Source organism: Oncorhynchus masou, chromosome 10 (genome assembly GCF_036934945.1).
Source record: "Oncorhynchus masou masou isolate Uvic2021 chromosome 10, UVic_Omas_1.1, whole genome shotgun sequence".
NCBI classification, from domain to species: Eukaryota; Metazoa; Chordata; class Actinopteri; order Salmoniformes; family Salmonidae; genus Oncorhynchus; species Oncorhynchus masou.
In genome coordinates, this window is record NC_088221.1 from 26,307,138 (window position 1) to 26,451,316 (window position 144,179).

General features: G+C 42.4%; 2 protein-coding genes across 2 annotated transcripts; both read right to left on the minus strand.

Annotated features, from left to right (window-relative positions):
• Window positions 1–370: 370 nt before the first annotated feature.
• LOC135547423 (leucine-rich repeat-containing protein 58-like) lies at window positions 371–20,496 on the minus strand. Its single transcript, XM_064976434.1, has 4 exons — window positions 19,936–20,496; window positions 2,730–2,858; window positions 1,962–2,239; window positions 371–1,807 (listed from the first exon to the last, which is right to left on the minus strand). Exons 1-4 carry the CDS (start codon window positions 20,394–20,396, stop codon window positions 1,614–1,616), a joined length of 1,062 nt encoding a protein of 353 aa, XP_064832506.1. The 5' UTR covers window positions 20,397–20,496; the 3' UTR covers window positions 371–1,613.
• A 1,267-nt stretch (window positions 20,497–21,763) lies between these two features.
• LOC135547424 (follistatin-related protein 1-like) lies at window positions 21,764–84,845 on the minus strand. Its single transcript, XM_064976435.1, has 11 exons — window positions 84,645–84,845; window positions 84,467–84,523; window positions 50,445–50,546; window positions 40,735–40,864; window positions 39,026–39,058; window positions 38,425–38,555; window positions 29,734–29,852; window positions 27,584–27,696; window positions 24,304–24,414; window positions 24,053–24,147; window positions 21,764–23,204 (listed from the first exon to the last, which is right to left on the minus strand). Exons 1-11 carry the CDS (start codon window positions 84,645–84,647, stop codon window positions 23,163–23,165), a joined length of 936 nt encoding a protein of 311 aa, XP_064832507.1. The 5' UTR covers window positions 84,648–84,845; the 3' UTR covers window positions 21,764–23,162.
• Between the last annotated feature and the right edge of the window lie 59,334 nt (window positions 84,846–144,179).

Below are 144,179 nucleotides of genomic sequence, written 5' to 3' on the forward strand. Positions count from 1 at the left end.
CCCTAATTTATTCAAATGTTTATTTTTCCTGCCAAGTTTGATTTAGTTGGAAAGTTAGTTTCTTAAATTCTTTGTTGAAATTGATTCTAAAAGATTCATGTTTCCCCCCTATCATAAAAAAACATGTAGAAAATACACTTTATGATTGTCAAGCAGCACTATGACCATCCTATGTCACTTTACTTGGACTAAGAAAATACACTTCGACACTGTTAAGAAGCATTATGACCATCAGTATCATATATGCCAGATAAGGGCATGTACATGATAGGCCTATGTTAGTCATCAGTCCTGCCCCTGAAATCTGATCCCAGTCATCAGCAACAGAACATTGTGGTAGCTGCAAGTCTGACATCAATGCGTGCACAAATACAATGATAATTTAATAGGGTACATTTCAGAAAATGTTATATAAACATAAAAATACAGTTGATGTAGGTTGTGGTATAATGGATGTTTTGCCTTTTGTGGTAGGTTTTATGTAGGGGTCATAACCAGCAATAAAATAACGCAATATGTCACAAGAGGTCTAAATATGTGTCATGACAGTGTTACGACAGATTATGTCAGCTGTTATGAATGTTTCATAACATGTTATGACACTAGGTGTCAAGTAAAGTTTTAATGGATCATAAATAGAAAATAAAAAGTTAATTGTTACATATTTCAGGGTACAAGAAAAATGTTTGTTTTGTTCTTTCCTCACTTTGTTATCTTTCTAGAATTCCTTCTCTCTTCAATAAGGTATATACACATACATTCAAAGCACTTCTACATGATACTGTAACAATAGACCAGCATTATTGAAAGGCCAGCTACTGTATTATTCTTCCGGTTACCTTAAACATGTACCTTCTGGAGAAGTTGTCAAAATGTTCCCACATACAAAGTGTTATATAAATATATATCTGTCAAATTTAGAGAAAACCATGAGCTGGAAATACAAACATTCATTTCATCTTGTCAGATACGTCAGTCTATTTACACTCTGCCTGGCCTAGATCGACTTCCTGTGTGTGAGAGAAAAACAAAGCTTTTACAAAGAACCGGGGCACACACTTCCTATTTTCAGGCAATTAGAAATTTTAAATTGTTCATAACCTGACTCTAAGGAATGGTGTGATAGTGTTCTAAAATCATTAAAAACCTTTCAATAGCTCACATAGAGAGTTGGCAAAGTTATGGTTTCTACTGCCCTCCTATGTTTACCCATGAAACCATCAGGAATGGAGTGAAATGCTTCATCTGTTAAAGGCACTGCTCAAAGTCTGAAGGCATCAGTGATCTGTAGTGTTACTGAGAAATAGAGGTAAGATCCCTCCCATCATTTGTCCCCCAGTTTTAGATGGCTAAAGTGACTGAGTCAATGGGTTCCAGGGGACATACCCACCTAAAGACATTTGTCCTGGTTTAGGTCCACATTGACAACTGGATATCTCTCACATGAGTGTGTTTGTGTGAGGGTATGTCTTTGTGCATCTAGCGTCTTGCATCAAACACACACGAGACCAGAGGGGTCAGATTTCATCCCTACAGTACCGTCCAGTCACAGAGAGAAAGACGGGTTCTGAGGCTATTGATATGGTTAGGACTGGAGGCCCTTCCACTTCCTGCTATCCCAGCAGCACCCTCTGCAGGCGGTAGGCGGGCACGCTGATCTCATCCTCTGACTCGGCGTCGCTCTGCGGGTTAGAGCTGCAGGGTGAAGTGCACTCTGGGGAGCACAGATAGTGCATGAGGGGCAGCCGGTACTTCCCACAGAAGTCCACAAACTTGATGTGGCGCACGCACGAGTCAAAGTACACGCCTGGTGAGAGAGCGGAGAAACAGACAGAATAAGCACACTTAAATAAATTGACACATACGTATATATAATCAACTGTATACAGACAAGCAAAAAAAGACAGGGACAGAAATACAGACACACAGTCCAATGAGAAATTAATGTGTAGTAGACATACCGGCACACTTAGGATTGGGACACTTGCTGGCCAGGTCTAGGTAGTGCAACAGGTGAGAGGGCATGTCACAGGATGAGTATGGAACGTTCCGGCTCTTGATGGTACGACCCGCCAGCTCCAGCAGTGATGGGGGGTCGTAGGTCATCTCCTTGACAAAGCGCACCACTAGGGGGTTGCCACGGAGACTGAGCTCCTGCAGGCGCACCAGGCTGAGGATCTCCCGGGGCAGGTAGGTCAGCAGGTTGTTATGGAGACTCAGGGAGCGCAGGGAGTGGAGCCTGAGGGGGGAGAGAGAGATTGACATGGTCATGGTTATCGTTTTGAGTATTATGAACAGAAATCTAGACCGTGGTTAGGTTATGGTTGTAGTAGTCCACTATGGATGTATTTTAGTAACCAGTTGAGCTGTGGTGCTGGTGGGTTATGACCGTCTTAGCAGTATTATTATTATTGAGTTGTAGTTGTATTAAGTTTAGTTGTATTAGTATGTAAGGGATATGCAAGGTATACATTGCCTAATGAAATGCTTACTTGCAGTTTCATGTGGTTATATTATGGGTGTGTTGTGCTTACCTGGTGAGCTGTGGCAGTATGCTCTAGATGGGGTTGAGGCTGTGTTATGGTTGTGTTGTGGATACCTCGTGAGCTGTGGCAGTATGCTCTAGATGGGGTTGAGGCTGTGTTATGGTTGTGTTGTGGATACCTCATGAGCTGTGGCAGTATGCTCTAGATGGGGTTGAGGCTGTGTTATTATTGTGTTGTGGTTACCTGGTGAGCTGCGGGGGTACACCTTGTATGCGGTTGTCACACAGGACCAGATAGCTGAGGTAGGGCAGGTTGGCCAGCTCAGGAGGAATAGAGGTGATCAGGTTACCACCCAAATACAGCATCTCAAGACTGACAGAGAGAGAGGTTTAATATGTTTAGCATCAGTGGTAATTAACATTACGGTAACAAGTAAAGCATGCCTGAAGGGGTTTAGGACTTTAAAAACACCATACTATATACTTGACAGTTCCAAGTGGACACATGACTAGCCATGTTGACACATCAGTAGCACAATGGGGTTCCCACATGTTGATATTGATAATGTATGTGACAGCAATGCATTACCAGAGTGAGCGCAAGGCATGAAAGATTGAGCAGCCGGGTCCATAGTAAAATGTATAACAGGTGTGTGTACATGTGACTATGAGGAATGGGCTGGAGCAGTGGAACTGCTAAACAAACTGTTTCAAAGAGGAGACACACCATGCACAAAGAGGTGCTGGAATTTCGATAGCTTTTTAGCCTACCTGCCTGTGTGTGTGTGTTTACTCTGACTTTGTTCAAGGGACACCAGAGGTAGAGAGGCATTGCTAGAGAGTCCCAATTATTTTTTTTCAGACAGAAGTTTAGATCTAGTGAAGACTGCTGTCACACCCTGACCATAGTTTGCTTTGTATGTTTCTATGTTTTGGTTGGTCAGGGTGTGATCTGAGTGGGCATTCTATGTTGGATGTCTTGTTTGTCTATTTCTATGTCTGGCCTGATATGGTTCTCAATCAGAGGCAGGTGTTAGTCATTGTCCCTGATTGGGAACCATATCTGGGTAGCCTGGGTTTCACTGTGTGTTTGTGGGTGATTGTTCCTGTCTCTGTGTTTGCACCAGATAGGACTGTTTAGGTTTTCGCACATTTATTGTTTTGTTAGTTATTTCATGTCTAGTTCCTTTATTAAAGAACATGAATAACCACCACGCTGCATTTTGGTCCGTTTCTCCTTCACCAGAGGAAAACCCTTACAACTGGCGTTCAGGTTTGGAGAAATCAAATGCAGTGTAGGCTAAATACACAGTTCAATGCAGCAGACAGTGTGAGGTAGTCATTGTTGGGGCGTGTGACCACCATTTTCCACATGCAGCACGACACATATCCTTGACCAGGCTGTTGATTGTGGCCCGTGGAATGTTGCCCCACTCCTCTTCAATGGCTGTGCAAAGTTGCTATATATTGTCAGGAACTGGAACTCACTGTTGTACACGTCGATCCAGAGCATTTTTTTTAAATTTTACCTTTATTTTACTAGGCAAGTCAGTTAAGAACAAATTCTTATTTTCAATGACGGCCTAGGAACAGTGGGTTAACTGCCTGTTCAGGGGCAGAACGACAGATTTGTACCTTGTCAGCTTGGGGATTTGAACTTGCAACCTTTCGGTTACTAGTCCAACACTCTAACCACTAGGCTACCCTGCCGCCCCAATGCTCAATGTGTGACATGTCTGGGGAGTGTGGAAGGTCATGGGAGAACTGGGAATTTTTCGGGTTCCAGGAATCATGTACAGATACTTGCAACACCGGGCCGTGCATTATCATGCTGAAGCATGAGGTGATGGCGGCAGATCAATGGTATGAAAATGGGCCTCACGATCGTCATGGTATCTCTGTGCATTCAAATTGCCATCGATAAAATTCAATTGTGTTCATTGTCTGTAGCTTATGCCTGCCCATACCATAACCCCACCATGGGGCACTCTGTACAAAACATTGACATTGGCAAACTGCTCGCCCACACGGCACCCATTTTCCATCTACCCGGGACAGTTAAAACCGGGATTCATCTGTGAAGAGCACACTTCTCCAGCATGCTAGTGGCCATCGAAGGTGAGCATTTTCCCACTGAAGTTGGTTACGACGCCAAACTGCTTGTGCAAACCCTGTTTCATCGGCTGTCCGGGTGGCTGGTCTCGGACGATCTCGCAGGTGAAGAAGCCGGATGTGGAGGTCCTCGGCTGGCGTGGTTACTCGTGATCTTTTATTTCAGATCATGAAACATTGGACCAACACTTTATATGTTGCGTTTATATTTTTGTTCAGTTTACAAAACCGATGACTGAGGCAGAGAGAAAAAGATTACTATTGTCCAATGCCCACAAATCGGCAATGGAAATGTACACATACACAAGCATTCTGCTTTATCCCAATCCCTCTGAACAGATGAAAAAGTGAAAAGACAGGAACACTGGGGAAATAGAGAGAAGAACAGAGTGAGCAGCAGGGACAGAGAGACAGGGAGTGAAAGGGAGATGTAATGGCCTGACACTAAAAGTGAGCAGTCAGCCCATCTGCCCCATGATCTGGTCTGTCTGTGGAACTGATGACACAGCAGAGACTGGGAGAGGCCATTATGTGTCTTTGGGGCCTGAGCCCTGAGCCAGTCCCTCTGTCACCGAGGGTCTAAAGAAGTCATTCAGGGCCATCTCAACAACTCACTCTACAGTTACACCACTAACACACACAGAGGCCTAGTCCCATACAACCTCCATCATTCATGACTGTAGATCTGACACAGTGTATATGTTCAGCTGCTCTGAAGTTGTCGGTGAGAGGCTCTCTTTACATGGAGTTTGTGTTGGTTAGTATGTTTACAAGACACAGTGAGTGACTGACTGTAACCCTATCTTTGAATTTTACTCTGGCTTTGTGTTATTGGGACGGTTGAGCTAACTTGTGCTAATGTGATTAGCATGACGTAAGTAACAGCAAACTTTCCAGGACATAAATATGTCTTATAAGGGCAGAAATGTTAAATTATTGTTAATCTAACTGCACTATTGTTGCTAATCCCATATAAACTAGCTAGCTCATTGTTAACTGTCTAATTTACAGTAGCTATTACAAAGAAAAAATAACATGCTATTGTTTGAGGAGAATACACAACAAAAACATTTAAAAATCACGGCAACTGGTTTGATACATTCACCTCTGAAAGTAAATAATGTACTTACATTCAGTAAACTTGCTCTGATTTGTCATCCTGTGGGTCCCAGAGATAAAATGTAGCATAGTTGTGTTTGATAAAATAAACATTTATATTCAAATGTGGGAACTGGGTTCTACAGTTTGAACCCCTGCGATCTCTGGCTCCACACCCACCTCGCCCGGCCATGTAGATGTGTGAAAGTTAGTGTATAAGCTAATGATCCATCATGCATTACATTCCTGGGAGTGTGTAAACTTAAATTTTGTATTATCATACCACATATATGTTCTCTATTGTTATGTACTTGAAAATGTATCAATTTGGCACATTTGGGCAGATTTGATACAAAATATTGTCCAGTACTGCAATGCTTCACTGGATCATCTAGTGGCCAAAATATAAATTGCACCTAAACTGCAAAATTATTTTACGGTCTTTCACTTGCATTTCAAAGATGATGGAACAATTTTTTTTATAAAAAACACATTTTTATTTTACCAGATCTAAATGTGTTATATAGTGATGCACCGATATGCCATTTTTGGCCGATACCGATATTCAATATTTTCCTTGCCAAAAAACCCGATACCGATATTGAACATTTTTGCGTTCTTAAGCATTCTAGTACAGTTAAATAGTTAAGAATTTGTTCTTAATTGAATTGCCTAGTTAAATAAAACTTACCCACACGCCTATTTCTTTCACTTACTTGCTGTTAAGTTGTTTATTTGTTCAGTTGTTTCATTCTAAACCAGGATTTCTATGGAACGCCGTTTAGGTCTCCGCGTGTCAACAAAGATAAGTCAAATAACACTATTTGACGTGTCAAATAAGCTTGTTGACCAATCAGGACCTGAATATATATATTTTTTTACATAGTGTAATAACTATCACTCGAATTTCATATGCACAACGATTCATCGATACGTATGCTATGATGCCGGTAAAGTTGTCTCGTGCACCAAGAGTTCTGGACATAAAAAAAGCTAACTAGCTCATGGATGCAAACAAATGTTCTTCCCCAAAAACATAGCAAAACAATCATCTGTCTCAGTAGCGGTCGTTAGCTAGCTAGTCCCTTTTTCAAGACCCTGTCTTTCAAAAATAATTCGTAAAAATCCAAATAACTTCACAGATCTTCATTGTAAAGGGTTTAAACACTGTTTACCATGCTTTATGGTTCAATGAACCATAAACAATGAATGAACATGCACCTGTGGAACAGTCCTTAAGACACTAACAGATTACAGACGGTAGGCAACTAAGGTCACAGTTATGAAAACTTAGGACACGAAAGAGGCCTTTCTACTGACTCTGAAAAACACACAACAAAAATATGCCCAGGGTCCCTGCATAAACGTGCCTTAGGCATGCTGCAAGGAGGAATGAGGACTGCAGATGTGGCCAATAAATTGCAATGTCCAGCGCTACAGGGAGACAGGACGGACAGCGGATCATCCTCGCAGTGGCAGACCACGTGTAACACCTGTACAGGATCGGTACATCCAAACATCACACCTGCGGGACAGGTACAAGATGGCAACAACAACTGCCCGAGTCATACCAGGAATGCACAATCCCTCCATCAGTGTTCAAACTGTCCGCAATAGGCTGAGAGAGGGCTTGTAGGCCTGTTGTAAGGCAGGTCCTCACCAGACATCACCGGCAACAACGTTGCCTATGGGCACAAACCCACCGTCGCTGGACCAGACAGGACTTGCAAAAAGTGCTCTTCACTGACGAGCCATGGTTTTGTCTCACCAGGGGTGATGGTCGGATTCGCGTTTATCATCGAAGGAATGAGCGTTACACCGAGGCCTGTACTCTGGAGCGGGATCAATTTGGAGGTGGAGGGTCCGTCATGGTCTGGGGAGGTGTGTCACAATCTTCGGGACTGAGCTTGTTGTCATTGCAGGCAATCTCAACACTGTGCATAGAGGGAAGACATCCTCCTCCCTCATGTGGTACCCTTCCTGCAGGCTCATCCTGACATGGCCCTCCAGCATGACAATATTGCTCATTCTGTGCGCGATTTCCTGCAAGACAGGAATGTCAGTGTTCTGCCATGGCCAGCGAAGAGCCCGGATCGGAATCCCATTGAGCATGTCTGGGACATTTTGGATCGGAGGGCGAGGGCTAGGGCTCTTCCCCCCAGGAATGTCCGGAAACTTGCAGGTGCCTTGGTGGAAAAGTGGGGTAACAGGTTAAATGGTGTTCTGCCCCTGAACAAGGCAGTTAACCCACTGTTCCTAGGCCATCATTGAAATTAAGAATTTGTTCTTAACTGACTCGCCTAGTTAAATAAAGGTTAGAATTATTTTTTTTAAACAGCTCAGAGCAAGAACTGGCAAATCTGATGCAGTCCATGAGGAGGAGATGCACTGCAGTACTTAATGCAGCTGGTGGCCACACCAGTTATTTTAGATTTTGACCTCCCCTTTGTTCAGGGACACATTATTCCATTTCTGTTAGTGGACTTTGCAGTTAGCCTTCAAAATAAAATGATGTCATTGACAGTGATGCAAATGAATACAAGTAATATAATTATGCCATAACTGAATAGATCCTGCTAAACGAGGTTGGAATGTTATATAAAGACAATTTGTTAAAAAATTTGACAAAAAAAATCTGTTGAAATCACACTGGATGTATTTTACCTTAGAATTGCATTGGGGGCATAATTATTTTACTGTACAGCCTTACCTATGGATTGTGGCTCAATGACATGGGGTATCAGTCTACTCAGTGACACTCAGAGAACATTAGCATCGTAGCTCTTATTGTGAGACTCTGAAACAACTGAATTGAGACACATTTATCGTCAGCCTATATGTATTGAACACTATTCCGAGGAAAAACAATACTGTGTGAATGTTTTGGAGTCTGGTAACGGAGGAGAACATTAGGAAAAAATATATTGGGTATTGAGTAGACTATTACCCTATTTCATTGATCCCCAATCCTTTAGGTAAAGCTGTACAGTGCAATATGAATGTCAATAAACACAATAGGCTGACTGGGGAGGTCATTTCACACAGTCACAGTCCGCGATAAGAGCTACAATGCTAATATTTGTGTAAACTCTTCAGTTGTGTTCTGTGGGTGTCCCCGATTAGACTGATAGCCAACTTCATTGCTTCACATTCCACTCATTTAACATTATCTAGTCTAAATATGGCATGATTCCACCAATTGTAACCTTCAGCATCACTTTCAAAGAGGTACTTTGTTACCAATTACCAACGCGATATTGTAAACACATCGTTTGTGGCTGGTGTTTGCTGACTTTTTGTACAGCTTTGACAGTGCTACTGATAGTAGTGGTGGCGCTTGGCTTGCACGTGCAAATTCAGAACACACAACATTCTATAATAGAACTGTGTACTTTGATGGTCAAATAGTGTTATTTGATGTGCATCTTTTATGACACGCAAAGACTCAAACGGCGTTCCACAGTATGTTGTGACGCTAATAGCAGTGACGCTATCACTGTAACTCCGGCAGGGCAACATCTGAACAATAGCGCACTTGGTAATGTTAGTGTGTACCGGGGCTCGACCAGTTGCGAAAGCCAACATCACCCACGACAGAGAACGGTTGATGGTCAAAGGCAATGATTTCCATTATCTTGGCGTTAATGTATTTCACCTTCGAGTTGTCTCGCTGAAATGTTCTTACTCTTTCATATGACTGCTTGATCTACATAGCAGACTGAAGGTAGCCTAGTGGTTAGAGTGTTGGACTAGTAACCGAAAGGTTGCAAGATCGAATCCCCAAGTTGACGAGGTAAAAATGTGTTCTTCTGACCCAGAACAAGGCAGATAAATCACTGTTCCAAGGCCGTCATTGAAAATAAGAATTTGTTCTTAACTGACTTGCCTAGTTAAATAAAAGGTAAAATATACAAATAAAATCAAAAAACATTGTGGGTTAGGAATGTCATGTTGCATGTTTAGTGTCATATAGGAATCCATGTCAGCTTTGACAGTTTTTTTCACATCGGCGTTAAACTAGACAAACATCAGGCCGATACCGATGTTGGGATTTTTAATGTCAGCCGATTCCGATATCTATATCGTGCTTCCTTATAGAGATATATCTAAAAAAAACTATAGATATATACACATACATTCATTTCACATTTCCACACACTTCAAAATGTTTCTTTCAAATGGTATCAAGAATATACATATCCTTGCTTCAAGTCCTGAGCTACAGGCAGTTAGATTTACTTTTCATTTTATAGGCGAAAATTGGGCGAAAAAAGGGTCCGATCCTTAAGAGGTTTTTAACAACATTGTAGTTACTCCACAATACTAACCTAATTGACAGAGGAAAAAGAAGCCCGTACAGAATACAAATATTCCAAATCATGCATCATGTTTGCAACAAGGCACAAAAGTAATACTGCAAAGAATGTAGCAAAACAATTACCTTTTTGTCCTGAATACAAAGTGTTGTGTTGCATTGGATTTGCCCCAAACATTACTGAGTACCACTCTCCATATTTTCAAGAATAGGGGCATCATGTTATGGGTATGCTTGTAATAGTTAAGGACTGGGGAGTTTACGATTAAAAAAAAAAAAAAAATAGAATGGGAGCTAAACACAGGTAAAAACCTAGAGGATCCCTAGTTATAATAATAATAATAATAATCCCTAGTCATTTTGTTGAAGAACAGTGCAGATGCAAATTTTGGTAACAGAATGTCAGAACAAACACAAACCATAATTCTGTTACCATGCTTTTTTATAAAATGTTTGTGGAAATTGTTAAAAGTAGTCATTGTACGTAGTTATATGGTCTGTTCAACTTTGTAATAATTGGTTTTTGTTTGAAATACATTTTAAAGTGAAAAACCTGAGTTGATGTCACTTAACGTGGAATTTCCCAAAAGTAATTTCTGAAGAACATTTATTTCATGTGAGAAAAACAAAAAAATCTCACTTTAATATGGTTCAATTATGATTTAAAAAAAACATTTTTTTTAAAGAAACATTGAACATTAATTGTCAAAAGCAGGTGAGCTGGTTATACTTTTTTTGCTGTTTTGTGGTGGAAAAAGAGCATAATATCAACCCTGTAACCCATAGAAACGTTAACAATTACTAAAAAATAATAATTCAAATGAAGCTTGCATTAAAAATGTCCCCTGCATTTGCACACAACAAGCTTCCCTGTCACAAGGGGTTTATAGCTGATTGAAGATTAAATCATCAACCCTGTTACATTAATTTTGCATATGAGAGAATGTTAAAATTAGGTGAAATCAAACGTCCCCCCGTCCCCGTCCCCCATCAAGTTACTCACCTCAAATGGCACAGAATGGGTGGAACAACAACTACCAAAGCCAATGTGGGTCTGTTCCAGATGAAGTCAAAAGTATTTACACACTTATCTTTGGTAAGCATATAAAATGGGCTACTGTTTAACCACATGACATGACCCACATCTCAGTTGCACTCACTGATCTCTGTGACTTTATGACTTCTCTCTTTTATGATAGTAACTATATAGTCAGATCAGTGGCGGTCGGTGCCGTTTAAGATGATGGAGCATGACATTAAGGTATTTCTATTACAGCATGTTGGCTGACTGTCATTCATATTCCATTTCACCCAGCTCAATGTAACATTGAATAGTTTAGGTTACGACACAACACTCAAATTTTCCCTGTACCCATCATGAGGTTGCTACAATTTAGCCTATGAATGAAAGTTTATAATGTAGGTGCATAGGTCAAGCTATTTTTTTTGTAATCAAGGTGACAGACACTGATACATTCAATACTGCCTTGCACACACTTGCCTGCATCTAGCTGACCCCCCAAAAATATATATAACCCTTATTTAACTAGGCAAGTCAGTTGAACAAATTCTTATTTAAAATGACAGCCTACACCGGCCAAACCCGGATGATGCTGGGCCAAATGTGCGCAGCCCAATGGGACTCCAATCACGGCCTGTTGTGATAAAGCCTGGATTTGAACCAGGGTGTCAGTAGTGATGCCTAAAGCACTGAGACCAGTGCCTTAGACCACTGCGCCCTTCGGGAGCCTGCCTCTAGGGTTTAATCATTAGTGCAGTTGCAAATTAAGAGTTTCTACGTACCAATTCAGGTATGTTAATCCCCGTTTCGTTCCATTAGTTTCCGTTTAAGGAACGTTTTTGAACAGAGGAATGAATACACCCTTGACCGCACGCAAACACAGTTTGCTTTCATAGCAGCCACATAAAAACAGCATGATCACGTTGCTCGCTGTGTATATATAAATAGTTCCTTCTTGCAACTACAGTTGAAGTTGGAAGTTTACATAAACAAGTTTTAATGACTCCAACCTAAGTGTATCAACCACTCCACAAATTTCTTGTTAACAAACTATATTCTGGCAAGTGGGATAGGACATCTACTTTGTGCATGGCACAAGTCATTTTTCCAACAATTGTTTACAGACAGAGTATTTCACTGTATCACAATTCCAGTGGGTCAGAAGTTTACATACACTAAGTTGAATGTGCCTTTAAACAGCTTGGAAAATTCCAGAAAATTATGTCATGGCTTTAGAAGCTTCTGATAGGCCAATTGACATCATTTTAATCAATTGGAGGTATACCTGTGGATGTATTTCAAGGCCTACCTTCAAACTCAGTGCCTCTTTGCTTGACATCATGGGGGAAAATCAAAGGAAATTAGCCAAGACCCCAGAAAAACAATTGTAGACCTCCACAAGTCTGGTTCATCCTTGGGAGCAATTTCCAAACGCCTGAAGGTACCACGTTCATCTGTACAAACAATAGTACGCAAGTAAACACCATGGGACAACGCAGCCGTCATACCGCTCAGGAAGGAGGCGTTCTGTCTCCTAGAGATGAATGTACTTTGGTGCGAAAAGTGCAAATCAATCCCAGAACAGCAAAGGACCTTGTGAAGATGCTGGAGGAAACGGGTACAAAAGTATCTATATCCACAGTAAAACAAGTCCTATATCGACATAACCTGAAACGCCGCACAGCAACGAAGAAGCCACTGCTCTAAAACCACCATAAAAAAGCCAGACTACGGTTTGCAACTGCACATGGGGACAAAGATCGCCCTTTTTGGAGAAATGTCCTCTGGTCTGATGAAGCAAAAATAGAACTGTTTGGCCAGTGACCATTGTTATGTTTGGAGAAAAAAGGGGAGGCTTGCAAGCCAAAGAACACCATCCCAACCGTGAAGAAAGGGGGTGGCAGCATCATGTTGTGGGGGTGCTTTGCTGCAGGAGGGACTGGTGCACTTCACAAAATAGATGGCATCATGAGGATGGAAAATTCCGTGGATATATTGAAGCAACATCAAGACATCAGTAAGTTCAAGCTTGATCACAAATGGGTCTTCCAAATGGACAATGACCCCAAGCATACTTCCAAAGTGGTGAGTCAAAATGGCTTAAGGACAGCAAGGTCAAGGTATTGGAGTGGCCATCACAAAGCCCTGACCTTAATCCTCTAGATTTCTTTTGGACAGAACTGAAAAAGCATGTGCGAGCAAGGAGGCCTACAAACCTGACTCAGTTACACCACCTCTGTCAGGAAGAATGGGCCAAAATTCACCCAACTTTTGACCGAAGTTAAACAATTTAAAGGCAATGTTACCAAATACTAATTGAGTGTATGTAAACTTCTGACCCACTGGGAATGTGATGAAAGAAATAAAAGCTGAAATAAATTCTCTCTACTATTATTCTGACATTTCACATTCCTAAAATGAAGTGGTGATCCTAAACTGACCTAAGACAGGGATATTTTACTATGATTAAATATCAGGAATTGTGAAAAACTGTGTTTAAATGTATTTGGCTAAGGTGTATGTAAGCGTCCGACTTCAACTGAATCTACATGCTCTCAGTCTCACACCTTTTCCCTTCTCTTGTGAACAACACATCAGTGGTCTGTGACCAGGCAAACCTTCATTTCATGAACACTAACCGCTACACATAGCCTACATCGTTGTCACCCCATAGTCAATATAGCTATTAGAACTATTGTGTCAATAAAACCAAAAGCTTGACTTGGAAGAGTTCCAGTGTTGGATAGCCATAGCCAGCTAGCTAAAATGGCATTATTTTCTGTTTGAGTAGGCTAAACTAGCTAAGTGAAAGTAAACCTCCCCCCAAAAGCAAACATTTATGTGTTAAACTATTGTCTTTCTCTCCCTTTGAGTCAACTATTCACCACATGTTATGCAATGCATTGCCAGCTAGCTGTAGCTTATGCTTTCAGTACTAGATTAATTATCTGATCCTTTGATTGGGTGGACAACATGTCAGTTCATGCTGAAAGAACTCTGATAGGTTGGTGGACGTCCTCCGGAAGTTGTCATAAGAGGTCGAACAATTATGATTTTTCAACGCTGATACCGATACCGATTATTGGAGGACCAAAAAAGCCGATACCGATTAAACGGACGGTTTAAAAATTAGTTTTTTTAATGTATTTGTAATAATGACAATTAGAACAATACTGAATGAACACTTACATTGCCCAATTTTTCAGTTTTTGATTTGTTAAAAAAGTTTGAAATATCCAATAAATGTCGTTCCACTTCATGATTGTGTCCCACTTGTTGTTGATTCTTCACAAAAAAGTTTCACAGTTTTATATCTTTATGTTTGAAGCCTGAAATGTGGCAAAAGGTCGCAAAGTTCAAGGGGGCCGAATACTTTCGCAAGGCACTGTATTTTAACTTAATATAATACATCAAAAAAATCAATTTAGCCTCAAGTAAATAATGAAACATGTTCAATTTGGTTTAAATAATGCAAAAACAAAGTGTTGGAGAAGAAAGTAAAAGTGCAATACGTGCTATGTAAGCAAGCTAACGTTTCAGTTCCTTGCTCAGAACATGAGAACATATGAAAGCTGGTGGTTCCTTTTAACATGAGTCTTCAATATTCCCAGGTAAGAAGTTTTAGGTTGTAGTTATTGTAGGAATTATATGACTATTTCCCTCTATATAATTTGTATTTCATTAACATTTGACTATTGACTAGTTCTTATAGGCACTTTAGTATTGCCAGTGTAACAGTATAGCTTCCGTCCCTCTAGTTAGCTAGCCATTTCACTTTGGTTACACCATCCTCATCTCGGAGTTGATAGGCTTGAAGTCATAAACAGCGCAATGCTTGATGCACAACGAAGAGCTGCTGGCAAAACGCAAGAGAGTGCTGTTTGAATGAATGTTTATGCGCCTGCTTCTGCCTACTACCGCTCAGTCAGATACTTAGATACTTGTATGCTTAGTCAGATTATATGCAACGCAGGACACGCTAGATGATATCTAGTAATATCAACCATGTGTAGTTAACTAGTGATTATTATTGATTGTTTTTTATAAGATAAGTTTAATGCTAGCTAGCAACTTACCTTGGCTTACTGCATTTGTGTAACAGGCAGTCTCCTTGTGGAGTGCAACGAGAAGGAGGCAGGTCGTTATTGCGTTGGATTAGTTAACTGTAAGATTGCAAGATTGGATCCCCCGAGCTGACAAGGTGAAAATCTGTCGTTCTGCCCCTGAACGAGGCAGTTAACCCACCGTTTCTAGGCCGTCATTGAAAATAAGAATGTGTTCTTAACTGACTTGCCAAGAAGTTAAATAAAGATTAAATAAAGGCAATATTTATATATATGTATATATATATATATATATATATAAAAATTGGCGCCCAAAAATAGCGATTTCCGATTGTTATGAAAACTTGAAAAATCGGCCCTAATTAATCGGTCGACCTATAGTCATAATTATTGTGTAAGTCTATTCAAGGGGGTGTGAACTATGAGCCTCCTAGAGTGTCTTGAAGTCAATGTACCCAAAGGAGGAATATATTTAGTACAGTTTTATCTAAAAAAGAATAACTTTGTTTCACTATTTTTGAAATTCACTGAGGAACCTCCCCTGAGGAGGATTCTAAACTGTTCTCGCTGATATTAACCTACCACTGACAGTGTAAACATGATATAAGGAGTGTAATAAACAATTATTCCAGATGACCTTGTTTTTTAGTACCATTGGAACACACTGCCCCTGCACTTTATACAAACTTGGCATCCTTCACATATTGACCACGAGGCTTGAATTTCTCTACGTGCTCGTGTGTGTGTGATGACTATGTACAAGTGTGTATGCGTACGTGTGTGTCTTGACCATGTGCAAGTGAGTGTTTGTCATTTATGAATACTAGTTAGTCTTCCCAAAGGTTGTTTACATGTATACTGCGCAGTGTGTACCCCACCATATGAACCACAAATTTCCTGCTCTGAATAACTTTGTAAGTGTGGCAATGGCAGTCTGTCATGCCCCTGCCCAAGAACATATAAGATTCTTGGATATCTCACACACCTGATTAGCTGATGAGCTGGATGTTGTGATGGTATACATTTCCTGAAAAACATACAGGTTACGTTTCGATATAAAGTCCACTTTAGTTTAGGCTCAGGGAGTGAGGATCTGTTGAAATCCATTTAACCATTGTCCTGGCAATCAAATAAGTGCATTATGTTTGTAAAGGCAAACTACCATGGTAGTGGGCTACAAGACAGCATAGTATCAATCAAATGTATTTATAAAGCCCATTTTACAAATCAGCCGATGTCACAAAGTGCTATACAGAAACCCAGCCTAAAATCCCAAACAGCAAGCAATGCAGAAGTAGAAGCACAGTGGCTCGGAAAAACTCCCTAAAAAGGCAGGAACCTAGGAAGAAACCTAGAGAGGAACCAGGCTCTGAGCAGTGGCTGGTCCTCTTCAGGCTGTGCCGGCTGGAGATTAAAACAGAACATGGCCAAGATGTACAAACATTCATAGACGAAATAATTAGTGAAATAATAATAATAATCACAGTGGATATAGTTGTATAGCTTGCTCCCTCATCTCTGCCTCTGACAAGTCACTGATGTAAGGGCATCAGTTCAGCCTTTACAACCCTAACCCCCAGCAGCATTGGCAGTTGCAATATCCTGTACCCGCTGAACTGAGAAGGGTGCAATTGCGGCCTGCAAGTCGGGGCATTCCTGCATCTCTTTATGCTTCTATTGGTCAATTTAAGCTAGGACAGGCGGGATTCCAGTACAGTAGGTGTACTCCAGTACAATAGAAGGCATTAACGAACAATAACGTTGGATGCCAGCCACCGATAAAACCCACAGAAGAAGGGGCAGGTGTGACAATGGTAGCTAGCTAGTCTCACACCGGTAGACAGTGTCCTTCTTCCCTGCCTGTCAGGCACTGTTTTCCTGCAGTTCTGTTAACGATGGCGAGAGCAGGTGTTCGGCAGGCGGGAGCTAAGGACACAGTGTGCTAGCTTAGCCAGCTAGTCCGGTACACGGCAGGTTGGAGACGGGTGAAGAAATGTTTGCTAGCTAGCATCCTAACTCGCAAGCTAGCCAACACATGGGGTTTCCCCAGCATCCCGCCTGCTGTTCTAGCGGGAGGAGGGGGTGACCGGTAGACCCAGCTAGCACAGTGGATCTGGGCTGATTCCGGCTGAGAGTCGGGACACTCGACTGACTGCTACACTGGCTGCTTTATGGAATTAACATTTCATTATTTATTTCTACATATTTTCTCATTGTTTGAAATTCTTTAAAGAGTCCTGTGTAGTATTTTGATACGATTTAAAAGCACTATGGATAGAGCCTCCCAAGTGGCGCAGCGGTCTAAGACACTGCATCGCAGTGCAAACTGCTTTGCTACAGAAGCTGATTCAAGACCCGTGCCGGGATGTCCTTGTCCCATCTAGTTGTAGCCAGGGGCATGCACGCTGACACGGTCAAAAACATTTTGTCGGATGAGTAAAATTTGTATGTATACAATGTATAATAGTAATATTTAAAATTAATAAATTGGGTAATTTTGTATACATTTATTTCGATTTGCATCGGGCCACTTCTGGGGCCGATTCTGGTAAGATGCCGGCAAAGTAGGCTGAATTCCGGTAGACGGAAACGGCCTGATGTTTTATTTTTATTTTTTATTAACAACAAATCAATACATAAAGCACATGAGGGAACACAAGCATACATAGATTACAAACAATGGACAATTGAGCTAGGGGGTACAAAATTACATTACAATTACACAAGGACCTTAAGGGACATGCATTTACTTACAATTCTAACCGCTTTTTTGTTAGTAGTGCATTTAACCGTCTTAAAATACAGTTCAATTTATTTTTGTAGGGTACGAAAATTTGGTTTTCTGTTTGCAAATTTACATTTGTGTATATGACATTTGGCCAAAAGAATAATGAAATGAATTACATAAAAATGTTTCAGCTTATTTCTATTGTATGTAAAGAATCCAAACAGTACATCTCTCCACAATAGTGTAAAATCTTCATAAATGTGTTCAATTATAAAACCTACTGATGTCGTGCCACCGTTTTCTTACATGCATACAATGCCAAAAAAGATGCAACACGGTTTCTGGGTGGTCATTACAAAAGGAGCAATTTGAGTTGATGTTTTCCTTAAACTTCTTCATATAGTGGTTGGCAGGATAATATTTATGAATAATTTTAAAGGAAACTTCCTTAATTTTGTTAACAAGTAGGTATGTGTGTGGCAACATCCAAACTTTTTTCCAACAGATATTATCAATAAATCCATTCCAATAAGGCATGACATAAGGTATAGATGAAACAAGGATCGTATCGCTCTGTTGTTGAATGGACCAAAAGAGAAACAAATCTTTCCTACTGATGAGTCAACAGGGTCAATAGAAGGTAGGCTCTGATGGTCAGGTTTTGACACGTTCCTGAATAACATAGCAACACCTGAGGGAATGGCATCTAAAACCATTGCAAAATCTTTAGGTGTTACAGGGACCTTGTAAAGTGATAAGAATTCCTTATAACTGAGTAAAAGACCCTCTGCATTTACCAGTTGGCTCACCAATAGGATATTATTTCAGAACCAATATTCTAAAATCAAAGAGGTATTTTTATACAATATATCCCAATTATTCCATATATAATATCTGTGTGGAGAAAAATTGTGTTTATAAATTAAGGACCATGACAAGAAAACCTGCCGATGAAAAGCAGAAAGTTTCACTGGAACTTTGTCAATATTATAATTGCAAAACAACATGAAGTTAAGGCCACCAAAAGTAGAGAAGACATGATGAGGAATACAATTCCAGATAGAAGTGGGTCTTCTTAGGAATTGTTTTATCCAATTGATCTTAAAAGTATTATTTAAATTAGTAGTCCAGAAAATTCAGTCCGCCATTCTCATAAGTGTTCATTACAACAGTTTTCCTAATGTAATGGGTACGGTTTCTCCAAAGAAAGTTGAAAAGCATCTGGCCTATCTCCTTGCTTATTTTACTGTCAAGATATAAAGATAGAGCACCATATGTTTGGGGCCTGATGTACTTGGGCCGATTCTGGGCAATCATTCATTTTGATTCCGGGCCGATTCAATCAGTTCCGGACCCCCGGAAAAGGGCACTTCCGGGCCGATTCCTTATTGCTAGTTGGGGAGTGTCCCTAGCCCCTGCCTGTCGGGCACGGTTTTCTCCGGTACAGGGGAGCGACATAGTGTGCAAGCTAACTAGCAAGCAGGGTCACTAACAAGCTACTGTAGATAGTTAGCTAGTACATGGTGTCGTCCCAGCCTCCCGCCTGCTGTGCTAGCGGGAGGCGGGGACGACCGGTAGACAGCGTCCTTCGCCCCACCCGTTGTTTTTCCACAATGACGGTGAAGGCAGGTGTCCGGCAAGCGGGAGTGAGGGACACCGTCTACCGATGTTGCTCCCGCTAGTTAGCAAGAACGACTCCATGAGGCGGGGGCATAAAAAAACTAATAATATTTTGATTTCCCTTCGACCAACATTAAAAAGTGTCACAAGCAGTAAGATGACATGTTCGGGGGATGCGGCGCTCATGCAGGAACCAATGCAATGCAGGGGGGGGGGGGTTATAAAGGAACCAATGGGGTGGGATGGAGGGGACGTTCCAATTGTAATGCCCACATGCTGGAACACCCAGAATTGCAGGCTGCAGTTAAACGCTATTGGCTAAACTCGCTGTTCGCCCAGGAAACTGACTACAGTTCGCCTAAACTGGTCATTGTGACAGGCTGTTTGTTGCAAATTATATGAAAGTTTGATGTAATTACTGGTGACTGCAACAAGCTAGTTACTGTGGTAGCAGCTGGTGAGGCCGCGGGCATCGTTATGTACTCTACATACCTGGTTAAATTCTCAATTTCTGCAGGAATACTTTGGAGTCTGTTTCCCCCCAGGGAGAGTGATTGTAGCCGCTGCAACTTTAGGAACTGCGCTGGCATCTCCTCAAACCTATTGCCACTTAGATTCAACACCTCCAACGGCAAAGACCCAAACTCCTTGGGAAGCGAGAATTCGTCCAGACGGTTGTTCTTGGCTATTAGTGTTCTGAGCCTCGTTAACAAAGTAATGCCTTCACAGATTACCGATAGTCCGTTGTTGCTAATGTCAAGAAATTCGAGGTTGGAGAACATGCAAACCGATCCGGGAAGCGAGGGCAGTCGGTTGAAGCTTAGATACAACTGCTTGGTGCGCATCTTTCGCTCCTCGCTGATCTCGACCAAGCTCAAAGTGTTCAAATTCAGACGCGACAAGTCTAAAACACCCTCATCATGTCCGTGTGCGGCTCCTTCATGCAAATCCATTTCGCAGCGTAGGCTACTCTTCAATATTGTGGACAAACTGGTGATTGCACTCTTTGTGGTTCTCCAAATAAAGAGAGGAGTCCAATGCCAATGGCCCGAGTTGCATGTGGGTGTCATGAACAACATTACCGTGAGCGACAATAGTGGAATTGCCTTCAAAGTAAAAGTCCCCGTTTAAACTGATGCAAACGGAGGAAAAAAGTGGAATCGCCACAATTGCACTAGATCATCTCAAACAAGGTTGTAATGTTATATAAAGACAAGTGTTCATTTTACAAAAATACAAACTGTGGATGTATTAGACCTTATAATTGCATTGGGGATACATATATTGCACTCTACAGCCAAATCTATGATTTGTGCACCCTTGAACTGGCGTATCAGTCTACTCGGAGAGACCCATAGAACACCACTGTAGAGTTCACACAAATATTAGAGCTATCTGTCGCATCAGTTTCAATTGAGACCTTTTATTTTGAAGGGAAAACGTCGAGTCCACTATTGTTGCTCACTCACTCATGCTCATGTTGTTCATGCAACGTTGCAGTTGACGAAATGCTCTGAGACCAGGTTGCAACACGACACACTGTATTTTAAGGAAAATAATATGGGTTGGTCATTTACATTTGGCAAGATTATTGTGTGGAATAGAGAGAGATCACTGTAAATTGCCAGAACCTGGCTGGTACAGACAAAGCAACTATTCAGCAGTGAGTATTTGTAGTACATGTTTCGGGGTTGGCTTGTTCCAGTAGCTCCGCCCTAACTGTTGAAGCCGTTCATTGGCCTACATGCATTTATATCAGTTGGATCTGATCTGATAGAGTATCACAACGTTTATTGTCTCCCGTTTGCTGTTAAAACAGGTTTGTCGTGCTTCAATTTCTAATGGGTCAATAATAAACTAAAACTGGGAGAGAGTTGAAGGTGGTGATGAACCCCTGGATGTAATCCATTCATCCACTAGTAGCCTACATTATGTAAAACATCATGCGAGAGTATAGAATTATATACAACACGTGTATAACCTGATGTAGGTTTAAAAAGCAACATCAATTCACCTATATCCTACTTAAACCACAATTCCTCCTAGCAGAATTTAAAAAATGCACACTGTCTGCAATGTTAAGTGACTTTTAAAAAGGATTATCATATTACAGCCACAATATGGACCAGATGGCATTGGAACACTGCCTCTTTGACCAATACAAATGGAATGTAGGCTAGATTTTCTGTAGAAAACCACACCAGCAACATTTCTCAGATATATAGCTCTGATGCAGAAATGTGATTATTTTCTATTTTTTGTGTCTTAAGATTTGTATTTATTACAGTTTGAACATAAAAGATAAACACAGGTTGAGACATTTGTAGTACTGGGTTGTCTTTTATTGGCATATATATTCCGTATACACTCTGTATTCCTTTTAGAATAAAAAGTTATTAACCAAACTAGTTATGGAACTTTTACACAAACATTTAACAAGGACTAAACCACATAGCTCTAAGGTTACTATAAAAATTCTGCCAATTATAGTCTTGTGGTTTAAAGCTTGCTGGACACAAGACCTCGACAGTGTGTGTCTGCAGGCCTATGTTTGGGTGTTAAAGGCACTGAGTTAACCACAAATAATCCTCAGGATGAGTGGGATTTTGACAAATAAAACATAAAACAAATATGACACTCACCGCCACACACTAGTAGCTCACACTCTCTCAAAAAACACTCCCTCATCACACACACACATTATCTGACAGATGCATTCCCTCTGAGTTAGAGATGCATCTAAGTTATGTTAGCTGACAGAAAGGCTAATCCTTATAACTGATCTTTGATAAGCACAGGTATAGTGTTGTTGCTGGGTCCAGAGTAATGCTTTACCTGGAGGGGTTCGTACATCATTTCATCATCATAGTCATCAGGCTTTGGTTTCAGTTCTCTCCCTGCTGTACTCAGTTCAGCTCTGTGCTTGCATACTATATTCTACTTGGGGTTTCACATCTAGATGACTATTGCTTCGATGTTTCTGAAACAAGCACCAGAGAGCGCTGATTGAATACAGCACAGGAGCCATTGTGACCACATGATCTCCAACTCAAGCATATAACAAATTGTACATAGGAGAAAGTGTCAAAAAGCAGGGCATACTAACTAAACGGGATGATTCACTAAGGCCTGAAACTATGCTGCTCGTCACAGAGGGGGAAGTGCATTGGTCAAGTAGTATCATGGCAGTTCTGTAAGCAAATAAGCTTAAAGTCAAGTGTATGACATCCCACTACCTTCCCCTACAATAGGACACTGTCATCGTCTTGCTCTACACTTCTAACACATCTTGAAGTACTTTCAAGATGATTTTGTTTCCTTGATGAAGAAAGTTGTCCCAACAGCTCACTCCTAACCTCTCTCATCTTTCTCAGTCCAAACAATTACTGCTTGCTATTGTACTAACAAGAGCCATACTGTATCTATATTGTATACATAGGAAGAAGAAGACAAATGTAACAGTACAAAATGGCCCCATTCCTAGTGCAGGGTGCAGTAATACAATCACAAATAAAGACAGTACTTAACACAAGGAACTCCTAAAATAATACTCTAGACTGCCCTTGCATCTAACAAACATCAACAAAAAGACAGTAAAAAAGCTATAATAATTAACATATGAGTAAATTCAGCAACAGCACAGGGCCTCAAGGTACATCAAGTATAGAGGAAGAGTGACTTTCTCGCACTCTCTCTCAAGCCCTTCTTCTTTGGGCCTCTTAGGCATCCTTTGTGCTGACCTTCATCTTCTCCACTGTTTCCTGTGTTTAAAAGAGGGAGGGGGGGGGGCGTAGAGGGAGAGAGAGAGATGGTGTGAGAGGATAATGTTATACATTGTCATGAGAAGAGCAATATACTGTATGCCATGTAGCTCTGATTAGATAGTAACAGATTCAATACCCAAAATTCCTATACCCAGTGTTGTAGCTATTTGGTAGTAGAGTAGTGGCCTGAGGGCACACACTTAATGTGCTGTGAAATCTAGTGTTAAATGTATTGTAATGTTTTTTTAAATTATGTAACTGCCTTAATGTTGCTGGACCCAGGAAAAGTAGTTGCTGCCTTGGCAGCCGATAATGGGTCGCATGATCTGTACAAGGTTAGTCATCAATAAAGAACAACTCTACCACTGTTTCTTTCTCAGGACAACTAAACATGCTGTATTGGCATGACAAAGCATATCTCCCACTCCTGATGGTCTAGGTCAGGGTTCCAACCCTAATCTAGCGCACCTGATTCTAATAATTAACTGGTTGATAAGCTAAATTAGATGAGTTACAACTGGAAATGGAGCAAAAACCTACCGGAGGGTAGCTCTCCAAGAACAGGTTTGGAGAGCCCTGGTCTAGGTACACTATTTGCATAGTCATGACTGTTCAAACCATCCTTAATGTTGTGAGATATGCAGACTAGTTACTCATGGGCTGTAGTACACATCTTTCAAGGGGTGAAACAAACTCATTTGTTCTAAACTTTCAATAATATTGCAGCTAGTTGATAACTCTGTCTAGACAAATTCCAGAGCTACCCATCTGTCTGGGGAGATTGGAGAGCGGCCTGGTCTGTCCGTTGAACTTTGACCAACTGTTTCCTTTGGTGACAGGCTGACCTGGTGCTTGTTAAGCTCGGTCACACGGAGACTCCATTCCTCCTCGGTCATCTCTTGCCCCGCCTCCCCGGTCTCCTTGACAACCGCTGTCTTGTCTGAGAAAGAGATGCAAAGGATGAAAGAATTACAGGAACAATTGGAGAGAGAGAAGAACAGGTGTTGAGTCCTTATCGGTTGTGCTATATGTGGTTCAGATGACTTGTAGATGAGTCAGTGTGTCTATACAGGTGTGCTGGTGTGTCTTTCCTCACCAGTGCAGGTCATGGCAGTGCAGACCCAGTTGCCACAGGCACACACACAGCGGTTACACTCCACCTGTGTCTCGGCCCCATCTTCATAGGTCTCATCCTCCAGGGCACACTCTGCAGGTGGGAACATAGAATTCAGATGTAAAATAGAGTACAGCAGATATAGTGCCTCTCATACACCCCACATCTAACAAAGAGATATAAAATTCTGTGTTTTTAAGTCAAATCAATTTATTCTGTCTAAATAGGACCATGGCAATGCAGTTGAGTAGTGATGAGTTGATACATAGTCCACAGCAGAAAGAGAGCAACAGAGCCCTGATGCCCTCTGTTAAAACACTGTACTGGGCCATTTGAAATAGCATACTGTCACGGTCGTGGTATGGAGGAGACCAAGGCGCAGCGTGGTAAGCATACATCCAGAAAGAACACTGAACAAACTATCAAAACGAACCATGAAGCTAATATGCGTAGTGTAGACAGGCAACTAAACATAGACCAAGAACCCACAAAATACCCAAGGAATATGGCTACCTAAATATGGTCCCCATTCAGAGACAACGATAAACAGCTGCCTCTGATTGAGAACCAATCTAGGCAACCATAGACATAAACACCTAGACTTACAAAAAACCCTAGACATACAAAAAACCCTAGACAATACAAAAACTAACAAACTACCCTCGTCACACCCTGACCTAACCAAAAATAAAGAAAACAAAGATAACTAAGGTCAGGGCATGACACATACAGTGGATTTGGAAAGTATTCAGACCCCTTAACTTTTTCCACATTATGTTACGTTACAGCCTTATTCTAAAATGGATAAAATAGTTTTCCCCCCTCATCAATCTACTCACAATACCCCATAATGACAAAGCAAAAACAGTTTAGAATTTTTTGCAAATGTACTAATCTTGATACTCCCCATCCCGGATCCGGGATCGTGAATAAAGCCTCAGGCTCATTAGCTTAACGCAACGTTAACGATTTCTGAAAATCGCAAATAAAAGGAAAATAATGCGCCTGCTCTCAAGCTTAGCCTTTTCTTAACAACACAACACTGTCATCTCAGATTTTCAAAATATGCTTTTGAACCATAGCAATTCACTAATTTGTGTAAGAGTATGCAAAGCTAGCTTAAAAACGGAAATATCAGATTTACATAAGTATTCAGACACCATTTACTCAGTGTTGAAGCACATTTGGCAGTGATTACAGCCTCGAGTCTTCTTGGGTATAACGCTACAAGCTTGGCACAGCTGTATTTGGGGAGTTTCTTCCATTCTTCTCTGCAGATCCTCTCAAGCGGTCAGGTTGGATGGAGAGTGTCGCTGCACAGCTATTTTCAGGTCTCTCCAGAGAGGTTCGATTGAGTGGCTGGGCCACTCAAGAACATTCAGAGACTTGTCCCGAAGCCACTCCTGCGTTGTCTTGTGTGCTCAGGGTCGTTGTCCTGTTGGAAGGTGAACCGTCGCCCCAGTCTGAGGTCCTGAGCGCTCTGGAGCAGGTTTCATCAAGGATCTCTGTACTTTGCTCCGTTCTTCTTTCCCTCGATCCTGACTAGTCTCCCAGTCCCTGCCACTGAAAAACATCCCCAAGGTATGATGCTGCCACCACCATGCTTCACCGTAGGGATGGTGCCAGGTTTCCTCCAGACATAACACTTGGCATTCAGGCCAAAGAGTTCAATCTTGGTTTCATCAGACCAGAGAATATTGTTTCTCATTGTCTGAGAGTCTTTAGGCACCTTTTTCCAAGCGGACTGTTCCATGCGGACTGTTGTGTGCCTTTTACTGAAGAATGGCATGCGTCTGGTCACTCTACCATAAAGGCCTGATTCCTTCTGGAAGGTTCTCCCATCTCCACAGAGGAACTCTGGAGCTCTGTCAGAGTGACCATCGAGTTCTTGGTCACCTCCCTGACCAAGGCCTTTCTGAATGCTCATTCTCCTGAATGCTCATTTTGGCCAGGCGGCCAGCTCTAGGAAGAGTCTTGGTGGTTCCAAACTTCTTCCATTTAAGAATTATGGAGGCCACTGTGTTGTTGGGGACCTTCAATGCTGCAGAAATGTTTTGGTACCCTTCCCCAGATCTGTGCCTTGACCGACGCCTGTCCCGGAGCTCTACGGACAATTCCTTCAACCTCATGGCTTGGTTTTTGCTCTGACATGCACTGTCAACTGTGGAACCTTACATAGACAGGTGTGTGCCTTTCCAAATCATGTCTAATCAATTTAATTTACCACAGGTGGAGTCCAATCAAGTTCTAGAAACATCTCAAGGATGATCAATGGAAACAGGATGCACCTGAGCTCAATTTCAAGTCTTATAGCAAAGGCTCTGAATACTTACATAAATAAGGTATTGCTGTTATATATTTTTTATCAATTTGCCAAAATGTCATTAAGGGATATTGTGTGTAGATTGATGAGATTTTTTAAAATCTAATTTTTAAGGCTGTTACGTAATAACATGTGGAATAAGTCAAGGGGTCTGAATACTTTCCAAATGCACTGTACATGTTAAATTAAATATACATCTTTCAAACTTTCTTAGGTCCATCCAACACACAAAATAATGTACAATTTATACATAGAAAAAGGAAATATATACAGTAATTGTAAGCCAAAATTAATGTTTCCTTCATTGACATCCAAATTAATTTCAAACCGAGCTATTCTTTCTCGTTCCTCAATAGACCGACAAAGTGTCAGGGAGGCCCAACACCACCAAATATGTTCATGATTGGATGAATAATAAAAACATTTACATTACTTTTGGTGAACAGTGTGCAGGTCGCTATTATGGGTTATGCTAGTTTCCTTATTATGCTAGCTTCCTTTCTAGTAGCTCTAGCTAGCTAGCTAAAATATTTATGAAAATTATAAAAAAACATATTTGATTGTCCCTGAGGGGCAGGGTGTTATAACAGGTTGCACAGCCTCTGCTCAACTCAGTACAGTACAACAGACTGAGGAAAAATGATCTTGTCTGTAAATAAATCATATTTAGCTGTTTTTGCTTCAATGAATTTTAAGTATGTTAGGGTGAGTTACAGTAGATATGCTTGTGGTTGTGGTGAATAAGTTTGCTATTTTGATTAACATAATGTAAATCCCATGCACTTTAAATGCATAATGCAATTTACTGCATGTATTGGAGAGGTTGATATAGAGGTATTTGTGTAATGAACTGAGAAAAAAATGTGTGATGTCAGCAGTAGTGTGCAATGTTGTCATCATAGAGTAATGGGGTCAAAGGTCATGTGTCTATGAGCTCACTCTTCTCGGGTGGGTTGAAGCCGGGCTTCAGGCAGTTGAGGAACTCATCGAAGCTAAGCTTCCAGTCAGCGTTCTCATCTGACAGCTCGATCAGGGCGTCCACACACAGGCTTCTGGGAACAGGACAAAGAAACACACACACACAAGTTCACATCCGCTGCCTGTACTCATAGTTATGTATAGCTGTTGAGATGGTTATTGGGCATAGCTTCTGACTGATAAAAAAGTTAGTGGTTGATTTTGCATAGAGAATCTTCCTACACTGTAAACAAATCTGTTGTTTCAACTTATTATTATTAAGTAACTGGTTCCACAATTTTTTTGTTTGTTTACTCAAATGTTCAGTCCAAGTGTTACCTGAACCATCTCAAAAAGTTTCCTCAAATTTAGCTCCAACTTAAGAAAAAAAAATCTACTAAAGATCTGTCACACCCTGGCCATAGAGAGGCTTTTATTCTCTATTTTGGTTAGGCCAGGGTGTGACTAGGGTGGGCATTCTATGTTCTTTTTTTCTATGTTTTTGTATTTCTTTGTTTTTGGCCGGGTATGGTTCTCAATCAGGGACAGCTGTCTATCGTTGTCTCTGATTGGGAACCATACTTAGGTAGCTCTTGCCCACATGGGTTTTGTGGGTAGTTATTTTCTGTTTTGTGTGTCTGCATTAGACAGAACTGTTTAGTTTGTGCCACTTTGTTCTTTTTTGTTCTAGTCTTCAGTTTTATTAAAAATCATGAACACATACCATGCTGCACCTCGGCCCTCTTCTTCAAACAGCCGTTACAAAATGATGTGTTTGCTCAGAAATGGTCTCATAATTTATGTTCATTCAACTATAAATTATTATTTGGGCATCTTAACTAAAAAAGGCTGTGCAACTGGTCACACACACAATGCTTTTAACATACAATATTTGGCACACATTACCATTGTGCATATTCTCTTATACAGTAATTACGATTCAACATGTCTTCACCTGGGATTTGAATTCACAATCTCTTGGTTTCACGGCCTTCCAGTCTTCCTGGTAGGCCACCATGTCTGTGTCGAAGACTGATTTTACCTGTATTGCTACACTTTGCACTTCAAAGTAAATCTCAGCTTTGTTAAAAGTACACTCGATAAAAACTATTTTATTTATCATAGTGATTCAGGACTAACATTAAAACAGAATAATATGCGCCAACAACAGACAACTACACAGAAAAAACTACAATTGCTGAAAAAGTAAATCAAATCAATGATGAGAGAATAATCAGATTAATTTATAAATGACCCAGACGTGGAGACATAGCAGGAAGATCAGAATGCCATGAACCAAGAGGTTGCGAATTCAAATCCCAGGTGAACACATGTTGAATAATAATGACTGTATCAATGCCCAATGTAATCACAATATCAAATATGTAAGTTAAAAGCATTGTTTGTGTGTGTAACCAGTTGCACAAACTTTTTTAGTTAGAAAAATAATAATTTATAGTTGAATGAACATATGAGACAACTTGAAAAAACACATCATTTTAAATTGACTGGATTTTGCCTACGTTTTCTCAAGTTGGAACTACGTTTGGGCCAACAATTATTTTTTTTCCAGGTAGCATTTGGACCAAAAAAGTTGAGGTAACTAAAAGGATGTGACACCAGTGACACCAGTTACTTAACAATAATTAGTTGAAACAAATACATTCGTTTTTACAGTGTATCCATCCTTCATTTGCAAGGCCAAGAGTTTTCCCTAGTCAAGTCACATGGCCAGGAATTACTCAGGGGCCTACTCATGTGTGGGCAATATAAGCGTCTTATTTAATCAGTTTGTTTTCTCCAAACCTTAAGAAGCATTGCAGCACTGCTCCAGTGAGCAGCGCAGTGGAAACCCAGGCTCTGATAATGCCCAGAACAGATGTCTGTGAGGGTAATAGCCACAGGAGGCCCCCGGTGCAGTTTAGACTGGGTCACACAGGGTTTAAGGCTCAGAGAGAGGGAAAGTAGGGCTTAATATAGCACCAGCTCCTCAGAAGCCCTCTACTGTACAGCTGAGGATAAGATATAGATACTGTAGAGGTATTCATAAACACTACAAGGGAAATAGATAAGCATTTAAAGATGAAATAGCACACAAGCACACACTCACTCACACACACACGCACACTGACCTGAGCAGCCTATTGCTCTCCTGGTCTGCGTATGACTGCATGTCCACGTTGGAGTCATTATGTTGGATGAACTTGAGGAGCTCTGAGGAGTCCAGCGTGGAGTCACCATTGTCGTAGTTCTGTGTACACGCACGCACGCGCGCGCACACAAACACACACACACACACACACACACACACACACACACACACACACACACACACACACACACACACACACACACACACACACACACACACACACACACACACACACACACACACACACGCATAGTTAGTAGGAGGAGAGAAGAGTTTCTCTATCAATCACTCTCTAACAATATCTCCCTTTAACTGATTAAACACCTGCTTCTCGTCTGCTAATCCAGAGAGAGGGGGGACAAATGGAAATGGAACTCTATAACAGCTATAGAGTTCTATTCTATAAAGAGAGAGATTGACAGACAGACATGGTGAATAGGTAGAGAAAGTGAGACCGTCTCCAGAAAGAGAGGGGGGAGGGGTGCGATGGCCCTGCCAGATAAGGGGATTTTTCGGTTTGGAAGCAGGGACCTGTTGCCTTGGAAATAGATATGGTCTTTAATCCCTTTCCCCACGGGGGTCCCCCAGGGTGAACCTCTATATTGGGTGGAGGGAAACTTAAAGTCTCCATTATATCTTTAAATCAAATCAAATTTATTTGTCACATACACATGGTTAGCAGATGTTAATGCGAGTGTAACGAAATGCTTGTGCTTCTAGTTCCGACAATGCAGTAATAACCAACGAGTAATCTAACTAACAATTCCAAAACTACTACCTTATACACAAGAGTAAAGGGATAAAGAATATGTACATAAAGATATATGAATGAGTGATGGTACAGAGCGGCATAGGCAAGATGCAGTAGATGGTATCGAGTACAGTATATACATATGAGATGAGTATGTAAACAAAGTGGCATGTTTAAAGTGGCTAGTGATACATGTATTACATAAAGATGCAGTAGTTGATATAGAGTACAGTATATACGTATACATATGAGATGAATAATGTAGGGTATGTAAACATTATATTAAGTAGTATTGTTTAAAGTGGCTAGTGATATATTTTGCATCAATTCCCATTATTAAAGTTCCTGGAGTTGAGTCAGTGTGTTGGCAGCAGCCACTCAATGTTAGTGGTGGCTGTTTAACAGTCTGATGGCCTTGAGGTAGAAGCTGTTTTTCAGTCTCTCGGTCCCAGCTTTGATGCACCTGTACTGAGCTCGCCTTCTGGATGATAGCGGGGTGAACAGGCATTGGCTCGGGTGGTTGTTGTCCTTGATGATCTTTATGGCCTTCCTGTGACATCGGGTGGTGTAGGTGTCCTGGAGGGCAGGTAGTTTACCCCCGGTGATGCGTTGTGCAGACCTCACTACCCTCTGGAGAGCCTTACGGTTGTGGGCGGAGCAGTTGCCGTACCAGGTGGTGATACAGCCCGACAGGATGCTCTCGATTGTGCATCTGTAGAAGTTTGTGAGTGCTTTTGGTGACAAGCCAAACTTCCTCAGCCTCCTGAGGTTGAAGAGGTGCTGCTGCGCCTTCTTCACAATGCTGTCTGTGTGGGTGGACCAATTCAGTTTGTCTGTGATGTGTACGCCGAGGAACTTAAAACTTACTACCCTCTCCACTACTGTCCCATCGATGTGGATAGGGGGGTGTTCCCTCTGCTGTTTCCTGAAGTCCACAATCATCTCCTTAGTTTTGTTGACGTTGACTGTGAGGTTATTTTCCTGACACCACACTTTAGTACGTAGATGTGGTGGTATGTGGGACTATACTAAAGCTTCCATTTTACGTGTTTCTGTGCGCTTTTGTTGCCAACCTTACTTTGCTACCTGACAACTTTACGGTTTTTACTTTTTAATTGCTGTTTATATTTTTAGTTTTTCCCTCACTCAACTTTTTTTCATTCAACGTTTTCACTCTGGACGCTTTATCTGGACGTGGTTCGTCAGGACCTCCAACAGCCGAAGCTAAGTAGTAACATTAATTAACATGATGCCTTCTAATTGCAGTCGCTCTACTCATAATATACAGGAGAAAGATCGCCTTACGGCAGGGTAGCTGTGCTGCAAGCCCAGCTTCAGATGCAATCGTTAGGCAAAGGTAATTTCAGTGTACGAAAGGATGAAACAGCGTCTGTGCCACCAGTAAGTACAGATAGTAACGTTAGTATAAATCCCCTCGCACGGTCCCCGCAGCCGGACAACTTTCTCATGGCTTCTGGATGGAAATGCTGTAGGAATGCTCAATCGGTGTCGCTCATTCAGCCGACAGAAACTTTCAACCTGTTTTCCCCATTAAGCAGCGAGTCGGAGTCTGAGGCCGAGCCTTCTATTGTCTCTACTCCTTCCGTTACGGGGTCTGAGACTCCGAAGCTTCCCACCATTAGCTCTGACAAATTGAAAACCCTAGTCATTGGCGACTCCATTACCTGCAGTATTAGACTTAAAACGAATCATCCAGCGATAATACACTGTTTACCAGGGGGCAGGGCTACCGACATTAAGGCTAATCTGAAGATAGTGCTGGCTAAAGCTAAAACTGGCGAGTGTAGAGAGTATAGAGATAATTGTTATCCACGTCAGCACCAACGATGTTAGGATGAAACAGTCAGAGGTCACCAAGCGCAACATAGCTTCAGCGTGTAAATCAGCTAGAAAGATGTGTCGGCATCGAGTAATTGTCTCTGGCCCCCTCCCAGTTAGGGGGAGTGATGAGCTCTACAGCAGAGTCTCACAACTCAATCGCTGGTTGAAAACTGTTTTCTGCCCCTCCCAAAAGATAGAATTTTAAGATAATTGGCCCTCTTTCTGAGACCAAGCCTGGCCTGCTGAGGAGTGACGGACTCCATCCTAGCTGGAGGGGTGCTCTCATCTTATCTACCAGGGCTCTAACTCCTCTAGCTCCACAATGAAATAGAGTGCAGGCCAGGCAGCAGGCTGTTAGCCAGCCTGCCAGCTTAGTGGAGTCTGCCACTCGCACAGTCAGTGTAGTCAGCTCAGCTATCACCATTGAGACTGTGTCTGTGCCTCGACCTAGGTTGGGCAAAACTAAACATGGTGGTGTTCGCCTAAGCAATCCCACTAGGATAAAGACCTCCTCCATTCCTGCCATTATTGAAAGAGATCGTGATACCTCACATCTCAAAATAGGACTACTTAAAGTTAGATCCCTCACTTCAAAGGCAGTTATAGTCAATGAACTAATCACTGATCATAATCTTGATGTGATTGGCCTGACTGAAACATGGCTTAAGCCTGATGAATTTACTGTGTTAAATGAGGCCTCACCTCCTGGTTACACTAGTGACCATATCCCCTGTGCATCCCGCAAAGGCGACGGTGTTGCTAACATTTACGATAGCACATTTCAATTTACAAAAGAAATATGACGTTTTCGTCTTTTGAGCTTCTAGTCATGAAATCTATGCAGCCTACTCAAACTATTTTTATAGCTACTGTTTGCAGGCCTCCTGGGCCATTTACAGCGTTCCTCATTGAGTTCCCTGAATTCCTATCGGACCTTGTAGTCATAGCAGATAATATTATAATTTTTGGTGACTTTAATATTCACATGGAAAAGTCCACAGACCCACTCCAAAAGGGTTTCGGAGCCATCATCGACTCAGTGGGTTTTGTCCAACATGTCTCTGGACCTACTCACTATCACAGTCATACTCTGGACCGAGTTTTGTCCCATGGAATAAATGTTGTGGATCTTAATGTTTTTCTCATAATCCTGGACTATCGGACCACCATTTTATTACGTTTGCAATTGCAACAAATAATCTGCTCAGACCCCAACCAAGGAGCATCAAAAGTCGTGCTATAAATTCACAGACAACACAACGATTCCTTGATGCCCTCCCAGACTCCCTCTGCTTACCCAATGACGTCAGTGGACAAAAATCAGTTAACCACCTAACTGAGGAACTCAATTGAACCTTGCGCAATACCCTAGATGCAGTTGCACCCCTAAAAACTAAAAACATTTCTCATAAGAAACTAGCTCCCTGGTATACAGAAAATACTCGAGCTCTGAAGCAAGGTTCCAGAAAATTGGAACGGAAATGGCGCCACTCCAAACTGGAAGTCTTCCGCTTAGCTTGGAAAGACAGTACCGTGCAGTATCGAAGAGTCCTCACTGCTGCTCGATCATCCTATTTTTCCAACTTAATTGAGGAAAATAAGAACAATCCGAAATTTATATTTGATACTGTCGCAAAGCTAACTAAAAAGCAGCATTCCCCAAGTGAGGATGGCTTTCACTTCAGCAGTAATAAATTAATGAACTTCTTTGAGGAAAATATCATGATTATTAGAAAGCAAATTACGGACTCCTCTTTTAATCTGCGTATTCCCTCAAAGCTCAGTTGTCCTGAGTCTGCACAACTCTGCCAGGACCTAGGATCAAGAGAGACACTCAAGTGTTTTAGTACTATATCTCTTGACACAATGATGAAAATAATCATGGCCTCTAAACCTTCAAGCTGCATACTGGACCCTATTCGAACTAAACTACTGAAAGAGCTGCTTCCTGTGCTTGTTCCTCCTATGTTGAACATAATAAACGGCTCTCTATCCACTGGATGTGTACCAAACTCACTAAAACTGGCAGTAATAATACCTCTCTTGAAAAAGCCATACCTTGACCCAGAAAATATTTAAAAAACTGTCGGCCTATATTGAATCTTCCATTCATCTCAAATTTTTTAGAAAAGGCTGTTGGGCAGCAACTCACTGCCTTCCTGAAGACAAACAATATATACGAAATGCTTCAGTCTGATTTTAGACCCCATCATAGCACTGAGACTACAATTGTGAAAGTGGTAATTTACTTTTTAATGGCATCAGACCGAGGCTCTGAATCTGTCCTCGTGCTCCTAGACCTTAGTGCTGCTTTTGATACCATCGATCACCACATTCTTTTGGAGATATTGGAAACCCAAATTGGTCTACATGGACAAGTTCTGGCCTGGTTTAGATCTTATCTGTCGGAAAGATATCAGTTTGTCTCTGTGAATGGTTTGTCCTCTGACAAATCAACTGTAAATTTTGGTGTTCCTCAAGATTAGTTTTAGGACCACTATTGTTTTCCCTATATATTTTACCACTTGGGGATGTCATTCGAAAACATAATGTTAACTTTCACTGCTGTGCGGATGACACACAGCTGTACATTTCAATGAAACAAGGTGAAGCCCCAAAATTGCCCTCGCTAGAAGTCTATGTTTCAGACATAAGGCAGTGGATGGCTGCAAACTTTCTACTTTTAAACTCGGACAAAACCTAGATGCTTGTTCTAGGTCCCAAAAAACAAAGAGATATTCTGTTGAATCTGACAATTAATCTTAATGTTTGTACAGTCGTCTCAAATAAAACTGTGAAGGACCTTGGCGTTACTCTGGACCCTGATCTCTCTTTTGACGAACATATCAAGACTGTTTCAAGGACAGCTTTTTTCAATCTACGTAACATTGCAATAATCAGAAACTTTCTGACCAAACATTATGCAGAAAAATTCATCCTTGCTTTTGTTACTTCTAGGTTAGACTACTGCAATGCTCTACTTTCCGGCTACCTGGATAGAGCACTAAATAAACTTCAGTTAGTGCTAAATACGGCTGCTAGAATCCTGACTAGAACCAAAACAATTGATCATATTACTCCAGTGCTAGCCTCCCTACACTGGCTTCCTGTTAAGTCAAGGGCTGATTTCAAGGTTTTACTGCTAACCTGCAAAGCATTACATGGGCTTGCTCCTACCTATCTCTCTGATTTGGTCCTGCCGTACATACCTACTCATACGCTACGGTCACAAGACACAGGCCTCCTAAATGTCCCTAGAATTTCTAAGCAAACAGCTGGAGGCAGGGCTTTCTCCTATAGAGCTCCATTTTTATGGAATGGTCTGCCTACCCATGTCAGAGACGCAAACTCGGTCTCAACCTTTAAGTCTTTACTGAAGACTCATCTCTTCAGTGGGTCATATGATTGAGTGTAGTCTGGCCCAGGAGCTTGAAGGTGAACGGAAAGGCTCTGGAGCAACGAACTGCCCTTGCTGTCTCTGCATGGCTGGTTCCCCTCTCTCCACTGGGATTCTCTGCCTCTAACCCTATTACAGGGGCTGAGTCACTGGCTTACTGGTCTTCTTCCATGCCTTCCCTGGGAGGGGTGTGTCACTTGAGTGGGTTGAGTCACTGATGTGATCTTCCTGTCTGGGTTGGCACCCCACCTTGGGTTGTGCCGTGGCGGAGATCTTTGTGGGCTATACTCGGCCTCGTCTCAGGATGGTAAGTTGGTGGTTGAAGATATCCCTCTGGTGGTGTGGGGACTATGCTTTGGCAAAGTGGGTGGGGTTAGATCCTGCCTGTTTGGCCATGTCAGGGGGTATCATCGGATGGGGCCACAGTGTCTCCTGACCCCTAATGTCTCAGCCTCCAGAATTTATGCTTCAGTAGTTTGTGTTGGGGGGCTAGGATCAGTTTGTTATATCTGGAGTACTTCTCCTTTCTTTCCGGTGTCCTTTGTGAATTTAAGTATGCTCTCTCTAATTCTTTCTTTCTTTCTTTCTTTCTTTTTCTCTCTCGGAGGACCTGAGCCCTAGGACCATGTCTCAGGACTACCTGGCATGAGGACACCTTGCTGTCCCCAGTCTACCTGACCGTGCTTCTGCTCCAGTTTCAACTGTTCTGCCTGCGGCTATGGAATCCTGACCTGTTCACTGGATGTGCTACCTGTCCCAGACGTGCTGTTTTCAACTCTCTAGAGACAGCAGAAGTGGTAGAGGTACTCTTAATGATCGGCTATGAAAAGCCAACTGACATTTACTCCTGAGGTGCTGACTTGCTGCACCCTCTACAACTACTGTGATTATCATTATTTGACCATGCTGGTCATTTATGAACATTTGAACATCTTGGCCATGTTCTGTTATAATCTCCACCCGGCACAGCCAGAAGAGGACTGGCCACTTGTCCACTTGTCATAGCCTGGTTCCTCTCTAGGTTTCTTTCTAGGGAGTTTTTCCTAGCCACCGTGCTTCTACACCTGCATTGCTTGCTGTTTGGGGTTTTAGGCTGGGTTTCTGTACAGCACTGTGAGTTAATGAAACTCTCAGACACAAGGCACATAGAGGAGATTGGAAGAGACACGAGAATAATGGTCTTTTGATTTCAAATTAATCTCTCTCATGTTTTCATGTGTGTGGAAGAAACTGTAACCTGTGGGGGAATAAATCACAGAGTTATATAGAGATTACAACGTTGAATCTGTCCTATTATGGCGGCTGTGAGAGCACGGACAGCGCCATTGAGGCCATCTCCATATTCTTATTCTACTACTTCTGGTTGGTAAACAAACTGTAAGGGTGCATACTGCCACCTGGAGTGTGTTGTTTGAACAGGTATAAAGCCAAGGTTGGTTTATTTACTGCGACGTAGAGTTATGAAATGTTTACTCATGAGTATAATTAATTGGCTAATTCCTCCTATGTGATCCTTCCTTAACCCATAGGAAGTCCCATCAAGTTGACTACTTTAAAAAAGTCCTCAATGGCGTTGTCCATGCTAAAACAGACTTCTGGGCCCTAAAGTCCTCCAAACAACTCTCAGTCCCCGTCGCTGAAAAACATCCCCACAGCATGATGCTGCCACCACCATGCTTCACCGCAGGGATGGTGCCATTTTTCCTCCTGACGTGAAGCTTGGCATTCAGGTCAAAGGATTCAACCTTGGTTTCATTAGACCAGAGAATCTCGTTTCTCATGGTCTGAGAGTCCTTTAGGTGCCTTTTGGCAAACTCCAAGTGGGCTGTCATGTGCCTTTTACTGAGGAGTGGCTTCCGTCTGGTTACTCTACCATAAAGGCCTGATTGGTGGAGTGCTGCAGAGATGGTTGTCCTTCTGGAGGGTTCTCCCATCTCCACAGAGGAACTCTGGAGCTCTGTCAGAGTGACCATCGAGTTCTTGGTCACCTCCCTGACTAAGGCCCTACTGCCCCAATTGCTCAGTTTGGCCAGGCGGCCAGCTCTAGGAAGAGTCTCGGTTGTTCCAAACTTCTTCCATTTAAGAATGATGGAGGCCACTGTGTTCTTGGGGACATTCAATGCTGCAGAAATGTTTTGGTACCCTTCCCCAGATCTGATCTTAACACAATCCTGTCTCAGCGCTCTATGGACAATTCTTTCGACTTCATGGCTTGGTTTTTGCTCTGACGCACTGTCAAACTGTGGAACCTTATATAGACAGGTGTGCCTTTCCAAATCATGTTCAATCAATTTAATTTACCACAGGTGGACTCCAATCAAGTTGTAGAAACATCTCAAGGATGATCAATGGAAACAGGACTCACCTGAGCTCATATTCGAGTCTCATTGCAAAGGGTCTGAATACTTATGTAAATTAGGTATTTCTGTTTGTTTTTTTTACATTTATATATGGGGTATTGTGTGTAGGTTGATGAGGAAATTGTTTTTTATTTAATCAATTTCTGAATGTAACGTAACAAAATGTGGGAAAAGTCAAGGGGTACTTTGTGAATGCACTGTATGTGAGAGGTAAAAACTGCTTACATTTAAAAAAATTTTTTACATGTGGTCCATAGTTTTGGACTTCATAGAACCAATATCACAACTGGAATACACACACATACAGACAGACACACACACCTTGAAGTATTTGAGAAGGATGTCGGTAAAATTGGAGCCCTTGACAAACCAGCCGTCTGGGACCACCTCAGTCTGCAGCCACTGGATCACACGATGCCTCAACTCATTACGGTCTGCTACGTAACACACCACTGGAGAGAGGAATGACAGAGAGAGAGAGACAGTGGGTGTGATTGAGCAAGACAGAGAGGGAGAGCGAGAGAGAGAATGTGACACAGTCAAAACCCACAATCTAGCAGGTACTCTAGTCTTTCTGACACTCTCTAGGATGGTCAAGAGAATCCACATAATCCCTGTTCTGCCCAGAGCACATCAGTATCTCCCCGCTCATTATGAGGTCAAATGTACTATCCTAACCCCTAATACCTGGCACTCCCTTTCAGTTAAGTCTAGTGATAGGGAGTGGATAAGGTTAGAACACCATTAAAGAAGTGTGCTTGTTACTAGAGCACTGAGAGATCAGTAGAGCACTGAAAGGGCACTACGAGAGGTGTACTCTGTCTGATAAAAGCCCCATTAGGACTAAAGGAGATAAGAGCAGAGAGATACAGAGCTCTGATTGGCCCAAAGCCCACAGATTCACTGTGTCACAATCACTCACCTGGGCTGGCAGCTGCTTGCTCTGCTTTCTTCTCTGCAGATGACAAAGAGAGAGAGAGCAACTTTAATTCATTGTGCTTTACAGTATCTAGCATTTCTCCCTATCTAGTGTTTTTCATCATGTCATTGTCACATTGCCACAATAACCATTAATGCCCAAGGACACTGTGACATGATGGCCTCTTTGTGACACTCATACAACAACAGAGGAGTAACCGATGTATCATCAACCTGATCAATGTCCAGGCCAACAGACAGACACGAAGAGGTCATTGGGTGTACAGGTTCAAAGTTCAACACTAGGAGATAATCAGTCAGGTAAATTAAAGATGAGTATGGGACCATATGTGTCGCCTGTTGGTTCGCACATAGACTGACATAGACTGACACATAGACTAAAAAAAGTTAGGGGAATGGATCAGAAAACTACCATTTGCCTCATGCAACCTGGCATATCTCCTTTGCATAGAGTTGATCAGACTGTTGATTTTGGCCTGTGGAATGTTGTCCCACTCCTCTTCAATGGCTGTGCGAAGTTGCTGGGTATTGGCGGGAACTGGAACATGCCGTTGTACATGTTGATCCAGAGCATCCCAAACATGCTCAATGGGTGACATGTCTGGTGAGTATCCAGGCCATGGAAGAACCGGGACATTTTCAGCCTCCAGGAATTGTGTACAGATCCTTGCGACATGGAGCCGTGCATTATCATGCTGAAACATGAGGTGATGGCGGCGGATGGATGGCACGACAATCGGCCTCAGGATCTCATCACGGTATCTCTGTGCATTCAAATTGTCTGTAGCTTATGCCTTCCCATATCATAACCCCACTGCCATCATGGGGCACTTTGTTCACAAATTTGATATAAGCAAGGTGATCATTTGCCCGCTGAAGTGGGTTACAATGCCGAACTGCAGTCAGGTCTAGATCCTGGTGAGGACGACGAGCACGCAGATGAGCTTCACTAAGACAGTTTCTAGCAGTTTGTGCAGAAATTATTCGGTTGTCAGCTGTCTGGGTGTATGGTATCAGACGAGGTGAAGAAGCCGGATGTGGAGGTCCTGGGCTGGCGTGGTTACATGTGGTCTGCAGTTGTGAGGCTAGTTGGACGTACTGCCAAATTCTCTAAAACGACGTTGAGGCGGCTTATGGCAGAGAAATGAACATTCAATTATCTGGCAACAGCACTGGTGAACATTCCTACAGTCAGTATACCAATTGCACGCTCCCTAAAAACTTGAGACATCTGTGGCCTTGTATGACAAAACTTCACATTTTAGGGTGGCCTTTTATTGTCCTCAGCACAATGTGAACCTGTGTAATGATCATGCTGTTTAATCAACTTCTTCATATGCCACATCTGTCAGGTGGATGGATTATCTTGGCAAAGGTGAAATGCTCACTAACAATGAACAGATTCGTTCACAACATCTGAGAAACAAGCTTTTTTGTGTGTATGGAAAATTCCTGGGATCTTTTATTTCAGCTCATGAAACATGGGGCCAACACTTTACATGTTGCTTTTATATTTTTGTTCAGTGTAGTCGCCAATAGTTTCCTTTACTGTATTCTCTATATTCGACTACCTTGAGTATTTGAAAAGTTGGTATTTTCAAATAAACAACCCAAAGACAACTATTTTATGCCCAGGTCTGCTATACACACACACAAAGTAAACAAGAAAGTGTGTGTGTGTGTTTTCCACACCCTGGCAGTGTCCATCATGAGCCACCTGGATCTTGAGGCCGGTGAGACAGGCATCTCGGTGGAGCTCACAGTGGTTGCGGTACGTCTTACTGTTACTGCCACACACTGAACGCTTGTGGGGCTTACAGCTCTGGAAAAGGAGAGGGAGAGATGTTATAGCTACATAAATATATCATCTTGACTGTCTTAAAGCAGCAATCAGCAATAGAAAGAATAACAAAGTACTTTCCCCGCCCTTATTCCGTAAAAAAGCTGAGTATTGGGTCTGGTGTACTACTCTAAAATTCATAGACAGAGCTATGGATGCTCAGTCCTTGCATCCATAGCTCTGTCTATGAATTTTAGAGTAGTACATGATATAAAAGTACTTATCGTTTTAACCATGTTTGAGGCTATATAGTGTTTGTTTACATTTACTTTGGTTACAAACATTGGAGTAAAACAAATGTATATTTTGGGTTTCGATTAGGTATGGCAATTGAAATAAGCTTATGAGGCATAAGGTGTATTCTTCAAGAATCAATGGGTACATTTCATTCCCTTATAAGTCAAAAAAAGTATAAAGCAACTGCTGATTGCCCCTTTAACGGTCACACTAACCATGTTTCTATCCACAGTTTTTATGCGAGTAAAGTTATACCATATAAGAAAAATCATGACAGCTGTGATGAAAACAGGAAGTTAAGGAACAATTTTATCAATGCAGACAGATAATTTGTTGGTTCGACATGGTGGGATCTTTTTGTGTCTGTAAAATGTATTATGTGAGAAATGGCAATGGAAACGCCTTTATGTGTAAATATTTATATAATAACCATTATATCAAAGTAAACTTGGAATCCCACTACGACTCAGGAAACAATGCAGTTTAGATTAGGCTACAAAATAACGAAGTTATGATGAACTTCGCAGGGTGGTGAAAGTGCAAGGTGATGATCTTGATGCTCCTTTCCAATAAATGTTGAGGGTCTTAATCTGGGGACATGATGATCGATGCTTGACTGCAGTTTTGACAAATAAAACATTCTCACTCTTATCTCATCATGTAGACTAGCCTACCCGCACTGTCTCTGCGAGCAATTGGCTGGAGCGCTGATGCCAAAACAAGAGTAGGCACATTTGCTATTTAACGCAACAGTTTTTGTGACAAAACTATCAGTAGAGTTGAACATTAGATGGCAATAGATTGAACACTAGATTTGTATTCCGTATATGAAAATGTAAGCAAAAAAAGTGGATCTTGTGTGCAGTATCACTCAATGATTTTTATCTGCATCAAGTCCACTGATTGGGAAAATGCTCACATTTTCTTTATGCAGATTTTTGAATATTTGCATGAAAAGCTGTCATTTGAAATACACTGGGCTGATCTAGACTCCAATGTATTTTCAAAATACTGTAATTTGTATTATCTAAATACCTATACCATTGTTTACAGCGGTTCAAATTTTGTGTCTCCACTTTCACCCTGCATTGGTGTCAGAAGTCTGATAGCACTATGGTGTGGTAAGAGGGTCTGCTAAATGAACTAAATATAAATGTTTTTGTAAAAATATTGATAAATACAATACTTTGTTGAGGGAAAATGTACTTAATATGATTATGATATGTTGTCTCACCTACCTATATTAAGATGAATGCAGTAATTATACGTCGCTCTGAATAAGAGCATCTGCTTAATGACTAAAATGTAAATGTAAAAATGAACAATTGCAAAGCATGCAGACTATTATTCTAATAATCTATGCCCTGAAACAGGGCAAATAATAATATCCAGCATGCGTTGCAGTTCATTTTGGTGTGTTCATTTTCACATATACATTTACATTTTGGTGATTTAGCAGACACTCTTATCCAGAGTGACTTGTTCAACATATCACAGTCATAGTATTTTGTAGTTTATTACAATACATAGATTTTTATGGTATTTTGCCCATCCCTGCCTCTGAGGCTAGTTAGAAACCATCAATAAATTACACATTGTATAGTGGCTTGCAAAAGTATTCATCACCCTTGGCATTTTTCCTATTTTGTTGCCTTATAACCTGGAATTAAAATTAGATTTGGGGGGAGGTTGTATAATTTGATTTACACAACATGCCAACCACGTTGAATTATTGTGAAACAAACAAACACTTGAATAAACTTGGCACATCTAGCCACTTTGGATTTTTTCCCATTCTTCAAGGCAAAACGGCCCCAGCTCCTTCAAGTTGGATGGGTTCCGCTGGTGTACAGCAATCTTTAAGTGTACAGTGTACAGCAATCTGCCACAGTCATACTCTGGACCTCACCCTAGACTTCCGGCGCCGACAGAGATGGCCGCCTCGCTTCGCGTTCCTAGGAAACTATGCAGTTTTTTGTTTTTTTATGTGTTATTTCTTACATTAGTACCTCAGGTCATCTTAGGTTTCATTACATACAGCCGAGAAGAACTACTGTATATAAGATCAGCGTCAACTCACCATCAGTACGACCAAGAATATGTTTTTCGCGACGCGGATCCTGTGTTCTGCCTTACAAACAGGACAACGGAATGGATCGCATGCAGCGACCCCAAAAACGACTCCGAAAAAGAGGGAAACGTAGCGGTCTTCTGGTTAGACTACGGAGACGGGCACATCGTGCCCCACTTCCTAGCATTCTTCTTGCCAATGTCCAGTCTCTTGACAACAAGGTTGATGAAATCCGAGCAAGGGTAGCATTCCAGAGGGACATCAGAGACTGTAACGTTCTGTGCTTCACGGAAACATGGCTCACTGGAGAGACGCTATCCGATGCGGTGCAGCCAACGGGTTTCTCCACGCATCGCGCCGACAGAAACAAACACCTTTCTGGTAAGAAGAGGGGTGGGGGTGTATGCCTTATGGCTAACGAGGCATGGTGCGATGAAAGAAACATACAGGAACTCAAATCCTTCTGTTCACCTGATTTAGAATTCCTCACAATCAAATATAGACCACATTACCTACCAAGAGAATTCTCTTCGATTATAATCACAGCCGTATATATCCCCCCCCAAGCAGACACATCGATGGCTCTGAACGAACTTTATTTAACTCTTTGCAAACTGGAAACCATTTATCCGGAGGCTGCATTCATCGTTGTTGGGGATTTTAACAAGGCTAATCTGAAAACAAGACTCCTAAATTTTATCAGCATATCGATTGCGCAACCAGGGGCGGAAAAACCTTGGATCACTGTTACTCTAACTTCCGCGACGCATATAAGGCCCTGCCCCGCCCCCTTTCGGAAAAGCTGACCACAACTCCATTTTGCTGATACCGGCCTACAGACAAAAGCTAAAAAAAGAAGCTCCCACGCTGAGGTCTGTCCAACGCTGGTCCGACCAAGCTGACTCCACACTCCAAGACTGCTTCCATCACGTGGACTGGGACATGTTTCGTATTGCGTCTAATAACAACATTGACGAATACGCTGATTCGGTGTGTGAGTTCATTAGAACGTGCGTTGAAGATGTCGTTCCCATAGCAACGATTAAAACATTCCCTAACCAGAAACCTTGGATTGATGGCAGCATTCGTGTGAAACTGAAAGCACGAACCACTGCTTTCAATCAGGGCAAGGTGTCTGGTAACATGACTGAATACAATCAATGCAGCTATTCACTCCGTAAGGCTATCAAACAAGCTAAGCGTCAGTACAGAGACAAAGTAGAATCCCAATTCAACGGCTCAGACACAAGAGGCATGTGGCAGGGTCTACAGTCAATCACGGACTACAGGAAGAAATCCAGCCCAGTCACGGACCAGGATGTCTTGCTCCCAGGCAGACTAAATAACTTTTTTGCCCGCTTGGAGGACAATACAGTGCCACTGACACTGCCTGCAACGGAAAAATGCGGTCTCTCCTTCACTGCAGCCGAGGTGAGTAAAACATTTAAACGTGTTAACCCTCGCAAGGCTGCAGGCCCAGACGGCATCCCCAGCCGCGCCCTCAGAGCATGCGCAGACCAGCTGGCTGGTGTGTTTACGGACATATTCAATCAATCCCTATACCAGTCTGCTGTTCCCACATGCTTCAAGAGGGCCACCATCGTTCCTGTTCCCAAGAAAGCTAAGGTAACTGAGCTAAACGACTACCGCCCCGTAGCACTCACTTCCGTCATCATGAAGTGCTTTGAGAGACTAGTCAAGGACAATATCACCTCCACCCTACCTGACTCCCTAGACCCATTCCAATTTGCTTACCGCTCAAATAGGTCCACAGACGATGCAATCTCAACCACACTGCACACTGCCCTAACCCATCTGGACAAGAGGAATACCTATGTGAGAATGCTGTTCATCGACTACAGCTCGGCATTCAACACCATAGTACCCTCCAAGCTCGTCATCAAGCTCGAGACCCTGGGTCTCGACCCCACCCTGTGCAACTGGGTACTGGACTTCCTGACGGGCCGCCCCCAGGTGGTGAGGGTAGGTAACAACATCTCCTCCCCGCTGATCCTCAACACTGGGGCCCCACAAGGGTGCGTTCTGAGCCCTCTCCTGTACTCCCTGTTCACCCACGACTGCGTGGCCACGCACGCCTCCAACTCAATCATCAAGTTTGCGGACGACACAACAGTGGTAGGCTTGATTACCAACAACGACGAGACAGCCTACAGGGAGGAGGTGAGGACCCTCGGAGTGTGGTGTCAGGAAAATAACCTCACACTCAACGTCAACAAAACTAAGGAGATGATTGTGGACTTCAGGAAACAGCAGAGGGAACACCCCCCTATCCACATCGATGGAACAGTAGTGGAGAGAGTAGCAAGTTTTAAGTTCCTCGGCATACACATCACAGACAAACTGAATTGGTCCACTCACACAGACAGCATTGTGAAGAAGGCGCAGCAGCAGTTAGTGCTAAATACGGCTGCTAGAATCCTGACTAGAACCCCAAAATTTGATCATATTACTCCAGTGCTAGCCTCCCTACACAGGCTTCCTGTTAAGGCAAGGGCTGATTTCAAGGTTTTACTGCTAACCTACAAAGCATTACAATGTTCTTGCTCCTACCTATCTTTCTGATTTGGTCCTGCCGTACATACCTACACGTACGCTATGGTCATAAGATGCAGGCCTCCTAATTGTCCTTAGAATTTCTAAGCAAACAGCTGGAGGCAGGGCATTCTCATATAGAGCTCCATTTTTATGGAATGGTCTGCCTACCCATGTGCAAGACGCAGACTCGGTCTCAACCTTTAAGTCTTTACTGAAGACTCATCTCTTCAGTGGGTCATATGATTGAGTGTAGTCTGGCCCAGGAGCTTGAAGGTGAACGGAAAGGCTCTGGAGCAACGAATCGCCCTTGCTGTCTCTGCCTGGCTGGTTCCCCTCTCTCCCCTGGGATTCTCTGCCTCTAACCCTATTACAGGGGCTGAGTCATTGGTTTACTGGTGCTCTTCCATGCCGTCCCTAGGCGGGGTGTGTCACTTGAGTGGGTTGAGTCACTGACGTGAACTTCCTGCTCGAATTTCAAGTCATTGCCTATCCACATCCAAACAAGATATGGATCTGTTCGCACTTCCTACGCCTTCCACTAGATGTCAACAGTCAGTTGAATGAAGCCACTAGTGTGATGTATGACCGGATGGGAGGGGAATGAATCAGTGGACTGTCAGAATGCCAGTTCCTGGTTGCGTAAATTACTGTTGATATCGCCTTCGTTCCATGACTCTGTAGACAAAAACGAATGCTCCGGTTGGAACGTTATTAGATATATATGAAAATACCATCCTGAAGATTGATTCTCTACTTAGTTTGACCAGTTTATTCGACCTGGAATATAACTTTTTGAAGTTTTCGTCCAAGTTCACCTGGACCAGCGCCAGCTTTTGGACATGTGAGCTAAACCTGCTAGCAAAAGCAGCTAATTGGACACTAGTAATGGACATTATGGAACAAAACAATGATTTATTGAGGAACTAGGACTCCTTGCACTGCATTCTGATGAAAGATCATCAAAGTTTAGGGAATATTTATGATGTAATTTCGTATTTCTGTTGACTCCAACATGGCGGAGAAATATTGCTACGTCTTAGCGCCGTTTTAGATTATTGCATGGAATGCTTTTTTCGTAACGTTTAAAAAAAATCTGACACAGCGGTTGCATTAAGAACCAGTGTATCTTTAATTATATGTAAAACATGTATCTTTCGTCAAAGTTTGAGATGAGTATTTCTGTTATCTGGCGTAGCTCTCTGTAATTACTCCGGATATTTTGGAGGGATTTCTGAACATGGCGTCAATGTAATACGAGATTTGTGGATATAAATATGCATATTATCGAACCAAACATAAATGTATTGTGTAACATGGTGTCATATGAGTGTCATCGGATGAAGATTATCAAAGGTTAGTGATTCATTTTATCTCAAATTCTGCTTTTGTGACTATCTTAGGCTGGGAAAATTGGCTGTGTGTTCTTTTGGATTCGATGTGTAGATTAACAAGATGTTTATCTTTCATTTGCTGTATTGGACTTGTCAATCAATGTGTGAAAGTTAAATTTTTCAAAAAAATATTTTTGAATATCCCGCGCTGCCTTTTCAGCAGAATGTTGGGGGGGGGGGGTTACGCTAGTGGAATACATGCAGTATAGAGAGAGGGTTTCACAGTAGAACAAATTAACTTCTTTTACATAACAGAACTTGAAAACTATCCATGTTTTGGAGAATGTGCAAACAGTCGGTGGAGTAGCCAGCTACGACCCAGTCCGTTTTGTTTCATTTTGTGACCTCATGAAAGACAATACAGCCATATAACCATAACTCATAAGGTTTGAGTCTAATTATTGTATAAAATGAAGGAGTAAAGATGAAACGATTTGTGAAATTATGTAAGGTGATGTTGAACCATTAATGTGACAGAATTGTATTCCCTTCAAAGTTTAACTTAGTCACTGGCCCGCCCCATGAGAACAGACATGATCTGGCTCATGGGACAGCCCTTTTCTACTGTTCCGAACAAAACCCCCACCTGGAGAAATCCTCTTGAGACCATGTGTACCTCGACCATCGATGGGGCGAAGGTTTGAGTAGAGACCACAAAACCTCAGTATAAGCTAAGGTTGTAATGGTTGTTGAATTCCTAACCAAAACACATGGAGTATTGGCTACACGTCGGGAAATGGTTCAACTCTGAGACTATCCGTACCGACAGAATAAGAGCAAATCTTCGATACTAATTACTAGTCTGCAGCTAGGAATTATGTTGACCTGGAATGCGAAGACCAACAACTGCTGAAACAACTATTCTATAAGAACATTTCTGAATGGGACTCTGACGTATCCATTCTAACCACGAGAGACTTCTTGGAAGCAGATGGAGAGACGAGCCAATGAACTTTCCAACAGAAAGCCATTCTGCCACAACTTTGGAAGTATGCTTGGGGTCATTGTCCATTTGGAAGACATATTTTGTAACTTCCTGACTGATGTCTTGAGATTTTGCTTCATTATATCCACATACTTTTCCAGCCTCATTATGCCATCTATTTTGTGAAGTGCACCAGTCCCCCCTGCAGGAAAGGTGTTCTTCGGCTTGCAAGCCTCCCTCCCTCTTTTTCCTCCAAACATAATGATGGTCATTATGGGCAAACAATTCTATTTTTGTTCAATCAGACCAGAGGACATTTCTCCAAAAAGTACAATATTTTCCCCATGTGCAGTTGCAAACCGTAGTCTGGCTTTTTTATGGCGATTTTGGAGCAGTGACTTCTTCCTTGCTGAGCGGCCTTTCAGGTTATGTCGATATAGGATTCTTTTTACTGTGGATATAGATACTTTTGTACCTCCAGCATCTTCACAATATCCTTTGCTGTTGTTCTGGGCTTGATTTGCACTTTTCGCACCAAAGTACGTTCATCTCTAGGAGACAGAATGTGTCTCCTTCTGGAGTGGTATGACGGCTGCGTGGTCACATGGTGTTTATACTTGTGCACTATTGTTTGTACAGATGAACATGGTACCTTCGGGCATTTGGAAATTGCTCCCAAGGATTAACCAGATTTGTGGAGGTCTACAATTTATTTTCTGAGGTGGCTGATTTCTTTTCATTTTCCCATGATGTCAAGCAAAGAGGCACTGAGTTTGAAGGTAGGCCTTGAAATACATCCACAGGTACACCTCCAATTGACTCAAATGATGTCAATTACCCCAACAGAATCTTCTAAAGCCATGACATAATTTTCTGGAATTTTCCAAGCTGTTTAAAGGCACAGTCAACTTAGTGTATGTAAACTTCTGATGAACTGGAATTGTGATACAGTGAATTGTAAGTGAAATAATCTGTCTGTAGACAATTGTTTGAAAAATTACTTGAGTCATGCACAAAGTAGATGTCCTAACAAACTTGCCAAAACTATAGTTTGTGAACAAGTAATTTATGGAGGGATTGAAAAACAAGTTTTAATGACTCCCACCTAAGTGTATGTAAACTTCCGACTTCAACTATATATAAGGTTCCACAGTTGACAGTGCATGTCAGCGCAAAAACCAAGCCACGAGGTCGAAGAAATTGTCCGTGGAGCTCTGATACAGGATTGTGTCGAGGCACAGATCTGGGGAAGCGTACCAAAACATTTCTGCAGCATTGATGGTCCCCAAAAACGGTTTGGAACCACCAAGACTCAGACAGGACTCTAGAGTTCCTCTGTGGAGACAACAAAGGAGTGGCAGGTAGTTTGCCCCCGGTGATGCGTTGTGCAGACCGCACCACCCTCTGAAGAGCCCTGCGGTTGTGGGGGGTGCAGTTGCCGTACCAGGCAGTGATACATCCTGACAGGATGCTCCCAATTGTGCATCTGTAAAAGTTTCAATAATATATTCGATAATATATCAACTGAGTGTGTAGCTTTTTCAATAACAGCGGGAGAAACAATGGCCGCTTTACTCAGTTGCGCAAAACTCACTCTGAGAGCCTCCACCTCTCCACTTACACAATGTGATCCTTCACGCTCATTTTTCAAAATAAAAGCCTGAAACTATGTCTGAAGACTGTTGACACCTTAGGGAAGCCATAGAAAAAGGAACCTGGTTGATATCCCTTTAAATGAGGAACAGAGAGGTTTCAAAATAAGAGACACTTCCTGCTTTGGATTTTCCTCAGGCTTTCACCTGCAATATCAGTTCTGTTATACTCACAGATAATATTGTTACAGTTTTGGAAACTTTAGAGTGTTTTCTATCCAAATCGGACAATTATATGCATATTCTAGTTTCTGGGGTTGAGAAATAGGCCGTTTCAAATGGGTACGTTTTTTTTGCCAAAAACAAAAATACTGCACCCTACACGCAAAACGGTAACACTTTTTTGGTTACTACATGATTCCATATGTGTTATTTCATAGTTTTGATGTCTTCACTATTATTATGCAATGTAGAAAATAGTAAAATAAAGAAAAACCCTTGAATGAGTAGGTGTGTCCAAACTTTTGACTGCTACTGTTTATATTTAAAATAATATATGGGGGATTGGAAAATATGCAGACAATTACACTGATAGAAGCCACAATCTGTCTGCAACATTAAAGCTGATCTAACCCTTTAAAAAAATGTTGAGCTGAGTGCCACTGTTGATGTGAGTCACATGAAAAAGGTCCTGACTTTTCAAACATTTTCTTGGCTACCTTGTGGGGACATTCTGGTGACTTGTGGTCCTGATAATGAACACCCACACACTCACACACACACTCCTCACCTCTATACACAAGCAGCTGGGCTCTCCCTTCTCAGTGACGACACACTCTCTTCCTGCTCCACAAAACACATTGGCACACACTTTACTCTTACTCTGCACCTCCTGAGGAAAGAGAAAACACACATTGTTAGTGCTGAAAACAAACACACAGCTTTGGCACATGAGCACACTGTAAGCACAAACACACACAGATGGGTAGTTCTTCTGTTACATGTATTTTAAATAGGTATTATAATTACTTCTGAGTATTCTGTATGTTGTATTGCACTGGGCTGAACTTACATTCCAATGTATTTTGTAAGAAGATACCTTGGAAAGCTGTAATTTGTATCCTATTTCTTTATAGCTAACTAAATATAAATATATTTGTAAAAATGTATAATTTCAAAGAATGCTGTGTATTACTCGAATGATCTCCACCCCAAAACAAGGCGAATGACAATACCCAGTGTGCTTTGTAGTTGTTAATTTTCACATATACATTTTGGTAATTTAGCAGATGCTCTTATCCAGAGTGAAAACTCATTCAACTAAGGTATATAAATAACAACATATCACAGTCATAGAAAGTAAGAAGTTTCTGAAACCGTTAATGAGAATGTTGTTGCTGTTCTACAAAATACATGTATAGTAATTAAGTACAATACTTTGCAAAAGTATATTATATTTCATTTTGATACATTGGTCTTTAGGGGCATTTGCAGTTGTATTTTGTTGTATATGCATGCACACACCCCCACAAACACACACACAGGAAAAAATACAGCATTTACATGTCTCAGACACAAGGTGTCACTGTTGCCCAGTCTCAGAAGAGCCAGTGTTCTTCAGAATAGAATGAGTGGTTTCACATGTAGGATGAGGTTCAGTGGGCTCCTATCACACTCCCTATCAGGATACTATCAGCTTCGCTGACGCAGTCACATGAAAGAGACAGCATAACTCAGAAACCCTCAGGAACCACAACAAAACATTCAGCAAACACACACACACGCACACAAACACGCACAAAAACACGCACACAAACACGCACAGAAACACGCACACAAACACGCACAGAAACACGCACACAAACACGCACACACACACACACACACACACACACACACACACACACACACACACACACGCACACACTGTAACAAATTGCTTGTGAATTTACAGCAAAAAATGTACAGCTATCTACTGTAATTATATATTAACGTACAGTACTGTAAAGAGCAACACATTATGGGGGCTCAATGGCATTCCACTACACTGCTATACAATTTTACAGTAAAGCACAGTATTACCTGTTCTGCTGTATATTCACAGCAACATACTGTGAATTATGGCGTATTATGGTAAAATGTTGTTGGAAGGGAAAGAATGGCTGGCTCCTTATCATATTTAGAGCCATGCCTTGTAAGGGGCTATATTTGTTGCACCTGTTAGTGAGAATACTGCACTAATTGAACTGATATGTGCTATTACTGGCCTAATAGGGGCAAACAAATATACAAACATGCATGCTGATAACTGCCTTACTAGAGATGCACAATTTTTGTTACAAACTCCCAGAAGACACGGTGGCTATCTCATTGCCATGACAACGGGTAATTGTCCTTAAATGGGGCCAAAGCAGTTCCCTTCCAACAGAGCACAGACAGGTTCTCTCTATCTCTACCTGAGTGAAGGTCTCTCACATGAATTCCTGTTTGTGGCAGCTGTTAGTTACCATGTCAACTACGTCATGCTCACCTCAAGAAACGACATAGTGTAAACAGGAAGTGGCCTGTAGTAAAAGCCTGAGCCAACACAATGTGACGATAGGGACAATTCTTATATTAGTAATAAGTCAGTTAAGACCAAATTCTTATTTACAATGAAAGCCTACAAGAGCCAAACCTGGACCAATTGTTTGCCACCCTATGGGACTCCCAATCACAGCTGGTTGTGATACAGCCTGGATTTGAACCAGGGTGTCTGTAGTGACGCATCTAGCACTGAGATGCAGTGCCTAAGACTGCACAACTTGGGAACTTGAGTGTAGTGTACTGATTCGTGATGGCATCGCTGTGGGGACCGAAATTCTCCAAAAGTCCCCACAAGGATAGTTAATTGTGGGGTCATTTCCCACATCCCCATGAAGACAAAGGCCATTTTAAGCTGATGGGTTAGGCTTAGGTTTACAATTAGGGTTAGAAATAACATAAGAATAACATAAGGGTAAGGGGTTAGTGGTTATATACGGCTGTGATTATAATCGAAGAGAATTCTCTTGGTAGATAATGCGGTCTACATTTGATTGTGAGGAATTCTAAATCAGGTGAACAGAAGGATTTGAGTTCCTGTATGTTTCTTTCATCGCACCATGTCTAGTTAGCCATAAGGCATACGCCCCCACCCCTCTTCTTACCAGAAAGGTGTTTAGCAGACACATCGATGGCTCTGAACGAACTTTATTTAACTCTTTGCAAACTGGAAACCATTTATCCGGAGGCTGCATTCATTGTTGCTGGGGATTTTAACAAGGCTAATCTGAAAACAAGACTCCCTAAATTTTATCAGCGTATCGATTGCGCAACCAGGGGTGGAAAAACCTTGGATCACTGTTACTCTAACTTCCGCGACGCATATAAGGCCCTGCCCCGCCCCCCTTTCGGAAAAGCTGACCACGACTCCATTTTGCTGATACCTGCCTACAGACAAAAACTAAAACAAGAAGCTCCCACGCTGAGGTCTGTCCAACGCTGGTCCGACCAAGCTGACTCCACACTCCAATACTGCTTCCATCACGTGGACTGGGACATGTTTCGTATTGCGTCAGATAACAACATTGACGAATACGCTGATTCAGTGTGCGAGTTCATTAGAACGTGCGTTGAAGATGTCGTTCCCATAGCAATGATTAAAACATTCCCTAACCAGAAACCGTGGATTGATGGCTGCATTCGCATGAAACTGAAAGCGCGAACCACTGCTTTTAATCAGGGCAAGGTGTCTGGTAACATGACCGAGTACAAACAGTGCAGCTATTCCCTCCGCAAGGCTATCAAACAAGCTAAGCGTCAGTACAGAGACAAAGTAGAATCTCAATTCAACGGCTCAGACACAAGAGGCATGTGGCAGGGTCTACAGTCAATCACGGACTACAGGAAGAAATCCAGCCCAGTCACGGACCAGGATGTCTTGCTCCCAGGCAGACTAAATAACTTTTTTGCCCGCTTTGAGGACAATACAGTGCCACTGACACGGCCTGCAAAGGAAACATGCGGTCTCTCCTTCACTGCAGCCGAGGTGAGTAAAACATTTAAATGTGTTAACCCTCGCAAGGCTGCAGGCCCAGACGGCATCCCCAGCCGCGCCCTCAGAGCATGCGCAGACCAGCTGGCTGGTGTGTTTACGGACATATTCAATCAATCCCTATACCAGTCTGCTGTTCCCACATGCTTCAAGAGGGCCACCATTGTTCCTGTTCCCAAGAAAGCTAAGGTAACTGAGCTAAACGACTACCGCCCGTAGCACTCACTTCCGTCATCATGAAGTTCTTTGAGAGACTAGTCAAGGACCATATCACCTCCACCCTACCTGACACCCTAGACCCACTCCAATTTGCTTACCGCCCAAATAGGTCCACAGACGATGCAATCTCAACCACACTGCACACTGCCCTAACCCATCTGGACAAGAGGAATACCTATGTGAGAATGCTGTTCATCGACTACAGCTCGGCATTCAACACCATAGTACCCTCCAAGCTCGTCATCAAGCTCGAGACCCTGGGTCTCGACCCCGCCCTGTGCAACTGGGTACTGGACTTCCTGACGGGCCGCCCCCAGGTGGTGAGGGTAGGTAACAACATCTCCTCCCCGTTGATCCCCAACACTGGGGCCACACAAGGGTGCGTTCTGAGCCCTCTCCTGTACTCCCTGTTCACCCACGACTGCGTGGCCACGCACGCCTCCAACTCAATCATCAAGTTTGCGGAAGACACAACAGTGGTAGGCTTGATTACCAACAACGACGAGACGGCCTACAGGGAGGAGGTGAGGGCCCTCGGAGTGTGGTGTCAGGAAAATAACCTCACACTCAACGTCAACAAAACTAAGGAGATGATTGTGGACTTCAGGAAACAGCAGAGGGAACACCCCCCTATCCACATCGATGGAACAGTAGTGGAGAGAGTAGCAAGTTTTAAGTTCCTCGTCATACACATCACAGACAAACTGAATTGGTCCACTCACACAGACAGCATCGTGAAGAAGGCGCAGCAGCACCTCTTCAACCTCAGGAGGCTGAAGAAATTCGGCTTGTCACCAAAAGCACTCACAAACTTCTACAGATGCACAATCGAGAGCATCCTGGCGGGCTGTATCACCGCCTGGTACGGCAACTGCTCCGCCCTCAACCGTAAGGCTCTCCAGAGGGTAGTGAGGTCTGCACAACGCATCACCGGGGGCAAACTACCTGCCCTCCAGGACACCTACACCACCCGATGTTACAGGAAGGCCATAAAGATCATCAAGGACATAAACCACCCGAGCCACTGCCTGTTCACCCCGCTATCATCCAGAACGCGAGTTCAGTACAGGTGCATCAAAGCTGGGACCGAGAGACTGAAAAACAGCTTCTATCTCAAGGCCATCAGACTGTTAAACAGCCACCACTAACATTGAGTGGCTGCTGCCAACACACTGACACTGACTCAACTCCAGCCACTTTAATAATGGGAATTGATTGGAAATGATGTAAATATATCACTCGCCACTTTAAACAATGCTACCTTATATAATGTTACTTACCCTACATTATTCATCTCATATGCATACGTATATACTGTACTCTATATCATCGACTGCATCCTTAGGTAATACATGTATCACTAGCCACTTTAACTATGCCACTTTGTTTACATACTCATCTCATATGTATATACTGTACTCGATACCATCTACTGTATCTTGACTATGCTGCTCTGTACCATCACTCATTCATATATCCTTATGTACATATTCTTTATCCCCTTACACTGTTTATAAGACAGTAGTTTAGGAATTGTTAGTTAGATTACTTGTTGGTTATTACTGCATTGTCGGAACTAGAAGCACAAGCATTTCGCTACACTCGCATTAACATCTGCTAACCATGTGTATGTGACAAATACAATTTGATTTGATTTGATTTGGTTAGGTTTGGGTTACAGTTAGGGGCTTGGGGTTAGGGACAATATGATCTTTAATGTAAATACATTCTAGGTCACCACAAGGATAGAAGAGCTGTGTGTGTGTGTGAATAGTAGGAACATACTAACTGTATATGTTTTCTGTGGAGAAGATATGACCTCATACAGAACACACACTAACAGTCTTTGCTTTTGTTCATTCTCTTTATACTTGTAAATGTTTCTATTGCTCTTTCTTTCCGTTGTTTCTCTATTTCTGTGCCTTTGTCTCTCCTGAAACAAGGGCAGTATACTTGCCAAGTCCAGTTCATTATGAGCAACAGGCCAGCCAATCACCAGCTGCCAAGCACAGCTCTGGGAGTAGCCTTACAGCCCTCCCAACTACCCCCTCCCTCCCCATTTTCACTGTGTGTGTGAGTGTGTGTGTGTTTAAAACAGGGTGTATCCACATCTGGAGTCTGAGCTGTGTTTTCCTTTGGGCCCATTCCCATGGTCTATGTAATTCTTACCCCACCCCCTCCTCGGGTCCCCTGTTCTTCGCTCTCCTCCCTCCCCTGTGTGTTGTGTTAGCGCGTGCGTGTGGGTGAGTCATGGAATGTGGGAGAAATCCCTGAAGGCTCCTGTGACCTGCCATCTCTCCAATCAGCCTTTAGGAAGCTAATGACAGGCTAACATGGAGGTCATATGGGGGCAATACAGCCTGTTGTAATGTACCAACTACTGACCCTTACCTGAGAGAGAGAGGAGGAGGCTAAACAGCCTATTGTAATGTACTAACTACTGACCCTTACCTGAGAGAGAGAGGAGGAGGCTGAACAGCCTATTGTAATGTACTAACTACTGACCCTTACCTGAGAGAGAGAGGAGGGGGCTAAACAGCCTATTATAATGTACCAACTACTGACCCTTACCTGAGAGAGAGAGGAGGGGGCTAAACAGCCTATTGTAATATACTAATGTACTAACTACTGACCCTTACCTGAGAGACAACCATTTGGTGGAAAGGCATATACACACACACACACAACCCTGTTTGGTGTAAAAGTTAAAACACACTCACACATCCCCCTTCCACACAAACCACAGCTGAGGTCATACTATAATACTTCTTCAAATGCCTCCCTGAGGGTTGGTGGAGTAGTGGTCCATTCAGACAGTTAGCTACAGATGGCCAGAGACCAGAGAGAGGAGCCTGTTGAAACCTGCAGTCTCTCTCTCTCTGATAACCCTAGCAGAGTAATGGATGTGCTGATGTTGCTTAGTTTAGTCTAGCTCCAGCTACACCTCTCCAAATATCGCCTGCAGGACCACCTTTCATTTTAGCTAAGAGACAGCAGTTTTTGTTCCACCAGCTCTGAATGGGGAGTTTCTATGGTGACAGGGGATGTGAGGCTCAGAGAGACGCATGTCTTACTGTCCTATTGACAGGGAGAAGGTCAAGCATCACCTAGGATTACAGTCATACCAGAAAGATATACATTCATATACACAACTAGCATACACATGCATGTATGCACACACACACTGAGGCTCTTAAAATATTGAGTTAAGTAATGGCCTTTGTTTATTTGAACTGATAACGTAAAACACAATCTGAGCCAATAGCAGCCAATGGCTGTCTGGGTGATTAATGATTGGCCAATAATAAACCCCAACTGAGCCAATCGGAAATCAGAGCTGTCTGAGTGTGATTAATGATTTGCTTATGAATGTTTATTGATCAGCCTTTAAACATTTTGAGGTACTACAATCTCACTAGTCCCTTCCTTCATATCTCTCTCTATCTCCAGGTGAGGGAAGTGTATTCAGACACCACAGCTCTTCTCTACCATTCTCCGTCACTCTATAAGCCATGTAATACATTTTTATTAGAAATGAAAAGCTGAAATGTCTGGAGTCATTTGTTATGGCAAGCCTAAAACAAATCAGGACTAAATATTTGCTTAACAAGTCAAATAATAACTCACACCTATTTATCCTGATTTTTGAATGACTACCTCATCTTTGTACCCAACATGTACATTTATTTACACATAAATATTGACACAGTCTCTCAGTTGAGCAGTGGATTTTTAAATATATCTTTCTCCCCAATTTCGTGATATCCAATTACGATCTTTTCTCATTGCTGCAACTCCCCAACGGTCTCAGGAGAGGCGAAGTTTGAGTCAAGCATTCCTCGAAACACCAAACCCCTCTTTTGAACACCCGCCCGCTTAACCCGGAAGCCAGCCGCACCAACGTGTCGGAGGAAACACTGTTCAACTGACGACCGGTATCAGCCTGCAGGCGTCCGGCCCGCCACAAGGAGTCGCTAGAGTACGATGAGCCAAGTAAAGCCCCCACAGCCAAACCCTAACCCGGACGGTGCTGGGCCAATTGTGTGCCGCCCTATGGGACTCTCGGTCATGACCAATTGTGACAGTGCCCGGGATTGGACAAAGTTTCAACCACGAAGACCATGGAGGTTTTCCAATGCCTCACAAAGAAGGGCACATATTGGTGGATGGGTAAAAATAAAACAATATCAGACATTGAATATTCCTTTGAACATGGTGAAGTTATTAATTACACCTTGCATGGTGTACCAATACACCCAGTCACTACAAAGATACAGGCATCCTTCCTAACTAAGTTGCCGGAGAGGAAGAAAACCTCTCAGGGATTTCACCATGAGGCCAATGGTGACTTAAAAATATAATGCCTATGATAGGCAAAAACTGAGGATGGATCAACAACATTGTAGTTACTTCACAATACTAATCTAATTGACAGAGTGAAAAAAATGACGACTGTACAGAATAAGAATATTACAAAACATGCATCCTGTTTGCAATTAACACCAAAGTAAAACTATAAAAAGTTACTGTTCATATAAGGAAATCAGTCAATTAAAATAAATGAATTAGGCCCTAATCTATGGATTTCACATGATTGGGAATATCATGAAGGGGCAGCAGGGTAGCCTAGTGGTTAGAGCGTTGGACTAGTAACCGAAAGGTTGCAAGTTCAAATCCCCAAGCTGACAAGGTACAATGAAAATACATACAGGCCAATTTTATTCCAATATATTATGCAAATTGACCTATAGATCGATAAGCATGATGGTCAAATGTATTTACATTGACTGGTATTTACATCAATGAATAAAAAGCATTGTTTTGCATTAGGATTTATTTTTCACATGTGCACAGCATACAGAGCCTATTTTGAGCTGGATTTCTCCTGCAGCTCCACAGCTTGTTGCTGCTGGAATAAAACATGTGCTTTTATAAGCCCATTCATTGGCAACAATTCTGAATGCAATTGTGTTAGAAAACTGTTTTGGTGCACGGTTAAAAAAAGCTCGGCCTACTATTGTTATTTCTCAACTGGTAATTGAAGCCTGGCTCGTTCACCATTCAAGTGCAGGCAACAGACTATCAGCACATTACCCACCACTTTACAATGTGAGCTTGAAGCCAAATGCATTTTGAAAACATACTTAATTGTTTGAAAACTGAATGGTTGTTTTTTTCATATTATTTTCAAATAGCTTACTGTGAGGAACTCGAATTATAATATATTATAATTCTCTATGGATGTTAAAAAAACAAACATTTTCCGAGCAGTTGGCCAGGTACTGCTATGCGTGCTCAGGAGCGCGCTCCCTCAACTTTATCAGGACAGAGAAACCAGACACATGCTCAGGAGCATGCTCCCTTAACATTATCAGGACAGAGAAACCAGACACATGCTCAGGAGCGCGCTCCCTCAACTTTATCAGGACAGAGAAATGCTCAGAGCATGCTCCCTCACATTATCAGGACAGAGAAATCAGACACATGCTCAGGAGCATGCTCGCTCCCTCAACTTTATCAGGACAGAGAAACCAGACACATGCTCAGAAACCAGACACATGCTCAGGAGCATGCTCCCTTAACATTATCAGGACAGAGAAATCAGACACATGCTCAGGAGCATGCTCCCTTAACATTATCAGGACAGAGAAACCAGACACATGCTCAGGAGCATGCTTTATCAGGACAGAGAAACCAGACCATTCAACATGCTTATCAGGACAGAGAAACCAGACACATGCTCAGGAGCATGCTCCCTTAACATTATCAGGACAGAGAAATCAGACACATGCTCAGGAGCATGCTCCCTTAACATTATCAGGACAGAGAAACCAGACACATGCTCAGGAGCATGCTCCCTCAACTTTATCAGGACAGAGAGCATGCTCCCTTAAAATCAGGACAGACACATGCTCAGGAGCATGCTCCCTCAACTTTATCAGGACAGAGAAACCAGACACATGCTCAGGAGCATGCTCCCTTAACATTATCAGGACAGAGAAACCAGACACATGCTCAGGAGCATGCTCCCTTAACATTATCAGGACAGAGAAACCAGACACATGCTCAGGAGCATGCTCCCTTAACATTATCAGGACAGAGAAACCAGACACATGCTCAGGAGCATGCTCCCTTAACATTATCAGGACAGAGAAACCAGACACATGCTCAGGAGCATGCTCCCTTAACATATCAGGACAGAGAAACCAGACACATGCTCAGGAGCATGCTCCCTTAACATTATCAGGACAGAGAAACCAGACACACACATGCTCAGGAGCATGCTCCCTTAACATTATCAGGACAGAGAAACCAGACACATGCTCAGAGAAACCAGCATGCTCAGGAGCATGCTTAACATTATCAGGACAGAGAAACCAGACACATGCTCAGAAGCATGTTCCCTTAACATTATCAGGACAGAGAAACCAGACACATGCTCAGGAGCATGCTCCCTTAACATTATCAGGACAGAGAAACCAGACACATGCTCAGGAGCATGCTCCCTTAACATTATCAGGACAGAGAAACCAGACACATGCTCAGGAGCATGCTCCCTCAACTTTATCAGGACAGAGAAACCAGACACATGCTCAGGAGCATGCTCCCTTAACATTATCAGGACAGAGAAATCAGACACATGCTCAGGAGCATGCTCCCTCAACTTTATCAGGACAGAGAAATCAGACACATGCTCAGGAGCGTGCTCCCTCAACATTATCAGAGAAATCAGACACATGCTCAGGAGCATGCTCCCTCAACTTTATCAGAGAAACCAGACAGAGTCTCATTGCTCACACTGAGCACTCCAAATATAAGACAATGAACATTTATTTATTTATTAAATAAACCAAAACTTGTTTCTCACAAGTGTAGTAGGTTGTGAACTCTGCAATAAAAGAAGAAAATCCACAACTGGAATGAGAACAGTAAATGTTAATATTCATTATTAATTCATACATGCATTAACATTACTACAGAGATGACCTCTTCACACATCAACACTTGCTATTCATGGGTTGCGCGTTTCGTCAATTTTTTGGCCGGCAACAGTTTTATTTATCGGCTTAAAAATGTTTTTCTCTAAAAGCCAGCAATTGCCGGCTAACGGAAACCCTGGCAGTCTGCGAGCCTGCAAACACAGATCATTAGAGCAGGAAGTATGATATAACATAGCACCATAATAGCACCGCATATGGAATGGGAGGTGACATAGTTAGAAGAAACCAGTGTACACCCACACTTCACAGTGGGGGTTTAATTTCATAAAATGGGATTACTTCAGCGACTGGTTTACTTTCTCGCTGGACGCGTGCGTCCACGTGTGCACATTTGTGTGTAATGATCCACTGAGTCAGCAGTTGGATTGATGCTTCCTGTTGTGGGGCCACTTTCCCACCTCCATTATTCCCTGCCCAGGATGCACCACTGCACTCATTAGCATACAGAACATTGATAGCCAGTTTAAAGCAAGGATAAAACCCATCCCCCGACTCCTTCTCTGCCCTCTCTCTTTTCACCTGCAACAGAATCTGTAACTACCTTTAATTAAAACAACAGTATTGCTAACGGCAACCACAGTAAACGGCCAGTGAGATTAGTGTTAATCAATGCTGTACTTAAGCAATAAGGCATGACGGGGTGTGGTATATATGGTCAATATACCACGGCTAAAGGCTGTTCTTACGAACAATGCAACGCGGAGTGCCTGGATACAGCAGTTAGTCGTGGTACTGTACATTGGCCATATACCACAAACCCCCAAGGTGCCTTATTGCTATTATAAACTGGTTACCATCGTAACCATTGTCATACAAATCTGTCGTTCTGCCCCTGAACAGGCAGTTAACCCACTGTTCCTAGGCCGTCATTGAAAATAGGCATTTGTTCTTAACTGACTTGCCTAGTTAAATAAAGATAATTAAAAAAATACCCATGGTATACGGTCTGATATACCACAGCTGTCAGCCAATTGGAATTCAGTGCTTGAACCACCCAGTTTATAATTTGAATTAACAAACCAATGCCCATACACCCCTTTACAGAAATGTGTAAGGGGAGTTTAAACATAATGGCTCACAGACTCTCTGCAGCTCACCATGGATGACATCATTCCTATACACCCCTCCCAATGAAACATTCATAGCTCTCAGACACATGTTTCTTATTAAACTCCAACAGGGGGGAGGGGGGTGGAAAGGAGAGCGAGGGAAAAAAGAGCATGAAGGAAAGGTACTGTACATACTGTAGGGAACAAGAGAGGGTAAGAATATGAATAAAAGGGAGCGTGGCAAAATAATCTGAAGAGAGAGGGAGAAAGAGGAAGGGAGGGAGGAAAAGAGTCAGACCAAGAGGGGAAGAGAGAACAAGTAGAGATTGGTTGGGTGCTCAACTGTGCCTCTGTCAATGTCTATTGGGGATTCTCCGGAGCCAAAATCTCATAAATATCTTGGTAAGAGGGACGTTCCCCCAAACTCCCTCCTCCGTCCCCATTTCCTATATCCCTCCCCTCTACACAACTCCCAGCCTCCCCAGGGTTGTCCTAGCCTATGCACACAACTCAGACCCAGTCCAAACCAGGCCAGAGAGAGAGAGAGAGAGAGAGAGAGAGAGAGAGAGAGAGAGAGAGAGAGAGAGAGAGAGAGAGAGAGAGAGAGAGAGAGAGAGAGAGAGAGAGAGAGAGAGAGAGAGAGAGAGAGAGAGAGAGAGAACCTCTCTCCTCGGCTAAGGGACACATTGGAGGATAGCCCAGAGGAAAAAATACTTTACAGCAGTTTTAATTAGAATGTTTTATAATAATTAGGAGGAATGTTGTTTTTTTCAACGACAGCTCCTTAATTTCTAAATGTCTACTTTTAATTATCCTGAAACGGACATGTATCCTACAAAGACTGCATATGGATCTTCACACTTTTGAGCCTAAGTTCCAACTAATCAGGCTTTCATCATACCTTTACTCCACTGAGTTCAATTTAAAGGAGTTATGGAGGGAACCCCTGCTGAGCGACCAGTAGTGAACTGAAATGACTTGCAGTGCATTAGACACCACACTACAGCATGACAGGGATTTCTCATCCTCCTCTGAGATGAAACGCCTGGTTCCTATTCTATGCATTTATATTGGAGTGAGAGAGGAGTGACCAGTACGTAGCTGTGATGAGGAAACAGTAATATAAGGAACAGTTACAGAGAGAAATGACATCCATACACACAGGCTCTCTGGTCGTCTTTGTTCCATACACATTGGCCGTGTCTGAATACTTGTACTTGCGTTCTAAATAGCAGGCATTTTGGGTATCTGAAATAAAACATTTGAAATAAAATGCATATATTTTCAGTATGCGTCACGTCTACTCCCGCTCCTCCCCTCTGGTAGTCGATCTCCATCGGTACTGGCATCCATCATTACGCGCACCTGCACGTCATCATGAGGCACACCTGGACTCCATTACCTCACTTATTAACTTCCCTATATCTGGCACACCCTTAGCTTCTCTCCCCATTCAGTATTGTGTCTGTGTCTAGGTTAAGACGCCACTACGATGTTGTTTTGGTCCATGTTTGTTGGTTTATTAAACGTGCCACCTGCTTCTTGACTCTTAGCGTCTTCTTTACAATACGCTTTAAATACCAGGATGTCATACTCATTTAGGCTTTTCAGCTAGTAGAATTCACTGGACATTATTGAGGAAGGGAATTGTCTTTCCAGACCCACATGTTTTACAACAGCTGATTATCTGTTTATCTTTTAAAAAAACAGAATGCCAGGAATCAACGCAATTGCACAATTGACTACACATCTCAGTATATATGAGACAGTATGTTGACATTTTTTGCTTACTGCATTTGTTTTTACTAAACAATACGTTCTAAATAGTATGCAGTACGATTAGTACATAGTATGTCATTTTAGGAAGTAGTAGGCGAGACAGACTTCGGACATGGCCAAAGACCAGTGTTTGTGTCTGGTTCTCTGGCCAAATGGAGCGAGAGAAAATAACATTGTGTACTGATCTGTATTTGTTTCTTGGAGATGTTGTTTTCTTATACACGTATCTGGAATGGAATCCTGTGTGATGTCATTATAAAGCTGCACATTCCATATCCCATGAGATTCAAGATCATGTCAAAAAGGAACGGAAAACAAAGACAAATGGAGAGAGAGGGTGAGAAGGGGGAAAGAGGGAAAGAAATAGGTTGAGAGAGAGAAACAGAGCAAGGCTGAAAGAGAGAAAGGGTGAGAGAGGTAGGGTGAGAGAGCGAGAGAGAGAAAGAGGAAGGGAGAGAGAGAAAGAGGGAGGGAGAGAGAATGCGAGAGAGATGAAAGCAGGGAGAGGGAGCTGTAGAAAGGGATAGAGAAAAAGAAATAGCAAACAAAATACTAAGAAGAAAGAGTGAAAGAAAAAAAAGAATGAAAGCTGTTAGTCAGGAAGTTGTCATGGCCTGAGCTTATAGACACATCTGCTGGCTGTTACAATGTCACCAAGAAAATAAAGTCCCTAAAACAGAGTGCCACCAATTGGCCCATCGTCGTCCGGGTTAGGGAGGGTTTGGCCGGCAGGGATGTCCTTGTCCAATCTCGCACCAGCGACTCCTGTGGCAGACCAGGCGCAGTGCATGCTGACACAGTTGCCAGCTGTATGGCTTTTCCTCCGACACATTGGTGCGGCTGGCTTCCGCGCCTCTCCCGAGTCCGTACGACTGTAATTACCAATTGGATACCACGGAATTGAGCAGAAAAACAAAATCGGAGTGCCACCACTGCCTAACCTAACCCAGTGGGCACATGGCACAGTCAGGACAATGACACCTCTGTCCTGTTGCCTCCATCTCCATTGCTAAATCCAAGGAGGAGGCTTCTATTTCTTTCTCTGTCCATCTCTCTTGTGCTGATTTTGTGTCGAACTTTCATTATCCATACCCTCACCTTTCCTTCTTTCCTGTCTCCCTCTTTATGTGAAAATCTCTTCTTTTTGTTGTAAATTATCCTTTCTCTCATTCCCAGCTCCCCACCTTGCCTCTCTCTCCCTTATCCTCCCTTCTCTCTCCCCCTCTCTCCACCCCACTTCTCTCCCTGCCTGTTCTTGGCAGCCCTCCAGTCTGTCTGGGTGGGAGGGCTCAGACCCAGGCCCAGACCAGAAGAATTGGTAGTTTCCCTGCCCCAGACACTACTCCCTCCATGGGGCCACAGTAAGGGCTAATGGCTAAAAGTGTGTTTGGCAAAGGAAGTGGGCCTGTTTGCAGACCTCTACAGTATAGGTTGGAATATGTAGAATGGACAGCCATTTTGGGGACTGGAATGTTCAGATGCATGTTGGAGACCATGGTTATCATCAAAGTTCAATACACTGTGTCAATTCAAGTGTTCCGCCGAGTCGAATAGGTCCGTGTTCATTTTCTACATTGAAGTATTGTGTCATAAACCATTTCATATTGAAGCTGCACTGAAATTAGGCTGTGTGTGTCTCCCAGGGCTCTGCTTGGTATTAATTGCCCACCAATTTGGGCCCGATGTTTGGGCATGCTGCCAAGTGCTATCTTTGTGCCTGGTCCAATCCCACGACACACACACACACGAGATGGAGCTAGCTACAGAAAAAGAGGCTAGAGAGAGAGAGAGAGGATGGTGTTATAAAGCAACCATATGAGGCAGTGAGGCATGACGTCTTTGTACCGCGTGTGCGTGTGTTTCTTGTGTTTCTGTGTCTCTGATGAGGATAAGAGAGCAGTACAGCTGGTTAATGAGGATTCCTTTCATGACTAGACAAGAGTGAGGAGATCACAGAACATGGCCATAAAACACTGGCACACACTCTGTCTCTCTCAATTCAATTCAACGGGCTTTATTGGCATGGGAAACATACGTTTACATTGCCAAAGCAAGTGAAATAGATATCAAACGAAAGAGAAATTAACAATAAAAAATTAACAGTAAACATTACACTTACAAAAGTTTCAAAGGAATAGAGACATTTCAAATGTCATATTATGTCTATGTACAGTGTTGTAATGATGTGCTAACGTGACCCGATTCAGGAAACTAGGCATATGTCGCAAGTCGTGACATCACAGGAGAGCTGTTGGAACATAAAACATTTATTTTCATCAAAATGTGTTTCTTGGCAGAAATGCCTTCCCGAACATGTGAAGTTCATGTGACTTAATATCAAACTTGTATTCCATCTGTAAATACAAATACAATTGTTAAATTACGAGCCTAGTTTGTTTAGTTTCAGATATTACACATTTCTAATTTTGACAGAACGTGGCCTAATTTCAAGTGTACTGTTAGCTAGCTAACGTTAGCTGGCTGGGTCGCTAGGTAACGTTGTGCATGATCTTATTCTTCGTATCTCAGACACATTTGCTTGACTAGTTATAGCCATAGAACCTACCTGCAGATTCAGTTAGGGTGTAACATCAAAGGGTAGTAACGTCAAGAGTTGTGATCATGGTCCATTGTTTAGCTAGCTAGCTACATGTCTTAACAAAAGACATGAACGCTCAACACCAGTTGAATATTTATTTTTACTTATTTATTTCACCTTTATTTAACCAGGTAGGCAAGTTGAGAACAAGTTCTCATTTACAATTGCGACCTGGCCAAGATAAAGCAAAGCAGTTTGATACATACAACAACACAGAGTTACACATGGAGTAAAACAAACATACAGTCAATAATACATTAGAAAAATAAGTCTATATATAATGTGAGCAAGTGAGGTGAGATAAGGGAGGTAAAGGCAAAAAAAGGCCATGGTGGCGAAGTAAATACAATATAGCAAGTAAAACACTGGAATGGTAGATTTGCAGTGGAAGAATGTGCAAAGTAGAGATAGAAATAATGGGGTGCAAAGGAGCAAAATAAATAAATAAATGCCGTAGGGAAAGAGGTAGTTGTTTGGGCTAAATTATAGATGGGCTATGTACAGGTGCAGTAATCTGTCAGCTGCACAGACAGCTGGTGCTTAAAGCTAGTGAGGGAGATAAGTGTTTCCAGTTTCAGAGATTTCTGTAGTTCGTTCCAGTCATTGGCAGCAGAGAACTGGACGGAGAGGAGGCAAAAGGAAGAATTGGTTTTGGGGTTGACCAGAGAGATATACCTGCTGGAGCGCGTGCTACAGGTGGGTGCTGCTATGGGGACCAGCGAACTGAGATAAGGGGGGACTTTACCTAGCAGGGTCTTGTAGATGAGCTGGAGCCAGTGGGTTTGGCGACGAGTATGAAGCGAGGGCCAGCCAACGAGATCATACAGGTCGCAGTGGTGGGTAGTATATGGGGCTTTGGTGACAAAACGGATGGCACTGTGATAGACTGCATCCAATTTGCTGAGTAGAGTGTTGGAGGCTATTTTGTAAATGACATCGTCGAAGTCAAGGATCGGTAGGATAGTCAGTTTTACGAGGGTATGTTTGGCAGTATGAGTGAAGGAGGCTTTGTTGCGAAATAGATGCTTAACCTCTTACATCTATGGGTGCGCTATTTCATTTTTGGATGAAAAACGTTCCCGTTTTAAACAAGATATTTTGTCACAAAAAGATGCTCGACAATGCATATAATTGATACCATTCGAAAGAAAACACTCTGACGTGTCCAGAAATACCAAGATATTCTCTGTGCGTGCCCTAGAACGTGAGCTTCAGGCAAAACCAAGATGAGATGGCATCCAGGAAATGACAAGGATTGTTGAGGCTCTGTTTTCCATTGTCTCCTTATATGGCTGTGAATGCGAGAGGAATGAGCCTGCCCTTTCTGTCGTTTCCCCAAGGTGTCTGCAGCATTGCGACGTATTTGTAGGCAGATCATTGGAAGATTGACCATAAGAGACCACATTTACCAGGTGTCCGCCCGGTGTCCTGCGCCGAAATTGGTGCGCAAAACTCAGCTGCCAGTATTTTTCCATGCGATACAGAGAGGAAAGCAAGCTTCCACGAACTGCATATCAATGAAGAGATATGTGAAAAAACACCTTGAGGATTGATTCCAAACAACGTTTGCCATGTTTCGGTCGATATTATGTAGTTAATCCGGAAAAAGTTTTACATTGTAGGTGACTGAATTTTCGGGTCGTTTCGGTAGCCAGACGCAATGTAGAAAACGGAACGATTTCTCCTACACACAGACGCTTTCAGGAAAAACTGCGCATTTGGTATGTAACTGAGTCTCCTCATTGAAAACATCAGAAGCTCTTCAAAGGTAAATGATTTTATTTATTTGGTTATCTGGTTTTTGTGAAAATGTTGCGTGCTAAATGCTACTCAAAATGCTATGCTAGCTTTGCATACTCTTACACAAATTAGTCAATTTCTATGGTTCAAAAGCATATTTTGAAAATCTGAGATGACAGTGTTGTTAAGAAAAGGCTAAGCTTGTGAGCAGACGCATTATTTTCATTTTATTTGCGATTTTCAGAAATCGTTAACGTTGCGTTATGCTAATGAGCCTGAGGCTTTAGTCACAAACCCGGATCCGGGATGGGGAGTTTCAAGAAGTTAATGTGAATCTGGAAGGAGAGTTTACAGTCTAACCAGACACTTAGGTATTTGTAGTTGTCCACATATTCCAAAACAGAACCGTCCAGCGTAGTGATGCTAGTTGGGGGGGCGGGTGCGGGCAGCAATCCATTGAAGAGCATGCATTTAGTTTTACTAGCATTTAAAAGCAGTTGGAGGCCACGGAAGGAGTGTTGTACGGCATTGAAGCTCGTTTGGAGGTTTGTTGTCCAAAGAAGGGCCAGATGTATGCATAATGGTGTTGTCTGCGTAGAAGCGGATCAGAGAATCACCAGCAGCAAGAGCGACATCATTGATATATACAGAGAAAAAAGTCGGACAAGAATTGAACCCTGTGGCACCCCCATAGAGACTGCCAGAGGTCCGGACAACAGACCCTCCGATTTGACATACTGAACTCTATCTCAAGGATCGGTAGGATGGTCAGTTTTACGAGGGTATGCGTGGCAGCATGAGTGAAGGATACTTTGTTGTGAAATTGCAAACCGTTTTCTAGATTTCATTTTGGATTGGAGATGCTTAATGTGAGTCTGGAAGGAGTGTTTACAGTCTAACCAGACACCTAGGTATTTGTAGTTGTCCACATATTCTAAGTCAGAGCCGTCCAGAGTAGTGATGTTGGACAGGCGGGCAGGTGCAGGCAGTGATCAGTTGAAGAGCATGCATTTAGTTTTACTTGTATTCAAAAGCAATTGGAGGCCACAGAAGGAGAGTTGTATGGCATTGAAGCTCGCCTGGAGGGTTGATAACACAGTGTCCAAAGAAGGGCCAGAAGTATACAAAATAGTGTTGTCTGCGTTGAGGTGGATCAGAGACTCAACAGGAGCAAGAGCAACATCATTAATGTATACCGAGAAGAGAGTCGGTCCAAGAATTGAACCCTGTGGCACACCCATAGAGACTGCCAGAGGCCCAGACAACAGACCCTCCGATTTGACACACTGAACTCTATCAGAGAAGTAGTTGGTGAACCAGGCGAGGCAATCATTTGAGAAACCAAGGCTGTCGAGTCTGCCGATGAAGATGTGGTGATTGACAGAGTCGAAAGCCTTGGCCAGGTCAATGAATACGGCTGCACAGTACTGTTTCTTATCGATGGCGGATAAGATATCGTTTAGGACCTTGAGCGTGGCTGAGGTGCACCCATGACCAGCTCTGAAACCAGATTGCATAGCGGAGAAGGTATGGTTGGATTCAAAATGGTCAGTAATCTGTTTGTTGATTTGGCTTTCGAGGAACTTAGAAAGGCAGGGTAGGATAGATATAGGTCTGTAGCAGTTTGGGTCAAGAGTGTCCCCCCCTTGAAGAGGGGGATGACCGCAGCTGCTTTCCAATGTTTGGGAATCTCAGACGACACGAAAGAGAGAACCAAGGGCTATATCTGTTCCTGGTTCTAAATGTATTGAATATGAATATGAATATTTTCGAGTAATATTTTTTTACCGTTGCGCTATGCTAATTAATGTAGTTGATGATAATTCTCCCGGATCCGGGATGGGTAGTTCTAAGAGGTTTTAAGCATGTTCCAGTTTAGGTCACCTAACAGCATGAGCTCTGAAGATAGATGGGGGGCAATCAGTTCACATATGGTGTCCAGAGCACAGCTGGCGGCAGAGGGTGGTCTATAGCAGGCGGCATCGGTGAGAGACTTGTTTTTAGAGAGGTGGATTTTTAAAAGCAGAAGTTCAAATTGTTTGGGTACAGACCTGGATAGTAGGACAGAACTCTGCAGGCTATCTTTGCAGTAGATTGCAACACCACCCCCTTTGGCCGTTCTATCTTGTCTGAAAATGTTGTAGTTAGGGATGAACATTTCAGAGCCAGGATTCAGACGCGGCTAGAACATCTGGGTTGGCAGAGTGTGCTAAAGCAGTGAATAAAACAAACGTAGGGAGGAGGCTTCTAATGTTAACATGCATGAAACCAAGGCTATTACGGTTACAGAAGTCATCAAAAGAGAGCGCCTGGGGAATAGGAATGGAACTAGGCACTGCAGGCCCTGGATTCACCTCTATATCACAAGAGGAACGTACAGACAAAGGTATGGTAAGATGTGAATACAGTGGAGGTAAACCTAGGTATTGAGTGATGATGAGAGAGAGATTGTCTCTAGAAACATCATAATCGAATATTTCCTGTGTCAGTAAACATCCACTACATTCTTCGATCAGAATGTAGTGGAAGGAGTCATACTTACCCAATACATTGTTTTGTTTCAGTTCGGGTGTCCATGTAGTAGCATATGCTACCACTTTCAGCTCAAATGCACCAAAAATGACTTCTTGTCAAGAACAGTTGCGCATCAAAACTTCAAAATTACATATTATATGTAGACTAAACTGGTCAAACTAAGTGCAGAATCAAGCTTTAGGATGTTATAAACGTACAAAACGATTGGCATTACAACCGGACAATACGAATTCATCTCAGGCAAGCTGGAACAGAGGAAGGTCTGTGTCCAATTCGCGCCCTAACGCACATGTATTTTCTCGCGACACCCACTGTTTTTCGTCTCAAAGGGTCAAAGTTCACGGGATTTGCACAATTAAACGCTCTACTGAATGGGGACATCTAGTGGAAGACATAGAATGTGTCTCCAGATCCATAACTTGTTGGGAAGGGAGGGGGCGATGACGTCAAAGTTGCCCCAACTTTCAGGATTCCAAAACTAATTTGGGAGATTGCCTGCCCTGTGAGTTCTGCTATACTTACAGACATAATTCAAACGGTTTTAGAAGCTTTAGAGTGTTTTCTATCCAATAATAATAATTATATGCATATATTAGAAATTTAGGACAGATTTCTTTTCAGTTTACTATGGGCACACAATTCATCCAAAGGGGGCAGTATTATCCCTAACCCTAACTGTTTTTAACCAGCTCTGCTAGGGTGACTAAAATGGTCAGAGTGGGGTGTTCACTCATTATGTGTCTGGATGTAGCTAGCCAATGTTAGCCAGTTAGCTTGGTTCATTGACTGTGGTTGTGAGGTCAGAGCTTTCAGAAACATCCCTACTTATTGGCCAGAGCGTCCAGCGTGGGCTCTGAACGTGAAACGCTCTGAATTTACGAACGGACAATCTGACAGCACAGTTGCAGGTAACTATGCTCTGGATAACATACTGTAACAGCCTAAATTTGTTAATAATGGCCACAGTGGTCTATATCCCCCCTCAAGCCAATACCACAATGGCCCTCAAAGATCTTCACTTTACTTTTTGCAAATTGGAAAACACATATCCTGAGGCTGCATTTACTGTACCTGGGGATTTAAACAAAGCAAATTGGAGGAAAAGGCTCCTGAAATTCTATCAACAAAAATTGAAGACCTCCACAAGTCTGGTTCATCCTTGGGAGCAATTTCGAAATGCCTGAAGGTACCACGATCATCTGTACAAACAGTAGTATGCAAGTATAAACACCATGAGACCACGCAGCTGTCATACCGCTCAGGAAGAAGATGCATTCTGTCTCCTAGAGATGAATGTACTTTGGTAGGAGAAGTGAAAATCAATCCCAGAACAACAGCAAAGGACCGTGTGAAGATGCTGGAGGAAACAGGTACAAAAGTATCCATATCCACAGTAAAACGAGTCCTACATCGACCACTAAGCAAGAAAGAAGCCCCTGCTCCAAAACCACCATATAAAAGCCAGACTACGGTTTGCAACTGCACATGGGGACAAAGATCGTACTTTTTGGAGAAATGTCCTCTGGTCTGATGAAACAAAATTAGAACTGTTTGGCCAAAATGACCATTGTTTTGTTTGGAGGAAAAAGGGGGAGGCTTGCAAGCTGAAGAACACCATGCCAACCGTGAAGCACGGGGGTGGCAGCATCATGTTGTGGGGGTGCTTTGCTGCAGGAGGGACTGGTGCACTTCACAAAATAGATGGTATAATGAGGGAGGAAAATTATGTGGATATATTGAAGAAACATCTCAAGACATCAGTCAGGAAGTTAAAGCTTTGGTCGCAAATGGGTCTTCCAAATGGACAATGACCAAGCATACTTCCAAATGATACCAAATACTAATTGAGTGTATGTAAACTTCTGAACCACTGGGAATGTGATGAAAGAAACAAAAGCTGAAATAAATCATTCTCTACTATTATTCTGACATTTCACATGGTTAAAATAAAGTGGTGATCCTAACTGACCTAAGACAGGGCATTTTAGGATTAAATTTCAGGAATTGTGAAAAACTGAGTTTAAATGAATTTGGCTAAGGTGTATGTAAACTTTCGACTTCAACTGAATATACTGTACTCTATACTATGGCACTGTATCTTAGCCCAATGCCGCTCTGACATATGTATACAGTGGGGCAAAAAAGTATTGAGTCAGCCACCAATTGTGCAAGTTCTTCCTCTTAAAAAGATGAGAGAGGCCTGTAATTCTCATCATAGGTACACTTCAACTATGACAGACAAAATGAGAGAAAAAAATCCAGAAAATCACATTGTAGGATTTTTAATTAATTTATTTGCAACTTATGGTGGAAAATAAGTATTTGGTCAATAACAACAGTTTATCTCAATACTTTGTTATATACCCTTTGTTGGCGATGACAGAGGTCAAACGTTTTCTGTAAGTCTTCACGAGGTTTTCACACACTGTTGCTGGTATTTTGGCCCATTCCTCCATGCAGATCTCCTCTAGAGCAGTGATGTTTTGGGGCTGTTGCTGGGCAACACGGACTTTCAACTCCCTCCAAAGATTTTCTATTGGGTTGAGATCTGGAGACTGGCCAGGCCACTCCAGGACCTTGAAATGCTTCTTACGAAGCCACTCCTTCATTGCCCGGGCGGTGTGTTTGGGATCATTGTCATGCTGAAAGACCCGGCCACGTTTCATCTTCAATGCCCTTGCTGATGGAAGGAGGTTTTCACTCAACATCTCACGATACATGGCCCCATTCATTCTTTCCTTTACACGGATTAGTCGTCCTGGTCCCTTTGCAGAAGAACAGCCCCAAAGCATGATGTTTCCACCCCCATGCTTCACAGTAGGTATGGTGTTCTTTGGATGCAACTCAGCATTCTTTGGCCTCCAAACACAACGAGTTGAGTTTTTACCAAAAAGTTATATTTTGGTTTCATCTGACCATATGACATTCTCCCAATCTTCTTCTGGATCATCCAAATGCTCTCTAGCAAACTTCAGACGGGCCTGGACATGTACTGGCTTAAGCAGGGGGACACGTCTAGCACGGCAGGATTTGAGTCCCTGGCGACGTAGTGTGTTACTGATGGTAGGCTTTGTTACTTTGGTCCCAGCTCTCTGCAGGTCATTCACTAGGTACCCCCGTGTGGTTCTGGGATTTTTGCTCACCGTTCATGTGATCATTTTGACCCCACGGGGTGAGATCTTGCGAGGAGCCCCAGATCGAGGGAGATTATCAGTGGTCTTGTATGTCTTTCATTTCCTAATAATTGCTCCCACAGTTGATTTCTTCAAACCAAGCTGCTTACCTATTGCAAATTCAGTCTTCCCAGCCTGGTGCAGGTCTACAATTTTGTTTCTGGTGTCCTTTGACAGCTCTTTGGTCTTGGCCATAGTGGAGTTTGGAGTGTGACTGTTTGAGGTTGTGGACAGGTGTCTTTTATACTGATAACAAGTTCAAACAGGTGCCATTAATACAGGTAACGAGGGGAGGACAGAGGAGCCTCTTAAAGAAGAAGTTACAGGTCTGTGAGAGCCAGAAATCTTGCTTGTTTGTCGGTGACCAAATACTTATTTTCCACCATAATTTGCAAATAAATTCATTAAAAATCCTACAATGTGATTTTCTGGATTTTTTTTCTCATTTTGTCTGTCATAGTTGAAGTGTACCTATGATGAAAATTACAGGCCTCTCTCATCTTTTTAAGTGGGAGAACTTGCACAATTGGTGGCTGACTAAATACTTTTTTGCCCCACTGTATATTCTTAATCCATTCCTTACTTAGATGTACGTGTATTTTGGGTATATGTTGTGAAACTGTTAGATATTACTTGTTAGATATTACTGCACTGTCAGAGCTTGAAGCACGAGCATTTCGCTACACCCGCTATAACATCTGCTAAACATGTGTATGTGACCAATACATTTGATTTGGCAGGAGGTTAGGAAGTGCAGCTCTCTCTCTCTCTCTCTCCATGTGTGTGTCTTTGCATGCATGCCTTCCTGCGTGTGTGTGTGTGTGTGTGTGTGTGTGTGTGTGTGTGTGTGTGTGTGTGTGTGTGTGTGTGTGTGTGTGTGTGTGTGTGTGTGTGTGTGTGTGTGTGTGTGTGTGTGTGTGTGTGTGAATGTAGAACTAGAACAATTAGAGCATTCCTGAGTAAAAATGACAGAGGACAGGCTGTACTGTACCCCATGTTCCAGCTCTGTTCACTCCTCCTTGGAATGGTATTTATAGCCCAGGCAGCACCTTCCAATGAGAGAACAGTCATCAACAGCTACGCAGCATGGTGACATGGAGGCAGCGACTCTGTCACTGTCAGCTCTAGTAAGGATATTACAGCTTGGGAGGCAGTTCCTCTACTTCGACTATAAAGTAGCCTGCTAAATGTAGTTTTGCACATTGCTAGTCGCTAACATTAGTTAAGTGATTCTATGACCAATAAACACAAAAATATGTATTTGTTTATACAGTAGATCAAGTGAAAAACTAATTGCAAACCATCAGTATTCTAACATTTTGATCCAATGTCCTACATCATGTCCTTCAACTTTGAGAGTACACACTAAGAAAAGGCTATTCCTCAAGGGTTCTTTGGGAATTTGAGCCCTTCAATGGTTCTTTGCAGTTCACAGAAGGGTTCTTTGCTCTTTTAGTGATAATTAAAATATAGGGACGGCTGCTCATTGCTCAAAGCTTTTTGTGCAACCGTGATTGCGAGTGTCAGTCCAGTTGATCTAATCTGTTATGTTATGTGATTGCATGCTATATATGACAATGTATAGTGATGGTGTCTTGGGTAATACTCATGTATGGCCTTGTGTTAATTGAGAATGGTTGACAATATCAATGATTCTCAATTCTCTCCTCGGGGATCACCAGCAGTTCAAGATTTAGCACACCTGATTGAACTTGTACATTGCCATAACAATACCTATGGAATTTTAACAACATAATATGGATAACCAGCCCCCCAAAAATGTGGGATCTTCAAAAGGATCTATAAAGAACCTTTGATATTGAGAATGGTTCTATAAAGAACCTTTGATATTGAGAATGGTTCTATAAAGAACTTTTCTTGCTAAAGAACCCAAAAGGGGTTGTAACCATAGCGGAACCCTTATTGGTGCTATTTAAACTCAGCAAATAAAGAAACGTCCCTTTTTCAGGACCCCTTCTGTCAAAGATAATTCGTAAAAATCAAAATAGCTTCCCAGCTCTTCATTGTAAAGGATTTAAACACTGTTTCCCATGCTTGTTCAATGAACCATAAACAATTAATGAACTTGCACCTGTGGAACGGTCATTAAGACACTAACAGCTTACAAATGGTAGGCAATTAAGGTCACAGTTATGAAAACTTAGGACACTAAAGAGGCCTTTCTACTGACTCTGAAAAACACCAAAATAAAGATGCCCAGGGTCCCTGATCATCTAACAACACATGCACAGGATCGGTACATCCGAACATCACACCTGCGGGACAGGTACAGGATGGCAACAATAACTGCCCGAACTACACCAGAAATGCACAATCCCTCCATCAGTGCTCAGACTGTCCAAAATAGGCTGAGAGAGGCTGGACTGAGGGCTTGTAGGCCTGTTGTAAGGCAGGTCCTTACCAGTCATCACTGGCAAAAACATTGCCTATGGGCACAAACCCAGCGTCGCTGGACCAGACAGGATTGGCAAAAAGTGCTCTGACGAGTCGCGGCTTTGTCTCACCAGGGGTGATGGTCGGATTCGCGTTTATCATCGAAGGAATGAGCGTTACACTGAGGCCTGTACTCTGGAGCGGGATCAATTTGGAGCTGGAGGGCCCATCATGGTCTGGGGAGGTGTGTCACAGTATCATCGGTCTGAGCTTGTTGTCATTGCAGGCAATCTCAACGCTGTGCGTGTAGTACCCTTCCTGCAGGCTCATCCTGACATGACCCTCCAGCATGACAATGCCACCAGCCATAGTGCTCGTTCTGTGTGTGATTTCCTGCAAGACGTGAATGTCAGTGTTCTGCCATGGCCAGCGAAGAGCCCGGATCTCAATCCCATTGAGCACGTCTGGGACCTGCTGAATTGGAGGGTGAGAGCTAGGGCCATTCAGAAATGTCTGGGAACTTGCAGGTGCCTTGGTGGAAGAGTGGGGTAACATCTCACAGAAAGAAATGGAAAATCTGGTGCAGTCCATGAGGAGGAGATGCACTGCAGTACTTAATGCAGCTGGTGGCCACACCAGATACTGACTGTTACTTTTGATTTTGACCCCCCATTTGTTCAGGGACACATTATTCAATTTATGTTAGTCACATGTCTGTGGAACTTGTTCAGTTTATGTCTCAGTTGTTGAATCTTGTTATGTTCATACAAATATTTACACATGCTAAGTTTGCTGAAAATAAACGCAGTTGACAGTGAGAGGACGTTTCATTTTTTAGGACCTTTTTTAATGGTTCTTTATAGCACCATACATGTTCCATTTAGAACCTTATGAGCGTGGTTCTTTATATAACCTTCAAAAACATGTTATATATATTGCACCAAAAAGGGATTCACTGTGGTTACCAGTCAAATAGCCCTTATTTGGCATTATACAGAACCATTTATTTTTCCACTTTGTTGTGTTACAGCCTTATTCTAAAAATAGATAAAAGTGTTTTTCCCGTCATCAATCTACACACAATACCCCATAATGACAAAGCAAAAGCTGTTTTGAAATGTTTGCAAATGTAAAAAAAGAAAAAAAAAAAGAAATATCACATTTACATAAGTATTCAGACCCTTTCCTCAGTTGTTGGAGCACCTTTGGCAGCCTCAAGTATTTTGGGGTATAACGCTACAAGCTTGGCACACCAGTATTTGGGGAGTTTCTTCCATTCTTCTCTGCAGATCCTTTCAAGCTCTGTCAGGTTGGATGGGAAGCATTGTTGTACAACTGTTTTCAGGTCTCTACAGGTTCAAGTCCGGGCTCTGGCTGGGCCACTCAAGGACATCCAGAAACTTGTCCCAAAGCCACTCCTGCGTTGTCTTGTCTGTGTGCTTAGGGTCGTTGTCCTGTTGGAAGGTGAAACTTCGCCCCAGTCTGAGGTCCTGAGCACTCTGGAGCAGGTTTTCATCAAGGATCGCTCTACACTTTGCTCCGTTCATCTTTCCCTCGATCCTGATTGGTCTTCCAGTCCCTGGCACTGAAAAACATCCCCACAGCATGATGTTGCCACCACTATGCTTCACCTTAGGGATGGTGCCAGGTTTATTCCAGACGTGACACTTGGCATTAAGGCCAAAGATTTCAATCTTGGTTTCATCAGACCAGAGAATCTTTTTTCTCATGCTCTGAGAGTCCTTCGGTGCCTTTTGGCAAACTCCAAGCGGGCTGTCATGTGCCTTTTACTGAGGAGTGGCTTCCGTCTGGCCACTCTGCCATAAAGGCCTGATTGGTGGAGTGCTGCAAAGATGGGTGTCCTTCTCCACAGAGGAAATCTGGAGCTCTGTCAGTGTACATCAGGTTCTTGGTCACCTCCCTGACCAATGCCATTCTCCCCCGATTGCTCAGTTTGGCCGGTCGGCCAGCTCTAGGACGAGTCTTGGTGGTTCTAAACTTCTTTCCATTTAAGAATGATGGAGGCCACTATGTTTTTGGGGACATTCAATGCTGCAGAATTTATTATAGTATCCTTCCCCAGATCTGTGCCTCAACACAATCCGGTCTCTGAGCTCTACAGACAATTCCTTTGACCTCATGACTTGGTTTTTGCTCTGACAGCACTGTCAACTGTGAGACCTTATATAGACAGGTGTGTGCCTTTCCAAATCATGTCCAATCAATTGAATTTACCACAGGTGGACTCCGATCAAGTTGTAGAAACATCTCAAGGATGATCAATGGAAACAGGATGCACTTGAGCTCAATTTCGAGTCTTATAGCAAAGGGTCTGAATACGTATGTAAATAAGTTATATCTGTTTGTTATTTTTAGAAATACATTTGCAAACATTTCTAAACACTTGTTTTTGCTTTGTCATTAAGGGTTATTGTGTGTAGATTGATGAGGAACATTTTTATTTCATACATTTTAGATAAAGCCTGTAATGTGGAAAAAGTCAAGGGGTTTGAATACTTTCCGAATGCACTGTATATCGACTGTGTGTGAGTACAGAGGTTGTCTATCCACTGTGTGTGAGTACAGAGGTTGTCTATCCATTGTGTGTGAGTAGAGAGGTTGTATATCCACTGTGTGTGAGTAGAGAGGTTGTATATCCACTGTGTGTGAGTACAGAGGTTGTCTATCCACAATGTGTGAGTAGAGAGGTTGTCTATCCACTGTGTGTGAGTACAGAGGTTGTCTATCCACTGTGTGTGAGTACAGAGGTTGTCTATCCATTGTGTGTGAGTACAGAGGTTGTCTATCCATTGTGTGTGAGTACAGAGGTTGTCTATCCACTGTGTGTGAGTACAGAGGTTGTCTATCCATTGTGTGTGAGTAAGGAGGTTGTCTATCCACTGAGTGTATATAGGGAGGGAGTATATCCACTGTGTGTGAGTAGAGAGGTTGTCTATCCACTGTGTGTGAGTAGAGAGGTTGTATATCCACTGTGTGTGAGTAGAGAGGTTGTATATCCACTGTGTGTGAGTAGAGAGGTTGTATATCCACTGTGTGTGAGTAGAGAGGTTGTATATCCACTGTGTGTGAGTACAGAGGTTGTCTATCCACTGTGTGTGAGTACAGAGGTTGTCTATCCACTGAGTGTATATAGGGAGGGAGTATATCCACTGTATGTGAGTAGAGAGGTTGTCTATCCACTGTGTGTGAGTAGAGAGGTTGTCTATCCACTGTGTGTGAGTACAGAGGTTGTATATCCACTGTGTGTGAGCAGAGAGGTTGTATATCCACTGTGTGTGAGTAGAGAGGTTGTATATCCACTGTGTGTGAGTATATCCACAATGTGTGTGAGAGAGGTTGTATATCCACTGTGTGTGAGTAGAGAGGTTGTATATCCACTGTGTGTGAGCAGAGAGGTTGTATATCCACTGTGTGTGAGTACAGAGGTTGTATATCCACTGTGTGTGAGTAGAGAGGTAGTATATCCACTGTGTGTGAGTAGAGAGGTAGTATATCCACTGTGTGTGAGTAGAGAGGTTGTCTATCCATTGTGTGTGAGTAGAGAGGTTGTCTATCCACGGTGTGTGTATAGGGAGGTGGTATATCCAATGTATGTGTATAGGGAGGTAGTATATCCACTGTGTGGGTATAGGGAGGTAGTATATCCACTGTGTGTGAGTAGAGAGGTTGTATACTGTGCGTGGCGTTGAGGGCCATTGTTCAGTTTCTTTCCTGTATTTTCAAAGCCAGATCCAGCCGTGTTTCTAATAACTGAATGATCTACTGTGTTATTACACCGGCCACCGTGGGTAATGCAATAACACAGGATGCCTGGAGAACAGAAAAGTGTGAGCGTGTGTGTGCCCCCACACACAGCCTTCGCATCTCACTCTCACAGTGTGTGTGTGTGTGGGAAACGTCCACATCATATTCACCAGATGCATCTCTCTCCTCAGTCTTCACACAGCCAGAGAGAATAGCCTTGAGCCCAGCCGTACTATATGCAAACACAGCCATTTCTTGCCTCAGGAAGTACCCAGGCATTCTCTCCTTCATAATAAATCTGGAGCCAGCTTTCACATTTTAATATCTTAGCATTCATATGTCAGCAATATAAAGAGCCATCAAACAGCAACACACACACACTCACACTCGCACACACAAAACACATACACCTGAGGTACAGTATCCGCAGCTAAACTAACTAAACAACAGGGATTGAGACTTGAAATAATCACTGAGGACAGCCATGCAGTGCAACATTTTAGTCTGCCTTAAAGGCACTGCATGGTCAATCTGACATCTGCATTCATACTAATTGCGCTTCACGGAGCAGCGTATAGCTGTTGAGGAGTGCTGTTGTGAAGGAAGTTGTCAAGGAAATGAATGTGCTTATACAAACCGCCCCCACCTACCAACAACCAATCATGTCAATGCGGAGCTATGCGGAGCCCTCTGCATTGTTAAAACATTTGGGAGGCGCAAGGCAATGCGGTACAGAGCTCAATTTGGCCTCTGCATGCCCCCGGAGGCGCTTAAATTGTGTCACACCCTCTATACAGAGCCTCCGATCACATTTTCGGATCAAGCATAAATTGGTTAAACTGTATATTAAACTGTATACCAACACATTGTATAACTAAACAATCCCCAATAACGCCTTAAGACGGTGTACTAGCAGGCCACTTTAACATTCCTACTGGGTCTGTCAATAGGCTGTATATTAGCAGGGTAATTACCCTTAAATTATATATGTCTTTATAATGCCTCTCCCACATATTCCACAGCCACATTCCACAAACTCTGGCCTGTACTCAGTCTTCTCAGTACCAGATGTCACCAATGAGAGAGGTCACAGATCCAATAAAGACCCACACAAAGGGCCTTTTTTCAGCAGGCAATGACAGGGGCAGCACTCGGAGGTCAGCAGAGGGCCTGGAGGTAGTAGCGCTGGTACTGATAGTGGTGACTGTCTGGACATGTAATGCCAATGAGTAGAGGCTGACTTAGTTCACCCTGCAATCTCCCGCAAGTCTAGAGACAGAACTACAACCATGCTAAACCTCAACCCAAAAGCTAACCTCTCCCAAACCTTGACCTATAATCTTAATCCAGAAATGAGGGTAATCCTGAGAAGCAAAGTAATTCCAAAGTAGCCTAATTCCTGAAAATCCTTGGAATTCCACAGTAATTCCTGAACATATTAGGAAATTCCAAAGTGTTTTCCACAATCTAACCCCAAAGCCCACAAGTGTGTGTCAGGGTTGGTGACAATTCTAACTGGTGTCAACTCAGGAAGATTTTTTTGTTATTTTTTACATAAATAAATATATTTTGAATTTATTGAGAAGTCATTGAAAATAGACAACCTGTGTGTATGTGTGTGTGACAGTTCTAACTGTGTGGTTTCAAGAGACCTCACCTTCAACCACTTTAGGTTCAGTGTTTACTCAGGCAATACTTAGCACCACAGTGTGTGAGACCCACCCGGGTGAGTGACACACACACACACACACACACACACACACACACACACACACACACACACACACACACACACACACACACACACACACACACACACACACACACACACACACACACACACACACACACACACACACACACACACACACACACACACACACACACACACTGACCACCCAAACACAACCCCAGCACAGCAAAAAGTCTTCCTGATCCCTGTATAGTTAGCTCAGCTGTCTATTAACCCTCTACACTCATACCCATGTACGGTTGAAAGTTGCAGATTTGGACACTGATAAGTGCCTAAATTGGAATGAGGTGGCTGTATAGTAACATGCTAAGGGTGTCCGCTTCACAGGTCTGTATGAGTTTTGACTGATAGACATTCTGAACTTGAGCCCCTCACACGACAAGAAGTTGCACCATCCCTCCTGATAATTGTGCAACTTTTTTGTTTTCTGAGTTAGGGAATTTGCTGTAAATTACGAGGACTATATATATTTTGAAAGATGAGACATTGAGGATTATAATCAATACCGCTTTGATGTCATACAAGCAAGTCAAACACCTGTGAGTCCAAAAGTGCACCGCACATTTCTATATCATCAAACTCATGTAATATACCGTGTCAACATTGATGATCACTATGCTGGATGTCCAGTTACAAGACGACATGGCGTCATACCCTTGGTTGTCCTGTATTATGAAGAAAATTTGCCACGGACCACACATCTGAATGCACTCATGACTCCATTCTATGCGCACCAAAATTACGATCTGCTTCTCCAAATTGCCTTGTGAATATTCAAATCATGTTACTGAATGCATAGTCAATGTAAATGCACATAACTTTTCTCCAAACTGTTCCCCTTTAAATCAAATCAAATCAAATTTATTTACATAGCCCTTCGTACATCAGCTGATATCTCAAAGTGCTGTACACTGAATAAAAATATAAACACGACGTGTAAATTGTTGGTCCCATGTTTCACGAGCTGAAATAAAAGATCCCAGAAATGTTTCATATGCACAAAAAGCATATTTCTCTCATATTCTATGGAATATAGAATATCCCTGTTAGTAAGCATTTCTCTTTTGAAAAGATAATCCATCCACCTGACAGGTGTGGCACATCAAGAAGCTGATTAAACAGCATGATCATTACACAGGTGCACCTTGAGTGCTGGGCCACTCTAAAATGTGCAGTATTGTCACACAACACAATGCCACAGATGTTTTGAGGAGCGTGCATTTGGCATGCAGACTCCAGGACTGTCCAGCTGTTGCCAGATAATTTAATGTTAATTTCTCTACCATAAGCCACCTCCAATGTTGTTTTAAAGAATTTGGAAGTACGTCCAACCGGCCTCACAATCGCAGACCACATGTAACCACGCCAGCCCAGGACCTCCACATCCAGCTGATCAACACCCCCTACCGTTTTTTAAGGTATCTGTGACAAACTGACGCATATCTGTATTCCCAGTCATGTGAAATCAATAGATTAGGGTCTAATGAATGTATTTCAATTGACTGATTCCCTTATATGAACTGTAACTCAGTAAAATATTTGAAATAGTTATATGCTGCGTTTATATTTTTGTTCAGTGTAATTGCTACCATTGTTATGCATTTCCATATCTCTTCTGCAAAATACATTTAAATGTAGCCCTATCCATTTAGGCCAATTCCCACGAGTGTAAAGAGTTAACTCTGTTTGATACCCATGGAGTCAAAGATAATAAAGAGTATCCTCGTTTGCTTGCAACAATATCACTTCATCAACTTAACAAACACTGAAAGAGGAAATTCACAGGATAGTGTGTGTTTGTGTGTGTGGGTGCGTGTGTGTGTGTTTGAGTGTGTGTGTGTGTGTGTGTGTGTGTGTGTGTGTGTGTGTGTGTGTGTGTGTGTGTGTGTGTGTGTGTGTGTGTGTGTGTGTGTGTGTGTGTGTGTGTGTGTGTGTGTGTGTGTGTGTGTGTGTGTGTGTGTGAGAGAGTGTTTTTCTGTTCCATCTGTGTGGTCCAAAACACTGTCAAAAATACCAATCCTTGCCCTATTTCCATCAGAGATATAGAGGACACATTCACATCTGTGCTGTTTTAGGATAGTCCTACAAACCATGATGGTGAAATAATATGCTGTGTGGCCATCATAATCTACAAACAGATTTGGAAGAAGATCTTCCAATTAAAATGCAATTTTTGAATTGTCTCCATAATGAAGTCTAGTGCGCAATGTCCATTGGATAATGCCATGTTAATCGTTTCTCCCTTGAAAAGAAAACCTTCCGTCCATCATGAAAAATACAAATCTAGAACAAATCCAGACTTTTAATTATTAGGCCCAATGTTTTGTCACAAATATAACTAGACTAGTCTACATTCTAAGCGCTCCAGCTGTGCCACGAAAAGCAGGGCAGCATTAAAAAACCATAGGCCCAGGGGCTTAGATATTTTATAGGGGCTTAGATATTTTTTGATGAGCATAATATTAAAAAAGGAATTTAACTGTGAAAAATGTTTTCTCTGCTTCAAGGGCCCCCTTACTGGTTTCGGCCCTGGGGCTTCGGCCCTGGGGCTTCAGCCCCTGTAAGCCCCTGCAATAATCAGGTCCTGCCTAAAAGCACCAAAAAACCATAAAGCCAGTAAAGGGACCAGAGCCTTTCACGTTTAATATAGAAGTAACCTATGTCAATCATATATGTTGTTTGGCTTTGCATTGTTTACCATTTAACAAAACAATCTGAAGTCCAACTTACCTCGGTTTGACAGAGCGCTATGGCCAGCAATAGGAGGAAGGGGACACTTTGCAACATCTGGGAAGACAGAGGCAAGGAAGAGAAAAATATGAAAATATACGAAAGTTGAAAAACGCATGTTATTGGTTAATGTCAAGTAAAATAGTCAAATAAATAAAGAGCAATATTAGAAAATTACCATTTTGAAAAGCGGCTCTGTTCAGACGTCTGTTGCGAGGAGGAGGTGGGCGCGGAATGTATCGGTAACCGAGGCGAGCGAGAGGTCTGTGATTTCAGGAAATTTGAGGAGCGCTGAGGAATTCCTGGTCTCGAGTCTTGCCCCCGATATGGCGTGACCAATGAAAATCTCCGGAGCGCAGGAACGTTATGGAGCGTTCACGTGCTATTCGGAACTACAAAACTCAGAAACGTCCTACTTCCTAAATGGTAGTACCCAGTGGACATACAACGTGATGAAGACGTATTTTATTGGTTGAAATATGGTCGGGACTTCTTCTAACCAGATCACAAGCAGATTAAGATGTATTTTTCATGATTTTTATTTCCCCTGTGCTACTCAATTAATAGACGTAAATCTATATAATCATTATACAAATTGGAGTAATGTTATTTTTTAGCAGGGTTTGCATGATACAGCTTAGCACACTTGACAAACAACAGCTGGCAGAGCGCACCAAAGCAGGTTATGGTTTCATGGCTTACTGTACCCACACTGAAACAAATTGCTGTACATTTACAGCAAAACACTTACCTTTGCTATTATAATTCTATATTACAGTGCAGTACTGTGAAGAGGAGTGCATTATCAGAGCTAAATGGTATTCCACTACAATTCCTCTACAATGCTGTAAAATTGCAATTTCTGTAATTTTACAATGTAAATTTACAATAAAACATTGTATTACCTGTTTTGCTGTATATTTATGGCAGCATACTATGAATTAGGTTGCATTGTGGGAAATGTTGTGGGCGAAGAACAAATCTGTAGCTCATTAACACATTTTGAGGCATGCAGTGTAAGAGGCACTATATGTGGCATCCGTTAGTGAGAATGCTGCACCCCAAAGAAAATAGTACCATACCGTAAGTTTGGAATCTAAAAACCTTGTCCTGTAAAACTAAAGTAACTTACTGACTACTGTGCAGCCAGTAATTTACTGTAATGCAATAACATACTGTATTTTTGGAATCTAAAAACATTTTCCTACAGTAATTTACTAGATACTGTGCTGCCAGTACTTCACTGTAATTCCATACCAACCCCACAGAATACAGTAACAAACTGTTTTTTTGGAGTGCCAAAAAACTTTTGAACACTAATGGGTCCATGGTAGTGTTGTTTCTGTCTCATTTATATATTTTGAGGCATGCCTTGTAAGAGGTTATATTTGTTGCATCGGTAACTGGAATGTGGAAGTAGTTCCCAAAAAATTGAATGTGTTTAGGGGACTGATCAGAGTGGCAGCTAGCCTCAAACTTTTAATGGTTGAGTGTTCAGCCATGTTTTGAACCTTTTGAACTGTTTTGCCCTCGAGACACTGCCAGTTGAGAAGCCTTTGTTAAGGCCTCTACAACTGCAAGTGATATTGTACCCAAATATTCATTGGTATAATGTAATATATAATTACATACTCACTGTTAGCAATTGCTGTAATTTTATTACCATACCATTTAACAATAAAGTACTGTATTACTGTTTTTCTGTTTATTTACTGCAGTGTTCTATAAATTAGGGTCAAATGTTGTGGGCTGGGAAATAATCGCTGGCTCATTAATATATGTAGAGGTGTGCCTTTATTGTGACTATATTTACTACATTAAATAAACACCAAATACAGTATTTGTAGTACTGCAACATACAAATAACTAGCAGCCAACCTGCTTGCACCAATCACATGTACGTACAGTGAAATGCCAATATTTAAATGAATGACAGTAGCATTTACTTTCTCAGAGTATAGTAGGTACATTTTACAGTATTGTGCTGTATCGTTGCTCTGATATTACAGTCACAGGAAACTGGTAGCAATTTACTGAATATTACAGTAACGTACTTGGCACCAACCAGAGATGGGCAAAGATACAGCAATAGGTATCTCCTAACAAATACAATATACCTTGAAGACCTGTGTATCTTTAACTACAACAGCATGCTCAGGAACAGTTACAGAAACGTTTTACCTGATATGACATGGTTATTTAGCAGAAATCTTATCCAGAGAGACTTACAGTCAGTTCACTAAACTAAGGTATATAAAGAAGGACATATCAAGGCAACGGGTGAATACTTTGAAGAATCTAAACTATAAAATATAGTTTGACTTGTTTAACACTTTTTTGGTTACTACATGATTCCATATGTGTTATTTCATCGTTTTCATGCCTTCACTATTATTCTACAATGTACAAAATGGTAAAAATAAAGAAAAACTCTTGACTGAGTAGGTGTGTCCAAACCTTTGACTGGTACTGTAAATATGATATTTCAGTAAATGTGAAATTCCTCTTTGGAGTCAACGTCTTTATACAGCATATTGATCATTGAGAGAGGGATAGACAGCCCTTACAACACAAGATGGCTCCGCATGTAGTATACTTCAGGAAAAATATGTCTGCCATCGAGCTTTATTGTCTGGAAAAAAAGGATAATACATTAGACTTCCCTGCACAGGCATTTGTTGAAATATATCAGCACAATGTTCATGGGACACATTTCACTTTGATTATTTGTCCCTTTCCTTTATTAGCCATGGATGGAGATAGGGATTTGGACTTGCGGTTTTAAGTCATTCTCCGTACTGGCCAATGATTAGAACAGTGATTTGGATCCAACCATAAATTCATACATTGTGCCCCTGGCCTGAAAGTATGGACGTTCAAGATCAAATCAAATCAAATTTAATTTGTCACATACACATGGCTAGCAGATGTTAATGCGAGTGTGGCGAAATACTTGACCGTGATGTGTACGCCAAGGAACTTAAAACTTACTACCCTCTCCACTACTGTCTTGTCGATGTGGATAGGGGGGTGCTCCCTCTGCTGTTTCCTGAAGTCCACAATCATTTGTTTTGCTGACGTTGAGTGTGAGGTTATTTTCCTGACACCACACTCCGAGGGTCATCACCTCCTCCCTGTAGGCCGTCTCGTCGTTGTTGGTAATCAAGCCTACCACTGTAGTGTTGTCCGCAAACTTGATGATTGAGTTGGAGGCGTGCATGGCCACGCAGTCGTGGGTGAACAGGGAGTACAGGAGAGGGCTCAGAATGCACCCTTGTGGGGCCCCAGTGTTGAGGATCAGCGGGGTGGAGATGTTGTTACCTACCCTCACCACCTGGGGACGGCCAATCAGGAAGTCCAGTACCCAGTTGCACAGGGCGGGGTCGAGACCGAGAGTTTTGAGTTTGATGATGAGTTTGGAGGGTACAATGGTGTTAAATGCTGAGCTGTAGTCGATGAACAGCATTCTCAAATAGGTATTCCTCTTGTCCAGATGGGTTAGGGCAGTGTGCAGTGTGGTTGCGATTGCGTTGTCTGTGGACCTATTGGGGCGGTAAGCAAATTGGAGTGGGTGTCAGGTAGGGTGGAGGTGATATGGTCTTTGACTTGTCTCTCAAAGCACTTCATGATGACGGAAGTGAGTGCTACGGGGCGGTAGTTGTTTATCTCAGTTACCTTAGCTTTCTTGGGAACAGGAACAATGGTGGCCCTCTTGAAGCATGTGGGAACAGCAGACTGGGATAAAGATTGATTGAATATTCTGTAAACGGCCTCCCGGGTGGCACAGAGGTTAAGGGCGCTGTACTGCAGCACTGTCGTAACCGGCCGCGACCGGGAGGTCAGTGGGGCGACACGCAATTGGCCTAGCGTCGTCTGGGTTAGGGAGGGCTTGGCCGGTAGGGATATCCTTGTCTCATCGCGCACCAGCGACTCCCGTGGCAGGCCGGGCGCAGTGCGCGCCAACCAAGGTTGCCAGGTGCACGGTGTTTCCTCCGACACATTGGTGTGGCTGGCTTCCGGGTTGGATATGCGCTGTGTTAAGAAGCAGTGCGGCTTGGTTGGGTTGTGTATCGGAGGACACATGACTTTCAACCTTCTTCTCTCCCGAGCCCGTTTGGGAGTTGCAGCGATTAGACAAGATATTCATGGTCTGCGCATGATACTAACAATTGGATACCACAAAATTGGGGAGAAAAAGGGGTAAAACTTAAATAACATTTTTAAAAGAATATGTCCCTATACACACCAGCCAGCTGGTCTGCGCATGCTCTGAGGACGCGGCTGGGGATGCCGTCTGGGTCTGCAGCCTTGTGAGGGTTAACACGTTTAAATGTTTTACTGACATCGGCTGCAGTGAAGGAGAGTCCGCAGGTTTTGGTTGTGGGCTGTGTCAGTGGCACTGTATTGTCCTCAAAGCGAGCAAAAAAGTTATTTAGTCTGTCTGGGAGCAAGACATCTTGGTCCGCGACGGGGCTGGTTTTCTTTTTGTAATCCGTGATTGACTGTAGACCCTGCCACATACCTCTTGTGTCTGAGCCTTTGAATTGCGACTACTTTGTCTCTATACTGACGCTTAGCTTGTTTGATTGCCTTGCGGAGGGAATAGCTACACTGTTTGTATTCGGTCATGTTTCCGATCACCTTGCCCTGGTTTGGGAATGTTTTAATCATTGCTGTGGGTATAACATCGCTGATGCACTTTCTAATGAACTCACTCACCGAATCAGCGTATTCGTCAATGTTGTTGTTGGACTAGATGTAGGCTAGATGTAGTAGTCTAATGTTAATTTTAGCCATTAGCCTAGGACAACAAAAAATAAAAGCACGTATTGTATCATGACAAAATCATAGACCGTTTAGACAACATGAAAGAGAAAGCTGGCATTGGTGTTTCAGGAGCCTGAAAATATTTTGCATTGGCCCTCAGATCCTCAAAAAGTTCTACAGCTACACCATTGAGAGCATCTTGACTGGCTGCATAACCGCTTGGTATGGCAATTGCTTGGTATGGCAATTGCGTGGCATACGACCGTAAGACGCAACAGAAAGTAGTGTGCATGGTCCAGTACATCACTGGGGCAAAGCTCCCTGCCACCTAGGGCCTCTATACCACATAGGGTCAGAGGAAGGCCCTAAAAATGTTAAAAGACTCCAGCCACCCACGTCATAGACTGTTCTCTCTGCTATCGCACGACAAGGCGCCAACTCTGGAACTAAAAGGCGCTTGAACAGCTTCTACCCACAAACCATAAGACTGCTGAAAGGTTAATCAAATGTCTACCCTGGTTATTTGCATTGACCCCTTTTTTATTTGCTCTGACTCTCTTGCACCGTTTCAATGCACACTCACTGGATACTACCCACACACTCACACATACTACACTGACACTCACACATACTACTCACACACTCACTGGATACTACCCACACACTCACACATACTACACTGACACTCACACATACTACCCACACACTCACTGGATACTACCCACACACTCACACATACTACACTGACACTCACACATACTACCCACACACTCACTGGATACTACCCACACACTCACACATACTACACTGACACTCACACATACTACCCACACACTCACTGGATACTACCCACACACTCACACATACTACACTGACACTCACACATACTACCCACACACTCACTGGATACTACCCACACACTCACACATACTACACTGACACTCACTGACATACTACTACCCACACACTCACTGGATACTACCCACACACTCACACATACTACACTGACACTCACACATACTACCCACACACTCACTGGATACTACCCACACACTCACACATACTACACTGACACTCACACATACTACCCACACACTCACTGGATACTACCCACACACTCACACATACTACACTGACACTCACACATACTACTCACACACTCACTGGATACTACCCATACACTCACACATACTACACTGACACTCACACATACTACCCACACACTCACTGGATACTACCCACACACTCACACATACTACACTGACACTCACACATACTACCCACACACTCACTGGATACTACCCACACACTCACTGGATACTACCCACACACTCACACATACTACACTGACACTCACACATACTACCCACACACTCACTGGATACTACCCACACACTCACACATACTACACTGACACTCACACATACTACCCACTCACTCACTGGATACTACCCACACACTCACACATACTACACTGACATCACACATACTACCCACTCACTCACTGGATACTACCCACACACTCACACATACTACACTGACACTCACACATACTACCCACTCACTCACTGGATACTACCCACACACTCACACATACTATACTGACACTCACACATACTACCCACACACTCACTGGATACTACCCACACACTCACACATACTACACTGACACTCACACATACTACCCACTCACTCACTGGATACTACCCACACACTCACACATACTACACAGACACTCACACATACTACCTACTCACTCACTGGATACTACCCACACACTCACACATACTATACTGACACTCACACATACTACCCACACACTCACTGGATACTACCCACACACTCACACATACTACACTGACACTCACACATACTACCCACTCACTCACTGGATACTACCCACAGACTCACACATACTACACAGACTCTCACACATACTACCTACTCACTCACTGGATACTACCCACACACTCACACATACTACACTGACATTCACACATACTACCCACTCACTCACTGGATACTACCCACACACTCACACATACTACACTGACACTCACACATACTACCCACACACTCACTGGATACTACCCACAGACTCACACATACTACACAGACACTCACACATACTACCTACTCACTCACTGGATACTACCCACACACTCACACATACTACACTGACATTCACACATACTACCCACTCACTCACTGGATACTACCCACACACTCACACATACTACACTGACACTCACACATGCTACCCACACACTCACTGGATACTACCCACACACTCACACATACTACACTGACACTCACACATACTACCTACTCACTCACTGGATACTACCCACACACTCACACATACTACACTGACATTCACACATACTACCCACTCACTCACTGGATACTACCCACACACTCACACATACTACACTGACACTCACACATACTACCCACTCACTCACTGGTACTACCCACACACTAAGCCTCAATGTGTCCTACACCCTTAAACTAATTTACCCTATCAGTCCTGATACCCCAGCAATAATTGGCTATTCATTTATCTGACTTTCATTAATCTGCATGTCAAGCCCTTATATTTAGGTTCCCAATGAAGTGTTTCTTTTCAGGACAACCAGGGCTAAAAGTAGAACACACAACTTGACATAAATAGTTGCATTCATGAGTTTTATTGACAAATGTTAAAAATTAATTTATATGAATGCTGGAAGTACAGAAATGGTTTGCTCACTGGGAAATTAATATCGAACTAGTCAGTGACAACTGTATGGAGTTTGTGACAGAAACTATGTGAGCTTATTACAGTATCATAGGATTTCCTATGATCTATGTAGAAGAACTCCGTACGTTTTAACGACGCTTGTGGGCATCATAGAACAAAAAATGTACATGTTCGTGAGAGTCTCAGCTTTTCATAAATAGCTCAAACTATTCAGACTCTACAGACATTTGTGACTCGTTTAAGGAAACTAGGCGTATGTCGCGGGTCACTACTTCACAGGAGAGCAATTTTAATCAAAATTAGTTTTTGGGCAGAAATGCCTTCTGGAACATGTGAACTTTCACGTGCCTTAATAATAATCTTATTATTCGTATCACAGGGCCATTTGCTTTGCTAGTTATAGCCTATTGTTAGCTAGCTAACATTGAACCAGGTTGGTTAGCTACCTGCAGATTCATGCAGGGTAGTAATGTCATGAGTTGGGATTATGGTTAATTGTTTAGCTAGCTAGCTAGCTACATGTCTTAACAAAAGACTCCACTATGGTAGTATCCATTTCAATAGAATGTCACTGCGACAACTGACAACTGACGTAGCTGGTAAATTCGCTCTGGCTATCTACTCCAATTTCAGAACACTTTAATCTGTGTGTGCCAGAGCGCAGAATAACTGACGAATTTACGAACACTCAATGCCCATTGAATATGTCAAGTGTCAGTAAACTTTGCCAAAAAAGTGTAAATTGTTGCCTGCAGCACAGTTGCAGTCACCAACGCTCTGGAAAACATAAAACAGCCTAACCAGCTCTGCTAGAGCGAGTAAGATGGTCAGTGAGCTGTTCTCTCATTTGTGTCTGGAAGTAGCTAGCAAGGTAGCCAATGTTAGCCAGTTAGCTTTGGTGCTTGACTGCAGTTGTTAGGGCAGAACGTTTGGAACAACAACAAGAGATGGGTGGGGCTAAAGCTTAAGAGTGTGTGAACAATGCTGAATGGGTGGAGACAAAGAAGAACTCTTCAGTAGTGATAAGAGAATTATGTTCTCCAGGTACATCACCCAATTTAATTTATATTACTGTGTCTGCCAACCAGAATTTGTAAGATCCTGGTCAAATGAAACAGACGGAGGCCCAGCTAAATAGACAAAAAGGTTTATTCACGGAACGTTCTAAAATCAAGAATACAAAACAATTCATTTTATACTGACTTCTCACGCCCACACATTCACACAGCCATACACACACACACACACAAACAGAAGCACAGACATGTCCTGCTACGCACACACTGTCTGCCTCACTACCCAGCCAACAGAGATAGTGACCTTGTCCTTGAGACGTACTCCCCGTTCTCTCCCAAATCGCTAGTCAGGTCGGCACCAAGCTCAGACAGTCTGTGTTTAAAATACCATAAAGACATATTGTTTTACCCTAATTCTGACTAGGACTACACATTAATTGATTATGATTTTATACATTCTAATAAATTCCATACAATTATATGTTTCAGGGCGGAATATTCTGATCATTCAAATAACAGACAATTCTCACCTATCAAGTAGGTACCAAAACATTCAAAGGCCATTTTCTCAAAAGTGATATACCATTTTGTTGCTCTGTGTCTCTGCTTTTATCCAATGTAAAAAAAACACAATTTCAAATTTTGCTACATAAGACCGAATCTAGGTGGTCTGTCACATTTTTTTTTAAATACCTTTTGGGATCCGTCTTTGTCTCACGAAGACCGCTCTAGCTTAGCCCCCGTTAATCACACAGACTAATGTATGGTTTCTACGGCTGCAGAAGAAATAGACAAATCCAATGGTACAACCCAGAAGTCAATGTTTGAAAGGGGTGCTAAAAGGGGGTTAGAGGTCCAAATCGCACCTGCTGCTAATGTTACTCATAGGGTTAAATGGTGATAAGGATGGTCTTCTCTGCCTGGCTTAGCAACAAAAGATTGCACACCCTTAAAATCTGAATTTAAATTTGATGAAAGATTAATCTTTCCAGTGTATGTTGGACATTATAGATGATCCTATCGCTCTACGGATAGCTATACCTGTTTAAATAGATGCAAAGACCATACAGTGCCAACCCCCATGGATCTACACATGTATTTCGAGTGATTTTCATTCTTGAAGCGTGGCTTGCTCATTGAAGTGCAAAGAAGCCCCTCTTGCACATCTTCATGACGACAAGCACCGTATTATCAGACAAAATCCAAGCATTTTCACCTTTTCATAGTACCATTTCCATTTTTCACCGTTACGAGATCACACTTCCCCCAACGGGATGTGTGTATTTGTTTTTCATTTCCCCCCCATCTCCTGTACTCAGAGAGTGACCTTTCACTGGCATGCAGGGATATGAAACCAAAACAAGGGAGAGCTTTTCCCTCCAAATGGATGTGAGATTAAAATCAGATGTAGACTTACAGCACATAACGGCTTAGAATGTCTTGGTATCCAAGAGGGATACACAAACAGTGACAAACCATTGGAAAATGCAACTGTGAAATGAATTAACAATGTACCCTGCTAGCTAGTACACAACAAGGCTTGTTTTGTTGGATAGGTCTAATGACTGAGAGATGGCTGGCTTTTCGTCACAAACATAGATTTTCCCTTACTTTAAGCCTTTTATTCACCAGGGGCTGGTGGTGAGATATAATTTTAATGAGCAGCTTGAAAAGGAACAACTGTAAAATGTAGGCAAGCGGAACAGATCCAGCATGCAGTTCAGCAATTAATTAATGCTCCACTCCACTGAGCCTGCCACAAGGTGAGGACCTGCCTTCAGCTACAGCACACACATACACACATGGCCGTCTCCCGGCATAAGCAACATAAGCGGTCGGGTAACTTTTTTTTTTTTACTTACTATTGAGAGTAAGAATAGTAGAACATACCAGGTGCAATTTAGAACTTTTGTTGTGCATCATCAGTTTTTCCCTTGTTATGTCAGTCACTCAATTAGCTGAAAATTAGCCATGTACATTTTTAGAGTAGTAGTTAGTCTAGCCAGCTATCTAAACAAAAATTAATCATGGCCGAATACCGACCGGGCACAAATGGCAAGTGCCCAGGGGCCCTGATCTCCAAGGGGCCCACATTGAGTTTGTTAGTCATTCTCACTCAGATATTATATGAAAATGGCATAAATCATGGCAAATGTGTAGAATAAATAAATGAACATAGAACAAAACAAGAGTAGCGTACAGACATGGAACACAAACAGAGTCAATAACACCTAGCGAAAGAACCAAAGGGAGTGACATATATAGGGAAGGTAATCAGGCAGATTATTGAGTCCAGGTGAGTCTGATGAGGCGCTGCTGCGCGTAACAATGATGAGGGGTGTGCGTAATAATGTGCAGACTGACGAACTTGAGCGACAGAGAGGGAGTATAAGTGACAGCTATTAGCCCAAAGAAACACATTGAATAAGAGATTCATACATGGAAAACAGATACTAAAATGTTTTATCAAAAGGAAGTTTGTGTTATATCTGAGAGATGTATCTTTTTTTATATAGTTATTCTCAATGGAATAACTATAAAATAACAGGTTATTGGTTTGGGATGGGGCAGTGTAACAATTACCTAGAAGGAGGCATAGGCTGAAATAAAGTACACAATTATAACTTTTATTCCAAAAAATGTATGTGCCCTTAAAAACACTGTCTACAGAAAAAAATATAGAAAATGTAGAAAAACAATTCCACAAGAAAAATAGTAACTTTCAAAAGACAGTTTTACTCCACCAGATGGTGCCACAGTCGAGTCCAAATTCACAGAGCCGGATTAGCGATCTAAACACAAGAGAATATAGAGTCAGTGCCTCGTTCCGCACAGCACTCCAAACGTACACTCAGAAAACGTTCTCTCTATAGCTTGGCCGTGATTGAAAACTACAACTGGACTAAAAATAATCACAAATGTTTGAAAGGTTAACTGTGCAAACAATGCTAAACAAAACACTCCACATAACTCTTTGTGCGTCTCTAACTCTAAATCAGACCAGGTTACATACGAGTTTCCCAGGTCGCAGTCTACAGCCTACTGGACCAGTGTGTGATGTGAGTCACCTTTAGATACACAATGCTGTTGCGCTTCAGGCTCTCCGAAATCTGGCTCGTTCCAGCAGTTTCAGCGGCCAAAGGAAGTGTTGGCTTTGGAGATGACCAGTGAAACATACCTGCTACAGGGGGGTATTGCAATGGTGACCAGTGAGCTGAGATAAGGTATGGCTTTACCTAGCAAAGACTTATAGATGACCTGGAGCCAGTGGGTTTGGCGCCGAATAGATAGCGAGGGCCAGCCAACGAGAGCATACAGTTCACAGTGGTGGGTAGTATATGGGGCTTTGGTGACAAACAAATGGCACTGTGATAGACTGCATCCAATTTGCTGAGTAGAGTGTTGGAGGCTATTTTGTAAATGACATCGTCGAAGTCAAGGATCGGTAGGATAGTCAGTTTTACGAGGGTATGTTTGGCAGCATGAGTGAAGGAGGCTTTGTTGCGAAATAGATGCTTAATGTGAATCTGGAAGGAGAGTTTACAGTCTAACCAGACACTTAGGAATTTGTAGTTGTCCACATATTCCAAAACAGAACCGTCCTGCGTAGTGATGCTAGTCGGGGGGGCGGGTGCGGGCGGCAATCCGTTGAAGAGCATGCATTTAGTTTTACTAGCATTTAAAAGCAGTTGGAGGCCACGGAAGGAGTGTTGTACGGCATTGAAGCTCGTTTGGAGGTTTGTTGTCCAAAGAAGGGCCAGATGTATGCATAATGGTGTTGTCTGCGTAGAAGCGGATCAGAGAATCACCAGCAGCAAGAGCGACATCATTGATATATACAGAGAAAAAAGTCGGACAAGAATTGAACCCTGTGGCACCCCCATAGAGACTGCCAGAGGTCCGGACAACAGACCCTCCAATTTGACATACTGTACTCTATCTGAAAGGTAGTTGGTGAACCAGGCGAGGCAGTCATTTGAGAAACCAAGGCTATTGAGTGTGCCAATAAGAATGCGGTGGATGACATAGTCGAAAGCCCTAGCCAGGTCAATGAAGACGGCTACACAGTACTGTCTTTTATCGATGGCAGTTGTGATATCATTTAGGACCTTGAGTGTGGCTGAGGTGCACCCATGACCAGCTCAGAAACCAGATTGCACAGTGGAGATGGTACGGTGGGATTCAAAATGGTCGGTGATCTGTTTGTTAACTTGGCGTTGAAAGATTTTAGAAAGGCAGGGCAGGATGGATATGTCTATAACAGTTTGGGTCTAGAGTGTCTCCCCCTTTGAAGAGGGGGATGACCGAAGCAGCCTTCCAATCTTTGGGGATCTCAGACGATATGAAAGAGAGGTTGAACAGGCTAGTAGTACGGGTTGCAACAATTTTAGCTGATAATTTTAGAAAGAGAAGGTACAGATTGTCTCACCCAGCTGATTTGCAGGGATCCAGATTTTGCAGGTTTTCAGAAAATCAGCATCTGGATTTGGGTGAAGGAGAAGCGGCAGGGGGCTTGTGCAAGTTGCTGCAGGGGTTGCAGAGCTGTTGGTCAGGGTAGGGGTAACCTGGTGGAAAGCATGGCCAGCCATAGAAAAATGCTTATTGAAATGATCGATTATCGTAGATTTATCGGTGGTGACAGTGTTTCCTAGCCTCAGTGCAGTGGGCAACTGAGAGGAGGTGCTCTTATTCTCCATGGACTTTACAGTGTCCCAAAACGTTTTGGAATTAGTGCTACAGGATACAAATTTCTGTTTGAAAAAGCTAGCCTTAGCTTTCCTAACTGACTGTGTATATTGGTTCCTAACTTCCATGGAAAGTTGCATATCGTGGGGGCTATACAATGCTAATGCAGAACGCCACAGTATGTTTTTGTGCTGGTCAAGGGCAGTCAAGTCTGGGGTGAACCAAGGGCTATACCTGTTCTTAGTTCTACATGCTTATTTAAGATGGTGAGGAAAGCACATTTAAAGAGCAACCAGGCATCCTCTACTGACAGGATGAGGTCAATATCCTTCCAGGATACGCGGGCCAGATTGATTAGAAAGGCCTGCTCACTGAAGTATTTTAGGGAGCATTTGACAGTGTGAGGGGTGGTCATTTGACCGCGGACCCATTACAGACGCAGGCAATGAGGCAGTGATCACTTAGATCCTGGTTGAAGACAGCAGAGGTGTATTTAGAGGGCAAGTTGGTCAGGATGATATCTAAGAGGGTGCCTATGGTTATGGATTTAGTGTTGTACCTGGTCGGTTCCTTGATAATTTGTGTGAGATTGAGGGCATCCAGCTTAGATTGTAGGACGGCCGGGGTGTTAAGCATATCCCAGTTTAGGTCACCTAACAGTACAAACTGTGAAGATAGATGGGGGGCAATCAATTAACATATGGTGTCCAGGGCACAGCTGGGAGCTGAGGAGGATCTATAAAAAGCAGCAATGGTGAGAGACTTGTTTCTGGAAAGGTGGATTTTTTAAATTAGAAGCTCGAAGTGTTGGGGCACAGACCTGGATAGTATGACATAACTCTGCAGGCTATCGCTGCAGTAGATTGTAACTCTGACCCCTTTGGCAGTTCTATATTGTTGGAAAATATTGTAGTTGGTGATGGAAATGTCATGATTTTTGGTGGCTTTCCTAAGCCAAGATTCAGACACGCCTAGGACATCAGGGTTGGCGGAGTGTGCTAAAGCAGTGAATAAAACAAACTTAGGAAGGAGGCTTCTGATGTTAAAATGCATAAAACCAAGGCTTTTACAGTTACAGAAGTCAACAAATGAGAGCTCCTGGGGAATAGGAGTGGTGCTGGGAACTGCAGGGCCTGGGTTAACCTCTACATCACCAAAGGAACAGAGGAGGAGAAGAATAAGGGTACGGCTAAAGGCTATAAGAACTGGTCGTCTAGTGCGTTCGGAACAGAGAGTAAATGGAGCAGATTTTTGGGCATGGAAGAATAGATTCAGGGCATAATGTACAGACAAGGGTATGGTAGGATGTGAGCACAGTGGAGGTAAACCTAGGCATTGAGTGACGATGAGAGAGGTTTTGTCTCTAGAGGCACCAGTTAAGCTAGGTCACCACATGTGTGGGGGGTGGGACAAAAGGGCTATCTATGGCATATTGGGCAGGGCTGGGGGCTCTACAGTGAAATAAAACAATAATCACCAAAACAGCCATAGACAAAGCATATTGACATTAGGGAGATGCACGTGTACCCGAGTGATCAAAGGGTCCAATGAGTAGCAATAGGTGAGACAGGGAGCCGATTCAGTAGTCGCTACTACGCTAGGCAAGCTGGAGGCACAGCGATTCAGACAGCTAGCGGGCCAGGGCTAGCAGATGGGCCTTCGGCGACTTCGCAACGGAAAAGTCTGTTGAAACCACCTCGGACAATTACGTCGGCAGACCAGTCGTGATGGATCGGCGGGGCTCCGAATCGGCAATTTAGGGTCCAGGCCAATTGGCAAAAGAGGTATTGTAGCCCAAGAAATTAGCTGGTGGAACTCTTCGGCTAGCCAGGAGATAGGCCTAGCTCGAGGCTTGCTCAAGGCTAACTGGTGCTTGCTTCAGGCCAGAAATGTAAGCCAGGAGTAGCCACTAGGATTGCAGCTAGCTGTAATGCTCCGGTGTAAAGGTTCAGAGCTTGCTGTAGAAATCCGGAGATGTGATAGAGAAAAAGCAGTCCTATATGCTCTGGGTTGATATCGTGCTGTGTAGACTGGCAGGTATTCACCGAGCTGAGGCTGGCTGGTGTCCGAGTTAACGGTGAAGGCCGCTAGCAGTGGCTAACTGACTACTAGCTTGTAGCTAGTTAGCTGGCTAGCTTCTGATGGGGGATCCGGTTGTAAAGTATAAAAATAGCAGATCCATACCACATTGGGTGAGGTGGGATGCAGGAGAGTATATTCAGTCCATAGATGGGAAGTGAGATTAAAATACATATAAATATATACGAAAAAAAATGAGGAAAACTATATTTACACGGGACATTACGGGACAAGACAAAACACACGTCCGACTGCTACGCCATAATAAGTGATAAGGATAATAAGTGAGTAAAGTACTGAGTAAAGGGTCTGAATAAATTTACAAAAATGTTTAAAACCTGTTTTTGCTTTGTCATTATTATTATTGTGTGGGTTATTGTGTTTAAATTGATGTGGGTAAAAAAAAATATTTAATACATTTTAGAATAAGACTGTAACCTGCAATACTTCCTGAATGCAAGGTATCCTGTGGGAAACATGCAGGCAGCACCCACAGTTCAGATTCAGACAGGGTCTAGTTCATCAGAGTCGATAATCCAGTGGGAAGCCCAGGAAGTAAATTCAGAGGTCGCCATCTGCATGGGAGCATCCCAACAACAGAAGCATGCAAAAATACAAACGTGATAGAATACTCAAATTGTCTAAAACAAATGTAAGGAATAAATATCCTTTAAAAGGTCAGTCTTTCAATTCCACTGCAATTCATAATGTCTTCATGCAAAAATTAAGTGATCAGCAAACAGTCCACAGCAAACGTAAGAAATGGTCAAAGTTATCATGCAACATTCCAGCACCATGGCAAATGTACATGCAAAACCAGATTTTAAAAACAATTCTAAAAAAATTGCCTTCAGTAGAGCTGGGAAACATGATAATGATGGGCGTGGTTTTGATGGGACTGTTTGATGGGACTGGTTATTTTACACAACTGAGTGTTCATTTTATTCTTACAGGGTGAATTTAACTCCTGAATCAGCACTGGAAATGCAACACTGAAAAATGTTGCTGTGCAATAGAATGTTTTGCCGCGAGGTAGGGGGCCCCCCAACCAAATCTCACTTAGAGCCTCCAAAAGACTTGAGCCGGCCGTACACACACACACAAACACGAACACACACACGAACACACACTTACACACAGAAAAAGGAACCTACATTTGTATTCACCATAAGGGGAGGGGGTCCTCTCTCTACCCAGTATGAGGTGAGGGACCTGGGGTAGAGGAGCAGGACAGATGGGCAGAAGTTATCTCATTCCCCTTCATCATTATTTTAACAGTACCTGCACCACTCACCTAATACCCAGGGACAGAAATGTTAAACAAGCATGCCTGTTTGTATGTTTTATTCCATTGAGAAATTAAGAAAGAAAGAGAGAGAGAGCAAAAGTGAGAGTGTGTATGTGTGTTTGTGAGAGAAGAGAGAAAGGTGGGGAGACAGAGGAAGAGAGCTTGTTTGACCGGGTGTTGGCCCATTCCTCCTGACAGAGCTGGTGTATCTGAGTCAGGTTTGTAGGCCTCCTTGCTCGCACACGCTTTTCAGTTCTGCCCACACATTTCTATTGGATTAAGGTCAGGGCTTTGTGATGGCCACTCCAATACCTTGACCTTGTTGTCCTTAAGTCATTTTGCCACAACTTTGGAAGTATGCTTGAGGTCATTGTCCATTTGGAAGACCCATTTGTGACCAAGCTTTAACCTCCTGACGGATGTCTTGAGATGTTTCTTCAATATATCCACATAATTTTCCATCGTCATGATGCCATCTATTTTGTGAAGCGCACCAGTCCCTCCTGCAGCAAAGCACCCCCACATCATGATGTTGTCACCCCTGTGCTTCATGGTTGGGATGGTGTTATTCCGGTTACAAGCCTCCCCCTTTTTCCTCCAAACATAACAATGGTCATTATGGCCAAACAGTTCTATGTGTTCCACAGTTCCATGTGCAGTTGCAAACCGTAGTCAGGCTGTTTTTTGGTGGTTTTGGAGCAATGGCTTCTTCCTTGCTGAGAAACCTATCAGGTTATGTCAATATAGGACTCGTTTTACTGTGGATATAGATACTTTTGTACCCGTTTCCTCCAGCATCTTCACAAGGTCTTTTGCTGTTGTTCTGGGATTGATTTGCACTTTTCGCACCAAAGTACGTTCATCTCTAGGAGACAGAACGCATCTCCTTCCTGAGCGGTATGATGGCTGCATGGTCCCATGGTATATATACTTGCGTACTATTGTTTGTACAGATGAACGTGGTACCTTCAGGCGTTTAGAAATTGCTCCCAACAATTTATTTTCTGAGGTCTTGGCTGATTTCTTTTGATTTTCCCATGATGTCAAACGAAGAGGCACTGCATTTGAAGTTAGGCCTTGAAATACATCCACAGGTACACCTCCAATTGACTCAAATTATGTCAATTAGCCTATCAGAAGCTTCTAAGGCCATGACATCATTTTCTGGAATTTTCCAAGTTGTTTAAAGGCACAGTCACCTTAGTGTATGTAAACTTCTGACCCAGTGGAATTGTGATACAGTGAATTATAAGTGAAATAATCTGTCTGTAAACAATTGTTTGAAAAATTATGTATGATATGCACAAAGTAGATGTCCTAACAAACTTGCCAAAACTATAGTTTGTTAACAAGAACTTTGTGGAGTGGTTGATAAACGGGTTTTAATGACTCCAATCTAAGTGTATATAAACTTCCGATTTCAACTGTGGTTGAATTATTATTTATAGATTTATTTATATATACACAACGAGCAAAGTGATCATGCTGTTTTTATGTAGCTGCTATGAAAGTAAACTGTGTTTGCGTGCGTTCAGGGGTGTATTCATTCCGACTTTAACTGTATATACAGGGTTGCTGCCTGCGTCACAAATACCACTGAAGGTGGCTCCCCTTCCTGTTCGGGTGACGCTCGGCGGTCGTCGTCGCCGGTCTACTAGCTGCCGCCGATCCCTTTTTTCTTTTTGTTTGTTTTGGTCTAATTGTTTTCACCTGTTCTTTGTTGGGGTTTTGGGATGGGTGTTATTTAAGTTTGTTTAGCCCGCTGGTGTTTGTGCGGGCTTGTTGTTATATAACGTCAGTGGTGTATTGTTGACTTTTGGGTTTTCACTGTCCGGTATTTTTGTAACAGTGGTTTTGGGTTTGTTTGCGCCTGTGTTTTGGGCTCCACACCCATCACTCTCCCGACGTGACAGCCTGTTACAGTCTATACTTGTCACACCCTGACCTGAGTATTCTTTGTTTTCTTTATATATTTTGGTTAGGTCAGTGTGTGACATGGCTGATGTATGTGTTTTGTACTGTCTATGTGTTTTGTAGGTTTATGGGGTTGTTTACTATCTAGGTGTTTATGTATGTCTATGGTTGCCTAGATTGGTTCTCAATTAGAGGCATCTGTTTATCGTTGTCTCTGATTGGGAACCATATTGTTAAGGGAATTTTTATCAATGATGACTAATTATGTATACATTTCAATCAGGACTGACTTGTCCAAATGCTATTATGTACTGTAAATATATTAATTTTCTCTCTTGCTCCCATTCCCAATTGTATATAATATAGTCAGGAGTTTAGAACAGTGCCTTGGTACAAATGGATGAACTATCTCCAGATGGCAGGGACGGACTATCTCTAGACTGTCTAGAATGCTATCTACACTGACTGACTGACCTTGGCTACAGGCGAGGAGCGAAGGCTCGAGAACTATAGGGCCTCTCTACCGGTGTCATGAAGAGATAGAACATTTAGAAAACGCTGACGTCATTTTCAGTTTATAACCTGTGGAAAAATGTGTATATACCAGTACTCTCTTGAATTAAACGCTGTTACCTGACTTTTAAGACCGGGGCTCTGTCCATTCTTGTAAAATATATAGGGTCTTACAAACCCTTAAATGCATTGACAGAGTATTTAATTCTGATTGGGAAATAAAACAGAGGAATTTAGAATTCCTTCAACACATATTTAGGCAGCCATCCTCTTTGGGTATTTGGTGGGTGATTGTCTATGTGATGTTGCATGTTTGCACTCAGTTTTGATAGTGGTCACGTTCGTCTTGTTAATTTGTTTGTTTGTTTAGTGTACTTTGTGTTTTTCCGTCTTTTCATTAAAAGATGTATTCACATCACGCTGCGCTTTGGTCTCCTCACTATGACGATCGTGACAGAATAACTCACCAACAATGGACCAAGCAGCGTGGTAATGGCCAGCAGCAGCAGCGGCAAAGTACGCAGGACTCATGGATTTGGGAGGAGATTCTGGACGGCGAAGGACCCTGGGCACAGCCAGGGGAATATATGTGGTGAAGCCAGGTAGGAGACCTGCGCCATCTTCCTGTGCTTACCGGAGAGAGAGAGGGACCGGGCAGGCACTGTGTTATGCGGTGGAGCACCCAGTCTCCCCAGTGCATGTGCATAGCCCGGTGCGGTACATTCCAGCTCCTCGTATCGGCCGGGCTAGAGTGGGCATCGAGCCAGGTGCCATGAAGCCGGCTTTACGCATCTGGTCTCCAGTGCGTCTCCTCGGGCCGGCGTACATGGCACCAGTCTTACGCATGGTGTCCCCGGTTTGCCAGCACAGCCCAGTGCGGGCTATTCCACCTCGCTGCACTGGCCTGGCTACCGGGAGCATTCAACCAGGTAAGGTTGGGCAGGCTCAGTGCTCAAGAGCTCCACTGCGCCTGCACGGTCCGGTCTATCCAGTACCACCTCCACGCACCAGCCCTCCGGTGGCAGCCCCCCGCAGCAGGCTGTCTCTCCATCTCATCCCTACAGGTGCTCAAGCCTGTCCAGCGCTGCCAGAGCCTTCCTCCTGCCCAGCGCTGCTAGAGTCTCCCGTCTGTCCTGAGCTGTCAGAGTCTCCCATCTGTCCTGAGCCGTCAGAGCCGCCAGTCTGTTCTGAGCCGTCAGAGTCTCCAGTCTGTTCTGAGCCATCAGAGCCGCCAGTCTGTTCTGAGCCGTCAGAGCCGCCAGTCTGTTCTGAGCCGTCAGAGCCGCCAGTCTGTTCTGAGCTGTCAGAGCCGCCAGTCTGTCCTGAGCTGTCAGAGTCTCCCGTATGTCCTGAGCCGTCAGAGCCGCCAGTCTGTTCTGAGCCGTCAGAGCCGCCAGTCTGTTCTGAGCCGTCAGAGCCGCCAGTCTGTTCTGAGCCATCAGAGCCGCCAGTCTGTCCTGAGCCGCCAGAGTCTCCCGTATGTCCTGAGCCGTCAGAGCCGCCAGTCTGTCCTGAGCCGTCAGAGCCGCCAGTCTGTCCTGAGCCGTCAGAGCCGCCAGTCTGTTCTGAGCCATCAGAGCCGCCAGTCTGTCCTGAGCCGCCAGAGTCTCCCGTATGTCCTGAGCCGTCAGAGCCGCCAGTCTGTCCTGAGCCGCCAGTGTCTCCCGTATGTCCTGAGCCGTCAGAGCCGCCAGTCTGTCCTGAGCCGCCAGAGTCTCCCGTATGTCCTGAGCCGTCAGAACCGCCAGTCTGTTCTGACCCGTCAGAACCGCCAGTCTGTCCTGAGCCGTCAGTCAGCAAGGAGCCGCCAGAGCCGCCAGTCAGCCAGGAGCTGCCAGAGCCGCCAGTCAGCCAGGAGCTGCCAGAGCTGTCAGCCAACTAGGAGCTGCCAGAGTCATCAGCCAGGAGCTGCCAGAGCCGCCTGTCACGTCGGCGATGCCGGAGTCGCCCTCCTGTCCGGAGCCGCGAGAGTCTCCCTCCTGTCCGGAGCTGCCAGAGTCGCTCCTCAGTCCAGAGGCGCCTTTCCGTCCAGTGGCGCTCTCTACAATGATCTTCAGTCCGGGGCCCGCTGCGAGGGTCCCCGCTCCTGAGACGCCACCTAAGTGGGCCAAGACTGAGGTAGAGCGGGTCCACGTCCCGCAACCGAGCCGCCACCGTGAAAGAGGCCCACCCGGACCCTCCCCTTAAGATTAGGTTTTTGCAGCAGGAGTCCGCACCTTTGTGGGGGGGTACTGTCACTCCCTGACCGGAGTATTCTTTGTTTTCTTTATATATTTTGGTTAGGTCAGGGTGTGACATGTGTGCTGTATGTGTTTTTTTACTGTCTAGGGGTTTTGTAGGTTTATGGGGTTGTTTACCATCTAGGTGTTTATGTATGTCTATGGTTGCCTAGATTGGTTCTCAATTAGAGGCAGCTGTTTATTGTTGTCTCTGATTGGGAACCATATTTAGGCAGCCATCCTCTTTGGGTATTTGGTGGGTTATTGTCTATGTGATGTTGCATGTTTGCACTCAGTTTTGATAGCGGTCACGTTTGTCTTGTTATTTTGTTTGTTTAGTGTACTTCGTGTTTACTGGAGAGAAATAAGAAACATGTCTCCAATGTGAAAATATGATATTATGTTCACGTACCTTATGTGTGTTAACTAATGGAAGAGAACAAAGATATTGTAACAAAAATTACACCACATTCTATTCAAGCATGAAAATACATGCTAACAGGAGCAAGATACGTTTTCAGATCTGTGTGTATTCTCTCTTTGAGGTTCGTGCTACATAAAGACTCTCTCTGCTTGGCTTGATATATGTGAACATTTGGAATACTGTTAATCTCCAAGCTGTCAATGTAAAGCAATCTGTTCTTATATTGATTGAAAACCGCACATCAGGCAGGGATGGGCAAAAATGACAAACCACAATGACAAAATACGGATACAAAATACTATAAAGATCAATGTATCAAAATAAACGACAAAAGTGTATTTTGTCATGTATTTAATTGAGTGTGATATGTTATTTAACTTCCTTAGTTGAGCAAGTCACTCTGGATAAGTGTGTCTGCTAAATTACCAAATTGTAAATTAATATTTGAAAATGAACATGCCAAAATGAACTACACACTGGGTATTGTTTCGGGGTGGAGCTCATTAGAATAATACTCAGCATACTTTGCAATTGTTAAGTTGTACATTTGCATTTATATTTAGTTCCTTTTGCAGACGCTTTTATCGCTTTTATTATTCCTGAGAGCTCCTCATGCAGTGTTCAGATTGTAGAGAGCAGCAGCGGTATTACTTTCCTCTTTCCTGTTGTTGAGCCAGTGGTTCCCGAGGAAAACATCTAAAATATTCACAAACAACCATCAGTGTCTGACAGGACCATAGACGTGTCATGATCTGGAGCAACATTGAATTATACACATGCATGCATGCACACTAGAGGATATAAAGTAACAGCACAACCAGGAAAAGGCTTGCTCATTCTTTTTGCGTACAGTATGTGTATTTTGAGCATGCAGTTTTAAAGGATGTTTTCTGCAGTTCTACACATTTTGCAATGGGGTCGAGAGAAAAATGTGCAATTTTATAACAAATTACATGCGATTCTACTCATTCTGCCATTGGACAGAGATACATTTTTGCCATTTTAATGCCCATTTACTGCAATTCTACACATTTGGCATGACTTATGCCATTTTTATGATACTGTTTCTGATTGAGAATAACAAAATCAATGGGGGCCCCCTGGAAGTCAGGGCCCCTAGGCATGTGGGTACGTGCCCGGTCGGTATTCGGCCATGATTACTACAAGTTTAGATAACTGCCTAGACTAACAGTACCAATCTAAAAATTGTTAGCTGACACAGCTAATTGAGTGACTGTCAGTGTCTGACAAAACAAGAGAAAAACAGCTGATGCACAACCAAATTTCAAACTTATTCTACTATTCTTTATTTTTTTCTCACCACAATTTTTTTATTCTCCCCTTTTCCTCCCCACTGTGATGCAGTGTCTTAGACCGCTGCGCCACTCGGGTAGCACTATTCTAACACTCAACAGTAAGTTGAGACTCTGACTGAGTTCCTAAAAATATATTATTATTATTATTTAGCAGCCGGGGGCCCTAAGCGACCGCTTATGGTTCTTATGCCTGGAGACGATCCCTGGAGTGTCACTGTGAATTTAATATGAGCACTGTCTGCAAAACACTGGAGTGAAACAGGGAAAACAGTCTCTAGAGCAAAATGGGACAAGAACATCCCAGCCGGTCGATATATATAAAAAACTGCTGATAATGGTTTTCATACACATATCTTGTCCATAATGTAGAGGCCTATGGCATATTCATTGACGAGGAAAGAGGTAAATGTGATCTGCACACCAATACCAATTGACATATCTTTGAATGCCTCATTGTCTGTATATCGGCAGACACAGACACACACGTGAGCAGCTCAGTCTTCTGCACCCAAGCTTTTAACACATTCTTAGCCTACATATTCTTACCTCTTTGTTGATTGATAGCCATTGAATTGTATCTATTTTCTGTTTTAGAAAGATTTGCACAAATATGGAAAGATAGATGGTTTCATCATGAAACAATATCAATTTAGATCATTGTTGTGACTTGACTTTAACATTAATCTGAAGACTGTTATTTATCTAACTACCTAAATACGTTAAATTGTTATCCGATTAAATTAATCATGTAAAAATGAACTCTTTCATGACATAACAAAATAACACACAATATGAGATTAGTGTTCTATAGATCACCTCTGACCATTCCCCACGTTCTATGTTAGAAATATTGTTCCAGTAGTTACTTTTGAACGAGTTAGAGTTTCGGTGGGAAAAAGTATTCTTGAAACAACAGCACATTTGTTGGGTGAATTTGGAGGGGGAGAGCTGAATGTTCTGTCCTTCATTTATAACAGGGTGTGAGTTATTAACCCCCACCAGTTCCCTCCTCCCCCCTCTGCAGGCGAGAGGGGGTCTGGTTGAAGTCATTCATTGCTAATCTGATCTGACCTATTTGGATCCTCACAGGACACTCACGACAGTCCCCCTCTGGTGGGTTCAATCTTGGAAGGAGTCTGCAAGTTGCAACCCACCACATGAATGACCACAGGGTGTCCTGGTTTGTGAATCATCGTGATAGTCCCCCCTCTGATGTTTAAACCTGGTAGGATTTCTGCAAGCTGCAGACCCCCACAGGAATGGACATGGTTGGGGATCGTCGATCCAGACCCGTCGTCCGGGTGTCCAGGCTGGTGGATCTATGCAGTAACTTAGACAGACGTTAATAACGGACAACACTCATGCAATACATCATTACATTTCTTCCCCAAATTAGCGGCGTTGTGGTACTAACTGGTGGTTGTAGCGGTGTATTGCTTAGGGCCTAAGTTGATAACTATATGATGAGTCTACAGCTCTAAGACACTATCTTCGAACAGTCTACAGGGATGACCTATGGACCTCTTGGTAGAAACGGGTGATTAATGTAGCTGTAGAGTCAAAGGGGCTTCTGAGTCTATTTTCAACTTTACCAAGACTGGTATTTTGCTCTGACCCTTTGTATTTTGCTCTGATCCTAGTACAAATCCTCATTAAAGGTTCCATTGTGCACGTGTGTTTATGCTTGCACAAGCGTACATGCCAAGGGCAAGAAAATCAAGTATCCTGGTAGGCTGCAACCTGGGCAGAATGAGTCTGACATCATCAGATAATTTCCATGTCAATGACCGTGTGTCAGTAAGAATGGGTGCTGACCACAAGCCATATGCCAAGGGGACCTGTAGTGGTTTTACTACAAGTCAATGTGTCTTACACCATTGTAGTGGCAATAGGTATGAAGAAGTCTATTTCATAGCTATGTTATCCATGGAGGAGCTAACCTCACGACAGAAGTACTCTATAAGCACTGAACCAGTCGTATGCGGTGAGATCATGGTTCATGACTTCTAAAAACTTTACTCCTGAATGGAGGGTTCTATTTATTAGCGGCATGTGTATTAACCATCAGAAGAGTGTTTTGGTGATTCCCTTCCACTTGTTGCAATCTGAGTGACTACCATCTCCTCTGTCGCTGTTATCAAGGGCAATTTGACTTGTTAGGTCTCTAACCTTCTTGCTGACTGTCGCTGGACTGACAGTTGCTGGCATTGGTACTGTTACCCAAAGGGGACCAGCTACCCTACCAATTTATGCCGAAATGTTATCCTACTGGAACACGTGATTAGAGCATTTTACTAGTTGCAGTGTAGTTGAGACTACACATGGCAAGAAATAATTATTGTTACTATTTTTGGGGGGGTAGGTGGAAAGTCGACTGGACGTCTTTTACGACCAGTGTGGGACACATCAAGATTTATTCTAAGGTTATCCCCATCGAGGGGCTTGTCTGCTCCTCTCTGTTCTCGTGGGGAGGTTTACAAATGTATTTATTTCCTGATCGGGCGGCCTCATACAGTGTTGCACGTAGCCTTGACCCCCGCACTGGCCTCGACGAGGCTGTCATGGGTCTCGGCTAGGACCCCCCCCCCTTTTTGTCTCGGGACCCCCTTCCCAGCGCGATTGATGTTTGTGTCCAAGGCACAAACTAAATCATGAAAATAATAATCTGCCATGTTTGTTGATTGCATGTGCTGAGATATCGTAATATCTGCTTGAGTCAGATTCTGCACGAAGAGGTATCGAAAAGTATTTATCCCAAGGGGTCCTGTCGACAGATACGCCTTGTGGATGACTTTGTTGCAGCCAGCGTTAGGAGAAGACGGTGTGGTCGGTGGAGACAGCACGGTTACTTGTGACAAAAATTGGTTGTTTATCCAATCCATCAGTGGGACCAAACGATCCATCAAGTCTGCTCCGAGTAGCGGGTATGAAGTTTTGAGGCTCGTATCCATACACAGGGTGAACAAGCGATACGTTTTGGAAGTGTAGTTTCAGCATGAGTCTCAATGTGAGAGGCGATGTAGTCTGAGTGATATCTCAGTTTAGTGTTGCATCGTTCTGTTTTTATCCAATGTTAAGCTGGGTTCACAGCCCTTTAGAGATCATTGAACAATGTTTGAGAGATGAGCGATATTGTCGAGCCTGAATCAATTAGCGCATCACGGTTTAAGCAGTCATCCAGGATTGTTTCCAGGTAGCGACTTTCAGAGTTACGTTTTGTGGTCATATTCCCCACAAAGTGGAGTGGTTGTTCGCAATAATGTGATGCGTCATTTGTGTTCATGGTGAAAACAGATCAACTTATCGGAGTTTGAGTGGAATTGGCTATTGTGATGTGGTTTAACTTCAGCGTTGCAACATTTGTATCTGAGTCTATAGTCGAAGCCTGTGGGCTTGTTTCTTGATCGAGCAGGCCAGCATAGGGTTTTGAGTGAGAGCGGGGGTAATTTGAATGTTTACGTCCTCGCTAATGGTATTCATTTCGGCAGACTTATTCTCCGGAAAATCCACGCCTCGTCATGGAAAATCATATTTTTCCTCTTTGTCAAATTTATGGCGCTTTTGTACTTCTCTTAGCAGAACTTCTAGAGAGCATCGGTCTATGCTTTGGTCGTCATTGAACCCTTTGTCTCTCTTGTGCCCTGACCCTTTGTGTGGGTTGGGTGCAGGAACGTAGTGATCAGATTGATTGTAGCGGTAGTCGTTTTTGCCGGCAACGTTCTTTATAGTTATTTTGACCGCAGTGGTTATTCGTATCGTGGTTTTGTGGTAGATGCCGCTGTTGAGCATCATCTCTCACCGCTACTATCCCTGATTATGCTCCCTCTAACTGGAGTGGGTGCTCCTGTTAAGTATTGAAAACCGAGATGTCAGGGTTCTTGCGTAGCTCACTCTTGATGCCTCAGAAGCTGTGCATGCAAGCTCTCTGAGTTCTGAGATTGGCAAACCAATGTGGGCTGTAGGGCCCAAGTAGATAATGAAGTTGGGATTCATGTTCGCCAGAAACATTTGTTTGAATGGTAATTCCATTCCTGTTTCAGTGAGTAGGCCAAAGTAAGCTAAACGAAGCCTATAAAAGTATGCTTGTGGGTGTTCATTCTGTACATGTTTGACAGTGTTAGCCAGCGAGCTGTTGTGTTTGCGAGTTGCAGAACCACTGAATTCCATTTTCAAAGCCATGGCGAGTTTTGCGTAGTCGTTTTGCATGTGTTGCTGTTGTAGATGGATGAACCTTGTCACGTGTCTATTCGACGTTCGCTTCAACAGGTAAAGCCTGTCAGTACCCGTAGCGTTCAGGTAGCCATCCAAGGTGTCCTCGATGTCTACTAAGAACTCAGTGTCGTTTGTCTTCCCTGGAATGGGGTCAAATGTCCGGAAGTTCTTGATCATTTTGTCAAGGCGTTCTGTGCCAAGTGCGTGGAGAAGGTTGGCTTCATCCTGTGGGGAATTTTGGGCCGAAATGCAAAGAGGAGAAGCCAAGCTTTGGCGGCGAGGAGAGGCCATATTATTTTTTACAATTTTCTTTCACCTTTATTTAACCAGGTAGGCTAGTTGAGAATATGTTCTCATTTGCAACTGCGACCTGGCCAAGATAAAGCATAGCAATTCGGCACATACAACAAAACAGAGTTACACGTGGAATAAACAAAACATACAGCAGTACATAATACAGCAGAACAAAAGAAAACAAAAAATATATGTACAGTGAGTGCAAATAAGGTAAGATAAGGGAGTTAAGGCAATAAATAGGCCATGGTGGCGAAGTAATTACAATATAGCAATTTAAACACTGGAATGGTAGATGTGCAGAAGATTAATGTGCAAGTAGAGATACTGGGGTGCAAAGGGGCAAGATAAATAAATAAATAAATACTGTATGGAGATGAGGTAGGTAGATAGATGGGCTGTTTACAGATCGGCTATGTACAGGGGCAGTGATCTGTGTGCTGCTCTGACAGCTGGTGCTTAAAGCTAGTGAGGAAGATATGAGTCTCCAGCTTCAGAGATTTTTGCAGTTCGTTCCAGTCATTGGCAGCAGAGAACTGGAAGGAAAGACGACCAAAAGAGGAATTGGCTTTGGGGGTGACCCGTGAGATACACCTGCTGGAGCGCGTGCTACGAGTGGGTGCTGCTATGGTGACCAATGAGCTGAGATAAGGCGAGGCTTTACCAAGCAGAGAGTTGTAGATAACCTGTAGCCGGTGGGTTTGGCGACGAGTATGAAGCGAGGGCCAACCAACGAGAGCATACAGGTCGCAATGGTGGGTATTGTATGGGGCTTTGGTGACAAAACAGATGGCACTGTGATAGACTGCATCCAGTTTGTTGAGTAGAGTGTTGGAGGCTATTTTATAGATGACATCACTGAAGTCGAGGATCGGTAGGATGGTCAGTTTTACGAGGGTATATTTGGCAGTATGAGTGAAGTATGCTTTGTTGCGATATAGGAAGCCAATTCTAGATTTAATTTTGGATTGGAGATGCTTAATGTGAGTCCGGAAGGAGAGTTTACAGTCTAACCAGACACCTAGGTATTTGTAGTTGTCCACGTATTCTAAGTCAGAGCCGTCCAGAGTAGTAATGCTGGACGTGCGAGCAGGTGCGGGCAGGGATCGGTTGAATAGCATGCATTTAGTTTTCCCTGCATTTAAGAGCAGTTGGAGGCCACGGAAGGAGAGTTGTATGGCATTGAAGCTCATCTGGAGGTTAGTTAACACAGTGTCCAAAGAGGGGCCAGAAGTATACAGAATGGTGTCATCTGCGTAGAGGTGTACCAGAGAATCACCAGCAGCAAGAGCAACATCATTGATGTATACAAAGAAGATATAACTCTGTCCCGAATGGCCAAGAGGAAAAGACCGAGGGACACAGAGAGAGGCAACGTCTGAAACCTTCTATCATCTTCACTAATTTTTGTACCGAGCTATGGTTGCGAGCTTGGTTGCTTTATTGGGTAGTCACGCTGTAGCTCGTGACTTTTCTGGAGTTCCTCCAGATGGTACCTAAGGGTGGTATTCTGCTGCATAACAGAGTCTACTTGGGAGCTTAGAGTACTTATTTTAGACACGTGAGTATGGCACCTGCTCTGTTTGGCCTCATGCTTATCTGTCATGGTTTGCAGGCAGAGGTCTTGAGTGCGGAGCGAGATATTCAGTGATGAGATTTCCTCCGTTTCCATTTCTTGATCGTGCTTCAGCTGGGCACTGTACTACTGGACCAATATTTGCACACACACCTACTTTTTATTTTTCTTCCACCCCTGTAGCCGGACGGCGCTCTGGTCTGGTGGAAGTGTTGCCACCATGCCGGCTCTCCACAGCCGATTAGCCGGTGCTAGGCAGGGTTCCATCCACGAAGGGGTCTCCTTCCCTGGAGAATGGAACTGATCTCGACCCAACCAACCAGCCATGGAAGTACATCACTCGCCATGGAAGTCGAAGAAGGTATCCTCTGGCAATGGGGTCTCCAGGGAGATGTTGAGCCCAGATCTGACACAGACCAGAAACAGCTTTGCCGCCTTGGATCTAGAGGTTCCGGCGCCTTCATCCGTGGCGGCTTCCCAATCAAAATCGTATCTGGAGGTACCTGTGTCTTCCTCCTCGTCTCTGTCTCCCTCTCCGGTGGCTTCTACCTAGGGTCCAGATCCTTGGAGCTCCCAGCCTAACCAGACTGTGAGGCTGCCTGAAAGACCGGCCCATTCAACATCACTTGCTGTCATCATATGCAGCTCTATGGTGAGAAACATCTCGGTCCCCAAGGCAAAAACCCTGTGCTACCCAGATGCCGGGAACTAACACTGTCTTAGTCCATGTGGGGTCAATGACATCAGGAGGACTAGCTCGGAACATCGAAAAATTATTTTTAAAGAAGCATTTAGCATTAAAAGACTCCAAAAAACGGCCAATAATCTCAGATCCAGGGACGCGGGTGTGAAAGATTGAACAGACTGCTGGCATTACACATCTGGCTAAAAGACTACTCTAGCTCTGCTGGATTCACTTTTATTGATAACTTCGACACCTTCTGGAAACAGAAGATACTCTACAGGAATGACGTAGTCCATCCAAATCATCTTGGCTCCTGGACTCTGTCAACACTTCAAGGCTGCGTTGAAACAATGACTGGTAAAAAAAAAATATTTTACTAGGCAAATCAGTTAAGAACAAATTCTTATTTTCAATGACAGCCTAGGAACAGTGGGTTAACTGCCTGTTCAGGGGCAGAACGACAGATTTGTACCTTGTCAGCTCGGGGATTCGAACTTGCAACCTTTCGGTTACTAGTCCAACGCTGGATAATGTGTGTGAAATGCTTGATAATGTATGTGATACTAACAGAGAAGTATATTTTCTGGGTGATTTAAATATTGACTGGCTATCATCATTCTGCCCACTCAGGAAAATACTTCTAACTGTAACCAGTGCCTGTAACCTGGATCAGGTTGTCAGTCAACCTACCAGGGTAGTTACAAACAGTACATTAAATCATCAACATGTATTGATCACATTTTTACTAACGCTGCAGATATTTGCTTTAAAGCAGTATCCAAATCCATAGCATGTAGTGATCACGATATGAGCCACATCTAGGAAAACCAAAGTTCCAAAGGCTGGGCCTAATATAGTGTATAAGAGGTAATGCAATACGTTTTGTAGTGATTCATATGTTGATGTAAAGAATATTTGCTGGTCTGTGGTGTGTAATGAGGAGCAACCAGACGCTGCACTTGATGCATTTATGAAACAACTTATTCCAGATACTAATAAGCACGTACCAATTATAAGAAAATGACTGTAAAAACTGTTAAATCCCCTTGGAATGATGAGGAATTGAAAATTGTGTGGTTGAGAGGGATGAGGCAAAAGGTAAGGCAATTAAGTCTAGCAGCCCAACTGATTGGCAAACGTACTGCAAATTAAGAAATCATGTGACTAAACTAAATAAAAATAAACTACACTACGAAACGAAGATAAATTCCATAAAGAATGATAGTAAAAAAGCACCTTAAATTAAATATTCATCACAAAGTCCACTGATATTGCAAACTACTTTAATTACTTTTTCATTGGCAAGATAAGCAAACTTAGGGATGACATGCCAGCAACAAATGCTGACACTACACATCCAAGTATATCGGACCAAATTATGAAAGACAAGAATTGTACTTTTGAATTCCGAAAAGTCAGTGTGGAAGAGGTGAAAAAATGATTGTGGTTTATCAACAATGACAAGCCACCGTGGTCTGACAATCTAGATGAAAAATTACTGAGGATAATATCAGACGATATTGCCATTCCTATTTGCCACATCTTCAATTTAAGCCTACTAGAGAGCGTGTGCCCTCAAGCCTGGAGGGAAGTTAAAGTCATTCCGCTACCCAAGAATAGTAAAGCCCCCTTTACTGGCTCAAATAGCCGACCAATCAGCCTGTTACCAACCCTTAGTAAACTTCTGGAAAAAATGGTGTTTGACCAGATACAATGCTATTTTACAGTAAACAAATGTATACAGAATTTCAGCATGCTTATAAGGAAGGACACTCAACAAGCACAGCACTTACACAAATGACTGATGATTGGCTGAGAGAAACTGATGATACAATTATTGTGGGGGTTGTCTTGTTAGACTTCAGTGCAGCTTTTGACATTATTGATCATAGCCTGCTGCTGGAAAAACGTATGTGTTATGGCTTTACAACCCTAGCTATAATGTGGATAAAAAGTTACTTGTCTAACAGAAAACAGAGGGTGTTCTTAATTGAAGCCTATCAAATATAATCCAGTTAGAATCAGGAATTCCTCAGGGTAGCTGTTTAGGCCCCTTGCTTTTTACATTTTTTACGACATGCCACTGACTGAGTAAAGCCAGAGTTTCTAAGTATGCGGATGACTCAACACTATACATGTCAGCTACTACAGCAACTGAAATGACTGCAACACTCAACAAAGAGCTGCATTCAATTTTAGAGTGGGTGGCAAGAAATAAGTTAGCCCTAAATATTTCTAAAACTAAAGCACTGTATTTGGAACAAAACACTCACTAAACCCTGAACCTCAATTAAATATATTAATAAATAATATGGAAATGAAGTAGGTTGAGATGACTTAACTGCTTGGAGTAACACTAGATTGTAAACTGTTATGGTCAAAACATATTGGTGCAGTAGTAGCTAAGATGGGGAGAAAACTGTCTCTAACAAAGCGATGCTCTGCCTTCTTAACAACACTATCAACAAGGCAGGTCCTACAGGCCCTAGTTTTGTCGCACCTTGACTACTGTTCAGTCATGTGGTCAGGTGCCACAAGAAAGGACTTGCAATTGGCTAAGAACAGGGCAGCACGGCTGGCCCTTGGATGTACACAGTGAGCTAATTTTAATCATATGCATGTCAATCTCTACTGGCTGAAAGTGGAGAGATTGACTTCATCACTACTTTATTTATGAGAGTTTGAATGCACCGAACTGCCTGTCTCAACTACTGGCACACAGCTTGGATACACATGCATACTCCACAAGACATGCCACAAGAGGTCTCTTCACAGTCCCCAAGTCCAGAAAAGACTATGGGAGGCACACAGTACTAAACTCAGCAAAAAAAGAAATGTCCTCTCACTGTCAACTGCGTTTATTTTCAGGAAACTTAACATGTGTAAATATTTGTATGACCATAACAAGATTCAATAATTGAGACATAAACTGAACAAGTTCTAAAGACATGTGACTAACAGAAATTGAATAATGTGTCTCTGAACAAAAGGGGGGTCAAAATCACAAGTAACAGTCAGTATCTGGTGTGGCCACCAGCTGCATTAAGTACTGCAGTGCATCTCCTCCTCATGGACTGCACCAGATTTGCCATTTCTTGCTGTGAGATGTTACCCCACTCTTCCACTAAGGCTCCTGCAAGTTGCTGGACATTTCTGGAGGGAATGGCCTTAGCCCTCACCCTCCGATCCAACAGACATGCTCAATGGGATTGAGATCCGGGCTCTTCGCTGACCATGGCAGAACACTGACATTCCTGTCTTGCAGCACAGAACGAGCAGAATGGCTGGTGGCATTGTCATGCTGGAGGGTCATGGCAGGATGAGCCTGCAGGAAGGGTACCACATGAGGGAGGAGGATGTCTTCCCTGTAACACACAGCATTGAGATTGCCTGCAATGACAACAAACTCAGTCCAATAATGCTGTGACACAGTACCCCAGACCATGACGGACCCTCCACCTCCAAATCGATCCCGCTCCAGAGTACAGGCCTCGGTGTAACACTCATTCCTTCGATGATAAACGCAAATCCGACCATCATCCTACCGCTTCCCCGAGGACTGTTCAGAATTTTCTTTTTTTGCCTCTCTCTGTTTTGCCTGCTACATAAGTTCTGTTATACTCGCAGACATGATTCAAACAGTTTTAGAAACTTCAGAGTGTTTTCTATCCAAATCTATGAATGATATGCATATCTTATATTCTTGGCATGAGTAGCAGGAAGTTGAAATTGGGCACGCTATTTATCCAAAAGTGAAAATTCTGCCCCCTAGCCCCAAGGGTTTTGCCTGTCAATTCAGTTCTGTTATACTCACAGACATTATTTTAACAGATTTAGTGTTTTCTATCCAAATCTACCAATTATATGCATATCCTAGCTTCTTGGCCTGAGTAGCAGGCAGTTTACATTGGGCACGCTTTTCATCCGGACATAAAAATACCGCCCCTATCCCAAAGAAGTTATTAACGACCGTTCTGCAGGTGCATGTTCAATAATTGTTTACGGTTAATTGAACAAGCATGGGAAACAGTGTTTAAACCCTTTACAATGAAGATCTGATTTTTACGAATTATCTTTGAAAGACAGGGTCCCGAAAAGGGATGTTTCTTTTCCATAAAGCCATGACTAAATGGAACTCTATTCCACATCAAGTAACTGACGCAAGCAGTAAAATTAGATTAGATTTAAAAAACATCTTATGGAACAGCGGGGACTGTGAAGCAACACAAACATTGGCAGAGACACATGCATACACACACACACACACACACACACTATAACATACGCACTATACATACACATGGATTTAGTATTGTAGATATGTTCGTAGTGGTGGAGTAGGGGCCTGAAGGCACACAGTGTGTTGCGATATCTGTGAATGTATTGTAATGTTTTAAAATTGTATAAACTGCCTTATTTTTGCTTTGGCAGCAGCTAATTGGGATCCATAATAAATACAAATACAAATCATATGGGATTCGAGCAAAGGCGGCTTCTCTCGGTTTGCTAGCTTAGCTAATGCAAAGCCAGTTGTTCTTGTTTGCTTCAAGCACAAAAGGTCCTCTTCAATTGGGGAACGGTGGTTTACTAACGACGTCTCACGTTCAACCCAATCAGTCTTTCTTGCTATAATGTTACAGGAATACACGGTAACATAAATATATACTCGCCGTGTCAACTCACACTCTTGAAGCGCGCAAGAGAGAGGTAATACTTTGCTTCAGCCAAACAAATATATCTTCTCAAATTTATTTAAATCGGCTGACCCTTATGTCGTAGCTCTCGCCTAATTCTGTTGTAGATGCCTTGCATAGGGCACCAATATGTCGTGATTTGACTTTAACATTAATCTGAAGATTTATCTAATTACCTAAATATGTTTAATTGTTACCCGATTAAATTAATCATGTAACAATTAACTCATTGGGATCTGGGGTACCACGAGAGCGGTTCTTTAAAGAGTTACCATCTCCCGAATTAAACTCTAAAGGTCTTTACTTATCACATCTATAAACAGTCAATTTATTTTTCATAACCTCATATCATATCATGATTCTGAACAGTCGTAACCTACTTGCATCTGCAAAAACCCAAGCCTTACTTATGATTCAGTATGACACAAATTAGTTTAATTATTTATTTACTTGCTAATTAAATGGTAACACAGGATAAACATACACAGTCCCTAGCGGACTGACAACAATACGGCTGCTTGTTACAAAAGACATGGAGATAGCGAGAGAGAGAGAGGGACAGAGACAATTAACATTGGCACATGTAGAAACTACTCTCACTTATAGTACTCATACTTTGCACATGAATAGCCGCCCACCTTAAGTAAGAAATCATTAATGTATTTACGTGAAATGCCTTGGTTTCTGTCAGTGGGCATGGCCTTGGAAAGGGGGTTGGGCCTTTTTGCGGCAAGCTTGTAAGGCTCTAATTGTCCCAAAATGTTTCCAACAAGTCTTCTACAGTTGTTCTTCTCTGTAGTTGTCTGGTATCCGGTGACTTGTCGTGTAGTCCTGAACAGAACTACAGAGTTGATTTTCCTTCCATTCGCTCCTGAAGCTGCCTCTTTGAAGATATGCTAGCCAGCCGTGTCGATGGTTCCCAGTAGTGTGATGAGAGTAGCGTAATACGATGGTTTGAGCAGAGTAGTAGAATGGTCCACTTCAATTCCCTTTTCTAGATACTTAGGACAGCTAATCTGCCCTACCAGTGATTGTACCAGTGATTGTTCAGGAGATGAGTTTGTAGGGGATGAGTTTATCATCTCTACCTCGTGTTGAGATTCAGAGTTCAAACCACTTTAAACGTAAAGCTGCAGCTCAACGTCTCTCTGGTCTGGTATGTTAATTCTTAACCCATCATTATATACAGTTTGTTCAAAAGATGCGGTTTCGTCAGGCTGACACACACTCCACATCCTATCGCCATACACACACATATCAATACAACTTATATCATGTTCTGTAATTGCCGTGTTGTTCTCTATGATCAATGTTTTGTTTAATCTCTTTTTTCTTTGGAGGTCTCCATTAGAGGAGTGAGAGGCAGATTCAGAGATAAAGAAACTGAGCAGAGCAGTCAGTCTGGGTCTGCACCACAGGCTCACACCAACATCTGTCAGATGTGTGTAGCGTTTACCAACTGGGTCTCACTGCATGCTTTGTTTGTGTTTGTGTGTGTTTGTGTGTGTACTCATAACTATGTTCTCAGTGATCACAGAACGTTAAAGTATTAAGGAGTCCTATTTGTAAATTAGTATGTGTGTGTGGGAAAGGGGATGCCTAATCAGTTGCACAACTGAATTCATTCAACCAAAATGTATCTTCAGCATTTAACCCGTACGCCAGCACTCCATACAGCGGGAAGACACGCTGGGCCAGGCAAGGCCAAGTTTGCTCGCCATCCGGCTCTACTCTGTGTTTAATGTAGCTGGAACTCTCCTCTCTCTTCTCTAGCTGTGTGTGCTGGTGAACATGCCAAAGGAGTCTGTGAATGTAGCACACATTCATACATTTAACATGAGAGAGAGAGGGGGATAGAGAGAGATAGGGAGAGCATGATTAGAGTGACCATAATCAAGGTCATGTATTACTGTAAGCCATACATCAGAGGCCTGATATCTACAAAGCTGGCTCAATCACGCATGCATGCATGCACAATCACACACCTATCCCAACACCATAATATCTTTGGCAGCACATTAAGCACATCCAAAAAGAATGTCAAAAAGAGAATCAGAATGAGAGAAAGATAATTACAATAAGAGAGACAGACAGACCTACACCACAGACCTACACCACATCACCATGGAGACACAACTTGTCAACGGTACACCCAGGAGACATTTTCTCTAGGGGAGAAAAGACTGACGCTTTGCTAATTAAATTTATTCCCTGCATGTCAAAGCTGAACGCTTCCCAATCCAAATAATTCCATGACACCCCCCCACACAGACACACGCACACAGTAGACACACCATAGAGAATGATAGAACCCTCTAGTGGCCAAAAGTGTATTTAGCATGGGCAGCACCATTGAGGGCTTCCACCATTTTAGTGTAGTCACTGGGTGGGACTTCAAACTTCTTTGGCTTATCCTCCCTGGTGACCCTGTTGGAGTCATGTTTAGGGTTGAACATTTTTGGGGAATATTCAGAGGTGGAAACGTTCCGTGGGAATTAACGGGAATATATGGGAATTAATGGAAATATATGGTAATTGAAATTAATACCATTTAAAATGTAGATGTTTTTTGCATTGGATATATTTACCATATCATATGGAGACAGAAACATTAACCTTATCATAAGTAGACATAATTGCAAATGTTTGTTTTTTTATTGTTACAAATTGAACTTTCATTAAATGAGTTGACTCTTCTCATGGGATGATTTCACTGAACAACAAAAGAAAGGGAATATTTTCAACATACAGTACATCTGAAAAATGATAATCTTGAAACTAAAGCTTTGTTTGTCTTCCTCTCAGGCTTCCATGTCTTCTCCCTGGACCTCCTCAATGTCCACCTCTTGAACATCAGACTCTGATCCCTCATCTTCACTGTCACTTTCCAACCTTTTTGAGGATGGCTCATTGTCAAGCTCAAAAAGCCTCAAATTTGCCCGGATGGCCACCAATTGTTCAACCCTTGTATTGGTCAGCCTGTTGCGTGCTTTAATGTGTGTATTCCCAAACAAGGACCAGTTGCGCTCTGAGGCGGCTGATGTTGGTGGGATTTGGAGGATGATGGAGGCAACAGGGGAAAGAGCCTCAGATCCAACAAGTCCCTTCCACCAGGTGGCTGATGAGATATGTTGGCACGACTGCCATATTGCATCTCCATCCCAAAGCCTTTGATTGGAAGTGTCCTTCACCAGACTGCCAAGAACCTTGCTCTCATCCAGGCCAAGGTGGCAAGACACGGTAATGATGACACAATAGGCATTGTTGAAATCTGCATCAGACAGGATGCTCTTTGTAGCATACTTTGGGTTCAACATGTACGCTGTGGCGTGTATGGGCTTCAGGCAGAAGTCTTCACGCTTTTTGATGCATTTCAGAACTGCCGTTTCCTCTGCTTGGAGCAGCAGTGTTATAGGTTTCATGAGTTTCAGGCTGCTTACCACTCTCTCCCAAATTACATCATCCAGAAGGATCTTCTTAATGGGGCTGTCCGTATTGGCAGACTCTGATATGGCCATTTATTCGAGAGACTCCTTCCCCTCCAGGAGACTGTCAAACATGATGACAACAACACCCCAGTGGGTGTTGCTGGGCAGCTTCAATGTGGTGCTCTTTTCTTCTCACTTTGCTTGGTGAGGTAGATTGCTGCTATATCTTGATGAACCTTCACATTCCTAACCATTTCCTTGGTTCTCTTGTAGAGTGTATACATTGTTTTCAGTGCCATGATGTCATTGAGGAGCAGATTCAATGCATGAGCAGCACCGCCAGCTTTAGATCAAGCAGCCTTCATGTTTGCAGCATTGTCTATCACCAGTGCAAATACCTTCTGTGGTCCAAGTTCATTGATGACTGCATTCAGCTCATCTGCAATGTAAACACCAGTGTGTGTGTTGTCCCTTGTGTCTGTGCTCTTGTAGAATACTGGTTGAGGGGTGGAGATGATGTCGTTAAATAATTCCTTGCCCACAAACATTCAACTACTCATCAGAGATGATTGCAATTCAGTCTGCTTTCTCTGATTTCCTTGCCCTTCACTTGAACTCTGTTGAACTCTGCATCCAGCAAATGAATAGATAAAGCATGTCTGGTTAGAGGGGTGTATGCTGGGTGAAGAACATTCAGAAATCTCTGCAATACACATTGTCTGTGAGCATCAGAGGTGAACCACTTGCATACACAGCTCGAGCAAGATATTCATCAGCATTTCTCCTCCATTGAGTTAAAAAACTTCTGATTTCAGAAGGACCATGGGCTGTTGATATCGATAAGGTGTCTGATTCATCATTTTCACCTTGAATAGAAGTAGAGGGACTTTTGTCTGAGGTTGCTTGTTTAGAGTGCTGACGGAACTTTATGCACTTGGCCAGATGATTCTGCATCTTTGTTGCATTCTTCACATATGATTTGGCGCATTAGTTGTAAATATACACAGCTTTTCCTCCTACATTGGCTGCAGTGAAATGTCTCCACACATCAGATAGTGCCAGTGGCATTTTCCTGTAAGGAATAGAAATAAAGGAGTAAAACAACACCAAATACAATTCCATGTACAAATAAATAGTTAAACAGGTAGATTAAACTACTCCGTTGTAAGATAAATATTTTGAAGTGAAACATGTATGGAAACAGGTGAATTAACACTCCTCAAATCAAATCAAATATTATTAGTCACACACGCCGAATACAACAGGTGTAGACCTTACAGTGAAATGCTTATTTATGAGCCACTTACCGACAGTGTAGTTTCAAAAAATATGGATAAGAACAAATTCAAATAAATTGATATAAAAATCAAACTTCCATTAAATCACACATATAGCAGCTTCCAAAATGCGCAACGTCACCACAAAATATTTCAAAAGTTGCCTAGAAACGTTGCCAAAATATTTCAAACTACTTTTGTAATACAACTTTCGGTATTTTTAAATGTTAATAATCAATCAAATTGAAGAATTCAATACAGGAACACAACAAACCAAGCTACTTTTCAAGTCTTGCCCAACTCTCAACAGTGTTACGCAGTTCCTATTTGGCCCTACTTCTTCATTGCACAAATGAATAACCTCATCCAAATTCCAAAGACTGGTGACATCAAGTGGTAGCGGTAGGAACTGAAAACAAGTTGCTAAGAAATATTGTTTGCCAATGAGAACTCAGTGAACAGACAGAGACCTAAAACAAATATGAACGGTTAGTCCTCGGGGTTTTGCCTGCTACTTAAGTTCTGTTATACTCACAGACTTGATTCAAACAGTTTTAGAAACTTCAGAGTGTTTTCCATCCAAATCTACTCATAATATGCATATCTTATATTCTTGGCATGAGTAGCAGGAAGTTGAAATTGGGCACGCTATTTATCCAAAAGTGAAAATGCTGCCCCCTATACCTCAAGAAGTTAAGGCTTGGGGGTAGAAGCTGTTTAGAAGCCTCTTGGACGTAGACTAGGCGCTCTGGCATCGCTTGCCATGTGGTAGCAGAGAAAACAGTCTATGACTAGGGTGGCTGGAGTCTTTGACAATTTTTAGGGCCTTCCTCTGACAACGCAGTCCTGGATGGAAGGAAGCTTGGCCCCAGTGATGTACTGGGCTGTTCGCACTATCCTCTGTAGTGCCTTGTGGTCGGAGGCCAAGCAGTTGCCATACCAGGCAGATATGCAACCAGTCAGGATGCTCTCGATGGTGCAGCTGTAGAACCTTTTGAGGATCTGAGGACCCATGCCAAATCTTTTCAGTCTCCTGAGGGGGAATAGGTTTTGTCGTGCCCTCTTCACGACTGTCATGGTGTGCTTGGTCCATGTTAGTTTGTTGGTGATGTGGATGCCAAGGAACTTGAAGCTCTCAACCTGCTCCATTGCAATTCCGTCGATGAGAATGGAGGCGTGCTCTGTCCTCTTTTTCCTGTAGTCCACAATCATCTCCTTTATCTTGATCACGTTGAGGGAGAGGTTGTTGTCCTGGCAGCACATGGACAGGTCTCTGACCTCCTCCCTATAGGCTGTCTCGTCGTTGTCAGTGATCAGCTTACCACTGTTGGGTCATCGCACCCCTGATGGTGCCCTGTGTTGAGGATCAGCATGGCGGATGTGTTGTTACCTACCCTTACCACCTGGAGGCGGCCCATCAGGAAGTCCAGGATCCAGTTGCAGAGGGAGGTGTTTAGTCCCAGGGTCCTTAGCTTATTGACGAGCTTTGAGGGCACTATGGTGTTGAATGCTGAGCTGTAGTCAATGAATAGCATTCTCACATAGGTGTTCCTTTTGTCCAGGTGGGAACGGGGAGTGTGGAGTGCAATGGAGATTGCATCATCTGTGGATCTGTTAGGGCGGTATGCAAATTGGAGTGGGTCTAGGGTTTCTGGGATAATGGTGTTGATGTGAGCCATGATCAGCCTTTCGAAGCACTTCATGGCTACTGACGTGAGTGCAACGGGTCTGTAGTCATTTGTGCAGGTTACCTTAGTGTTCTTGGGCACAGGCATTATGGTAGTCCACTTAAAACATGTTGGTATTACAGACCTGGAGAGGGAGAGGTTGAAAATATCAGTGAAGACACTTGCCAGTTGGTCAGTGCATGCTCGCAGTACACGTCCTGGTAATCCATCTGGCCCTGCGGCCTTGTGAATGTTGACCTGTTTCAAGGTCTTATTCACATCGGCTGCAGATTGTGATCACACAGTCTTCCAGAACAGCTGGTGCTCTCATGCATGTTTCAGTGTAATTTTCCTCGAAGCGAATATAGAAGTAGTTCATCTCGTCTGGTAGGCTCATTTCACTGAGCAGCTCTCGGCTGTGCTTCCCTTTGTAGTCTGTAATGGGTTGCAAGCTCTGTCACATCCAATGAGTATCAGAGCTGGTGTAGTATGATTCAATCTTAGTCCTGTATTGATGCTTTGCCTGTTTGATGGTTCATCGGAGGGCATAGTGGGATTTCTTATAAGCTTCCGGGTTAGAGTCCCGCTCCTTGAAAGTGGCAGCTATAGCCTTTATTTTAGTGCGGATGTTGCCTGTAATCTATGGCTTCTGGTTGGGGTATGTACATACGGTCACTGTGGGGACAACACCATCAATGCACTTATTGATGAAGCCCATGACTGATGTGGCGTACTCCTCATTGCCATCGGAGGAGTCCCGGAACATATTCCAGTCTGTGCTAGCAAAACAGTCCTTTAGCTTAGCATCCGTTTCATCTGAACACATTTTTATTGATCTAGTCACTGGTGCTTCCTGCTTTAATTTTTGCATGTAATCAGGAATCAGGAGAATATAAGTATGGTCAGATTTGTCAAATGGAGGTCAAGTGGGAGCTTTGTATGCGTCTCTGTGTGTGGAGTAAATGTGGTCCAGAGTTATTTTCCTCTGGCTGCACATTTAACATGCTGATGGAAATGGATTTAAGCTTCCATGCATTAAAGTCCCCGGCTACTAGGAGCACTGCCTCTGGGTGAGCGTTTTCTTGTTTGCTTATGGTAGAATACAACTCATTCAATCCTGTCTTAGTGCCAGGCTCTGACTGTGGTGGTATGTAAGACCTCATAGTGGCCTGATGGACTGTCATCGAAGACAGGTTCATAAGGCATTCATAACCCACATAGGCTTCAGTTTGACTTTAGAGGAGCAGGCAATGTGTTCCTATGGGGAGAGAAGTCATTGTAATCTGTGAGATCAAAAAAACCTGATTTACTGTTAAGGGTTAATGCCACACGGTCAAGGTTAGGCTTGCACCGATCGGGAGGACCTCAGGTACCTGAGGTCGAATTGTGCTTCTCACCCTAACGGAATTGTGCTTCTCGAATTGTGCTTCTCACCCACTGTCACCCAAAAGCAAATGACATTTAAGGCCAGGCTTCATTTTGGGCCTTCTTTTTTCAAGGTTGCTGCACTCAGAGCGAGCTACGGTCAAGTGGGGCATCTCGTTGAACTCGGCACGGCCTTGAGAATATGGAAATGCCATTGTAGGCTCTGTGTGTCTTTGAGCACCGCACTTTGTCACTCCCTCCTTGGTGTGTGTGTGTGTGTGTGTGTGTGTGTGTGTGTGTGTGTGTGTGTGTGTGTGTGTGTGTGTGTGTGTGTGTGTGTGTGTGTGTGTTAGAGAGCTTTTCTTTGACATCTGTTGGGAAAAATGACTGATTTACAGTTCATGAGGGTTGCTTAATCACACATATATATCAGACCTTTTTAACCCTTCGAAACAGCACCTATGACACCATTTTAAGGCACTTCCAGTTGGCACAGGAAGCTATAAGTAAACATATATCTTGATTGGGGTACGCTCTTACAGAATCCTGAGTTTTAAGTCTTTATGTTAAGAATTGACTGATCTACACAGGGTTGAATGCAGTGATTTTCATAATTGCAGGTTATGTATATCAAAACAGTTTTAGGGTGATTTTAATCACTTTCGGTTGCTTCAGGAAGCTTAGAATCAACACAGGTAGACCTTATAGTGGCCTGATGGATTGTCATTGAACACAAGTTCATAAGACATTCATAACCCACATAGGCTGCAGGTTGAATTTAAGGGTGCGGGCAATGTATTCCAATGGGGAGAGAAGTCATTGAACACTGTTTGATGTAGACACCTTCTTTTAACTGTTAAGAGTTAATGCTACACGGTCAAGGTTAAGCTTGCACAGATCGGGGGGTTCTCAGGAACGTACCTGAGGTCGAATTGTGCTTCTCACCCTAACGGTTCTCTCACTGTCACCCAAAAGCAAATGACGTTAAGGGGCAGGCTTCATTTTGGGCCTACTTTTTCTCATGGTCGCTGCGCTTAGACCGAGCGAGCTACGGTCAAGCGGGATATCTTGTTGAACTCGGCACGGCCTAGAGATTATGGTAATGCCATTGCCTGCTCTCTGTGTCTTTAAGCACCGCACTTTGTCACTCCACCCTTGCTGTGTGTGTGTGTGTGTGTGTGTGTGTGTGAGAGAGAGCTTTTCTTTGACATCTGTTGGGAGAAATGACTGGCTTGCAGTTCATGAGGGTTGCCTAATCACACATATGAAGTTTTGAAAAGATCTGACCTTTTTAACCCTTTGAAACAGCACCTATGACACCATTTTAAGGCACTTCCGGTTTACATAGAAAGCTGAAAGTTAACATATATCCTCCTTGGGGTAGGCAATTATAGAATCTTGAGTTTTAAGTCTTTATGTTAAGAACTGACTTAGTGAGAGGGTTTAGTGAGTGTGTGTTATTTCAGAAAATCACAGAAAATCACAGAAATCTCGCAGAGCTCCGAAGCACACTTTAAAAAGATTCTTATGGACATGCTGCAACTGGATCTGTAACGTTTTTTTGTGTTTTTTTTTACTGTTTTTGAACATCACCAATTCGACATTGTACGATTTCTCTTAAATGACGCTAAATAAATGGCTGGTTATTTTTTTATTGACACCGTAGGTTCCTATACTTTGACGTGAAGCGGAAAAATTAGTGCTCTATTTTCATTTTGGACCTTTAATCCCAGAAAAATGGCCATAACTCAAAAACCATTCTCACCAAGTTTCGGCTTCGAAATATTTTCCGTTTAGGAGATAAGGCCACGTCGTGATTCGAGATGTTTTGTACATTTGCAATATGATTCCATTCGCCCTCTTGTGGGATTTACCGGGACAGCGGAAAAATGACCAAAATTTGATTATTTTATAAAACGGAAACCAAATGTCCGAGAGAGTTAGTTTGATGACTTCCTGGAAGATCCGGCCCTGCCGCACGGCCTGCCGCACGGCCTGACGCCATCTGCGAATTTTACAAACGTTTTCGGACGTCTAGTAAGGGACTGTACATTTACAATGTGGACTTTCTCACTAACCATGCCCACTAAGGATGTGTGGGTTTATTTGATCGATTACGAATTCTCAGAAGGCAGCCCCTACCTCAGGGCCCTTTTTCTACACCTCCTCTTTACGCAAATCACAGGGATCTGGGCCTGTTCCCTAGAAAGCAGTGTATCGTTCACGTCAGCCTTGTCAGGCTTGTTAAAGGGAAAAAAAGGATTCTGCCAGTCCATAGTGAGTGGTCGCAGTCTTGATGTCCAGAAGTTATTTTCTGTCATAAGAAATTGTAGCGGCAACATTATGTACAAAATAAGTCTAAAAATAAGTTACAAACATCGCAAATATACAAACAAAAAAACACAATCGGTTTAATGTCTGCCTTCTCCGGCATCATCTGATTGTCTTTTTTTCAGGAGTCATGATTGCCAGTGATTGCCAGGTCAAATAATGTGCAAATAATTAATAGACTTATACCTTACAGTGTTTTTATAACTTTAAACCAGTCAAATATATGTGTGTATGTGCCTATTACCTCCCTTGTGGCATTGTCACACCTCCATGCTTATATTTGTCTCCCCCTCTCGCTCCCCCGTTTCCCCCCTCATATCTTTCTCCATCCTACCTTTCTTTCTACCCCACCTGCATGAAAAAATGCTAAAGTACTTCAAATATAATTCTGTAGTAGACTGTAGTATACAGTAGAATATTATACTACAAATTGTAGTATCCCTTGAGCATGTTTCGTAAATACTATAGAATATTGTAGTGTACTGTAGAATAATGTACACTCAGCAAAAAAAGAAACGTCCCTTTTTCAGGACCCTGTCTTTCAATGAATTCGTAAAAATCCAAATAACTTCACAGATATTCATTGTAAAGGGTTTAAACACTGTTTCCCATGCTTGTTCAATGAACCATAAACAATTAAGGAACATGCAACTGTGGAACTGTCGTTAAGACACAAACAGCTTACAGACGGTAGGCAATTAAGATCACAGTTATGAAAACTTAGGACACTAAAGAGGCCTTTCTACTGACTCTGAAAAACACCAAAATAAATATGCCCAGGGTCCCTGCTCATCTGCGTGAACATGGCTTAGGCATGCTGCAAGGAGGCATGAGGGCTGCAGATGTGGCCAGGGTAATAAATTGCAATGTCCGTACTGTGACACGCCTAAGACGTGCGTCAGGGAGACAGGAAGAACAGATGATCGTCCTCGCAGTGGCAGACCACGTGTAACAACACCTGCACAGGATTGGTACATCTTAACATCACACCTTCGGGACAGGTACAGGATAGCAACAACAACTGCCCGAGTTACACCAGGAAAGCACAATCCCTCCATCAGTGTTCAGACTATCCGCAATAGGCCGAGAGAGGCTGGTCTGAGGGATTGTAGGCCTATGTAAGGCAGGTCCTCACCAGACATCACCGGCAACAACGTTGCCTATGGGCACAAACCCACCGTCACTGGACCAGACAGGACTGGCAATAAGTGCTCTTCACTGATGAGTCACGGTTTTGTTTCACCAGGGGTGATGGTCGGATTCGCGTCTATTGTCGAAGGAACGAGTGTTACACCGAGGCCTGTACTCTGGAGCGAAATTGATTTGAGGTGGAGTGTCCGTCATGGTCACAAATAGACGTGTACCAAGCTTGTAGCGTCATACCCAAGAAGACGCGAGGCTGTAAACGCTGCCAAAAGTGCTTCAAAAAATAACTGAGTAAAGGGTCTGAATACTTATGTAAACATGATATTTCAGTTTGATTTATTTTATACATTTGCTAAATTTTCTAAAAAAACGATTTCAGCTTTGTGTAGATTAATGGGGAGGAAACTATTTTAGAAAAAGGCTGTAAATTAACAAAATGTGGAAAAAGTCAAGGGTTCTGAATACTTTTTGAATGCACTGCTATATATATGAGAATATCTGCTATTCCTTCACACTGCGGTCCAACTCATCCCAAACCATCTCAATTGGGTTGAGGTCAGGTGATTGTGGAGGCCAGGTCATCTAATGCATCACTACATCACTCTACTTCTTGGTCAAATAGCCCTTTAACAGCCTGGAGGTGTGTTGGGTCATTGCCCTGTTGAAAAACAAATGTTAGTCCCACTTAGCGCAAACCAGATGGGATGGCATATCGTTGCAGAATTCTGTGGTAGCCATGCTGGTTAAGTGTGCTTTGAATTCTAAATAAATCACTGACTGTTTCACCAGCAAAGCATCCCCACACCATCACACCTCCTCCTCCATGCTTCATGGTGGGAACCACACATGCGGAGATCATCCGTTCACCTACTCTGCGTCTCACAAAGACAGGTTGGAACGGTTGGAACCAAAAACCTCAAATGTGGACTCATAAGACCAAAGGACAGATTTCCACTGGTCTAATGTCCATTTCTACAGTTTTTTGGCCCAAGCAAGTCTCTTCTTATTGGTGTCCTTAGTTGTGGTTTCTTTACAGTAATCCGACCATGAACGCCAGTTTCACGCAGTCTCCTCTGAACAGTTGATGTCTGTTACTTGAACTAGGTGAAGCATTTATTTGTGCTGCAATTTCTTAGACTAGTAACTCAAATTAACTTATCCTCTGCGGCAGAGGTAACTCTGGGTCTACCGCTCCTGTGGCGATCCTCATGAGACAGTTTCATCATAGCACTTGATGGGTTCTGCGACTGCACTTATAGAAACTTTCAAAGTTCCATATTGACAGACTTTCATGTCTTAAAGTAGTGATGGACTGTCATTTCTCTTCGCTTATTTGAGCTGTTCTTGCGATAATATGGACTTAGTATTTTACCGAATAGGGCTATTTTCTGTATACCACCCGTACCTTGTCACTGATTGGTTCAAATGCATCAAATATGTGAAAGAAATCTTGGTGGGCAAACTCAAATATTTTTTTTAGATGCATGCCAACAAAGCCACTACACAGCACAACACTGAACAATACGTTAATTGCACAATAACGGTGACAAGCGGTGCCCACAAACTGTTAGGGCCTACGTAAAGCTGTCCCAACATAAGAGCTTTCTTTTCAGCACCATGGAGTGAATCCTTACCACTGATACACCTCAGTGGAGCCTTCTCTGGCAGCTAAACAGTTTATTCAGCCTCATTTACTGCCTTTAAAAAAACAAAGTTAAAATGGCTGACTTACTTAAACAAATGTGGTTTCTATTGACAATTGAGATGTACAAACTATGGCATAAGGGAACGATGAGAGGACAGGAGGCAACCTGGAATTTTGATTAAGATGTTAATTAATTAGCGAGCTAAAATGGACGTAGACAATATAACTATTTGTTCAGCACTTTTGAAATGTACAGAGACAGAATTCCGAACATTGGCTGTTCTTACAGTATTCTCCCTGTACACCAAGTCAGAACCGTAGGATAAATAAAGGGTCCATATAAGCAGACAATGAAAGTTCTTAAATTATTCAATGATGATATTTATCTAAAACATGTGCACCACCAAGTCAGAACAGTAGGCTAAGTTATGAGGGGGAAAGGGACAAAAGTTATTAGGGTGAGGCACATGGGCTACTAACAGCTTACTACACAACATACACTTATTATAACTTTCTTAGCTACAGTATACATATCTCCGTGGCATATTACATAATTTATGCAGCAGCATACAATACATTTTTGTACTCACCATTGTTGTGCTCTGCTCACTTTAACAGGAAGGTGGCATGGCGGTCGTTCTTGTGGGCAAATTTTGACTAGAAATTTTATCATCAAAGTCTGGCATTCTCTGGGTTTATGGTGCTTTCAAGACAACTAGGAACTGAAAAAAAACAAGGTTGAATCATAACGTAAGTGACCTTTAGGTCGGAGCTCTAGAAAGAGGTCCAAGTTCCCGACTTGAAATTCCGAATTGGATGACCGTTGAAAACTATTTTTCCAGTCGGAGCTCGTTTTTTTATGAGTTCCCAGTTGTCTTGAACTCACTGAAGTCTGAGATTTCCCAGTTCTGAGTTTCCAGTTGTTTTGAGCATGGCAGAAGTCATGCTGGATTGACAGCATGGCCAATGTACTCAACCTTTTCTGGCCCATGATGTTGCATGTGACTATCATTTTAAGCTTTGAGAAGAGACCCTTAAACCCAGACTTGGACCACACACCCACTCCACCAAATAGCAGGCAGGGGAAGCAAAACAGTAATAGCTTTGCAACGCTTGCAGTTAGCCACCGATTCCTTCCAAACCACTCATTGTTGAATTTGCGATATCCAAACCACTCATTGTTGTGCAATGTTTATCTCCAATTGCAGATGAGTACCGATACGTTTTATCTATAATCTCTCTTCATATGACAAGATTTGAAAAGGATTTACCAATAGATTGTCAATGTGATTCATGACAATGACTGCTTGTCTAGCTTGCTAGCTAAGATTTTGAAAGTATGATGTTGACATGATCAGTCCCATCAAAACTTTGGTTAATATAACGTGATTTGATGGCATTTTATCTGTGGCCTTGACCTTGAGCCTTCTTGGAAGGGCATTTCTAATGTAAATCTATGGCAGTACCCAAGGGGGCTTGAACTGCCTAGCTCTCGCTGTAGATTCTGCGGTGACAAAGTGTCCCTGTGAGTGACAGAACACTGAGCCAATCACGGCACAACTAGAGAAGATTACCCATGCCTACGCTCTGTATTTTCCACTGGCTGCCCCTCCACCACAGAAGGCACTGAGCTTGTCTGAAACAACATTTTGGAGCTGCCTTACTCAAGAAAGCAAAAAAGAGACCATGTTTGTTCATTAACTCAATCTTCTTCTTTTTTTGACATTGTTTGCAAACTGATATGTGACACGTATTAATGCCCAAATAACATGCCAAACAGGCAATATTTTTTTATTTTATACATTTTTTTAGCTGAACAGGTGGGGCTCAAAACAGATGGGGCATATCATACTAATTTGAGGGTCTCGGTTTTACGTTTACTGTGTTATGTCTAGCCTATGAGATCAGGCTGCAAGAAGGGTTGAGATGGTAGGTACAGTAGGGTAGGAAGTATAGAGAAAAAATGAGGGGGATTGGAAATTATGTGGACCTTTATATTGATAGAACTGACAATCTATCTGCAATTTATTTACCTTTATTTTACTAGGCAAGTCAGTTAAGAACAAATTCTTATTTTCAATGACGGCCTAGGAACAGTGGGTTAACTGCCTGTTCAGGGGCAGAATGACAGATTGTACACCTTGTCAGCTTGGGGATTTGAACTTGCAACCTTTCGGTTAATAGTCCAATGCTCTAACCACTAGGCTACACTACCTCCCCTGAATTAAAGTTTATATATCCCATTTAGCAGACGCTTTTGTCCAAAGCGACTTACAAGTCAGCTGGGGCCACTACTTTTACATATGGGTGGTCCCAGCTGGAATCGAACCCACGACGCTTGGCGTTGCAAGCGCCATGCTCTACCGACTGAGCCACACAGGACCCTCGTAGTTTGGTCTACAATGTTTTAGTGTTTGCGGAAGGTCTATCATGGTTGGGGGAAAAGTTTATGCAAAACATTGATGAATTCAAACGTGCTGCTGACAGATCCACGACAATTTGTCATTGTTTTCTTTTCCAGAAACGGACACAGTCCTTTTCCAGATACAGCAAGAATCACTTCTAAAGATCACTTCTGACAACACAGTAAATAGGCTGGTAGTTTATATAAACTATTTGACAGTAGAGGTAGGCTACAATATTGCTGTGCGATAGGACCACAATATAATTGCATATTTACTCTCAGAGCCTATACCAAGGTAGGACATATATATTCAATCTATTTATAAATTAAATATTTAACATCAATTTGTATTATGCATGCCGTGGCCTAATGCCAATAGTTCTACATTATACCTCAAATAAAGGGCATTATTGTCACCATAAAAGGTAAATGGAGTTCGTTTTCCAGCCTGAGTTTTACAACAGGTCTGATTTATAACGGGAAACGTGTATGTATGACGTGTGCTAAATTTATAAATCTCTATAGTTCTGTATTTGCGCAGACTATTCAGAAATGTGGCAAGCAGAATTTTGCGTGAAATTTACGCAAAGGTTATAAATGACGCCATTGGTCTGACACACACAACTGGAGCCCCACCACTTTCCAACTGCTGTTGCGAAAATTCACACCTAACCCATGCAAAAAACGCAGTCCCTGACGGCAATTTTATTTATCATGCAACTTAGATCGACTTCGTAGGTTGTATCAAGGAAATCAAAATAATGACATTTATAGTGGTCAATGCTAGAAAGGAAGGACATAGAGAGCTGGAGCAGCCTTTCCCAAAGAAGACTTTCCAAAATTACAAACAGTATCAGACCCAATACACATAACAGCAGGAGATGAACAGATCTTATCAGCATGAGCTGAACTCTCTGAACTTTCCATTAATAAATATAATGGAATTTATGAGTGTCTGTTCAAAATAGCACCTCACAGTTACAGCCTGTGGCATTTCCTCTTTCAATACCTCTCGCTCTTTTCAAAACCAAACACATCCTGTATCAGTTTCACACCCACACTCCAGCCACCCACTCTGCATGGCTGTCTCGCACCATCTGAATCACACAGTTGAAGTTTACATACACCTTAGCCAAATACATTTAAACTCAGTTTTTCACAATTCCTGACATTTAATCCTAGTAAAAAAACAACAACTGTTTTAGGTTAGTTAGGATCACCACTTTATTTTAAGAACGTGAAATGTCAGAATAATAGTAGAGAGAGTGATTTATATCAGCTTTTATTTATTTCATCACATTCCCAGTTGGTCAGAAGTTTACATACACTCAATTAGCATTTGGTAGCATTGCCTTTAAATTGTTTAACTTGGGTAAAACATTTTGGGTAGCCTTCCACAAGCTTCCCACAAGTTGGGTGACTTTAGGCCCATCCCCCCTGACAGAGCTGGTGTAACTTTATTATATATATTTTTATTTCACCTTTATTTAACCAGGTAGGCCAGTTGAGAACAAGTTCTCCTTTACAACTGCGACCTGGCTATGATAAAGCAAAGCATTTCGACATATACAACAACACAGAGTTACACATGGAATAAACAAACATACAGTCAATAATACAGTAGAAAAGGTCTATATACAGTGTGTGCAAATGAGGTAAGATAAGGGAGGTAAGGCAATAAATAGGCCATGGTGGCAAAGTAATTACAATATACCAATAAAACACTGGAGTGATAGATGTGCAGGAGATTAATGTGCTATGCGTGCTATTTACCAAATGTAATTCCATTTCATATTTTTAACAAGAGTAATGGTTAGTATATTACATTTACGCAAATCATGAATGCTTAAAATATATATATATATATATATAAATATATATATATATATATATATATATTACTTTCCAAATAAACGCATTATATTTCCATGGAAATACATGGGTAGCCATGACAAAGGTGCAATGATCTTGGGGGCAATGATGACTGTGTGGAGGCTCATTGATTTAACGTTACTCTAGCCTACATGATACACTAGTAAAGTAATAAAATACATACCTTCCACCTTATTAGCCATGACTTACCATTCTTTGTGCAGCTTCAAATGTCGAACAAAGTTGAAAATTGTTGCGCCTCCGTCTGTAATTTTCTTCCCGCATGTTTTGCAAGTTGCAATCCATTTTTTGTTGATACAGAGTTGTCTTTTTATCCGAAAATAATAATTTTGGGTATCATCTTTCCAAGGGCTCCTTCTGAATTCACCTGCCAACATTCCTCTGCACTGCCACCCACAACTTTTTCTCAGCTGGCCCAATTGTATTGGCTGCTGTCCGATTCAAACTATAATCCATTAAATGAAGAGTTGATGTGCTGCACACTTTTTTTAATAGCATCTTTTTAAATATTTGGGCTTGGGGAGGGTATTAAGTCAGGTCGAGTCATAAGGCTCAAGTCCAAGTCAAGTCATTGGTGTTAAAGTCAAAGTCGAGTTGCAAGTCATCATCTTTGTGACTCGAGTCTGACTCTAGTCCAAATCATGTGACACGAGTCCACACCTCTGCTGAATGGCCCCGCAGCAATGTTCCAACATCTAGTGGAAAGCCTTCCCAAAAGATTGGAGGTTGTTATAACAGCAAAGGGGGGACCAACTCTGTATTAATGCCCATGATTTTGGAATGAGATGTTCGACGAACAGGTGTCCACACACAGGGTATTTGCATATGTCATACACTAACAAAATAACCAGAAATTGAAAGAAATTGTCATTCCTGGGTCAACTCATGAGTTGATCATGTGGTACGAATTCGACCAGTTACACCACTTCTTAACAGACATTGATTGGGGATGGGGGATTAAATTAATTTGGATGTTTTGGATGTTAATTCCACTTTGAAATCAAACTCTGAGCACACAGTCAATCACTCAGTAATCACTGTCGAATGGGTATGAGTGATGTCTCTGAGCTCCATGGTTGTGAGGTTTTAAACATCTCTGTGCTTCTCTCTAAGACGACCACTTCCTCGTTTCTCCGTCCTCCTCAGCCTGAACAGTGGTATGGTTCCTGGTTAGCTCGCTGTGGCACTGATCACTAACTCTAAAGTTCCACTCCACTCTGTCCGTCTCTCTCTGTCAGTCACGTCCAGGGTCTTCATGGCGACTCTCCTGTCCTGGGATTTGGTTTCTGTGGTCATCACGCTGTTCCTTGTCTACACAGGTAAGCTGCAGTAATATGTGTGTGTTTGTGAGTGTGTGTGTGTGTGTGTGTGTGTGTGCGTGCGTGCATGTCTGCCTGCCTGCCTGCCAGCAATCCTGCCTATCTGCCTACATTTTTAGGGGATAGATCAGCTTTAATATTGCAGATAGATTGTAGCTTCCATCAATGTAATTGCCTGCATCATTTCCAATCCCCCATATATGTTTGTATTATATAATATATATATATATATATATATATATATATATATATATATATATATATTTAAATATATATATAGATTTTAAAATATATATTCCTTTATTATTTTCCCTTAACGCTACCATCCCTCCCCTAATTGGAGTAAACTACTGGACAACAACAATTAGGCTTCTACTTCCAGTTTATACATACTATATTAATTTTATGTACACAGTATATTTTACAATAGTTATCTTTTGTTTGTTTTAGTCCTATCCTTCAGCTCCACTCAGCCCCTCCCATCTATTGCTGAACACCATCCAGTTTTTATTTATATTTTCCATATATTTTTCAATTGTGCTGTGATGTTTCACAAAAGTTCTGAACCTTTCTATTCTCATTGATTCTACATATTGCAAGTTAAAGATAAACAATTTTGCTAAGAGTTTTACTATATTATTTATTGATTGACTAAAACTTTTTAAATCATCCAGCAGTGTAATTTGCAGAGTTAGCTCCAGGTAAATGCTGCAATTCTTCAGCCACTCCTGAACCTGCGACCAAAAACAAGCTACATATGGACAGTACCAAAATCTTCTAATGACTAACTATTCACAGATAAATCTGCAGAGCAGTGATGTACAGTACCATATACAGTACTAGTCAAAAGTTTGGACACACCTACTCATTCAAAGGTTTTTATTTATTTTTACTATTTTTACATTGTAGAAAAATAGTGAAGACACCAAAACTATGAAATAACACAAATGGAATCATGTAGTAACCAAAAAAGTGTTATACAAATCCAAATATATTTTATATTTTTGATTCTTGAAAGTAGCCACCCTTTGCCTTGATGACAGCTTGCACACTCTTGGCATTCTCTCAACCAGCTTCACCTGGAATGCTTTTCCAACAGTCTTGAAGGAGTTCCCACATATACTGAGCACTCGTTGGCTGCTTTTCCTTCATTCTGCGGTCTAACTCAACCCAAACCATCTCAATTGGGTTGAGGTCGGGTGATTGTGGAGGCCAGGTCATCTGATGCAGCATTACATCACACTCCTTCTTGGTCAAATAGCCCTTACATAGCCTGGAGGGTGTCCTGTTGAAAAACAAATGTTGCTGTGGTAGCCATGCTGTTTTTGTGTGCCTTGACATCTAAATAAATCACTGACAGTTTCACCAGCAAAGCACCCCAACACCATCACACCTCCTCCTCCATGCTTCATGGTGGGAACCTCACATGCGGAGATCAACCGTTCACCTACTCTGTGTCTCACAAAGACACGGAGGTTGAAACCAAAAACCTCAAATTTGGACTAAAACCACAAATTTGGACCAAAGGACAGATTTCCACCGGTCTAATTTCCATTGATCGTGTTTCTTGGTCCAAGTCGGTGTCCTTTAGTAGTGTTTTTTTCCCAACAATGCAACCATGAACGCCTGATTCACTCAGTCTCCTCTGAACAGTTGATTTTGAGATGTGTCCGTTCCTTGAACTCTGTGAACCATTTATTTGGGCTGCAATTTCTGAGGCTGGTAACTCTAATGAGCTTATCCTCTGCAGCAGAGGTAAATCTGGGTCTTCCTTTCCTGTGGCGGTCCTCATGAGAGCCAGTTTTATCATAGTGCTTGATGGTTTTAGCAACTGCACTTGAAGAAGCGTTCAAAGTTGTTGAAATTTTACACATTGACTGACCTTCAAGTATTGATGGACTGCCGTTTCTCTTCGCTTATTTGAGCTGTTCTTTCCCTAATACTTGGTCTTTTACCAAATAGGGTTATCATCTGTATACCACCCCCACCTTGTCACAACACAACTGTGATAATATATTTTGATTTGTTTAACACCTTTTTGGTTACATATGATTCCATGTGTGTTATTTCATAGTTTTGATGTCTTCACTATTATTCTACAATGTAGAAAATAGTCAAAATAAAGAAAAAGCCTTGAATGAGTAGGTGTGTCTGAACTTTTGACTGGTATGTATATAACATTGCATTATATTGAAAAACAAAGTTTTGAATCCAGTGTTGTTTTGTGTATCAGATCATAAACCATGTGCCATGGAATCGGTACATCGAAAATATATTTTCAACTATTTTGCAATCTATATGGCACAGCTGTACATTTTTTGGTCCTTAAATGAAACTGGTATACTTTTTATTTATCACAATTTTCTTTAGCCAATTTTGGTCTTTAATGCAGGGACCACAGATAAGTTCCTTATTTTCTCCCCCTTCCACTTGCCTCTTCCATTTTTGTGGTAATGCTGCAATTAGTCAGTTGTAATTTTGAGTAGAGCAGACATTTCCATATATTTTTATTAGCTGCATGTGTAGCACGCCCCAATTTTTCAGTTTTTGATTTGTTAAAAAAGTTTGAAATATCCAATAAATGTCGTTCCACTTCATGATTGTTTCCCACTTGTTGTTGATTCTTCACAAAAAATACAGTTTTATATCTTTATGTTTGAAGCCTGAAATGTGGCAAAAGGTCGCAAAGTTCAAGGGGGCCGAATACTTTCGCAAGGCACTGTATGCATCACAACACTGTAGTGTAAGGGACCTCCACTTTTTTAAATGGACTGGATGTTTATATTTACCACTTGGGTCCTGTTTCATTAATAATGAATTCAGACCTTCTTGTTTAATATCTGATCACCCTGTTGTCTATCTGCCTACCTGCCTGTCTGTCTGTAAACTTTGGCTTTGTTCTTTTCTCTCCCATAGAGTCAGCGACAAACATTAAAACAAATAAATCAGCTTCTTTGGGAGAAGATGTTTATTTGGTGTGCAATGAATCCATGACGAACACAACTAATCAAGTCATCTGGAGAAAGGACACTGTTCTTATTCTCTCTCATTCCAAGGGGAAAATAACTTACAGAAACTTCACCTCAGGCAGAATGAGTTCTGACTCTCTTACTCCTACAGAGCTTAAAATATCTATTGTAGAGCTAACTGACACCGGGACCTACAACTGTACTGTCACAGATCGAAGGGGTGTTAAGACAATGGAGTGGAATTTGACTATCACAGATAACCTCATAGGTAATGATTGTGATTATCTGTTGATACTGTAACATATGGAGAAGAAACCGTATTCTGTAACACTAGATATAAAGTAAAGTAGAATTTTGACATGAACAAAACTCCACAGGAATTGTGACATGAACAAAACAGCCCAGGAAAATTGTCAGTGTTCATATCCTAGTGTTAGCAGTTTTGGTGTTGATATGGTTTTGGTGTTACTTTCTGTAACTCTGAATGGACTGAACGCCGGCTGGTGTAAAAAAATATCAGGGTGTCAAATTGGCCAGTATTACCTAATGTAGATTTTTCGGTGTAATTTTTGATTCAGGTGTTAAATTTACTCTGTAAGTCTTAAATTAACACGCATTGGTGTAAAAGAACCCCAGTGTTGGTGTTAATAACCAGTGTTAAACCAGCATGCTTTATTGCAGTTAGATTTTTTGAATCGTTTGTTTCACTATCTATGTTTTTGCATGTATATCGATTGATTAATTCATCTTATGCTTATATAAATAACATACATTTTTATAAAATAATCCAATCTGTTAAATGGATTTATTGCTCCCTTTACTGAAATGGTTGTTCCAGTATAGATGCTGAAGGTAGTCTCATATCTTAATCTTTTAAACCGAGCAGAGTCATTCTGAATGCAGGTTGCGGTGTATACAATTCCACTGGTTGGCAAATTTATTTATTTTTTTACCTTTATTTAACTTGGCAAGTCAGTTAAGATCTCATTCTTATGTACAATGACAGCCTAAGACAGCTATTCCCACTGATTCCAATAGGAATTACACATCACTTTGCAAACCTGCATAATGTGATTTGCAGGCCTTTGTATTAGGTTAAAACTAGGCCCTCATAATGTCTCATGAAGTACCTGTGGTATTGTGTTAAACAATTAGATTGTAATGATTAACTTAGGATCTCACTTACTGAAGGCCACAGACTGAAAATGGATGAATGCAACAACCATGTCTTGTCACTAACAAATACAGTCATGGGTGGGTATTCTACATTTCACATTGAAAGGCACCCTGGGAAATATGCAAATAAGGCTTTACACTAAGCAGTGTGTTAATTTAACACTGAAAAGTGTGGATCCTTAGACACAGGACCAGTGTTAATTTAACACTGGATAATTTGCTGTGAATTTATCAGCTGTGAAGGTAACACCATAACAGTGTACCTTCAACAAAGAGTTAGTGTAAAATGTTATGTTGCAAAGTATCGGTGTATAAAAGAGCAACACTTTGAAAAGTGTGAATTCAACACTTTCTGGTGGTTCTCATATAAACACTTTTGAAGTGTTATATTAAACAGCCACAGTGTTCAATTTAGCAATCAAATGTTGTTGTGTGGACATTATTGTGATAATTATTGCAAACAATTAATATTGAATGTTATTCCCCCAATTTAATATGTTGTTGTAAAGCAAAGGAATGTGACACTCATTTTAGATCTTTGAGACTTTTCTGATAATCCCAATTTTTTTGTCTGTTTGATTTAACACAGATAATGCTGAACATGGCCTACAGATGTTGTTGGTCTTCACAATTCCGTCTGCTATTGGAGGAGTGGCCCTGTGCATTGGTATCTGCTGTATGGTCTGGCTGTGTAGGTGAGTAACTCAAAGGGCTCCATCTGATCATTGGTCTATTATAGCACGTTTGGCATTTATTAAAAGGTAATTTCCGATTGAGCCGACATATGCAGCATTTACTGTGATAGTGGGCTCCACTAATGCTGAAAGAGTGCCTTTTAAAGGTGCAATGCCCAAAAAGCATGATTGGATTGAATCCCAGCCCTAATACATGTTACCTTGTTTCTGCAGGAAAATAAAAAAGGAACAGACAAGTCATTGTGACAGGCGAGGAGAGGTCAGTAGCTGAAAGCACTTGGTCATTTTTCTAAACGGAATGGCTGCTCAACCTGTGTTCGTCCTGCCCCCAGGACACCATTTCACGTTTTCTAAAACTCATGTTTTTCACGTTTTCCTTACACACTAAAACCTTTACACATCCTACTTATGTTTATGTTGTTTTTAAAAAGTAAAGTACGTAAGGAGTTTTAGAAAATGGGAAATGTCATCCTGGGGGCTGGACGAACACAAGTTTGCACATTCTCTGCCTTTTTCTAAAACCAGGGATGTTGTTTTCTCTTAATCAGTTGAAATATTCATTATTATTCAACATGTCCTTACCTGGGATAGGAACTCACAACCTCTTGGTTGATGGAATTCCAATCTTCCTGGTAGGCCACCATGTCTGCGTCAATAACTGATTTCACTTGTAGTCCTACACTTTGGATATTAAAGTAAATCTCAGCTTTGTTAAAAAATACACTCATGAAAAACTATTATATTTATCATAGTGATTCAGGAGTAACATTAAAACAGAGTAATATGGCCTATACAGAAAACTTTAATATTGCTGAAATAAGTCAAAGAAATCAATGATGAGAGAATAGTAATAGTAAGGTGAATTCACCAATTTGTAAGTCGCTCTGGATAAGAGCGTCTGCTAAATGACTTAAATGTAATGTAATGTAAATGTAGTAAGAATAACTGATAACTAAGGTCTCCATTCAATCTGTTATTGCTGAAACGTTACAGATTCTGCGATAGAAATCTAAAAGTAATATCCGATTAAGCCTACATATGCAGCATTTACCGTGAATGGAGTCTCCAGGAACGCAGAAACATTGCCTTTAAAAGCTGCAATGCCTATGACCTTGATCGGATTAAATTATTGTCCTAAAATAGCAGTGCAGATGGCACTCTTTTGCTAAGTGCAGAGATGTATTACAGGAAGGAATGTGTAGAAGAATGCAACAGTCTTTGTGTTGCAGCAGAAAGATCAGTCTACTTCACAATCAGAGGTTATGAGTTCAAATCAAAGGTGGAGTCATATTTTAGCTGAACAGCAATAACTCATGAAATTACACATGAAAACATCTCATCACATGTGAAATGTAACTTGAAGTGTTCAAACAACTAATGTTTCCACATGATTTCACATGTGGAATGTCACGTGAAGTGTTCCAAAAACATGTTTCCACATTATTTCGCATGAAATGTCAAGTATGAAGTGTTCCAGAAACACATTTTCACATGTGAAATTTCACGTTTAACGTTCACGATAACCTGACACTACACAGTTGGCCATTGTTGTTAATTTTGAGACATTTTTTTAATTTTACGGTAAATTTCTACATTGAGTGTGAGGTTATTTTCCTAACACCACACTCCGAGGGTCCTCATCTCCTCCCTGTAGGTCATCTCGCCGTTGTTGGTAATCAAGCCTACCACTGTAGTGTCGTCTGCAAACTTGATGACTGAAATGGAGGCGTGCATTGCCATGCAGTCATGGGTGAACAGGGAGTACAGGAGAGGGCTGAGAACGCACCCTTGTGGGGCCCCAGTGTTGAGGATCATCGGGGTGGAGATGTTGTTACCTACCCTCACCACCTGGGGGCGGCCCGTCAGGAAGTCCGGGATCCAGTTGCACAGGTCGGGTTCGAGACAGAGGGTCTCGAGCTTAATGACGAGTTTGGAGGGTACTATTGTGTTAAATGCTGAGCTGTAGTCGATG

What these genes read in the sequence shown, in the direction of transcription:
- LOC135547423 (XM_064976434.1), bottom strand. Translation starts at nt 20,396, where the DNA reads ATGGATTTGCATGAAGGAGCCGCACACGGACATGATGAGGGTGTTTTA. An exon ending in GTACCCCCGCAGCTCACCAG is followed by an intron (nt 2,240 to 2,729) that starts GTAACCACAACA and finishes CTCCCCCCTCAG; the next exon opens with GCTCCACTCCCTGCGCTCCC. An exon ending in TCCCAATCCTAAGTGTGCCG is followed by an intron (nt 1,808 to 1,961) that starts GTATGTCTACTA and finishes CTCTCTCACCAG; the next exon opens with GCGTGTACTTTGACTCGTGC.
- LOC135547424 (XM_064976435.1), bottom strand. An exon ending in GCAAGCAGCTGCCAGCCCAG is followed by an intron (nt 38,556 to 39,025) that starts GTGAGTGATTGT and finishes TCCTCTCTCCAG; the next exon opens with TGGTGTGTTACGTAGCAGAC. An exon ending in GAGAGCAATAGGCTGCTCAG is followed by an intron (nt 27,697 to 29,733) that starts GTCAGTGTGCGT and finishes TCCTGTTCCCAG; the next exon opens with AAGCCTGTGTGTGGACGCCC.